This window comes from Jatropha curcas, chromosome 6, assembly GCF_041381405.1.
Source record: "Jatropha curcas cultivar XTBG-Jc1 chromosome 6, XTBG_Jcur_1.0, whole genome shotgun sequence".
NCBI classification, from domain to species: Eukaryota; Viridiplantae; Streptophyta; class Magnoliopsida; order Malpighiales; family Euphorbiaceae; genus Jatropha; species Jatropha curcas.
In genome coordinates this window covers 29,565,243-29,672,716 of record NC_143156.1, presented here as the reverse complement: position 1 = coordinate 29,672,716, position 107,474 = coordinate 29,565,243, and the positions used below count along the sequence as shown (strand labels likewise).

Here is a 107,474-nt window from a genome sequence, read left to right as displayed (position 1 = left end):
ATATTGTAATTTAGATGAATTTAATGGTTTTTCTAAAGGGACATAAAATTTTATATGTGATAAATATTTAGTATGGAGTTAGTAAATAAAAATGTAATAACAAATAAAATTGATGCATGTGAACATGTGGGTGCATTTTTAGACCAATAATCTTATATTTCTCCATAATATATTCCAAAAAGAAGCATGGAAATCATGAGCTAATTTGTTTAATTGACTAGCCTTAAATTTGTATTCATCCTAAAGTTTTTGTGTGTGGTTGTTTATACCGTTGCTTTATAGTTAAAAAAAAGGGCTATCAAGACAACCTTTGACTCAATCAAATTCTCTACTCAGTCTTCTCCTCCAATCGAATATAATTCTTTTATAACGTAAGATATTTCATCATTTAATATAACGTGAGATTTCACATAACTTGGCATATGCATCTATCAACTATTGCCACGTGTTCTTTTCGTGTTTTATTCAATTCATTCATTCATTTCATTACTAGGCATTTCTCGACATGCATTTCTAACCTGAAAAAGAAAAAAAAAATATTAACAAAAAATTAAGTCAAACACTCTTATCAATTTGGTAATATAATAGTGAAATAATATAAAGGGAAGGAGTTGAAACGACAATCTAACAAAAACAAAACACTTAATAAAAAGGATTTGAAATGTTTATTAAAATAATTATTTCATTTCTATTGAATTGTCATTTCAATTCATCTTCTTATTCCACTATAATTTTAGTTCCTTAATTATATATGTCAGGATCTATTAATTATTTTCTTTTATATCTCATTTTTTTTTTTATTCAAGATTTAAAGTTTAAATAAAATCAAGCATAAAAATAAAATATCCCTTCTATGAAATAAAATAACTATCATTCATTTTTTATTATAAACTTATATTTGTTGATATGAAAGGAAAGCTCTTCTTACATAAATTCCCCAACTCCAACGTAGATTTAAAGTTGAAAACAATAGACAGACTCAATGGCTTTAGAAATAATTTAGAAATATTACTTTTTTCTAGTTGCATGGAATTTCCAATGTCTTTTACGGTGAAGACTCAAGAATGTCCTATTATATGTGCATGGAGCAACTCATTCCAGGTATCAGGCAATCCTGGAACACACCAGTGAAGACAATCTGCAAACTCAGCTGGATTTGCCTTTTGCTTTGGACCATTTGTATTGTAAAATGAAGGATGAGCATCTTTCCTGTACTCTGATAGGGTTGTTATGTTAAGGAAATGAACTGGTATTTTCATCGATCCAATCACATTCGCAGCAATTGCGGAAATTTTCCTGTCTGTTCCCAAATCTAATGCCATGGAAGTGTTTAGAATTGGTAATGTCTCACCAGCACAATTAACACCATTTGGATTGTTCCAGTCTGAGCTCCTGTATCATTTGCACTCAGCTTGTTAATATCATCGATATCTATACATTATAGTCTGTTTGACATAAAAGTTGAAACTGCTTCTCAAAAAATGCCTAGCTATCCCGAGGGAGACTTCAGATGGAACCAGCTTTTAGATGGTTGGATTAGCCTTTCGCCTCTATAGCCGAGTCAGATAAACAATTTGCACGTTAATCGTATCGCTATAGATAGCGGTGCAAATGAGCTGAGCCGAGCTCGAACCTGTCAGGCTCGAAGCTTGGCTCGATAAAATTTAGCTTAGTTCGAAACTCAATCTGGCCTGGAAATTGTAAACTTGAACTCGGCTAGATGAAAACTCGAGCTCACAAGCTCGACTTGATGCTCGAGCTCAATTAAAAATTTTTTAAGCTCGATAAAGTTCGACGAGCTTTTAAGCTGAATATCATTATGCTCAAATTCGATTCAATCAAATTTTTTTCAAGTTGAGCTCACGAAATCAGCGCCGCTCTTTAACACTCTTAGAGCTGCGGGCTTCCACGAGAGTTTCCTCAGGCTGTCATAGTTCACCATTTGAATTTTTGGTAAAAGCAATTTGGGAGTATTGTTCGTCTTATATGCATCACCTCTAGAAGTTAATAGTCTCTAAATCTAATCGATATATTAAAAACTGTATTTTCTTTTCAATTTCATAGTTGTAAATAATGCATAGGAGACGATCTCGTACCTGGAATGGATAGGAGAAGCAGTGTTAAAGAAGATAGAGGTGCGTTTGGGATCAATATTTTCCTCCATCCATTTAGCCCAAATTCTTAAAACTCTTTCAAATATTATATGTCGTTCTATCTCAATATACCTTGTGTCCCCTTTTTCAAACGATCCTTGCCTTTTCAAGAAAGAAAAATACAAGTTTTGTTTTAACATAAGATTAGAAAATATATATAAACTTGAGGCTAAACATAATTAAAGGATAAAACTTACAATACTCTGACAGTGGGATGCTTAGTCCACCAAGCATATGAGTCGAAAATTAGATGGTCAGCTTCTCTCCAGTGATTTGCGTGCTTTGCGATTGCGTCAGGCATTATTACACCCACAGTTTTGCCATCCCTCTTATCTGGAGGGTCTACATTGGACTCAACTAGATATGGCGCCCAGTAAAATTCTATAGTAGCATTGTACTTCTGAAAATTATTCACATATGTAACAATAAATTTTCTTAGCATTTAATTACGAGAGACTAATTCCTTTCAGACTCAAGATATTGACCCCTTAACTCGATCCTGCGATCACCAGTATGATGTCTAGTTCGCTTCAAGTTATCTTGAGTGAATTGTTTTATGATAAATTATTAAATTTTCAGTGATCATATACTGAAATTGAAAAGATTTATGAAATTGAGACATGGCTAATTAATATGAATGATCAAATCTAGAAAGGAAGAGAAAGACCTTAATTTTGAAGACTTGGGGGTAGCCAGAGTAATCCACTCTTTTCTTGCTTGGTGAAATAGCAGATTGAACCAAACAAACCAAAGATTGCCACTGATTAATATGTATAGAGTCTCCAACAAACATAAGCTTCTTTCCTTTGAGTTTTTTCAGCAACCTTTTTGCCTTAAACCTTAACCCAAGATTCAAGAATATTTATGATTAAATAATTTAGATCACAAACAAAAACTTATATGACAATTTTTAAAGTACTTAACCATATTTATTTACTTACTTAGGCAAAGAACAATCTCTAGGCTGCCATCTCCAATTCAGGTACAGTGAATCAGGCCTTCCATTGTTCTGACAAGCTGACCACTGAGACAAGAACTCACCACATTCACCTTCTGTGTACAAAGGGTGTGTCTTGTTATCCAGAACCCACTTTCCTGTGAAAATATCACAGGCTTCTGGTACAATTTCCTGGTGACTAGGTTTTAACGATATAAACAGAATTGCCACCACAACTGAAATTGGAAAGAAATTGCTTTTCTGGGTTGGACCAACTTGAAGCTTCATTTGTACTGTTAAGAGAAGGATGGATCAATCCTTCGATATAGTGCACTGTTATATGGGAGACCTTTTTATCCAGAACAAGGGAAATTCTTAAAGAGACTTGTAGATTATAAAATGAAGACTTGACCACTAAGCAATCGTTCAATTACAGGAAATTTGAAGAACCAAACAAAAAAGAATCATCAAAAACTTGCATGCCTATATTGTTCTTATTTTATTTTTATTTGTTTGGTCAAAGAAAGTTGTCTGAAAGCCAGAATATTGCATTTAGTAAACTTTTTAAGAAATACGGATTCTTTGCCACTAATTTTGGGATATTATTAACATCTTCATGCTTTGAAATCAAAGTAGGGACATGCAAATCATGAACTAATCTTTCTAAAGAGCCTGAAATTAATTAGTCAATGAGCGTTAGTAAAGTTTTGGTGAGTCAGCGTGTAATTTGTATATATATATATTTTTTATTATCGAGTCATTCGATTCGATTATAAATAAAAAGAGTAGATATGAATCGGGAAAGATGTTAAAACCCATGAGGTGAAATTGTAGATGTGGATTTGTGACACTAAAAGAGTAGAGGTGAATAGGTTAAGAGGTTAGAATCCGATAGATGAAAATGTAGACGTGAATTTATTTGGGTTTGGATTAATCAACGCTAAAAGATTAATTTGGCTGTCATCAACCTATTATTACAAAATTTCAATATCATTATTCAATTATGTATAAGATAATTGTAACTCTCGTTTTGTGTCAATAAAACCACAATTGTCATTAATGATTCCCTTCCAAAAAGAAAAATGGAAAATAAAGGAAACATTAAAATCTTTAAAAATGTCCCAACTAAATTTATAAATCGATAAAGATATCATTAAAGATTTTGATTTTATTAATTAAAAAATAATAGTAGTTTAATTTTGATTGATTATAATATTTTCTATTTAAATCTAAATTGTAGTGGATAAATTAAGAAATTATATTATATAAGGTATATATTAAATATAGTAATTTAAATCTAAATTCTATTAGATAAATTAAGAAATTATATTTATACTATATTAAGTATTTATTAGATATGGTAAAAATATAATATCTTTAAGTAATTTTAAATATGGTAAGATTATTATTATGCTACGTCAAATTTTTTCTCGTTAACAATTTACTTCTTAATCTTAGGGGTATTATTTTGCTAGAGTTTTTATTATTTTTATTTTTCCATAAAATTTGTTTTTGCATTCCATTTCAATTATTATTTATAATATTTATTTGTTGTGTTTACATACATATTATAATTTTTATAGTAAAATATTAAATAAAAAGCACCTAATATATTTATTATTTTTCTCAACAACTTATTATTATTTTTATTATATTAAAAACAAAACCGATCAACCATATTTAAAAATAAATAAATAAATAAATAAATAAAACGAGTAGCTATAACCAGTACTAACGTGCAAAAACATGCAAAAAAAGGTAATATGGGATTGTTGCAGATAAGCCAAAAAGATAACAGGAATTAATAGCTAGGAGGTAACACCCGACTTTTCTATGCAAAAACACAGCAGAATTCATTTTAATATACAAGCAAAATAGACCAAAATGGTAATTAAGAATCATCACTATGAGAAAGAATTCATTTTCTCTAAGTGCAATGCGTAATTTCTAATTAGGCTAGAGTTAGCAATAGCAACATTCAAACGAAAGAAAATGTAACCACAGCATTATAAAATTCAAGAATTTAAAATGAGCAGTGGAAAAAGTACCGTTACAGTCCAAGAATTCTTTTAATCACCAGCGAGAATCAAATTCCCCTTCTGTCTGTCTAATAACGTTTCTCTCATACTACGAATTCAAATTCCTTTCGTTTTCAATTCTTGTCATGAACTTGGCTTTGTGGAATTTTCTTGATTTCTTACAAGCCAAACAAATGGAATTAATTTGAGAGACTTTATCATTTGTGCTTTGGAAGAGATTATAAGATTTCAGATGCATCGATATTAGGTGAAGAATGGTAATGATGATCCTGTGACTTTTGTCTTGTTCTTGGCTTATGGATACATCGGCATAAAACTACAAGCTTTTTTTCTAAATCTATTCTGCAAACAAAATTTCTGTTTCCAATGAAAAACTATTAGAGAATATATTAACATGTTCGTTGAATATATTAAATTCACGATGACAGTATATTGGTCGGGATGACAAACGGCTCAATCACCATAAGGATGAGAACAAAAGAGCAATCCTAGAAAGCGTAATTGCTGGAAGGGCTAGTGGGGGTAAGTGCCCTATTGTCCCATTGCCCTCATAATTGATCTGTTCTCTGCATTCTAAGATGGGTTTACATGCTTCACTGTGAAGCAAAGAAACCAACTTTATGTCCTTATAGGAGATAGGCACCATTTGAGAGAGTTCTGTGATTAATTTTGGTGCTTCCATTTACATATTGCTATCAAAAATTTGAAAGAGAAACTTATGAGTTTTGTGTGTACTTGATGTTATTCTCCTGCTCATTTTGTAATTATTCAGTTTATTATCTTTTCACAAATCACAGCAAATTTTCCTCTTCAAGATTAATCTTCTTCATTTTTACTAAATTGCATAAAGAAATATAAAGACATAAGTTCATAATAATTGAAGAATAACCTATAATTACACTATCATTTACCTAAGAAATGATCGTCAAGGTTCGAGTTTTGCTAATCTAAAAATCTCCCTTCTTAATACTCAAAGAAAAAGAAAAGTTATATATTGGATTAACTCAAGATTGTTTTATAATGTCTGCGTAAAGCAACTCATTCCAAGTATCAGGCAATCCAGGAAGACACCAATGAAGACAATCTGCATAAATTGCAGGGTTGGACTTTTGTTCAGGTGAAAGTAATTTACCACCATGAGAAGTGTAAATAGAAGTATGTGCATCTTTTCTATACTCTGATAGGGTTGTTATATTGAGGAAGTGAATTGGTATCTTCATCGATTCAATCACATTTCTAGCAATTGCAAAAACTTGTTTGTCTGTGCTCACATCCACTGGCGTTGAAATGTTTAGAATTGGCATAGTCTCCTCAAAACAATTAATTCCATCTGGGTTTTTCCAGTCTGAGCTCCTGTAGACGACATTTGCACACAAATTATTTTATATTTTAAGAAACTGTCAGATAGATACTCGAGCACTGAACTATTAGTTTAGGTAGTTAGACGATCTTATATATGTATAATTTATTTATTATTTGGTGAACTTTTAAGTGTTCTTTTAAGATTTATATCGATATTAGTGTGAGATACAAATATTGGGCATTGGTCTTGTCTTTATTTTATACATACCTGAGATGTTGAGGAAACATGCTGCTGAAAAAAACAGAGGTATGATTAGGATCAACATTTTCCTCTACCCACTTGGCCCATGTCCTCAAAACTTTCTCATACGCTATATGCCGTTGGATCTCATCATACTCTATGGCCCCTTCATCAAACGATCCTCGTCTTTTTCATAAATCATAAGAAATTAAAGAGTAAACATTATGACCAACATACCTTATAAAGGAAGAACAGAAAAGTATAGATATATAGAAACTTACAATGCTTTGATGGTCGGATATTTTAGCCACCAGGTGTAAGTGTTAAAGATTAGATAGTGCACATTTTTCCAGTTATTTCCATGTTTGGTTATTGATTCAACCTTTATTACCGAGTCTGATTTGCCATCTCTCATTGTTGGAGGGTCTGAATTGGACTCAACTAGAAATGGTGCCCAGTAATACTCTATAGTGGCATTGTAGTCCTATAAAAATCAAATATATGTAAAATCAATCCACATTGTGTATTAAAGATTTGCTTCCCTTATAAATTAAGGTTGTATTCGAAAATAACTTTTTAAGTGGTCAGTTAAAATGCTAAACGCTAGTTTTTATTGTATTCGGTAATATAAATACAAACTCTCCATTACTGAGTTATATAAATACAAATATGAAGAATAGAAGGATATAGACATACCTCAATTTTGAAGACAGTAGTATAGTTTGAATAGTCTAAGCTCTTCTTCCCTATTGGAATGGCAGATTGAACCATACAAATCAAAGACTGCCACTGATTATAATGTATAGAGTCTCCAACAAACATAAGCCTCTTTCCTTTAAGTTTCTCTAGCAACAATTTTGCCTCAAACCTTAATTAATACAAAAAACTCAACTAATTAAACCTACAATAAATCAAATACTTGAAGAATAATACATTTAGCTACTACTTACTTGGGCAAAGAACATTCTTTGGGTTGCCATCTCCAGTTCTGATATAAAGAATCTTCCCTTCCATTCTTTAAACAGGTCACCCATTCAGAAAGAAACTCACATTCATCTTCTTTATATAAGGGATGTGTCTTTTTATCCAAAACCCACTCTCCTGTAAAAATATCACAGCCTTCTAGAGGCAATACAGTTTCTTGATGATCATGGCCTTTCTTGTGGGTTTCTTGAATCACTGAGATTTCTTGGACCATTTCTTGGAGTTTAGGTGTTGAAAAATATTTGAATGCAATGAACTTAACATTTTCATTAAAGAAAGTGCATACAAGGGAAGAAATCAAGAAAATTGCCAAAACCACTAAAGTTAGAAAGGAATGGAATTTCTGGTAATTACTGCCAAAATTCTTCATGTTGAGTATGGGGAGGGAAGTATCATTCTCAGTCAGCTTCCATTGCATCATAAACCCAGATAATATATATACTTATATAGTTAATTGTAGTTAGTAAGACAATTATATAATTGATTTATAACCAAAAAGCTAAGTCAAATTGTTGTTTAATACTATAAAATTGAGTGGACCTAAAAAATTTTAGTTTTCCAATACATTATAAAATTGCAAGATGACTAGCAAAGTGAAGAATTTGGTCACTTGCTTCAACTGCTACAAAGCTTTTAACATATTGTTAGTTATACTTAATCCTAAATCAAAAGTATTCTCTTTAATTGAAATTTAGACAGTTGACATCATTTGAAATATGAGAAAAACCAGTTCTATACTAAAAAATGTCAAGCCTCAAATTCTTCTTACACCTTTTCCATTTACTTTTCTATACCTTATTGAAACTTTTATAACATGTCCAAATTGAAAAATTCAATTAGCAAACAAAATTAAAATTAAAACAAAACTTATAACTCAAGAAAAAGAAACAATCCGAGTATAGAGCAATTCATTCCATGTATCAGGTAACCCTGGAAGACACCAATGTAGACAATCAGCATATTTGGCCGGATCGGACTTTTGCTCCGGCAGGAGTAACTTCCCATCAACCGCAGTGTAAATAGAGGTATGTGCATCCTTCCGGTATTCGGATAATGAGGTTATGTTGAGAAAGTAGACAGGAATTTTCATGGATTGTGTTACATTAACTGCAATATTAAAAAGCTGATGATTGGTGCCTACTTCCAATGGCTTGGTCCTGTTTAAAATTGGAGTAGTCTCCTTTGCACATTTGATCCCATCAGGATTGTCCCAATCCAAGCTCCTAAACATTGTAATTTTACTTACATTGTCAATTCTCAAATATTGTAAAAATAAGGGTATAATGCATAAATTTGCTCTTAAAGTTTATGTGATTTGCCTTGTGGCATCATCAAATTTGCAAAGAACCTATAATGACCGTACACTTTCACATTTCAATAATAACTATATCTCTTGTCAAAATGGTACGTTTCAATAATAACTATGCCCCTTACTCAAATGAAATAATTTTGCAAGAGTTCAATCATAACCCTGCACTTTTACATTTTATTTTGAGAAGAGGCACATTTATTACTAAAATGTGAAAGTGTATTGTCATAATAAGTCCTCACGAACTTGAAAGTGCTATAAAACAAATCGAGTAAATTTCAAGGGCCAAATCTATGCATTTTGCTCCAAAAAGAAGTGAAAAATAAAAGAAAGCTTAGATTGTTGTACTTGATATGAGTAGGAGACATGCTGCTAAAGAAAACAGAAGTTTGCTTTGGATTAACATTTTCTTCTACCCATTTAGCCCAGGTCCTCAAAACTCTCTCATATGCTATTGGCAACTCAACTTCATCATACTCCATTGCTGCATCAGCCAACGGTCCTCGTCTTTTCCATATCAACTCCATTAGAAAAATAATTAATCAACCTCATGATCATGCTTAATTAATGTTTGATCTGTTAAGAAAAGTTTTAGAAAATGAGAAAAAAATGAAAAACCAAATAGTGGTGTGTACTTACAATACTTTGGTATAAATAGAGGTCATCCACCAAATGTATGAGTTAAATATAAGGTAATCCACGTCCTTCCAGTTATTTCCATGTTTTGAGATTGACTCAGCCATAATCATACGGTCTGATTTGCCATTCCTGTTTGCTAAACTGTCTGAATTTGATTCAACCAAAAATGGTGCCCAATAAAATTCTATCGTAGCATTATAATCCTGGAAAAAATTTCAAAATATACAAATCTTCAATCAACAATTTGTTGTAAGAAAAAAGATTTGTGGGCTTTAGGGAGAATTAAGGTTGTTCGGCAACAGAGATAGCTTTTAGGGTTTCGAAAAAGTCAAAACAAACATTTAATCACGCATTTGTTTTAAATCATATCCATTGTTTTTTTCCTAATTTCACTAATTTAACAACTAATGTCATTAATTTTTTATCATTCTATGATAAACAGCTGATAATAAAATAACTACAAAAGGCTAAACGTTAATAGCTAACAGCTTACGGATAATCGAACAACTAACAAATGCTAAGACATCTAAAAACTATTAAAATAATTAATATTAGTGAACAGACCCCGAAACGCACGCAGCCTCCTCTACCATTTCATTTGCAACGAATCTGATTAAAAGAGTAGAAGACAGGAAATGAAAGGGCGCACAAAATAATGTGTGGCCAATGATCAATGTGGCCCACTGATTTAAAGGTTCACCATTCATTCACTCTTTCCATGCCACTGTTTTTTGGTGCCATTATAAGATTTAGTTGGCTATGGCCTATGCATACCAGCAACTTGGCAGGGAAGCTAACATCATAAATGGCTGTATCTCAAAAGGAAAACAGCTTTGAACTCTGTTTTAGATATATTAAAAAATAAAAAAAAAAAAACTGTTCTAAAATAAGTTTTTACTATTAGATCATATCAAATCCATCTTAAAAATTTTAATTTCTTTAATCAATAATAGACTGTTAGAGAATTAGAAAAACATACCTCAATTTTGAAGACAGTGAGAGAATCTGAATAGCTGATTAAGCTCTTCTTGTGTGGAGGAATAACTGACTGAACTAAACAGATCATAGATTGCCATTGCTGATGATGTAGTGAATCTCCAACAAACATTAGCCTCTTTCCTTGAAGTTTATTTAGCAAATATTTTGCTTTGAACCTTAATTATTATATAAATTACATATTAACTATTATTATTTCCACTTATTAACACAAAATTAACTTCTTTAAAAAAAAAAAAAAAAAAAAAAAAAAAACTTACTTGGGCAGATGACAGTCTCTAGGCTGCCATCTCCAGTTCTGATACAAAGAATCCATTCTTCCATTTTTGAGGCAAGTTACTGATTCTTGTAGAAACTCACAATCTTCTTCTTTATATAATGGATGAGTCAAGTTATCAAGAACCCACTCTCCATTGAAAATATCACAGTCTTCTGGTGGCAACAAAACTTCTTCTTCTTCTTCTTCTCCTCGATTTTCTTGAAATCTTGGACTATTGCTGAAGTTGGAAATGGAAGATTCTTGTAAGGTTTCTTTAAATCTTGGAAATGGAAGGGAACTGAAGTTTAAATTTTCATTAAACAGAAAATATCCAAAGAGAAAGAGAGAAAACACTAAAAAGATTGGAAGGTAAATGCTTATTTTGCTGCCATTTCCATTATTCTTCATCGTTTCTTGATGGAAATGTTGTTTTAACTTGGTTTAGGAGCTGAACTTATGACTTATGGTGTTGGTTACTCTTATTTGAATGCTGACACCAAAAGAATATACAATTTTCTTTAGATTTATATGTATTTTATTTTTAACCTTTCTCAAGAGTGAAGCAATAGTATTGCAGATTATATATATATATATATAAGTTTTGTTAATGTACTCATATATTAACTAACGCATCAAAATCAAGATTTAGGATAGCTCTGCAGGATATAAGTCAAAGAAAGTGACTTATTTGTTATTTCAGGTGGATTAAAAAATAAAGAAATTAAAATTAATTCTTTAACCTTTGTTTAATAGAAATGTAGCGGCATGAAACGTAATCTCTCAGCAGTGGCAACTCTAAGATTTAAACTTCTGACCTTATTACTAGTAAAATTTGATTCATTTGCACGGATTATACCGTATCCTAATTAGATAATTTAACTAGTACGTGAAAAATTTTAGTAATTGGTATTAAAAAAAAATTTAAGAAATCAAGCTTCAATGGTTCTTGGTACCTAGAAAGATTAATAAATTGAAAGGGTATTTAAGAAGTAATGTAGGGTGCCGACAAGAAGCTTTCTATTTGAGGGATGGAAGTTGTTCTGTGAAATGAGCTGGTTTTGACCTTTTGCATTAAATTTCAACTAACCAAAAGCATAATTTGCGGGTAATGAATTGTGTAACTTGAAAGCAACAATTCCATGTTTCTTGATAATTCAAATTTTAACAATGATAACATTAAACGACTAATAATTGAACCCAATTATGATGACAATGATTAATACTTATATTTAATATTAAAAATCAAAAAGAAATATTTTATATCAAAATTTAATAAAAAAAAAAAGACAAATATTACTACTAAGAAGTAATATTTAAATTCAATTAGAAACTCTTATATTTAGATTTAAATTTATTAATTAAGAAATGTTAAATTACGAGTATTAACAATAAGATATATAACATGCAAAATAAGTAAACTAGTATTATTAAATAAGTGTTGCAAATAGCAAAATGAATGATAGACCAATGAGTTAATTTAGAAGAAAATAAATAAAATTTTAACCGACATTGTTAACATTTTAGCATGTGCAATACATTCAATTCAATTTTAGGAAAGATCATGTGAAATTTGCTTTTGATCTATATAAATTTGACTTAATTTCACTCCGCCGTCTTCAACTGTGGTTACTATTGGATTGTCGTCTTTCAAATTTAATTTGTAATAGTAAAATTTTTTAAATTCAATCTGTATAACAAAAAAATCTCTTCCTTTTTTTTTTTTTTTTTTTTTCGTGTTTTTGACACCACAAACTTGGAACCCGTGAAGCATCTTTTACAGCTTTTTTTTTTTTTCTCCTCTGCCACGTTCTTTTCAACTGTTCTATCCCCTCTTATGTATTTTTAATGTCATTTTCACTATCATAGCCTATCCCTTTTTTTTTTTTTTGACATTATCATAGCCTATCCGTTGCTTGGTTTCTCCATTGTAAAGATATTATACAGGAAAAAATAATAGAATAGGCACTTTTATTATATTGAAAATCGATGATTGGCACCTGTCATATATGATATTATACTAAAAAGAATAATAAAATAGAAAATCAAAAATCAATCATCAACTAACAAATACAATGTAATCATGATTGAGTTCGATTAATAAAAATAAAATTTTCAATAGATTCAAGTAGGGTTCAAATATCTAATTTATAAGCTTCGGTAATACATTTTATCTTAAAAAAAAAAAAGAAGAAATCAAAATATAATGTGTAACATTTATAGATATTTTAATTCAATTTCATGATAAATAATATGAATTTGTAGTTTAATCAGGTGTAATCATTTGTATTTTTACTGATGTAGAAAGTGAGTAGTCTTGAGCAGAAATTCTCTCAGACTACAAAAGATTTCACCAATTTATTATATATAGTCTACAATGTTATATCGTCATGGATAGATTTCCATTAAATAAGAGGAAATATAAATCATCTATGGTTGGATGACCACAAATCCTTCATTCTTAGCTAACCCAATTACCCAAATGTCTAGTGTAGGTCTTGGAAAAGACAATTTAATTCCAAAGTCATTGTTCACATGCATATTATCTTTGGCTTATTATTATTATTTTTAATTTTTAATAGAAGAGAGAAAGCTCAAATAATATAAATTTGAGAGGAGAAATGAGATAGTAAAAGTTTCTTCTCTTTTGATTCTAAACTCGAATTCTGGATATGAAATTGCTTTAAACATTTAAAATAATGTGTTTTACCTCTTTATGAGTTTGCCCGATGCAAATTCAAATTAAGCAGATCAATAAAATTTTAAATATTGAATATCCGAGGGTTGGAAAAAAAAAAAAAAAAAAGCTCAAATAACATTAAAGGAAACGAATGCTACTTAGCTTCTGATAGGTAAGCATAAGAGGGATAGAATCATTGCGAAGTACCTTAAATGCTACCTATAAAATTGGAGTTGATCAATTTATTTTTCCTTCGTTGTTCAAAGCAATTTCACATGCATTTCGAATCATAACTTAATCAAATTTATATATAACCTCGTTTATAACAATATCATATCTTGAGATCCACAAACCTATTTTTAACTTCTATTAAACACGGGCCATAATAAATTCAAAAGATTATTACTGTTTATTACAGTTGAAAAAATAATTTATTTCAAAATATTTGTCACGATTGTAGTTTCAAGAAGTAATAAATTTTTTTTTTTTCATGTTTACTTTTTGTATATGACCAATAACTATTTCTTTAATTTAAGGGTTTTCTTAGAGAATTAGTATTAAATTAAGGGTAACACAGCTAATTTACTCAATAATTTATTATAATTTGGATAAATTTAATAGTTTTTTTAAGAGACGTGAAATTTTAAATATAACAAATATTATAAACGGAAATAGTAGTTATCCTGGCCATATAAAAATTTTCAATGTACATAAAAGGATTACTTCAATCAAAAAAAAAAAAGTAACAAAAAAATCAATAGTATTGTAACGAGTGATTCGACATTCTTCTCCTTTAAGTAAAATCGAATTCTATCTTCAGATATGGAGCAAATATCTGCTTTATCCTTTAATAGGCTGAACTGATCTGAGCATAATTTAATTCTAATTGAGTGAACTAGGGTTACCTGTTTGGTTAATACCAAAAAAGTATAGAGAGAAAACAGAGGACCAAATGCAACATTTCAGGGCAAAATCCAAAATAAGATTACTCACTCATATCAAGCTAATATTGAGTTGCCTTTGTTTCTGCTAAGAAACCAGTAAATTTTCTTTTTTTCTTTGAAAAACATTTCTTTTTACCCCAAAAAAAAATTTGAAACCTATGGATTATACAGTTGCAACACTTTGTAAGAAGCAGCAAAATTCTAGAGGGGTTAAGACTGAGAAACAATATGTGTATATAGTAACTCATTCCAAGTATCAGGTAACCCAGGTAGACACCAATGTATGCAATCTGCATACATTGCTGGGTTAGCTTGCTGCTCCGGTGTAAGCAGCTGGCCTTGGCGGGTCGTGTACACCGATGTATGTGCATCTTTTCTATACTCTGATAATGCAGTAATGTTGATGAGGTAAACGGGTACTTTGATGGACTGAGTCACATTCATGGCAATAACAAATAAGCGACGATCAGTACCTACATCAAATGGTTGAGTCATGGGAATAGTCTCCTTAGCGCACTTAATCCCTTCAGGATTGTTCCAGTCCAGGCTCCTGCAATAATTTACATATGTACATTCACATACAAAACCATCACATGATCGAAATCAAGAAAAGCTTACATTTAATCTTTAAACCTTATAGCTTACTTGATATGAAGAGGGGACATACTCATGAAGTAAACAGAAGTAAGCTTAGGATCTACATTTTGCTCAATCCAATTAGCCAATGTCCTTAGAACTCTTTCATAAGCTATTGGCCTTTCAATCTCCTCATATTCTACATTACCTTCACTGAATGTTCCTTGCCTTCTTCACTTCCATTAACCCCACAAAGAAAATATATCAACTTCACAAGAATTGCTTGGCATACAATATAAAGAACTTTAGAAATTGAGTTTTTAAGTTATTTAACTTACAAGACTTTCATGTTTGGAGTATTCATCCACCAAATATATGAGTTAAAGATCAAGTAATCCACACCCTTCCATTTATCTCCATGTGTTTTAATCGATTCCGGCATGATTATACGATCTAATATGCTATGCTTCCTTGGACTATCCGAATTCGACTCCACTAAAAATGGTGCCCAATAAAACTCTATCGTAGCATTGTAGTCCTAAAACAAAATTAGCAATTAACTACTGTTGAGGATGTCATTAAACAACATAAACCTTGCACGTACAAGCTTAGCCTAGCAGTAATATCCATAGTACGCTTGAGCAGAAAAACCCAAATTAGAATCTTAGTGTTCACAAAGAATAAGAATAATTAATAAACAAGTACAATAGATTAATTACATGAAGCAGTCAAGGCCCTCCAATAAAAAAAGAAATGGACACTATCATTAAATAAAATGTGCACCTGAATTCTGAAAACAGAAGAAGAGCCTGACTCATTCAAGCTCTTCTTGCCTGGAGCAGATTGAACCAGACAAATCATAGATTCCCATTGGTTTCGATTTAAAGAATCTCCAACAAACATAAGTCTTTTATGACGAAGTTTCTCCAGCAAAATTCTTGGTTCAAACCTTTTATCAAACAAATAGCAATATATCAATTAACAGAGCAATAAAATGTAAACCCAATTCAAGAATTTAGAAAAGAAGATCGCTTACTTTGGCAAAGAACAATCTTTAGGTTGCCATCTCCAATTCTGATACAAAGAATCTTGCCTTCCATTTCTCATACAAGTAACTTGCCTAGAGAGAAAGTCACAGTTTTCTTCTTTGTATAAAGGGTGGGTCACATTATCGAAAACCCAATTTCCTGTATAAAAATTGCAGTCTTTTGGGGGTAATATAACATCTTTTTCTTGGATTGCTGGAATTCTAATTCCTGATAAGAAAAATGACTCTGTTACTGACTTCAAGTTGTCAGTGTAAATAAACCATTTAAAGAAGAAAATCAACAAAACCATAACTAGTATGGAAGAATTATGGCGGAATCTGGAGAGAAGTTTCATTGACAATGATTGCTACAGAAAATTTATGAGCAGAGGATTTTTTTAGTGGAAAGTGATGAGATAGAGTAAAGAGAGATGGACCAATAGAAAATTAATGAAAAGACCATGAGAGAGAAATTTGCATATCTTTGCTCTTCAATTTTTACAAGCAAAATAATGAGACAAATAACGCACCCAACAATAAATGTAAAATAAAACTTTTTTTTATTTAAACCCAATTCAAGAATAGAGAAAAAAAAAACAGAGTAAGATCAAAATAACTAAACTTTGATGTAATAATAAAATAAATCTTATTCCAATTAGGTGTTGGTCTAATTAGTCTTCTCACTTATATGAGGAGTGAGAGGTTTTGTATTCGAATCCTCCGACTACAGTTGTTTTTATCAATTTAGTTAATCAATGAAAAGCGTACTCACATAATGCAGCGTATTTCAGCCCTTAAAAATCTCTAATGAATTAAAAAAATAAGATAAGTCTTACCGAAATAAATTTAAATTTATCTTTTAAGGTGAAAATTGATTTTGGCTTCATCAAATTGAATTGGCCAAATCAGCGGAAGCATTTACAGAATCATATGCATAATAAATGTGTTAGTATTAAATTGAAAGACCTATTATTATGGAGTTGGAACTTGTAACAGGAAGATGTTTGGACAAGATCTGATTGATACTTAAATGAACTATTTAACATGTTCCATTGCAGAGTAGAGCATACGTGACCATAACTCAGCATTTATGGCAATGTCTGGAAAGCAAGGTGGTCCACTAAGTTGCAGGACTTGATCTTGAAGTGATGCATGTACGGAGATAATTATTTTAGAGGAATCAAATGAAATTTTTTAAGTTTTTAGAAGATTGAAATGTAACTTTCTTATATTGAAAGATTAAAATTTACTTATTCCATAGTAACAAATATTCATTTTATATTATTAAAAGAGCAAACAATGCAATTAAGGTAAAAGGAAGAGAGTAATTTATAATTTCAATTTCTTAGGTGGCAGAGCCCCTCTGAACCTCCATTTGAGCTGCGCTCCTACATGCAAAGGTAAGGTGATAATGCTTGGGGAACTGTTAAAGCTTTAATGCAATTTTTTTTTTTTTTAAGTCAATGAATCTCTCTCTCTCTCTCTCTCTTTTCCATGTTCATTTTTAATGCATTTTCTTGGATTTGGAGAGCTTGCTGTTGCTTTACCACTTGAATTCCGTTGGAAGGTTTGGCTTTTCTAAGCCTTTTTTAAGTGTCATGCACTAACATCATGATTAGGGTCCGTTAGAGATAGGGGTGTGTAAAAAAGTTGAGTCTATATTCTATATCCTTTGTTTGATTCGGTTTAAACCGAATCGACCGATTGCTCACCCCTACGTTAAACACCTTAGAAAGCCAATTCCACATATGATTCTAACCATTACTCATATATGAATAATGAATTAATGTGAACAAATTCAAAGAAAATGTGAATTTCAATCTCGGAATATTCATTATGTTAAACGGATTTTGTTGTAAATATATTTACAACAATACAGTGTTGTAAATATTCATTGGAATTCATATTTATAGTGTTTTTTTTTTTTTTTTTTTTTAAATTTCAGTCAATTTGAAGATTGGGCTAGCAATACAGCAGGGATAGCCCATTAAACCTATACAGTTGATTTGAAGAGCCAGTGAAGGCCTTGCAGAAAGTAAGAAACTAAGGGCAGAGGGTTTGAAAAGCCCATAACCTAAGCTACAATTCTAAATAAATTAAATTAAAATTAAATGCAAATGTAACAAATGGTGAATAATTTTTTTTTCTTTTATCATGTTTATCATAATTTAAAAAACATGCACACATAATTTTAAAATCTTAATCTTTCAAAAAATAGAATATATTTTTCAGGTTCTTGTGTCTTAGCATCAATTTGTTTTTATTATATTAGAATTTAAAAAAAAAAAAAGATGTTATGTCACGACCCGTTTCCGTGGGCCGGACCGGCACTAGGGCCCAGGTAAGCTTAAGGCCCCCGAGGCCCGTAGTAAGTCTGAAACACTAAAACTTTACCAGCTCAAAATAATATTAAACATTCAGCCCATATAATTATATTGTTTATCATACACGACTAATTGTATACAGTTTCTACAACTGCGGAGTCACTAACTAATAGACATACATAGATTCCTATACATCTAGATACATAGCAAAATATTTATTGGCCTAGGAAAAATTTTCTTTCTAACTCTGCGACGAAGGAACATAGCTTAGTCGAATTAAAGAGAAACTTTCTTCCTGAAAAATTAAACAAGATATGTGAGCTTTCTAAGAAGTAACTATTATTGCATAACACACACACTCACACAAATGTATAAATAAATAAATAAATAAATATATATATATATATATATATATATATATATATATATATATATATATATATATCAGTCTAGTCATCCGACTAGTATATGCTCACGCAGCCAGTCATACAAAATGGCATGTCACCAGCACTCACAAACAATATCACCTTCAAATAATCACATCACGTGGAAATTAGTCAGTGGAGTCACCGAACCCCCGATGAGCCGTCCTCCCACATGGCTCATCCTCTCACATGTGCACCAGAGAGCCGATCCCCCATACTGGCCGACCGGTCTAATCCTCACTTGACCAGCCCTCTCATTGTTTTTCTATCCTCTCTTTCCTTTTTCATACCAACAGGAGGCAACCCGGTCGTCTCCATCAAATCTAGATCATCAGGCGCTCACAACAGGAGGCCACCCTGCGGGCTGCGATCAAATCTAGATTATCAGGTGCGCCCAATAAAGAAGCCAACCTGTGGTTAACAGTAACGGTAACAGAAGGTGCACACGGGGGCGCCGATCTCCCATTTACCCGGCTAACAGAAACAGAATCAGGATCCGTATAACATAAACAGTTTCACAAACCCATGGTGACCCACTTCATCCCAATTCCACACAAACAAGGCACAACACAATTAATCAAGCATTTCAATTAGATGCAGACATATGGATCAGCTGAACATTGTAATGCAATGCACAGATAAACATCCATTCTCAAATGCAATTAATTAATTAAACAAATAATCTCAACAATAACAACAACGATAAAATAATAATAATAATAATAATAATAATAATAATAGACAATGATAATGATATGGTAGTTAAAGCACTTTATTTAATATGTATCGAATTGTAAAAATTATCTAATTAAACTTATTTGTTATGTTATCCATTAAAATCAGTCTAAAGTTCTACCGAAATTTCGGCAGCACCTCCCCTAAAAATGGGACTATCAACCTGTTTAAATATCCCAACAACACTAAGTATCATTCAATCAATACACACAGCCCATCCATCGGGCAATTAAACAAATTTATTTCCCTTCCTCCATCCAAAACATTCGCATCAATATTTAATTGTCAATGTCAAACTTTAACTTACTATATAACATTAAGTAAATGAATAAATAAGCAAATAAATGAAAAATAGTTAATTGCTTAACCTCCACAAGTTACTAGTTAAACTATCTAATATAGACCCTTAACAATCATATAAAACTATAGCTTATGTATTCAATAATCATTAACTAAATTCGGAGTTTTTCGATACCAAAATTATATATTACACATTAACTAATCAATGTCATAAATCATCTATAATCTATACATGTCTTTCTTTCTTCATACCATTGCTAGAACCAAATTTCTAATCAAACTCACATATGTATACTCTTAATAGTTCCAATCCAAAATCATCCATTGTCTAAGTCTTAATTTACAACTTCTCCTAACAATATTTATCCAAATTCCTAACTTCGCTTACATCGATGATATAACAATTGCTTCTTAACAAAATTATATTTGTTTGATTATTTACCCAAATTCAATTTAATTAACTAATATTTATTAAGTTTATAATTTATACCGAAGATAAAGAAACTGATCTTAGAACGTACCAATTGAGAATCGGGCGACGATTCCACGATCAGCGCGAAGAGAAGAGCGTTCTGTCTCTCGAGGCCTCGCCGGAGTGTCGCCGGCCGGTCACCGGACCGTTGCCGCCGAACGCCGTGCACGGTGGCCGGAAACGTCAAACCGCCCAGAAATTCACAACGATCACACTACTCGACTCAAAATCCACCAAGGATTCAATTCTACTGTTAATTTCATGGGATCGGTCCTCTAATTGGCTGGATCGGGTCCGACAGCCGCTGCACCTCCTCCGCACACAACCACTTCTCAAGCTTCGCTGAAATCGCAAAGTGATAGAGGGAAATTACTTACAGCGTCGTGGAGAGTTGATTGGTGCCTGTCTCCTCCACTGGGACCGCCAGAAACCGCGTAGATCGCCGTAGATGGAGAAGAGCGACTGTCGCGAGGAAGACAGCTCCATCCGCGCCGCTACAGGCCCGATCGACGTGAAAGGAGGCTAGAATTGTGACCACCGACGACAGACGAACCGATCGCCACTCCATTCCGATCGAGTGGTGGCCGGAAGCGTAGCGCAAGGGGAAGAGGAGCCTGCCACGCCATGGAGGAGAAAGAAGAAGGGAGGAAGGGGGGGGGGAGGGAAAGGAAAAGAAAAGAGAAAAGGAAAGAAAGTGGCTTCTAGACCATTCCGGTTCGATTTGAACCGGTTTGGTCTGATTTTTGTTTGGTTTTCGAGTTTTTTCACTCGATTTTTGGATTATTCGTGGGGTTTTCGACAATTCAAATTGATTCCGGGTCCAATTCGATTTATTTAATTATTTTAGTTGGGTCATAAAACATTTCTTCAACTTACTTTCTAATAATACAACAATAATAATAACACTAAGTTAATTCAGGATAATTAGTTTATATAGTAGCATTCCATTTTATTTCATCAAAATTTCCGGACAGTCTGTTATTGGGCTTGGGCCCAATTCAAATTCAGGCTCAAGTTAAACTTGCTCGGTCTTAACAACCCATATTATCAAAAATTCGGGTTTTTGATTTAATAAAAATTCCAAAGCTTTGAAAATAAAATTTCGGGGTATTTCATGTTAAGACTTCAAATTCTAAAATTCACATACATTCAGACAAAAGCCTATATTTCTTGCTTGTACCATAACTTATCAAAGCATCACAGAAATGCATTTGCCTATAGCACATAAATTCTTACACTCATATTTAAGGAATATGGATCCCAATTCAGAACAAATGAAAAACACAAACAAACTAAAATATACACAAGAAAAAAAAAAAAAGAATAGCCAAGATAGTTGCATTGTACATACATTTTTTTTTTTACTTTATTATTTTGGATTATACAATTGAAATTACAAGTATATCCAATTTGTCCAATTTTTTCATCTTAGGCATGTTTTTGACCCATTACCACAAAATTTCCATGCCTAATAAGCTTCCCACCTCAGTCAAGTAAAGTTGTGGATGATGGGAACCTAAAATTCAAGCTATAAAAAGCTATAAAAAGCTAAAAAGAGGAAATTTAGGGAAAAAAATTACAAGAAGAACACATTTATAAAGGAAAAAAAAAATGAAAAGACAAAAAAAAAAAAAGAAAAAGGGTGCGGTTCTTCGAAGGTCATGAGCGAGAAATGATACGCGTGTAAAGAAATTCATTCCATGTGTCAGGTAATCCAGGTAAACACCAATGAATACAGTCCGCATAGGTCGCCGGATCAGCTTGCTGCTCCGGTGTTAGCATCTTGCCTTGGCGGATAGTGTAGACTGAGGTATGTGCATCTTTTCTAAACTCTGAAAGAGTAGTGATATTGATAAAATGAACAGGCACTTTCATTGATTTTGTCACATTTGCTGCTATAACAAGTAACCTCCGGTCTGTGCCCACATTCAAATGCCTTGTCGTATTGAGAACTGGAGTTGTCTCCTTTGCACATTTTATCCCATCTGGATTATCCCAATCCAAGCTCCTATTAATTTCAAAAAAAAAAAAAAAAAAAAAAAAATCAAATTTATAAATATACAATGATTAGTGGGTAACCCACCAGATATTATATACTTAAGTATATTATAAATATGTTAAATTAGTACGTACTAATCATAAAACCAACATTAACCACCAAGAATCACCTAATATATACCTAATTGCACAAAAATTTCTTGTCTCCATTAAACAAATTTTAATTAAAAAATTAAAAAATTGCTTATTAGTTAAGTTAATAGTCCTTGGTAGGCCATCAACTTGACTGATATTAACTAAGATTAAGCACTTAATATTAAAAAAGAAAACTCATAATAAGAATTTAAGAAAAGCTAATTACTCGATATGTAGAGGAGACATGCTACTAAAGAAGACAGTGGTTCGATTAGCATCTATATTTTCATCTACCCATTTAGACCATGTATTCAAAACTCTCTGATAAGCTACTGGCCGTTGGATCTCATCATACTCAGTGGCTCCTTCATTGAACGATCCACGTCTAATTAACAAAGAAAATAATAAATGAAATCAACTCGAATCAAAAAAATAAAAAACCACTCAATTAAGCATATATATACTTACAAAACTTTCATAGTTGCAGTGTTCATCCACCAAATGTATGTGTTAAAAATCAAGTAATCCACATTTTTCCAATTAACACCGTGTTTATTGATTGATTCTGGATTGATTATACGGTTCAAAATATTGTGCATTTTCGGATCATCCGAATTTGACTCCACAAGAAATGGGGCCCAATAGAACTCTATTGTCGAGTTGTAATCCTGTAAAACAAGAATCAAATCAACTAATATCAAAAGATCAAGAATGTAATATAAATTATATATGTATGCTCTTGCTTTCTTGTTTCTTATAATCGTAAGTATGAAAGGATAAAATGTTATGCATGTGACCTAATTTTGCATGGCCAATCACAGTCTTTGTGAAGTTATATAGTAAGGAAAAGTAATTAGGGATATAACAAATCCCTAATCTAAGTATTAATTAGTCAAAAGAAAAGCTAGAAAAAGTAATAATTCCTTTCATTAATGTTATCATTAAGAGCATAAAGATAATTAAAACTAAAATTAAGATAAAAATTTAAAAGTGGGTACCTCCATAGTGAAAATAGCAAGAGAACCTTCCTTCCTCCATGTCTTCCTACCAGGAGGAATCACAGATTGAACCAAACAAATCATTGATTCCCATTGATTTCGGTTTAATGAGTCTCCAACAAACATAAGCCTTTTATTCCTTAGCCTTTTTAGCAATGCCCTTGGCTTGTACCTTTTAACACAAGCAAAAACAAAATCTGGTAAAAACCCAATTCAAGAAAATGTCCAAAAACTTTTCAAGAATCTATCAAATTAACCCTAATTTTTTCACCCAAAGCAAGAAAATACTCTAACCGCGTACATAAAAATAAAATTTTCAAGAATCTATCAAAATGATACCCTACTTTCTAATTTTCGACTTACTTTGGCAACGAACAATCTCTAGGTTGCCATTTCCATTTCTGAAACAAAGAATCTTTTCTTCCATTTCTAAGGCAAGTCACTTGTGCAGTAAGGAACTCACATTCATCTTCTTTATACAAAGGCCTTGTCTCATTATCAAAAACCCATTGCCCTGTAAAAAGATCACATTCTTCTGGTGGCAATTCAATGTCATCTTCTTCTTCATCTTCATCAATTACAGGCAACTCAAATTTCTGTTCATCGTCTTTAACTGCAGCAATAATGGAATTATTGGGATTTTTATCAGATTCTCGAGTTTCTTGATCGTGAGGTTCTTCAAGCGAAGTTCTTGAACTTAAAGAAGAAACGGTAGTTTCTTGAACTGAGTGTTCACGTTTTAATGGCTCTTCTTGAATTTCATGATTTTTTGGCCAAGAAAAAGGAAATTCTGCCATGGACTTAACGTCTTCATTATACATGAAGACTCCAAAGAGAAAAACAGAGAAAACCACAAAAAAAACAGAAAGGAAATTTTCTAGTATAAAATTGAGGTTGTTAGTTGAATATGACTAAGGGGTGCCATTTGTAATCGATTGCTCCGAGTAATAAATTATCCACAGATATCCCTTGTTGAAGCTCTTGAATATGGTTAAGTGAAGCTTCTTGCTAGTCATCATTATGTGCTTCTTAGTTTGGCAATTTTGAGTGCAATATACTGAGCTTTTTTTTTGTACATTTTACAGTTCCTACAAAACCAAGGTTTCCTAGCCAGCATCACTGCTGAAAATGAGATTCTGGTAATTTCATTCGTTGAAGATATGGTTGTTGAACACTGTTTTACTGCTAGCTATTATTTGCATTCTTGTTTCATGTCTTTAGCATCTGTATTGATTTCTCTTTGTTTTGCATTTTTTAATGAGTCTTTTTACCCACACTAACTTATATGATTGGTTTATTAACAATTTTATGACGTTGGCAGGTGTGGGATTTAGAGCAAAGGCTACTGGTTTCTACTTTGCGATGGGAGTCAAATATAACAGCATTCTCTGTTATTTGTGGTCTGAGTTACATGTATAATACCTGGAAATAATAATATTATATAGTATTCCCACTTGGGATTTGACTTTATTGACTGCAAATGCATGTGAAATTTTAGTATAACTCGATTGATAAACTTTGTCACATCATCACTTTAGGTATGTCGGAGACGAGTATGGGATGGTGTCTGTGTTAAAATATGATGCTGAAGCCGCTAAAGTTGTACTACTTCCATATTATGTTCCTACAGATTCAATAGCTGGTAATTGTTTCATTTATTTGACTTGTTTGATTAAGTTTGAATAGAGTGCCTCCCCTTCAAATTCAATGGGTGTCTTCATTTATCAGTACTTCAGCTTCATTCAAGTATCAGTTTTCAGATTAATTCCTTTTAAATTGATGATTAGTTACTGCTAAGGTTGTGATTTTCATGGTACAATGTGGCATGGTGTTAATTTTTGTCTTACTTTGTAGTCACCTCGTTGTGTACATGTGCACATGCGCTTACCTGCTTATTTCTGTATTGTTACTTGGTCTCACATTTTTGTTTAATTTCACAGAAGCATCTGGGATGTCCTCCCCTAATCATCACTCTGTTGTTGGACTTCTCCCTCAACCTGCATCTCGAGGAAATAGGCAAGACAAACTTCTTTTCAATGTTTTTCTTCCCAATATAAAAATAATATTTTCCTGGTTTTTATAAATTTGACTGATTACAATTTATCTACTAGCATTGAACATAGTAATCTTCTGAGATAATAAATATCTGCATAGAGGCATATGGGACTGTATACTGCTCTTTAAGCTAACATGTGACTCAATAAATGTGGACTGGTAATTATGCTATTGCTTTAGAAAAAGTTTTGTTGGAGCAGGTTCTATAAACAGAGATTCAGACTACACAGACATACACATATCAGAGGAATTCTGTCATTTATCCTGTGTGTGTGTGTGTGTTATGTTGCACGCATGTCCCTATATATATATATATATATATATATATATCTGGATACTTTTTCTGGGAATGCACCCATATTAATCTTCTTCTTGATGCACTTCAAAGAATTTCTATCCTTTACAGGTTGTTGATTGCATATGATGATGGATTGATTATTCTCTGGGATGTTTCTGAAGATAAAGTTATTCTAATTAAAGGCAACAAAGATCTTCAATTGAAGAGTAAAACACTGGCTGGTTTTCGCAAAGGCATGGGAAATAACCTTTCTGATGATATATCAGAATATGAAAGGGTGGAGAAAGAAATAAGCTCTCTGTGTTGGGCATCTACTGATGGCTCTGTTCTGGCTGTTGGTTATGTTGATGGAGATATAATGTTGTGGAACCTATCAGCTACTGCTTCTGCAGATGAGAAAGCTGAAAATTTATCGAAGGATGTTGTTAGGTTGCAATTATCTTCAGCCGAAAGAAGACTCCCAGTCATTATTTTGGATTGGTCTGGAAAAGGTTCAAGTGATGATTGTCGTGGTCAACTTTTTATAGATGGTGGAGATGCAATTGGGTCTGAAGAGGTTCTAACGGTGGGGATTTCCAACTCAGATTAGGTTACAATTTTTGAAAGCTAATATTTTCTAATAGAAATCATCAGGAAGTACGCCTTATATCATTATTTGTATTAACAATTCCCTTTCAAGTATTGGTTCCTCCTCCTCAAATATCGGCATTAGTGAGAGTCAATGGAGAGATAAGGGTGACTGTAATTCTTGGAGAGAAAAGGGTGGAGACTCTCAACAAAAAATCTCAGTCAAAGGACAAATATTGTGTGATAACGTAGTTCTACCGGTAACCAGTTCAAGTTCAAAATGTGTTCCGCAAGATCCTCTAAAAACTCAACCACTGCAAGATTTTTCTGGAAAATCAAACTTTGCATGATCTTTAGCAAAATTCAGAGGCAAGCTCCGGGAGATTTGGTTGGTTTCTGTTTCAAGTTTGAGATTGATTTTATCTTATCTTTAGTCTCTGTTTTCTGTATAAATAGTCTAGATACTAAGCTTAATAAAATATCAAGGTTTTGTTTTTTGTTTTTGTATCCACGTTCTCAGTACTTAATAAATCCATTTTATTTTTCAGTTTTTTCACAATTTGTGGCTACCTAAAATCCTAAGATGAATGCTAAGGAATTTAATTTCATTGGGGAAACAGTTGCGGGGTGTAATTCGAGGCCTAATAAAAAAATAGACAAATCATTGTCATTTTTGAAATTTTGATGAGAGCTTTTAGATGCAGCAACCCTCAGATGCCAAAAATCTCTTACACATTTCATCAAACAATTCATAAGCTATATATATTTTCCTTTCACTAGAATACTCATTGATCATGGATTATACAACTAGGAAGCATCCCATCAAGCTGCATCTTCTTCTACAACTCAAAGCTTTTAAGCGCTTTCTAGAGAAGGCGTTGATCTTAACTGTACAACTATATTGATTAGCAACTGAACCTGGTTGAATGGAAAACAGCTTGCTCTCTAGAGCAGGATTGAACATAAAGATCAACTGTTGTCTTGTAAAAGAGGGACTGGTTGTTGGGCTTTGATTAGGTTAGAGATGGATTATTTTAGATGGAAGAAAAGAGATTGACTTGGTGAAGAAGAGGAGATTTGATTACGTTAGTTAGAGAATGGGAGATTCAGTTTGAGGTTTAGCATCTAATGGTGATATAGAGGAGAGGAAGAAGGAGTGGGGAAGAGAGAGGGGGAGGGAAGAGGGAAAAAGATAGGAAACACCAATTTAAAGTGTTTTACTTATTAAACTTGATCTGTTGGTTAAATTGCAACTAATCTGGCTAAAATTCTTGTAATTTTAAAGGTTTGGACAAAATTGGAAAAAAATGTAAGGATTTTTATTTTTTGGTTTATTAGGCCATAATTTATGTCTGAATTTGTCTGAGGTATAAGGAAAGGAGGTCATGTACTGAATGGAAATCAGTGTAATACAGCATAAAAGCTTTTGCGTACTTTCCTAATATGCCAATGTGGTACTCTGTTTACACAATTTTCTTCTGTGCATATTTTGTTTTCTATATTTAGTTAGTGTTTTATAAATTACAATGTTGTTATAGTCTATTTCAGTACCCGTGCTAGTTTTTCACATCTTCTGTTGTGGCAAGATTTTAGATTTCTCATTAATTTAATAATTAAATCCAACAATTAGTCTCCTAGTCATTTTGTTTTTAAATTTGTTCAGCTTTTTTGATGTGCATATTCTATTAACAATACGTCTCTTACAGATAATAAGCATTGATTGGTCTTCTGGGATAGAAACCATTGAGTGCATTGGGCGCATAGATCTTACTCTTAATGGCTCTTTTGCTGATATGGTTTTATTACCAAGTGATGGTGTTAGCAAAACCAAAGGCACCTTAATATTGACAAATCCCGGACAGCTGCATTTCTATGATGGTGCTTGCTTAGCTTCCTTAATGTCCCAGCAACAGAAACAAAATTCTGTTTCTTCAGTGCAGTATCCCGTGATCATACCAATTGCTGAACCCTACATGACTGTGGGAAAGCTGGGTTTGGTAAATGGAGTTGGGAAGTTCTCACAGGCTCTTTTTAAGGTATGCCATTCTTTTCTTCATCCCTCATTGCTGCACTATCAGGCGGTAGACAATCATGCCTCAGAGGCGGGCTAGGCTTAGAAGAAAATGAAAAGTATTTTCAACTTTCGTGATGTCTTATTTTGCATTCTATGAAGTGGGAAAGAAGTAAAGTTGTTTGTTGCAAAGTGGTCATTTAATTTCTACTTTCCTTGTATTTTTCCTAAGAATCATTTTCTTGCAAAAGCTTTCCAACTATCAATTGGAGTCTTGAGTTATCTTGTTGACTGGTTAGTCTCCACTCCAAAAGTACAAGTCACAAGTTCCAATAAATCTTTGTTTTCTATTATATTGGTATATTTAGTAAAGTTGTTTCTCCCACCCTTTTGGAATTTTTCTATTAGAAATTTTCTGCTGCAAACTTCAGGTAGCGCATACACCAAGAATTATGGATTGGCCTTTGACTGGTGGTGTTCGTAGCCAGCCTCTTGATGCTGAAAATTATCAGGTTGAGAGAGTATATGTAGCAGGTTACCAGGATGGATCTGTCGGAATATGGGATGCCACACTTCCAATTTTTCCACTTGTTTATGTTTTGGGGCCTGAGGTTAGTACTTTGTTACAGGTGAAAGGTTTCAATATTGTGGACTCACTATCTTTGCTTCTTTGACAATATTGATCAAAAGCCCAAATTTTCTTTTATGGACAGGTGAAAGGTATCAATATCGATGGTGCAAGTGCATCAGTATCTACATTGGAATTATGCTCGTTCACTTTGACTTTAGCTGTTGGCAATGAACTTGGTATGGTAAGACTTGAATTTTGTATGGGTGCCTTGTTTTTTACGGTTTTCAAGATTTGATGCGTGTAGTGATTGTATGTCTATTTGAGAGTATGTAGGTTCATCTATATAAGCTCACGGGGAGTGCAAATGAGACAAGTTTGCACATTGTCAAAGAAACTGAAAAGGAAGGTATCATATATCTTTGAATTTCTTTGCATTGGATATCATGTGTCTTTATTAGTGAATTTCATTTAGAAAACATTTTTCAGAAACTTGAAACCGTTCTGACAAGTTTGGTTTTGAGAACTCATTGAGGAATTACTGACCATGAGATATTGGAGAGTTGGTGTTTAATATTCTTAGACAGATCTAATAGCTAAATAAGATTTAAGCAGCTGTCATGCCATGGCACAATGGTACCATGTCATTATGGAGCATTTATAGGACGTCTAACTAAGAGCTACTTTTCTTTTCTTCATAACTATTACCACCAGAGAAGAGTTCCTTGTACATCTTGAAAAAAAAAAAAAAGAGAGAGAAACAGAGAAAGCACTGTACCCATTTCTTAATCACTCATCCGAGCAACCATCGAAGCTTGGTTGATCAGCCATTGAACCTATAATTGCTAGTATAAGTTATAGAGACTTTGAAGTTAAATTCATTAAAATGTTTGCCAATAACATTCAAAAGACAATGTTGTTCCACACCCAATGCTCTCACATAACATATTTGGTGCTCTCTAAATTATATTTTTTTGTGAAGAAGTTTAAGAACAGTTGTGAGGTTTCTTTCTGAAGATTGGATAATTTGTGTGTGTATTTTCCTTCTTTTAATGTTTGTTTCGGATTAGCTGGTTCATCTTACAACAAACTTGAACTAAGCAGTAAGATTTCATTGGGGATTTGTTGCTGAATTTCTTCTTTCTTTTGCCAACAGTGGATGATATAACAACTAGAACTAATGTATTTTGCACTGGCGCTAGATAAGTTGCTAATTTGTTTGCCAATGACATTAAATCAAAGTTATTTTGTGGTGTCTGATGATATGTTGACCAACAATGCATGACATTTTTTCTTCTTGTCATCTTAATTACTTATTGGTAATTGTGCAGTCCACACTTTGCACCAAGGGGATGGGCCTCAATGCACAGCTGTCTTTTCCTTCCTCAATTCTCCTATATGCACCTTACTGTTTGCAAGTTTTGGAACTAGACTTGCTGTGGGATTTCAATGTGGCACGGTAGGAATCATCTGTTTTTTTTTTCCTCTCATCTCATTAGTCTTAGCTGAATTGTCACCTGATAAGCCAAGATGTTAAACAAATGAGTCTGAAGGAGATTTTTCAATTTGATATTTCAGGTGGCAATGCTTGATTTAAGTACATTGTCAGTGTTATTTCTTACTGACACTGTACCCAACTCTAGGTCACCTATTAAGTCTCTGGCTATGAAATCGTTTTCCAATACTGTCAGTGTAATAAGTAATTCAGAGGACGTTGAATCCAAAAATAAGGCAGATCATATGAAGTCAGAAGTGTTCATTGTGACAGAAAATGCACATATTGTTGTTCTAGATGACAATACTGGGAGGATAGTCTGCTCTCAATCATTACAATCTGAAAAGGAATTGACTGTAATTTCTATGCATATCATAGGTGAGTATTTTTCATCTGGGCAGAGACTAAATTTTTTTTTCTGCCTTCAAGTTTTTTGTGGATTTCTGAGAAACTTTCTATGCAGAGAGTGGCAGCGAAAAATATTCAATTAACTTGACCCAGAAAAATGGAACCCAAAGTGAACCGGATCAAAGAAATGCTAACTCCGGAAGTACTTCACTTAAACTTGACGGTGAAACCTCTGACAAAACAGCCTATTCCAGGCAGAACATTGAGAATTTTCTTCTTCTGGTTTGTTATGAGGATGCATTGCACTTATACTCTATGAAATCTCTGAAGGAGGTACTTTTGATAATACTCATTTTTATTTTCAACATTTTTGTATCTCCTATTTCCGACAAGTGAAACTTTCTCATTTTAGGGCGATAGGAATCCCATTCACAAGGTGGACCTTTTGAAACAATGTTGTTGGACTACAACCTTCAAGAAGGATGAAAAAGAGTGTGGGCTCATTCTCTTGTATCAGACCGGAGTGATTGAAATAAGGTAAAGCACTCTTCGTACCTTTGGTTAATTTGATTGTGCATAATGGCAAAACATGATTGTATCTGACCTTTAGTGGAAATCGATGTCCTTGTTAATCTCACTACTAGTAATTGATAACAAGAAATCAGTTTTGAAATGGATGCAAATTGTTTGGCAGGTCTCTGTCAGATCTTTAAGTGGTGGGAGAAAGCTCTTTAATGTCAATTCTGAGGTGGAACTTTAAGACTAACATGGATAAGACAATATGTTCAAGTGATACCGCACAAATAATGCTGGTTTGTCCTTTTCTTTTCCTTCTTTGAAATTGATTAGTTCTTTCATTTTTTTCTATAATCAGGACCAGGGAAGATCCTGATTTATGATTGCCTGAATTATCTTCATGAATTTCATAGAGCTCACGGTGCTTTCTTTCTGTGTCTTGCTTTTTTCATGAATTAAATAAATAAAATGTCATATACCAATATTTGAACTCAATAAATTTGAAAATTAGTATGCCACTACTTAAAGGACTATTCATTTGAAACTTGATGAGATATCTCAATACTCTGCACTTTCTATACTTGTGTTCTCTAATTTGTCTTGACTTTTACACTTTTGGATATTGGAAATGTTTTTCTCATCTGTTCTTAAGTGTGGAATGAAGTTTTTAGCCTCAAAATCTACATGAAAACCTGCTAATATGATATACAATATAAATATTTAGTGCTGGAGCCATGTGGACCACTTGTAGTCTCAAGGCGGTTGTATTGATTAGATTGATTCTCACCTTCATATCTTTACATGTGGTGAGGGTGGCCAGGTAAGTTTGGCTTGGGTGTAGATCTTCCCCTTTTGGATAATGAAAAAACATGAATTGGGCTTCATGTTAACTACATGGCTGCATGGAAACTTGAATATAGGAAAATTTCCGGGAGAAAATGTCTTTTTAGGTAGGTAACTGAAATTTTATTGCGAAAACCAACCCAGTTGTAGGAGTTTTCCTGTATACAAGAATCAATGAGAAAATGCTTCCCTGTTTAATAAATCTCACCAAATTAGAGAAAAAAACCTTGTGCATGAAACTTCCCACTCTCCACACTTTTTAAATAGAGCAAGGAGACAAACCAGATCACACTGGTTGGCGCAGAAGTTTCTGTTTTTAAAACCATTATCCCTATTGTTTTGTTTACAATACAATACCATCTTGGAATACCTCATAGTATTCTTCCACTAGTACATTGAGCAAAATTGTTCATAGTTATAATTGGTAAAATAAGGAAGACAGGATAATGTGGGAAACTGATCGGTATTTTCACAGTTTATGCATGCTGCCTTATAAAATTAAAATATTGGAAATTGATGAAATAGACAGGCTGGAGGGAGTAATTCATATATCATTGTTGATTATTTCCATCCTCACCTGTTTTTTCAATGGAGTTCAGCAAACCCGTATGAGTGAGTGAGTGAATGAAAACCAATTGAGTTGGATAACTACAATTCACTATGTACAAAAACACAATTGTCAGTGCCCATATAGGTTTCAGGCTCTTGGTCTAATTCTAAATATTTGTGAAACTTGAGCTTAAATGAAAATAATTGATGAAATATAAGGCTCAAAATAATTGAAACAGCTCCTGACAAATAGGATGATGAAGGTGTGCAAATTTATGAATGTTTTGCCAAACTTATTCCTGAGACTGCATGTATCTTCTCATGTATTTGTAGGGCGTTTAGATCTAAATGTGCTCCAGAGTTTCATTTCATGTTTTTACATTGGAAGTTCTAGAATTTGTTTCCACAGATTGATATAATAGATGACTGGTAATATAGATTGCCCCTAGGACTTCCTTCCCATGTTTGTCATAATGCTACAAACTCATATATCAAGATTGCAGTAGCAGAAATCCTAGGTTGAGCAACATAATTTTTGAGTTCACTTTAGTGTATCAGTATTCATTTTAACATCATCAATTTGGATATTGTAGCTTGGCGATAATAACTAACTTGATTGGCTGACATTGTTATATTGTAGGTAAATGCATGTGAATTTGCTTCTGTTTCTCTTCTGGGCACTGAAAATAGCTTCAGGTTCTCTCTCTCTCTTCTCCCCCTGCATCCACATTTGCTATGCAGTTATAAGCCTTGAACTTTAATCATGAAGATCCATTTCTTTTTTCTAAAAGAATTCTTTGCTAATATTAGGATTCCAGAGTCATTACCTTGCCTTCATGATAAAGTCCTTGCTGCTGCTGTTGATGCCACTGTCAGCTTATGTCCTACTCACAAGAAAACAGAGGTTGAAGTTTATCTTTTGGGCTCCCCGATCCTTATCTTTCTTTTCACATTGCGTCTGAATAATCCTTTAGTTTTGTGGCAACAGGGTGTTTCCTCTGGTATTTTGGGGGGTTTCATTAAGGGCCTGCAAATGGGCAAAGTGCAGCACAGTGCAGATCCTCCTGAAGTTTGTAAGGATACCTTTGCGCATTTAGAGAGCATATTTTCTTATCCTCCATTCTTAAAGCCTTCACTGGACTTCTCAGATGACCAGAAAGTTCCGGATCTAAGCATAGGTTCTTTACCTGCTTCACCCATCTTCTTTTGTTCCCATCTGTATTGTCTTTTTCGCCCCTCATTGCTGCTGTTTTGTTGCAGATGACATTGATTTTGATGAACCTCTTGTTGTCTTGCCCTCATCAGAGGCAAATAAGAAAGATACAAAATGTTTGACCAAAACCTCCTCATACTAAGGTATGTATTTTAACTTATGAATCGTGCTTAAACAATCTTCTTGTTGCTCTGCAGCTAAAGGAACAGAAAAGGAAAGATTATCTGAGGGCGCATCTTCTGATTCAGAGCCAAGACTTAGAACAGCTGAAGAAATTAAAGCTAAATATAGGAAGGAGGTAATCTATAATATGAATAATCTCACTGGATTAATTTTGCGGCTTATATTTTTCTGACATGGTTGTCAATTTTCCAAGGATACTACTGCTGCAGCTGCACAAGCGAAGGACAAGCTTGTAGAACGCCAGGAAAAGCTTCAGGTAGAGTTTCTCGTGGTGTCTTTTTTGTATAGTTTATCTCCTAAAAATATTCAAGCAGCTTATCTTTTTTTTTAACCTGTTGCTGTTGTTGTTTCTTTTATGCATTTTGTCAAACACTCGGCTTGTGAATCATTCAAAAGCAGATTTTGAAAGCTAAAATTGCACTGTATATGCATGTGAAAAGTTGCATTTACCCCCTTGGGATCATTTTAATTGTATCCTAAGGATGCAAGTTTATAGCTCTGATGAAGATTATATTTTTCATATTTTTCACAGAATTAGCTGCATTATTCTGTGAAAATACCCGAGTCTGATCATTTTTTAATCTCGTCTTATTTTTCACTTTCCCCTGACCGTCCCCTCTTCGAGAGAAACTTTTCGATGAGTTGTTATTTCGCATATTGACAAGTGGGACATGACAAAGAAAGCTACCATAATAGCTTCTTGAAGCTCCAAGGGCTAGAAAATTATTTATGTGATGCAACTAATGTCTTTATTATTTTGTTCAGGCATGCATTTTATCAAAAGATTTACTGGTAAGTCAATAAAATTACTTAAAAAAAATTAACTTTAAATAGTTTGTTTCTTTGAAGCATTTTATCAAACACTTTACTTGCAAATCCTTGTGAAGTCGATTTCGAAAGCTAAATTTTATAGGAAACTGCAACGGAAATGTCTTGACATTGTTTAAGAAGAGAAATACATTAAGTTGAAACAACCTCCTTATCAACTACAATCTGTTTCTTCATTCAATGAAATTTATATTTGTGACCTTCAATGAATAATCTCTGGAAATCTTGGCATAGAAATATAATTTGAGAGAGCTCGATCCCAATTAGCAACAATGTCAGTCATAGTTGGCATATCTCTCCCTTTGGAAGTCACACATCGAAGTGCAGTCTTGAACACCAACTTCACGGCGTCTTTGTCATCAAGCACTGGCCGGCCAACCCTACGATCTAAAACCTCATGCAAAACCTTATCCCAAGCCTCATCATTAAGTGCGACTGTACCATCAAGCTCTTGCCGGGCAACCCTAGCATCTAAAACGTTATGGAACTTAATAATATTGTTTATAAAATACACAAGTTCTCTTGACTTTCCTCGTTCAAAATCATAAAACATAGCTTCCTTTCCGGTCAGTAGTTCTAATAATACCACACCAAAGCTATAGACATCCGTGTCTGTGGTTAGTACATCTGAATCATAACCAATAAAACCATGAGATATTTGAGAGTCAGGATCCATCAATGACAATCCAAAATCAGAAACTCTTGCTTTCCAGTTTAAATCGAGCAAAATATTAGAAGATCTGAGATCTCCGTGAATTATCGGTGCTTCTGCATATTTGTGAAGATACTCGATTCCTCTAGCAATATCTAATGCAATCTTTATCCGTATTTTCCAAATATTGAACTCACTACTACTAATGTTTTCATGTAAATGGAAGGACAAACTGCTGTTATTCATATACTCATAAACTAAAAGTCTCTCGCTGCTGTCTACACAATATCCAACAAGCCCAACCAAATTCTCATGGCAAATTCTTGACAAAACCGCTAATTTAGATATAAATCCATTTTCGTCCTCTTGAAACCAGCTACTATTTCCATTCTCGTCCTCTTGAAACCAGCTACTATTTGCCCCCCCAATGTTCCCTCTTTTAATTGCAACTTCACGACCATCTAATTTGCCCCTATAAACAACACCAACGCTTCCTTCACCAATCTTGTTATTTGGTGAGAAGTCATTGGTGGCAGCTTTTAGCTCGGCCACAGTAAAGGTTGTCCCCCTATTCTGTGGGACAGACTGGGTTGAAAGTGCGGTTGACTGGGTATTCTGTGGTGGTTGGATTGACACAGTACTCAGTGGTGGTGGTGGGATTGACTCATTACTCGGTGGTTCTAGTAGGATTGACTCAGTATTCTGTGGGATGGGCTGCCTTATTTCTGGTGAGTCACTTGGCTGTCTTTGGGAAGGATTGGCTGTTGCTGAATACAATCGAACACAGGCAAAAAGAGTAGGCCACAAATTTATCCTGATAGGATCATCGACATGTCTAGACAAAAAAATAAAATATGCTATTGACGTAATAACACATTCAACTATATCACAAATGAATTCAATATCAGGTTTTCTTAGTAAACACCTCCATCTCAATTCAACTCGCCCTTGTCGACGCTTGCAAACAAGCAAAATGATTGAAATGATGAAGGTTATGTAAGAAATTACCATATTAAGCAATCCATACACAGGGTGTTCCGGGGAAGATAGCTGACCAAAAAAAACAGTTACAAGCTTGAGGATGAAGTTGACGAAGAGAAAAAGTCGCTTCAGGGTAATAGCCTGTTGGAAAATGCCAATATACATATATAGTAGTTGCTGAAAGAAACACACACGCGCGCACACAAATATATATAACTGATAAAATGTATACGTATTTAATTTACCTTCCGATTGAAATTACTGCCAAGTTCATACTCATTTTCATTTTCAACATGTATGGACACGGATTCAGGCCTGCGACTACTCGCTCTGTTTCTGATCATCTCGGAGGAGAACCACAAAACCAGAAGCAGCTCTCTTTCCTCACTCTTAGATCTAAGACTAGTATAAAAAGAAAAAACAAACCAGCAAACCTAAGTGGTTATATCTTGCAGAAGAACCACAAAACGAACCTTCCTCATATAATAAAAAAAGTAAAAAGATTAGTATAAAAACAAAAACAAAGCAGAAAAATATAAGTCATTGCATTATAACTTTTTTATAAGTGTGGAAACACAGCTTTGATTGATTTCTCCGTGTGGACCTGAACTCTAAAGAAAATGGATCGAACTCTAAGGTATAGTCAAGGTATAAGCATGCTCAACAACTCTACTAACTTTGAATTTTGTGTCTGATGTTGGACAAAAGCTCCATATTTGACTATGGAAGCTTTTCAGGATACGAAATTATTTTCTTCATTATTTATTTCAGGCATTTTTGTTGAAATTTTTGGGAAGAAAAAATAGAAATGCACAAAATGATTAATAATGTTTTGCACTTCGTTAAATTAACAAAAGAATATGTCTATTTATCGACTTATAAGTGAATCAAATAAGACCTAAAAATACTCTTAAAAATTATTAATCTTAATAATAAAAATATCAAATTTTATGTAAAAATAACAAACTTTAGTGGGTACGTTATGACTCTCTCTCTCCCCGTGTGGACCAAATGAATGGGACACGAAGAAGAGTAAAAAATAAAAGAAAATGGACCAAAATTCTACTAATTTTATTATCGACAGAATTTGGTGTATGATATTGGGCAAAAGCGCCCTATTTGACCATAGAAGAGTTGAAATCATGAATTTTCTTTACTTAATCTATTTATTGTTATACATATATACACATAAAACAAAAAAATAATAATAAAAAAATGGAAATAACCCATACAGCTAAATATGTTCACAGCTAAATAAGAATCGAAATGGGTCTTTTTCAATTGGAAATTTTGCACACCCCCACCTTCACAACCTAATCAGTGATATCAACGTAACATTTTATCTCAGTCCCATCAAATCAAAACTAAAGTTAAACAATTAAGCAACTGTAATTATAATATGTTCATCCCATTTCTGTTTGGCATCTTTGCCTTTTATGGTACATCAGTTTTCAAGGGATATGAAATTTCACATCACCTAAAAGTGGACGAAACTACAATTCTTATAAAGATCAAATCTTATATTTTGATTTCCTCCAAGATTTCCTTTTTTTTTAAAAAAAAAAAAAAAAAAAAAAAAAAAAGCAAAGTTATTCTACTATATCAATTACCAAATTAAATAAACCTAAAAAATAAATTAAAAAGGAGGTTGTGGTAGGGTTGTTATCGGATTAACGACATATTTTTCTCTCTAAAAGGATCTAAATTTTCTGAATTCTCTAATAAATAAAGTCTGGTTGGACCAATTAATGAAAAAATTTATTTAACCTTTGGGTTTTTGCCCATAAACTGCTGATTTTCAGATTCTCCTCACTAGAGATATTTATTTTATCCAACCTAATCCAGTTGGGTAAAATTCGATCAATTTATAACTATGGTGGGTACGGATATATACCATATGATTGAGCTGACCCGAACCAGCCCAATCTCTTTTTTAGATCAAGTCTCTCTCTCTCTCTCTCTCTCTCTCTCTCTCTCTATCTGGCTTCGTTTTGTTCTCAAATTATTGTCGGTGACTTTTCATTGGTGGAGGAATGCTCTTTTCATTGATTTCTCCACCTATGTACTGGTTTTCTTTGATTAAATTTTAGTTTTAAGGAATTAATTAATTTCCCAAATTATATCGTCCCTTATTTTCCTTTTTTTTTTTTTTGAAATAATTAATTAGTATGAAATATTAATTTCTACAAATTACATAACTGTTCATAGTAAAGGTGGCCACGGTTCCGGTTCTAAAAAAACTGGAATCGGAACCAAACCGAAAATTTTCGGTTCCGGTTCCGGTACGGTATTAAAACCGATGGTTCCGATCGGTTTTCCAACCGATTTTTCGGCAAATCGCATAATTTTAAATTTTAAATTTTGAAGACCAGTTTTTAAAATTTAATAAATTTGTGAAAGTTATTTGTAAAAAAAATACACCTAAAAAATTAAAAAATGCTTCAATTAAATTTATTTTTTAAAGACTTGAACTTAATTATTTTTAAAAAAAAATTCTTCAACTGAATTTAATTTTTGTTTAAAAAAGTTTGACCATAATTTAAAAAAAAAAAAGGGCTTGAACATATCTATGCTCTTCAATTTTTACAAGCAAAATAATGAGACAAATAACGCACCCAACAATAAATGTAAAATAAAACTTCTTTTGTTTAAACCCAATTCAAGAATAGAGAAAAAAAACAGAGTAAGATCAAAATAACTAAACTTTGATGTAATAATAAAATAAATTGTATTCCAATTACGTGTTGGTCTAATTAGTCTTCTCATTTATATGAGGAATAAGAGGTTTTGTGTTCGAATCCTCCGACTACAATTGTTTTTATCAATTTAGTTAGTCAATGAAAAAAAGTACTCATATAATGCAGCTTATTTCAGCCCTTAAAAATCTCTAATGAATTAAAAAAATAAAACAAGTCTTACCGAAATAAATTTAAATTTATCTTTTAAGGTGAAAATTGATTTTGGCTTCATCAAATTGAATTGGCCAAATCAGCGGAAGCATTTACAGACTCGTATGCATAATAAATGTGTTAGTATTAAATTGAAAGACCTATTATTATTGAGTTGGAACTTGTAACAGGAAGATGTTTGGACAAGATCCGATTGATACTTAAATGAACTATTTAACATGTTCCATTGCAGAGTAGAGCATACGTGACCATAACTCAGCATTTATGGCAATGTCTGGAAAGCAAGGTGGTCCACTAAGTTGCAGGACTTGATCTTGAAGTGATGCATGTACGGAGATAATTATTTTAGAGGAATCAAATGAAATTTTTTAAGTTTTTAGAAGATTGAAATGCAACTTTCTGATATTGAAAGATTAAAATTTACTTATTCCATAGTAACAAATATTCATTTTATATTATTAAAAGAGCAAATACTGCAATTAAAGTAAAAGGAAGAGAGTAATTTATAATTTCAATTTCTTAGGTGGCAGATGTTGGATTTAATTTTTTATTGTGGGCTTAATATGTAAAATTAAATATGTACAGCAGTCTAATTGTAAAGTCAATTTCAAATGTGGTCTTGATTGTGAATAATTGACTATTGAGGTATCAACTAATTATAGATATTAAGTGTAGAGACCATTATATAATTCCTATTTCGTTAAAGGACCGAAATAGGAATTGTACTAACCCTACAGGTATATAAAGGTCGTGGTCCCCAGAGGAGTTGAATACGATTCAGTTTTACGTTCCTTTCGTATTGCTTCCGCTAAATCGATTCTTCAATTCTCTGGAAGGATGCAAACCTAATTTTATACATCAAGATCGACGAACAACGATGTCAGGTACGCAACCTTTTCTTATTCAATCTATTTTGTTGAATCTAGTGGTTTGCACGATCTAGGTTATTATTGAATTATTTGAGATTAATTCATAACAAGTGGTATCAGAGCCTTGTGCATAATTGCTAGATTTTAGATTGATTTTCGTATGTTTTTATTTGTTTACCCTACTGTTTACGGATTGAGGGTTTTGTTTAATTAAAAAAAAAAAAAAAATTCAGATCGTTTTTTGGTTGGCGGCGGACCTGTTATCGTTTTTGTTTTTAGGGTTAGGGATGGCAAATTACAGTTAGGTCCCTGGAAACTTTCGGTTTAGGCCTTTAAGTTTCTGTAATTTCGGATTAGGCCCCTAAGTTTCTGTAACTTCAGATTAGGCTCCTAATTTTCTGTAACTTCAGATTAGGCCCCTAATTTCCTGTTTTCTTTCGTCTAGACCCATGGATATATATTTAATTAAATTAGATCCCCAAAATTTATTTATTCAAATTTATTTAGTCCAATTTTATAACTTAGTCTCTAATTTAGTGACTTAAAGACTAGATTATAATTTTTTTTTAGGCTAAATAATTTTAGATTATTAAATATTTAGACAATCAATTCATTTAATTGCAATTGTTTTGTTTTAATTACAATTAAATGAATTAATTTGTCGACTTGAGATTAAAATTTGGAGTGATTAAGTCCCTATTCTGTTTGATATTTATTAAAATAAATTGATTTGATCAATAAGTCACCAAAGTGACCTCTATTGCTTGAATTGATTTAGTTTAGAATATTAGACAGGTGTATTAGAATTCGTTGCGGATAGTTAATCGGCCCAAAGGAAGGTTGCTATCTGGCTGAGTTTTGAATACATGTTTGGCAATAAATATATGATAATTGTTTGATTATTTTCCATGACAATGATATATCGGCCCAAAGGAAGATTTATTATTTGTCAGGACTATGTTATCAATATTTGATTGCTGTATTGAGATACTAATTACAAGTTAATGTTTTACATCCAAAGATGAGAATATTAATGTTGTGTCTGTATCTTATTTCCATTTTTAATCTCTACTTATGTGAATTGTTTCATTTGTGGATTGTGAGCTTATACTTATCTATTTGTTTATTTTCTCTGATGTCAGCTAACATGTCATTTAATCCTGATTGTGTCCCTAAACTTGAGGGATCAAATTTTGAGTCTTGGAAATCAGATATTATGATCTTTCTGGGCTGTATGGATTTGGATCTTGCATTCAGGATGGACGAACCTGCTCCTCTTACTGATACGAGCACTGATGTTCAAAGGGTTCAGTATGAGAAGTGGGAGCGTTCTAATCGCTTAGGTCTAATGATCATGCAGAAAGGAGTCCCAGAACATGTTCGAGACTCTGTCTCAGCTGAAAAGAACAATGCTCAAAACTATCTTGCCGAGCTGGAGAGGGCTTATGTCAAGAATGACAAAGCCGAAGTGGGAACACTTTTAGGAAAATTAACCTCCATGAAGTTTGCTGGCAATGGTGGTGTTCGGGAGCATATTCTTAACATGTCTCAGATTGCAAAGAGACTGAAGGCGCTGGGTATGGCTTTACCAGATGACCTTTTAGTCCATATGGTTATGAATTCTCTTCCTTCTCAGTATGGACAAATTAGGACTTCCTATAATTGTCAGCCGAATAAATGGACTCTTAACGAGCTCATTTCTCATTGTGTTGATGAGGAGGAAAAGATGAATTCTAACAAAAGAGAGAGTGCTCATTTTGTTTCTTCAGCTGGGAAGGGTAAGAACAAGAAAAGAAAGAGGCCTTTTGCAAAGACTGTTGAAAAGGCTATTGAGAAACCTGCTGCTGCTACTGCTGTAGATCCAGTACAAAAGAAGCCTTATGTGCCAAAATGCTTCTTTTGTGGAAAGACGGATCACTTGAGAAAGGACTGTCCTAAATTTGCTATTTGGCTTGCAAAGAGGGGTAAGTACCTTGTTTTAGTCTGTTGTGAAGTTAATTTAACTTCAGCTCCTAAAAACACTTATTGGATGGATTCTGGTGCTACCGCTCATATAAGTGTTTCATTGCAGGGCTGCCTCAACTACAGAAAGCCAACTGACGGTGAAAGATACGTCTATGTAGGAAATGGCGATCCGGTTGAAGTAGAGGCAATTGGACATTTTAGATTATGTTTAAGTACTGGTTATTTTTTGGATCTTATAGATACTTTTGTTATTCCCTCTTTTAGAAGGAATTTGATTTCTGTTTCCTTTTTGGACAAATCTGGTTTTCATTGTTCTTTTGGAGACAGTGTATTCACTTTATCTATGAATTCAAAAGTTTTGGGTACTGGTTGCTTGAATGAATGTGATAATCTATATATGTTAGACATTGATACTAGTTATCATGAATCCCTGCATGTTACTACAAGAGGTACCAAAAGAAAGTTGAATATTGATAACTCAGCTGTACTTTGGCATAGACGTTTGGGTCATTTATCCAAATCGAGAATTGAGCGTCTTGTTTCTGATGGTATCTTAGATACACTTGATTACACAGGTTTGGATTCTTGTATTGAGTGTATTAAAGGAAAACAGACTAAACAAAAGAGACTAGGTGCCATTCGGTCATCCAATGTTTTAGAACTGATTCATACAGATATTTGCGGTCCATTCCATATTGCAACTAGAGATGGCCAAAGATATTTTATATCATTCATTGATGACTATTCTCGTTATGGTTACTTATATCTCATTCATGAAAAATCTGAGTCTTTGGACGTGTTTAAATCTTATAAAGCCGAAGTTGAAAATCAACTAGGAAAGAAGATTAAATCTGTTCGATCTGACCGTGGTGGTGAATATTATGGTAAATATGACGGTTCAGGCGAACAACGTCCAGGACCTTTTGCGCTTTTCCTACAGGAATGTGGAATTGTCCCTCAATATACAATGCCTGGTACTCCCAGCATGAATGGTGTATCTGAGAGACGTAATAGGACTCTTATGGATATGGTAAGGAGTATGATTAGTCATTCTACTTTACCAGAGTCTCTGTGGGGTGAAGCGTTAAAGACAGCAGCTTATCTTCTCAATAGGATTCCATCTAAAGCAGTTGCTAAAACACCTTATGAACTTTGGACTGGACGTAAGCCTAGTCTAAAGCATCTTCATGTTTGGGGATGTCCAGCTGAAGCAAGGCCTTACAAGCCGAATGAAACAAAACTGGACTCTAAAACTATCAGCAGCTACTTTGTTGGATATTCTGAGCGGTCTAGGGGTTACAAGTTTTATAATCCTACTTCCATAACTTTTTTTGAAACGAGAATTGCAACATTTTTTGAGGATGTTGATTTTGGAGGGAGAAATAAAGAAAGAAACATTGTCTTTGAAGAGGAACCAAGTAAGGATGATTCGGTTCTCATTCCTTTTGTTGTTTCTGATAGCGTACAGACTCCAGTTGCTCCTGTCACTATTCAAGATCCAATTCAAGACAATGCTATTCTTCCTCAAGAATAAATTCAACAACCTCAAGAATTAGAGTCTGTTCAAATGCCTTTGAGGAGATCTACTAGGGAGAGAAGAAGTGCTATTCCAGATGATTATATAGTGTTTCTTCAGGAACATGAGGATACTGTAGACATGATAGATGATGATCCAGTTAGTTTCTATCATGCCATGCAGAGTTCTGACTCTCATAAGTGGATTGAGGCAATGAACGAAGAGTATAAGTCTATGCAAGACAATCAAGTTTGGGATCTTGTTCAATTACCTGAAGGAAAGAAACCCATTGGTTGCAAATGGATATTTAAAACCAAAAGGGATTCTCAAGGTAATGTGGAGAGATATAAAGCACGTCTTGTAGCAAAAGGCTTTACTCAAAAGGAAGGGATTGACTATAAAGAAACCTTCTCTCCAGTTTCTTCGAAGGATTCTTTTAGGACAATCATGGCCTTAGTTGCAAATCTTGATCTTGAGCTTCATCAAATGGATGTTAAGACTGCGTTTCTCAATGGCGACATTGATGAAACAATATATATGGTGCAACCAGAAAGTTTTATAATTGGAGATCCAAAACATCTGGTATGCAAATTAAAGAAATCCATTTATGGACTCAAGCAAGCTTCTCGTCAATGGTACTTTAAATTCAACCAAGTAATTGTCTCGTTTGGCTTTGAGGCAAATACTGTTGAAAATTGTGTGTACCATAAGTTCAGTGGGAGTAGGTTTATCTTTTTGGTCTTATATGTGGATGACATACTTCTTGCTACTAATTGTAAAGTCTTGCTACATGAAACCAAAGTTTTTCTTTCAAAGCATTTTGAGATGAAAGATTTAGGTGAAGCTTCTTTTGTTTTAGGGATTCAGATACATCGAGACCGTTCTCGAGGTATTCTTGGATTATCACAAAAGAGCTATATTGATAAAGTGCTCAAGAGATTTAGTATGCAGAATTCTAGACCATTGGATACCCCTATTGCAAAAGGTGATAAATTTAGTAATCAACAATGTCCAAAGAGTGAACTTGAAATTCAGGAAATGCAAAAGGTTCCTTATGCGTCAGCTGTAGGAAGTCTTATGTATGTTCAAGTTTGTACTCGTCCAGACATTTCTTTTATAGTTGGCATGTTAGGTAGATATCTCAGCAATCCAGGAATGGATCATTGGAAAGCAGCCAAAAGAGTCATGAGATATCTTCAGAGGACTAAGGGACATATGCTCACATATAGGAGATCAGATCAGCTTGAGATCATTGGGTATACTGATTCTGATTTCGCTGGATGCCAAGATAGTAGAAAATCCACATCTGGCTACGTTTTTCTATTGGCTGGGGTGCTATTTCTTGGAAGAGTGTGAAACAAACTCTAGTAGCAACCTCCACCATGGAAGCTGAATTTGTAGCATCTTATGAGGCATCCAATCAAGCTATTTGGCTGAGAAACCTTGTCACTGGGCTGCGTGTAGTAGGTGGAATAGAAAGACCACTGAAGTTGTATTGTGACAGCAAGTCAGCCGTTTTATTCTCCAACAACAACAGGAGCTCTTCTCGATCAAAACACATTGAGATTAAGTTCTTGGCTGTGAAGGAGAGGGTACAGAGTGGACAGATATCCTTAGAGCATATTGGAACAAACTCTATGATTGCGGATCCGCTTACAAAGGCAGTGATACCGAAAGTTTTCCATGAGCACACCGCTCATATGGGTATCGTTTTGTTTGAGACTGTCTAGTTTTAGTGGGAGTTTGCTCTTTATGCATACATTATGTTTTTTGAATGCTCTATTTTATTTTGGATATGTTTTATTATGAAATTTTGTTGAGTACTCATTTTGGTTGATGGTTACACTCTGTATTACTATTATTGTTTTGCTTGATCTCACTTTTGTTGGTGACCAGTTGGAAACAGACATGATGATCACATTGCATGTAGTTTTCATGCTACACTTCTATAATGAATCTATGTCATTTAGGGATATTGGTAGTGTAGTTGATGATGAACTTAGTCATGAGATCTATGGCGAATGTTTCTTCAGCTCTTTATCAATATAACTAATGGACGAGATTGTTTTTGGATACCTTGTATGACTGCGTTTGTTGAGCTCATTTTGGTGTATGTATTTTATTTAACATATGTTCGCCCAAGTGGGAGATTGTTGGATTTAATTTTCTATTGTGGGCTTAATATGTAAAATTAAATATATACAGCAGTCTAATTGTAAAGTCAATTTCAAATGTGGTCTTGATTGTGAATAATTGACTATTGAGGTATCAACTAATTATAGATATTAAGTGTAGAGACCATTATATAATTCCTATTTCGTTAAAGGACCGAAATAGGAATTGTATTAACCCTACAGGTATATAAAGGTCGTGGTCCCCAGAGGAGTTGAATACGATTCAGTTTTACGTTCCTTTCGTATTGCTTCCGCTAAATCGATTCTTCAATTCTCTGGAAGGCTGCAAACCTAATTTTATACATCAAGATCGACGAACAACGATGTCAGGTACGCAACCTTTTCTTATTCAATCTATTTTGTTGAATCTAGTGGTTTGCACGATCTAGGTTATTATTGAATTATTTGAGATTAATTCTTAACAGCAGAGCCCCTTTGAACCTCCATTTGAGCTGCGCTCCTACATGCAAAGGTAAGGTGATAATGCTTGGGGAACTATTAAAGCTTTATTGCAATTTTTTTTTTAAGTCAATGAATCTGTCTCTCTCTCTCTCTCTCTCTTTTCCATGTTCATTTTTAATGCACTTTCTTGGATTTGGAGAGCTTGCTGTTGCTTTACCATTTGAATTCCGTTGGAAGGTTTGGCTTTTCTAAGCCTTTTTTAAGTGTCATGCACTAACATCGTGATTAGGGTCCGTTAGAGATAGGGGTGTGCAAAAAAGTTGGGTCTATATTTTATGTCCTTGGTTTGATTCGGTTTAAACCGAATCGACCGTTTGCTCACCCCTACGTTAAACACCTTAGAAAGCCAATTCCACATATGATTCTAACCATCACTCATATATGAATAATGAATTAATGTGAACAAATTCAAAGAAAATGTGAGTTTCAATCTCAGAATATTCATTATGTTAAATGGATTTTGTTGTAAATATATGCAAATATTCAAATCATTAAACCTATACAGTCAATTTGAAGATTGGGCTAGCAATACAGCAGGGATAGCCCATTAAACCTGTACAGTTGATTTGAAGAGCCAGTGAAGGCCTTGCAGAAAGTAAGAAACTAAGGGCAGAGGGTTTGAAAAGCCCATAACCTAAGCTACAATTCTAAATAAATTAAATTAAAATTAAATGCAAATGTAACAAATGGTGAATAATTTTTTTTCTTTTATCATGTTTATCATAATTTAACAAACATGCACACATAATTTTAAAATCTTAATCTTTTAAAAAAATAGAATATATTTTTCAGGTTCTTGTGTCTTAGCATCAATTTGTTTTTATTATATTAGAATTTAAAAAAAAAAAAAAAAAAGATGTTAAGACTTCAAATTCTAAAATTCACATACATTCAGACAAAAGCCTATATTTCTTGCTTGTACCATAATTTATCAAAGCATCACAGAAATGCATTTGCCTATAGCACATAAATTTCTACCATTCTGAGGAGATTGCTTTCATTTTTGAGGCAAAGAGAACCTAGAATATAAAAATATCCAAATTTAGCTTTACTAAAAGCAAAGTATAAGCTTTAGGCTTTTGATTATAATAGCAAGAAACATGTCTCCCTCTCTCTTACAAATTTCCTTAAATTCTTACACTCATATTTAAGGAATATAGATCCCAATTCAGAACAAATGAAAAAGACGAACAAACTAAAATATACACAAGAAAAAAAAAAAAAAAAAAAAGAATAGCCAAGATAGTTGCATTGTACATACATTTTTGTTTTTTTTTTTTTTTTACTTTATTAATTTGGATTATACAATTCAAATTACAAGTATATCCAATTTGTCCAATTTTTTCATCTTAGGCATGTTTTTGACCCATTACCACAAAATTTCCATGTCTAATAAGCTTCCCACCTCAGTCAAGTAAAGTTGTGGATGATGAGAACCTAAAATTCAAGCTATAAAAAGCTAAAAAGAGGAAATTTAGGGAAAAAATTACAAGAAGAACACATTTATAAAGGAAAAAAATGAAAAGACAAAAAAAAAAAAAAAAAAAAAGAGGGGTGCGGTTCTTCAAAGGTCATGAGCGAGAAATGATACGCGTGTAAAGAAATTCATTCCACGTGTCAGGTAATCCAGGTAAACACCAATGAATACAGTCCGCGTAGGTCGCCGGATCAGCTTGCTGCTCCGGTGTTAGCATCTTGCCTTGGCGGATAGTGTAGACTGAGGTATGTGCATCTTTTCTAAACTCTGAAAGAGTAGTGATATTGATAAAATGAACAGGCACTTTCATTGATTTTGTCACATTTGCTGCTATAACAAGTAACCTCCGGTCTGTGCCCACATTCAAACGGCTTGTCGTATTGAGAACTGGAGTTGTCTCCTTTGCACATTTTATCCCATCTGGATTATCCCAATCCAAGCTCCTATTAATTCAAATAAATAAATAAATAAATCAATTTTATAAATATACAATGATTAGTGGGTAACCCACCAGAGATTATATACTTACGTATATTATATATATGTTAAATCAGTACGTACTAATCATAAAACCAACATCAACCACCAAGAATCACCTAATATATACCTAATTGCACAAAAATTTCTTGTCTCCATTAAACAAATTTGAATTAAAAAATTAAAAAATTGCTTATTAGTTAAGTTAATAGTCCTTGTTGGGCCATCAATTTGACTGATATTAACTAAGATTAAGCAATTAATATTAAAAAAGAAAACTCATAATAAGAATTTAAGAAAAGATAATTACTTGATATGTAGAGGAGACATGCTACTAAAGAAGACAGTGGTTCGATTAGCATCTATATTTTCATCTACCCATTTAGACCATGTATTCAAAACTCTCTGATAAGCTACCGGCCGTTGGATCTCATCATACTCAGTGGCTCCTTCATCGAACGACCCACGTCTAATTAACAAAGAAAATAATAAATGAAATCAACTCGAATCAAAAAAATAAAAAACACCCAATTAAGCATATATATACTTACAGAACTTTCATATTTGCAGTGTTCATCCACCAAATGTATGTGTTAAAAATCAAGTAATCCACATTTTTCCAATTAACACCATGTTTATTGATTGATTCTGGATTGATTATACGGTTCAAAATACTGTGCATTTTCGGATCATCCGAATTTGACTCCACAAGAAATGGGGCCCAATAGAACTCTATTGTCGAGTTGTAATCCTGTAAAACAAGAATCAAATCAACTAATATCAAAATATCAAAAATGTAATATAAATTATATATGTATGCTCTTGCTTTCTTGTTTCTTATAATCGTAAGTATGAAAAGGATAAAATGATATGCATGTGACGTAATTTTGCATGGCCAATCACAGTCTTCGTGAAGTTATATAGTAAGGAAAAGTAATTAGGGATATAACAAATCGCTAATCTAAGTATTAATTACTCAAAAGAAAAGCTAGAAAAAGTAATGATTCCTTTCATTAATGTTATCATTAAGAGCATAAAGATAATTAACACTAAAATTAAGATAAAAAATTAAAAGTGGGTACCTCCATAGTGAAAATAGCAAGAGAACCTTCCTTCCTCCATGTCTTCCTACCAGGAGGAATCACAGATTGAACCAAACAAATCATTGATTCCCATTGATTTCGGTTTAATGAGTCTCCAACAAACATAAGCCTTTTATTCCTTAGCCTTTTTAGCAATGCCCTTGGCTTGTACCTTTTAACACAAACAAAAACAAAATCTGGTAAAAACCCATTTCAAGAAAAGGTCCAAAAACTTTTCAAGAATCTATCAAATTAACCCTAATTTTTTCACCCAAAGCAAGAAAATACTCTAACCGCGTACATAAAAAGAAAATTTTCAAGAATCTATCAAAATGATACCCTGCTTTCTAATTTTCGACTTACTTTGGCAACGAACAATCTCTAGGTTGCCATTTCCATTTCTGAAACAAAGAATCTTTTCTTCCATTTCTAAGGCAAGTCACTTGTGCAGTAAGGAACTCACATTCATCTTCTTTATACAAAGGCCTTGTCTCATTATCAAAAACCCATTGCCCTGTAAAAAGATCACATTCTTCTGGTGGCAATTCAATGTCATCTTCTTCTTCATCTTCATCAATTACAGGCAACTCAAATTTCTGTTCATCGTCTTTAACTGCAGCAATAATGGAATTATTGGGATTTTCATCAGATTCTCGAGTTTCTTGATCGTGAGGTTCTTCAAGCGAAGTTCTTGAACTTAAAGAAGAAACGGTAGTTTCTTGAACTGAATGTTCACGTTTTAATGGCTCTTCTTGAATTTCTTGATTTTTAGGCCAAGAAAATGGAAATTCTGCCATGGACTTAACGTCTTCATTATACATGAAGACTCCAAAGAGAAAAACAGAGAAAACCACAACAAAAACAGAAAGATTGTTGCTTTTCTTGTGCTTCATGGCTACCGTGACAGAGGAAAACAGAGGACCTGCTTTTCTTTTCGATAGCTGCATTAGACAAGTGGAATTGATGAGAGAAAAGAGGGGAGAGATATGGAAATATAAAAGAACAACATTGAGCAAGATAAGAAAAAGACTAATAGAGAGAGAGAGAGAGAAAAAGTTAGAAACTTACAATAGAATTAGGGTTTTTTTCTTTCTTTAATTTTGTGTTAGTTCAATATGGATTTGGTGAGAAGGGTTTTTCTTCAAGAAACTGCAGAGTTAGGCTACTGGTGGAGGGAGAGTTGTCTTTCTCAATTTTTTATTTATTTATACTTTTTGTTAACTACTTGCCTTGGAACCCTCTCTTGTTCCAACAGTTTCTTTGAAAGGGTGAGAAGAGTGATTTCAAAGTTTAAGTTGGTCTTTGTCTAAGAAAATTTTGTAACAAAAAAGGGACGTTGTGGTTGATGGTATATAGTAAATATGGTAGACCATACGTTATTTTCTCTTAGATGTCAATTAGGAATAACCATCAATCTAAGAAGTATGTACATCAAATGGTTAAGTGTCTATATCTGAGATGGGTGCATATAAGAAGTATGTACATCAATCTAATAAAACTGAATTATCAATAAAATCAAATTGAACCGCATTGATTCAATTTTTTTTTTTAGATTTTAGAATATTTTTTGGATAAATCAATTTGTATTTTTAATTTTTGCTTTAATAAAAAATGAAATAGATCAAATTGAATTAGTTGATTTTAAAGATTGTTATCCAGTTGTATAGAAAATATAAAAGATTATCAAGGTGGTCAAACCTCACCAAATCATCACTTCAAGTGTCAATGTTTAAAGTTGGTGCAAAATGAAATTAATAAAATTATTTCCTTATTTTTAAAATTATTGAACCTTCTACCTTATATATGATCAGAAGCATGTGGTACTTCTTTGTCCCCAACAACTATCAATTTAAGTCCAGTTGATGCATTATTAAGTCTCTTTTTATTAATTAATTAATGATGAAATATGGTTTTGAGGGGCCAAATAGTAAAAAACCCATATCCAAATCATTAGTAACTTTATGTTTGAGAAAAGTAAAGGCTAAGAAAACCCTTTTTATCCTCTACTAGTGACTACACAAACATGATCATACTCTTCTTGTGTACTTTGTTCTTTCTTTTCTGGTTGCTACATCACTTTTTTTACAAGTTAAGGCAACTGTAACACACTGCTACAAGGTTTCCTTCAAAAGAGTCTTTAATGGAGATATTTATTACAGTCTGTTTCTGATTCTTATAGCTACCCATTTCTCCAACTGTCACAATCAATTGCTTCTGTTATTTCTGTTGCTTTCAGGGTCTATTAGACTGAACTAAATCTTGTTCATATTGGTTCACTCTATTAAGGGTAAATCGTTTTAAACGAATATTTGCTTTATTCACGAGAATCAAACCCTCGGCCTCAAAAAATATTGTTTTCAACGAATATTTGCTTCATTGATGTAGGTTTTCTTTATTTATAAAAATAGACTTGAGTTCATTCCGTTGGTAGCATATAATTACTTTCAATTTGAAGAATATTAACATATGCATGATAAGTTTCACTGTTAGCTAGGCACAAGATAGTGAAAATATTGTGATATTCAATTTCATGTATAAAAAATTCAAAATGATTTGAATATCACATTCATTTAACACAAACCCAAACAATAAAATTAATATCTTCCGTCTGTTCACTAGTCAATCCTAAAAGCTGGACATCATCCCGAAATAAAAAAAAATATATATATATATTATGAGGGAAAAAAGAAAAAATACCAAAAGAAAAAGAAAAGGCAAAACAACTAAAAAGGAATACAAACATTAATATAGAAGTCATAAATTAAAGAACAAAAGATTAACTAAGAAAAAGAATATGGGACATAAAGATAAACTAGCTAGAAATGCGGTACTTATCAAGTGGGTCTTTGAAGAGGAGAGGCTCATGATAAACTTTCCATGCATAATCCTCAAAAGAAAATGAGCTAAACAATCTCTCTTCTTTCTTGCCATGTTCTTCATCTTCTTCTTCCCTAATTTCATTTCCATTATCGTCATGGTAGCCATTAACTGTCTCATCAGGAAGAAGAGGAGAGACAGTGCTTTCTGTAGGAAGAGTCAAAAGTAATGTCATTGATATGCATCTTGAACTGTTGCCATCTCCCATACATGCCAGTGGTCTTCCTCTTACTTTCTTCAAATTTCCATTGCTCCACACCTATATATGATTTTGTTAATTAATGAAGGAAATCAAATATTTTTAAAAATTAAAATAAATCATTTTTAACTAATTAACTTTGATTCATTAATACAGGAATCATCTGTATACAACCTTATATAGCGAGTTCGAATCTCCATCAGAAACCAAATAGTAAGCATTCTGTTTTCTTCTAGTTGACGAAAGCTTTGAATTATTTATGCATCCTCGTTAAAAACAGAGGCCTTGTGTCTCATAAGGACAGCTGGGCCTATACATAAATATCTACCGCCTAAATTTTTTGAAGCGCAAAAAACATTGCATTCATCATTTGGCTCAAATTTTCAAAACTTACTTATTAGGTTACAAAAAAGCTGGAGCCCAAAAGTTCGAGCCAGATGCCATTCTTGTGGAATCCCTTAGCTATGCCGGGTCCACTTTGACCCATGTCTGAAAGAGCTCTGTGGGTAATACTAATAATGATTTTATTATTACCTTATCCTCTTAAAGAAGAAATAAAAAACATTAACAAAATGTCTATTTGTATACGTAAAATCTTTTTTTAATATAAAAATAATCGTGTTTGCGTTTCTATATGTGTAATCTCTTCATAAATTTTAAATTTAATCTCGTAAAAATAAAACGGTTTGGTTCAAACCTATTTTACTATTTGAATCATTTCGTTAATCAAAAGGATTATTATTGAAAAAAAGTTGTAAAATAATTCATTTTTATAAAATTTAAAATTAAAATTCATATTAGCTCAAATTTCTATATATACTCTTACTAATTAATATTTAACAAGAAAAAGCAATTAAAAGATTTTCCATATATACTCCTACTAATTAATAATTAACAAGAAAAATAAATTAAAAGTTAAAAACTAAAAACTCACCTGAGCAATATCGCCTACAGTAACCATAACCGAGTCCACTTGAGGTAAAACAGCAACCCAACCCGAATCCGCAAGCAATGAAAATTTCTGGATCCGGATTTGATATTGTAACCCGACTATATATGGATAAAAACCACCCGATATTGCAGGTTTATCCTCAGCATATGAGCCCTCGTGCACCACCATCAAAGAACAAATCTGGGTCGGATCTTCCTTTAACGGGTTCTCAAACCCTGCCGCACGAGAAAGCATTTCAATTATTTCCAACCCAACTTTCTCTAGAGACCGAGTTAACTCACGCAAAGAAGATAAACTCAACTCCGCTGACTCGGTTGAAAACTCTGCGTCCAGCCAAAACGACTCGCCGTTTCCATCTTCATCGTCTTCAAAACCTAGAGGCCAGTTTTTAGGGAAATACGATCCCTTTTGATCTCTCGTAAGCTTGAAAAGAGAGAGCGATTCTGATTCGGATGAGTTAACGAGTTGAGAAGTAATATTGTGATCAGTCAGTTGAAAGAAACCATCTTGAGAAGAGGCAGAGAGAAGAAGGTCAATAGAGTTTGGGTCGGAGAGGGAGATAAGAGAAGGAGAAGTAGGAGGAGCGGAGCGGCGAGTAGGAAGGGAAAGCTTAGGAGGGAGGCGGTGGAGGAGACGGGAGAGGGCGTCTGCGGCGGCGGAGGAGGATAGTTGGTTGCCGTTTGGTTGCGATGACGGCGTTGGTGGTGGAGCTGAGGTGGCGCTGTACATGTTTGGCAGATGCTGCTGTCGCTTCTCAGCTGAAGAAGCCATTAATAAATAATGGAGAGCAATGTGGACAGTTGATTACAGTGGTGCGTGCATAAATATACAGAGCCCGCGCATGTAACACGTGTGTGTTAAAATTTTAGATATCACACGTGTGTGTCAATTTTAGATATGATTTTTTTTTTTCAGGAAAGATTTCATATATGATTAATTAAGGTTGTATTGTTAAATATTTCTAATTGGAAAAAATTCAAATTATATAAGTTTAATTGGAAATGGAGTTTGATTATTAAGAAATAGTAAAATATAATTGAGTGTAACAAAAAAATTCAAACAAAATCGAAAATTGGATATCTAAAAATATATCTATGGTGAAAATTGAATACGAACAAATAACAAAATTATACTTATATATAAAAAAAGGTATATAAATATTTTTAAAAATATAAAAAAATTTTGGTATAAAAAAGAGGCGAAACTCAAAAGAAGTAACTATAAACACAGTTTTTTATTTTATTTTAGAGCTTATTCGATAAAGTTAATTAATTGCTTTAATAATTATTACTTATTATAATTATATTTGTCGGTATTTAATTAGATTTTCATCTGACATTAAAGATGATAATATTTAATAATCTACTTTCAAACTCTAAATACTATTACACTAATAAATCGTTCCATTAATAATCGATCCATTCAGTTTTTTAGCTGCCAGATGGCCGAGTTTAATAACATCGTTAATTAGAACAGGAGGAAAAAAAATACCACTTCACATAAATTAAAAAGACTGTTACATTATTCATATTTATATATATATATTTTTAATTTTTGGTGTTCTTTATTTTTCTAAAATAACATCATTGATTAAGAGTAATCACACAATGGAACTGGCAAAACATTAATGTGAGTTAAATTACATTTAAAAATATGGTAATTTGATAAAAATAGAATATGTAAAAGATGAGATACATGAATTACAATTAAAATTGAAATTGGAGATTAAGAGATAATAGATAAATATGGAAAGAATAAAATTATTTCCCCTTTAATAAATATCTTATTTTTGTTAAATTGTTATACCAACTCAAATTGACCTGTTATCACTATTTAATCATATAATTATTTTATTAAATTAATTATACCTAATTGATTTATTCCTCGAGTCATTTTTATACCTAAAAAAAAATCTATCTTATACGTGTCATAAAGTAATAACGACACGTTGTATGTTGCAATTCAATTTGCAACTATAAAATATGGAATCACTTTATTGGTATTCTAATACTATAATTTTTTATTGCACGCCCAACCTGTTTAAGGCTGTGTGTAAGAGTTGAAAATAAAATTCAAAAGCATTAAGGCACAGTAAAATAAAAACAATATTTTTTTTTAGTCATCCGTATTTAATATTCACTGATTTAATCAATCTGGATTCACATCAGACAAGTTAATAAAGAATAAACACCAATTCGGATTCATGTGAAGCAAGTCTATAAAGGGTGCAAATATTCAAATTCATTGGTTTAATTCATCTAGATTGACGTTGAGTAATTCTATAAAATACATAAAACATTATCTTCCGAGTGTTTAAGAGTCATTTATGTCTAAGATTTCTAGTTAAAGAGAAAGACATCTCTTTCATTTCATCTCACCATTCGAAATCATAAAAATATTAATTATTTTAAAAAAAATTATTGTACTTATAATATATAAGTCTACATTAGTATATTTTGATATGTGAGTCCATATAAAGGGTTCAACATCTCACGTCATTGCGGGATACTATCATCAATGCTAATACCTAAAATAAGTAAATAAATAAATTAATTGTAAATGTGTTGATGCAAATTTTCGGCTTGATTAACGCTTTGTAGTTTGAAAATTACTATCATATATATTGAAAATGGTTGCTTTATTCCCATTTTTTCTTATTTTCTTTTAAATTTTTAAATATGTTAAAAGTTAAAATTAAAAATGTAATATCATATATTATTTTTTATCAAAAATAAAGCAAAATTGATAAAAAATAAGCATTTATTCTATCATATTTGAATAATCACAATCTTATCTATATTTTTTATTAGACACACAAAATGACAATGACAAATATAATTAAGTTTTCTTTATTGTTTTTTTTTTATTTATAGGCCAAGCCATGAAAATGAAACAGCACCTATACGAAACACATGGGAGCTGCCAAATTAGATTGGCAAGGATTGACGATTATAATTAATTAAATTAGGTTTAGGATATTCAAATTTTCATTACTTTAATAATTGCATAATAAAATCATGTGAATTCTCATAATAAAAAATAATACACGCAATACTAACTTTTCAAATTAGCTCCGATGGATGGTCTACAGTCTCTATACACCTGTGAAGTTTCTATTTTTTTTTGCTTTTAGAATTTATAGAATTTTTATTTATTTTTTTATATTTTGATTGGATTACTTAAAATATTTTTTTTAAGTTTAAGAATTACTATTTATTTATAAGACTTGTGAATTTAAAAATCTAACGAAACAGTATATACATTTACCAGTAAGCTATGCCTTGATGTGAAAATATTTAGCCATATTAATTATATATAAATTAACATTAATGGAAAATTTATTGTACTACACTACTATCTTTTAATTAGTTATTATATTTATTATTTCGAGATATTTATCTAAGTTTAAATTTAGTATTTAATTTTATAATTTATATCCAATGTTTATCTACCTGTATATATTTAGTATCTTTCTCTCTATATATAATATCTTTCTATGTCTATATTTATATCTAAATCTATTATTTTTTTTGAATGTTAGTTGCATATTGTATACTCCTTGTACTTGCTTACGATATATTTTTTTCATATATATATATATATATATATATATATTGTTTATATTAATTATTAGGTCAATAATTAAAAAGAAATTTCAACTTTAATACTTTTTACAATTTTTGCCAATTTTTTAATTTTAGAAATTGACAGTTTTAGGGTGTATTTTATTTTCATAATAATTGTAGCCTGTGTATAACTATTGTCTAAATCAACTAACATGACTATTAAAATTAATAATGTTAACCCTTATATGATGATCAACACCGAGGATTGTTGCTCAGTTGATAAAATTAAAAAAAAATTAACCAATATTGAAAAAAATATCAAAGTTGAGAAATTCTTTATTATTTAACCAATTATATTTATTTATTGTTGCTCAATCCTTTTAAGAATGGATGTAAACAAATCGAACTGAATTGGATTTGTTAAATTCAAGTTCAACTCAATAACAATATACTTAGACCTCAAAAATTAAGTTAAAGTTCCTGTCTTTTAAATTTGTAATTATACAAAAAAATATATTTATAGCATTAAATTTTTATCATTGAGTAGGCTTTTGAAGTAATTCGACGACTTCATTCAAAAGTTCAAGCTAGATTTATTTATTAAATGAACTTAAAAATTTTAAAATTTGAACTTAACATGTCAATTCAAATGAAATTTTCTCAAATTAACTAGCAAATTGATTCATTTACAACTCTAAGTACGAGTAGATAGAATTTTAGTGATATTTCTTTCCTCCACTCGCATTGCATATCATCTATATCTACATAATTTTTACTCTTTCATTTCCAGGCTTGTCCCTTGGGTCCAATTCTATGGGCTTTTTTTATTAATTTGGCCCAAATATGCCTGGGCCTGGCGGTTCATTAACTTTGCAATAGGCTAAAACCACCACCTATATAACCCATTGTTTCGGGCATATCATATATATGAAAGAAATACGGTCGTTTATGACTCATGACTCATGAGAATCCACTAGTTCTGTCGTTTATGTCGTACGGCCATTTCAGAAATGCTATACGAACAAAACGACATCTTCGGCAAAATGAAATGGGCCCCACACACACTCTTTTATTAACAACTAACAAACGACCAGTCATCAGCTTCGCATCAAAAAACCAAAACAAAAGCAAATGAAAATCTGGTGATCATCATCTTCAATTTCATGAAATAAATGCAATTCCAAGCGAGAAACAGAAAGGAACACTTACTCCTCGTTTCACCATGCTCGCTAAGTTATTTCACAAAAACACCGACGATCAGCCACCGTCATCGGCAGCGGCTGCTCAGGTGACAATCGTTAATTTCTGATATAATTAAGTGGGGGAAGAAAATGAGACATTTTAATGAATTTATCAGAAATTAATTCTTCAATTTTGTTTGTGTTTATTGATGAAGATTTTGAGACCTGAAGATATAAATCCACGTATTGATGTTCACTATGGGATTCCTGCCACTGCTTCTATTATAGCTTTTGATCCTGTTCAAAGCCTTTTGGCTGTTGGAACTCTGTAAGTCTGTTTATTTTAATTTTCTTATTTAGTTAGTTAGGAAAACCAACTTCAACTTTTTAAGCTGAGTTCTTCTTTTTTTCCTTTTTTATGGTTTAATTTTCCTCCCTACTTGCTGCAGAGATGGTAGGATAAAAGTGATTGGTGGTGATAACATTGAAGGGCTTCTTGTGTATCGTAAGCAAATACCTTTTAAGAACTTGGAGGTGTGTGAGCACAAAACCAATTACCTGTTTGATGGATTCTTGTTTCTATTTTTGGCAATTTTCTTGTATGTTTTGCTTTGCAATTTTAGTTATTTCCTCTGAAATCACAAGCAGAATCCTCCTTTAAGAGGAGTTTCTAGTATAAAATTTTGAGGTTGTTAGTTGAATATGACTAAGGGGTGCCATTTGTAATTGATTGCTCCGAGTAATAAATTATCCACAAATATCCCTTGTTGAAGCTCTTGAATATGGTTAAGTGAAGCTTCTTGCTAGTTATGATTATGTGCTTCTTAGTTTGGCAATTTTGAGTACAATATACTGAGCTTTTTTTTGTACATTTTACAGTTCCTACAAAACCAAGGTTTCCTAGCCAGCATCACTGCTGAAAATGAGATTCTGGTAATTTATTCGTTGAAGCTATGGTTGTTGAACACTGTTTTACTGCTAGCTATTATTTGCATTCTTGTTTCATGTCTTTAGCATCTGTATTGATTTCTCTTTGTTTTGCATTTTTTAATGAGTATTTTTACCCTCACTGACTTATATGATTGGTTTATTAACAATTTTTTGACATTGGCAGGTGTGGGATTTAGAGCAAAGGCTACTGGTTTCTACTTTGCGATGGGAGTCAAATATAACAGCATTCTCTGTTATTTGTGGCCTGAGTTACATGTATAATACCTGGAAATAATAATATTATATAGTATTCCCACTTGGGATTTGACTTTATTGACTGCAAATGCATGTGAAATTTTAGTATAACTCGATTGATAAACTTTGTCACATCATCACTTTAGGTATGTCGGAGACGAGTATGGGATGGTGTCTGTGTTAAAATATGATGCTGAAGCCGCAAAAGTTGTACTACTTCCATATTATGTTCCTGCAGATTCAATAGCTGGTAATTATTTCATTTATTTGACTTGTTTGATTAAGTTTGAATAGAGTGCCTCCCCTTCAAATTCAATGGGTGTCTTCATTTATCAGTACTTCAACTTCATTCAAGTATCAGTTTTCAGATTAATTCCTTTTAAATTGATGATTAGTTACTGGTAAGGTTGTGATTTTCATGGTACAATGTGGCATGGTGTTAATTTTTGTCTTACTTTGTAGTCACCTCATTGTGTACATGTGCACATGTGCTTACCTGCTTATTTCTGTATTGTTACTTGGTCTCACATTTTTGTTTAATTTCACAGAAGCATCTGGGATGTCCTCCCCTAATCATCACTCTGTTGTTGGACTTCTCCCTCAACCTGCATCTCGAGGAAATAGGCAAGACAAACTTCTTTTCAATGTTTTTCTTCCCAATATACAAATAATATTTTCCTGGTTTTTATAAATTTGACTGATTACAATTTATCTACTAGCATTGAACATAGTAATCTTCTGAGATAATAAATATCTGCATCTAGAGGCATATGGGACTGGATACTGCTCTTTAAGCTAACATGTGACTCAATAAATGTGGACTGGTAATTATGCTATTGCTTTAGAAAAAGTTTTGTTGAAGCAGGTTCTATAAACAGAGATTCAGACTACACAGACATACACATATCAGAAGAATTTCTGTCATTTATCTTGTGTGTGTGTGTGTGTGTGTGTGTGTGTGTGTTATGTTGCACGCATGTCCCTATATATATATATATATATCCATATCTGGATACTTTTTCTGGGAATGCACCCATATTAATCTTCTTCTTGATGCACTTCAAAGAATTTCTATCCTTTACAGGTTGTTGATTGCATATGATGATGGATTGATTATTCTCTGGGATGTTTCTGAAGATAAAGTTATTCTAGTTAAAGGCAATAAAGATCTTCAATTGAAGAGTAAAACACTGGCTGGTTTTCACAAAGGCATGGGAAATAACCTTTCTGATGATATATCAGAATATGAAAGGGTGGAGAAAGAAATAAGCTCTCTGTGTTGGGCATCTACTGATGGCTCAGTTCTGGCTGTTGGTTATGTTGATGGAGATATAATGTTGTGGAACCTATCAGCTACTGCTTCTGCAGATGAGAAAGCTGAAAATTTATCAAAGGATGTTGTTAAGTTGCAATTATCTTCAGCCGACAGAAGACTCCCAGTTATTATTTTGCATTGGTCTGGAAAAGGTTCAAGTGATGATTGTCGTGGTCAACTTTTTATATATGGTGGAGATGCAATTGGGTCTGAAGAGGTTCTAACGGTGGGGATTTCCAACTCAGATTAGGTTACAATTTTTGAAAGCTAATATGTTCTAATAGAAATCATCAGGAAGTGTGCCTTATATCAGTTATTTGTGGCTACCTAAAATCCTAAGATGAATGCTAAGGAATTTAATTTCATTGGGGAAACAGTTGCGGAGTGTAATTTGAGGCCTAATAAAAAAAATACAAATCATTGTCATTTTTCAAATTTTGATGAGAGATTTTAGATGCAGCAACCCTCAGATGCCAAAAATCTCTTACACATTTCATCAAACAATTCATAAGCTTTATATATTTTCCTTTCACTAGAATACTCATTGATCATGGATTATACAACTAGGAAGCATCCCATCAAGCTGCATCTTCTTCTACAACTCAAAGCATTTAAGCGCTTTCTAGAGAAGGCATTGATCTTAACTGTACAACTATATTGATTAGAAACTGAACCTGGTTGAATGGAAAAGAGCTTGCTCTCTAGAGCAGGATTGAACATAAAGATCAACTATTGTCTTGTAAAGGAGGGACTGATTGTTGGGCTTTGATTAGGTTAGAGATGGATTATTTTAGATGGAAGAAAAGAGATTGACTTGGTGAAGAAGAGGAGATTTGATTACATTAGTTAGAGAATGGGAGATTCAGTTTGAGGTTTAGCATCTAATGGTGATATAGAAGAGAGGAAGCAGGAGTGGGGAAGAGAGAGGGGGAGGGAAGAGGGAAAAAGATAGGAAACAACAATTTAAAGTGTTTTACTTAATAAACTTGATCTGTTGGTTAAATTGCAACTAATCTGGCTAAAATTCTTGTAATTTTAAAGGTTTGGACAAAATTGGAAAAAAATATAAGGATTTTTATTTTTTGGTTTATTAGGCCATAATTTATATCTGAATTTGTCTGAGGTATAAGGAAAGGAAGTCATTTAACCTGAATGGAAATCAGTGTAATACAGCATAAAAGCTTTTGCGTACTTTCCTAATATGCCAATGTGGTATTCTGTTTACACAATTTTCTTCTGTGCATATTTTGTTTTCTATATTTAGTTAGTGTTTTATAAATTTCAATGTTGTTATAGTCGATTTCAGTACCCGTGCTAGTTTTTCGCATCTGTTGTGGCAAGATTTTAGATTTCTCATTAATTTAATAATTAAATCCAACAATTAGTCTCCTAGTCATTTTGTTTTTAAATTTGTTCAGCTTTTTTGATGTGCATATTCTATTAACAATACGTCTTTTACAGATAATAAGCATTGATTGGTCTTCTGGGATAGAAACCATTGAGTGCATTGGGCGCATAGATCTTACTCTTAATGGTTCTTTTGCTGATATGGTTTTATTACCAAGTGATGGTGTTAGCAAAACCAAAGGCACCTTAATATTGACAAATCCCGGACAGCTGCATTTCTATGATGGTGCTTGCTTAGCTTCCTTAATGTCCCAGCAACAGAAACAAAATTCTGTTTCTTCAGTGCAGTATCCCATGGTCGTACCAATTGCTGAACCATACATGACTGTGGGAAAGCTGGGTTTGGTAAATGGAGTTGGGCAGTTCTCAAAGGCTCTTTTTAAGGTATGCCATTCTTTTCTTCATTCCTCATTGCTGCACTATCAGGCAGTAGACAATCATGCCTCAGAGGCGGGCTAGGCTTAGAAGAAAATGAAAAGTATTTTCAACTTTCGTGATGTCTTATTTTGCATTCTATGAAGTGGGAAAGAAGTAAAGTTGTTTTTTGCAAAGTGGTCATTTAATTTCTACTTTCCTTGTATTTTTCCTAAGAATCATTTTCTTGCAAAAGCTTCCCAACTATCAATTGGAGTCTTGAGTTATCTTGTTGACTGGTTAGTTTCCACTCCAAAAGTACAAGTCACAAGTTCCAATAAATCTTTGTTTTCTATTATATTGGTATATTTAGTAAAGTTGTTTCTCCCACCCTTTTGGAATTTTTCTATTAGAAATTTTCTGCTGCAAACTTCAGGTAGCACATACACCAAGAATTATGGATTGGCCTTTGACTGGTGGTGTTCGTAGCCAGCCTCTTGATGCTGAAAATTATCAGGTTGAGAGAGTATATGTAGCAGGTTACCAGGATGGATCTGTCAGAATATGGGATGCCACACTTCCAATTTTTTCACTTGTTTATGTTTTGGGGCCTGAGGTTAGTACTTTGTTACAGGTGAAAGGTTTCAATATTGTGGACTCACCATCTTTGCTTCTTTGACAATATTGATCAAAAGCCCAAATTTTCTTTTATGGACAGGTGAAAGGTATCAATATCGATGGTGCAAGTGCATCAGTATCTACATTGGAATTATGCTCGTTCACTTTGACTTTAGCTGTTGGCAATGAACTTGGTATGGTAAGACTTGAATTTTGCATGTGTGCCTTGTTTTTTACGGTTTTCAAGATTTGATGCTTGTAGTGATTGTATGTCTATTTGAGAGTATGTAGGTTCATCTATATAAGCTGACGGGGAGTGCAAATGAGACAAGTTTGCACATTGTCAAAGAAACTGAAAAGGAAGGTATCATATATCTTTGAATTTCTTTGCATTGGATATCATGTGTCTTTATTAGTGAATTTCATTTAGAAAACATTTTTAAGAAACTTGAAACCGTTCTGACAAGTTTGGTTTTGAGAACTGATTGAGGAATTACTGACCATGAGATATTGGAGAGTTGGTGTTTTAATATTCTTAGACAGATCTAATAGCTAAATAAGATTTAAGTAGCTGTCATGTCATGGCACAATGGTACCATGCCACTATGGAGCATTTATAGGATGTCTAACTAAGAGCTACTTTTCTTTTCTTCATAACTATTTCCACCAGAGAAGAGTTCGTTGTATATCTTGAAAAAAAAAAAAAAAAAGAGAGAGAAACAGAGAAAGCACTGTACCCATTTCTTAATCACTCATCCGAGCAACCATTGAAGGTTGGTTGATCAGCCATTGAACCTATAATTGCCAGTATAAGTTATAGAGACTTTGAAGTTAAATTCATTAAAATGTTTGCCAATAACATTCAAAAGACAATGTTGTTCCACACCCAATGCTCTCACATAATATATTTGGTGCTCTCTAAAATATATTTTTTTGTGAAGAAGTTTAAGAACAGTTGTGAGGTTTCTTTCTGAAGATTGGATAATTTGTGTGTTTATTTTCCTTCTTTTAATGTTTGTTTCGGATTAGCTGGTTCATCTTACAACAAACTTGAACTAAGCAGTAAGATTTCATTGGGGATTTGTTGCTGAATTGAGCATGAATTTGAGGAATTTCTTCTTTCCTTTGCCAACAGTTGATGATATAACAACTAGAACTAATGTATTTTGCACTGGCGCTAGATAAGTTGCTAATTTGTTTGCCAATGACATTAAATCAAAGTTATTTTGTGGTGTCTGATGATATGTCGACCAACAATGCATGACATTTTTTCTTCTTCTCATCTTAATTACTTATTGGTAATTGTGCAGTCCACACTTTGCACCAAGGGGATGGGCCTCAATGCACAGCTGTCTTTTCCTTCCTCAATTCTCCTATATGCACCTTACTGTTTGCAAGTTTTGGAACTAGACTTGCTGTGGGATTTCAATGTGGCACGGTGGGAATCATCTGTTTTTTTTTTTCCTCTCATCTCATTAGTCTTAGCTGAATTGTCACCTGATAAGCCAAGATGTTAAACAAATGAGTCTGAAGGAGATTTTTCAATTTGATATTTCAGGTGGCAATGCTTGATTTAAGTACATTGTCAGTGTTATTTCTTACTGACACTGTACCCAACTCTAGGTCACCTATTAAGTCTCTGGCTATGAAATCGTTTTCCAATACTGTCAGTGTAATAAGTAATTCAGAGGACGTTGAATCCAAAAGTAAGGCAGATCATATGAAGTCAGAAGTGTTCATTATGACCGAAAATGCACATATTGTTGTTCTAGATGACAATACTGGCAGGATAGTCTGCTCTCAATCATTACAATCTGAAAAGGAATTGACTGTAATTTCTATGCATATCATAGGTGAGTATTTTTCATCTGGGCAGAGACTAAATTTTTTTTTCTGCCTTAAAGTTTTTTGTGGATTTCTGAGAAACTGTCTATGCAGAGAGTGGCAGCCAAAAATATTCAATTAACTTGACCCAGAAAAATGGAACCCAAAGTGAACCGGATCAAAGAAATGCTAACTCCGGAAGTACTTCACTTAAACTTGACGGTGAAACCTCTGCCAAAACAGCCTATTCCAGGCAGAACATAGAGAATTTTCTTCTTCTGGTTTGTTATGAGGATGCATTGCACTTATACTCTATGAAATCTCTGAAGGAGGTACTTTTGATAATACCCATTTTCATTTTCAACATTTTTGTATCTCCTATTTCCGACAAGTGAAACTTTCTCATTTTAGGGTGATAGGAATCCCATTCACAAGGTGGACCTTTTGAAACAATGTTGTTGGACTACAACCTTCAAGAAGGATGAAAAAGAGTGTGGGCTCATTCTCTTGTATCAGACTGGAGTGATTGAAATAAGGTAAAGCACTCTTTGTACCTTTGCTTAATTTGATTGTGCAAAATGGCAAAACGTGATTGTATCTGACCTTTAGTGGAAATCGATGTCCTTGTTAATCTCACTACTAGTAATTGATAACAAGAAATCAGTTTTGAAATGGATGCAAATTGTTTGGCAGGTCTCTGTCAGATCTTGAAGTGGTGGGAGAAAGCTCTTTAATGTCAATTCTGAGGTGGAACTTTAAGACTAACATGGATAAGACAATATGTTCAAGTGATACCGCACAAATAATGCTGGTTTGTCCTTTTCTTTTCCTTCTTTGAAACTGATTAGTTCTTTCATTGTTTTCTATAATCAGGACCAGGGAAGATCCTGATTTATGATTGCCTGAATTATCTTCATGAATTTCATAGAGCTCACAGTGCTTTCTTTCTGTGTCTTGCTTTTTTCATGAATTAAATAAATAAAATGTCATATACCAATATTTGAACTCAATAAATTTGAAAATTAGTATGCCACTACTTGAAGGACTATTCATTTGAAACTTGATGAGATATCTCAATACTCTGCACTTTCTATACTTGTGTTCTCTAATTTGTCTTGACTTTTACACTTTTGGATATTGGAAATGTTTTTCTCTCATCTGCTCTTAAGAGTGGAATGAAGTTTTTAGCCTCAAAATCTACATGAAAACCTGCTAATATGATATACCTTATAAATATTTGGTGCTGGAGCCATGTGGACCACTTGTAGTCTCAAAGCGGTTGTATTGATTAGATTGATTCTCACCTTCATATCTTTACATGTGGTGAGGGTGGCCAGGTAAGTTTGGCTTGGGTGTAGATCTTCCCCTTTTGGATAATGAAAAAACATGAATTGGGCTTCATGTTAACTAGATGGCTGCATGGAAACTTGAATATAGGAAAATTTCCGGGAGAAAATGTCTTTTTAGGTAGGTAACTGAAATTTTATTGCGAAAACCAACCCAGTTGTAGGAGTTTTCCTGTATACAAGAATCAATGAGAAAATGCTTCCCCGTTTAATAAATCTCACCAAATTAGAGAAAAAACCTTGTGGATGAAACTTCCCACTCTCCACACTTTTTAAATAGAGCAAGGAGACAAACCAGATCACACTGGTTGGCGCAGAAGTTTCTGTTTTTAAAACCATTATCCCTATTGTTTCGTTTACAATACAATACCATCTTGGAATACCTCATAGTATTCTTCCACTAGTACATTGAGCAAAATTGTTCGTAGTTATAATTGGTAAAATAAGGAAGACAGGATAATGTGGGAAACTGATCGGTATTTTCACAGTTTATGCATGCTGCCTTATAAAATTAAAATATTGGAACTTGATGAAATAGACAGGCTGGAGGGAGTAATTCATATATCATTGTTGATTATTTCCATCCTCACCTGTTTTTTCAATGGAGTTCAGCAAACCTGTATGAGTGAGTGAGTGAGTGAATGAAAGCCAATTGAGTTGGATAACTACAATCCACTATGTACAAAAACACAATTGTCAGTGCCCATATAGGTTTCAGGCTCTTGGTCTAATTCTAAATATTTGTGAAAATTGAGCTTAAATGAAAATAATTGATGAAATATAAGGCTCAAAATAATTGAAACAGCTCCTGACAAATAGGATGATGAAGGTGTGCAAATTTATGAATGTTTTGCCAAACTTATTCCTGAGACTGCATGTATCTTCTCATGTATTTGTAGGGTGTTTAGATCTAAATGTGCTCCAGAGTTTCATTTCATATTTTTACATTGGAAGTTCTAGAATTTGTTTCCACAGATTGATATAATAGATGACTGGTAATATAGATTGCCCCTAGGACTTCCTTCCCATGTTTGTCATAATGCTACAAACTCATGTATCAAGATTGCAGTAGCAGAAATCCTAGGTTGAGCAACATAATTTTTGAGTTCACTTTAGTGTATCAGTATTCATTTTAACATCATCAATTTGGATATTGTAGCTTGGCGATAATAACTAACTTGATTGGCTGACATTGTTATATTGTAGGTAAATGCATGTGAATTTGCTTCTGTTTCTCTTCTGGGCACTGAAACTAGCTTCAGGTTCTCTCTCTCTCTTCTCCCCCTGCATCCACATTTGCTATGCAGTTATAAGCCTTGAACTTTAATCATGAAGATCCATTTCTTTTTTCTAAAAGAATTCTTTGCTAATATTAGGATTCCAGAGTCATTACCTTGCCTTCATGATAAAGTCCTTGCTGCTGCTGTTGATGCCACTGTCAGCTTATGTCCTACTCACAAGAAAACAGAGGTTGAAGTTTATCTTTTGGGCTTCCCAATCCTTATCTTTCTTTTCACATTGCGTCTGAATAATCCTTTAGTTTTGTGGCAACAGGGTGTTTCCTCTGGTATTTTGGGGGGTTTCATTAAGGGCCTGCAAATGGGCAACGTGCAGCACAGTGCAGATCCTCCTGAAGTTTGTAAGGATACCTTTGCGCATTTAGAGAGCATATTTTCCTATCCCCCATTCTTAAAGCCTTCAATGGACTTCTCAGATGACCAGAAAGTTTCGGATCTAAGCATAGGTTCTTTACCTGCTTCACCCATCTTCTTTTGTTCCCATCTGTATTGTCTTTTTCGCCCCTCATTGCTGCTGTTTTGTTGCAGATGACATTGATTTTGATGAGCCTCTTGTTGTCTTGCCCTCATCAGAGGCAAATAAGAAAGATACAAAATGTTTGACCTAAACCTCCTCATACTAAGGTATGTATTTTAACTTATGAATTGTGCTTAAGCAATCTTCTTGTTGCTCTGCAGCTAAAGGAACAGAAAAGGAAAGATTATTTGAGGGTGCATCTTCTGATTCAGAGCCAAGACTTAGAACAGCTGAAGAAATTAAAGCTAAATATAGGAAGGAGGTAATCTATAATATGAATAATCTCACTGGATTAATTTTGCGGCTTATATTTTTCTGACATGGTTGTCAATTTTCCCAGGATACTGCTGCTGCAGCTGCACAAGCGAAGGACAAGCTTGTAGAACGCCAGGAAAAGCTTCAGGTAGAGTTTCTCGTGGTGTCTTTTTTGTATATTTTGCTGGATGAAATGTTTCATGTAGGAACGTATTTCACCTTTACAACTATGTTTTTTTGAAACAATAGTCTTAATAGGAAGTTCAAGACTTGAACAACCAATGATTATGCTCCATATTCCTTGATTAGCTATATGCATTCATCCTTTTGGATCAATCCCAGTATGATCTCAGCCCCCATACCTAATTAAGGGATATCCTCGATTGATTAGAGTCAGTCCAGCATTTGAGACCATCTAAAAGGTGGCTGTAACCTTAAACTAATCAAATAATAGTCTCCTATGTGAAACTACTTGATTTGGAAATTAACTAAACATCTGTTACTTGTCCATTATTAATTTGTTGATAGAACCATAACTGAAGGTCAGTGAATAGATATACTATGTAGAATGCTAGACTTCAAATGCATGTTTATTTACTTATACAATAATAATTTGCTTGAGTTCTTGAAGATCAGAGAGCATAAGTGCTGATGATACTGCTAAGATTAGTTGAGCACTTCCATGTTTAAGTTTTAGTTTCTTCAATCGGTAACTTACGAGACTCCCACATAAAAATGGCTGTAACATATTAATCTAAGGTACATGCGGTGCTATAACCTATTTAGAACAAGAACATAGTTCCAAACATGCCCGTGGCCACCATCTTGATTAACATTCTTTTTTGTTTGTAAATGCTTGAATAATCTATTTAATTTTTATATATTCTATTTTATTATTAACCCAGAGGCTCAGCCAGCGAACCGAAGAGCTGCAAAGCGGGGCTGAAAACTTTGCATCAATGGCACAAGAACTTGCAAAACAAATGGAGAAACGTAAATGGTGGAACATATAATGGTGCTTTGGTACCTAATCAGTAATCATCCTCACTTTCCCAGAAACAGGTACTCATTGAAAAGTCTTCTATGGTCATATATCCTCAAGGATCTATAAGGCCTTTGGAGAGTAATATACCCAAAGATTATAATAATGTTTTCTTTATGGGTATTTTATTATATTTATATACCATTTATGGATATCATGACTGGTCAAAGTAACTAATGATCAATAATTCAATGCATGTAAATTGATCTTTCTCGTTTTTTCATTTGGATGGGGAGACCAACACAGTTTGCTTGTAACAAAAATTGTATTCTTTACCTAAATTGATTAATAAAATTATTTTCTCCCCCACATTTTTCATGCGTGGAAAGATATGATGGATACTGTATGATTGCGTGCGATATGCCGTCCAAAAGCTAGATATGATCTTATTAAGTGGTGTTTGTACAATTTTACTGTTAATGCCACTTTATGTGTTGATCAAAATAGTTTTTATTTATTTATTTATTTTTTTTATTTTAAATCTCCTAGTGGTCGGTACCCACATTCATGAACCTCTGTGATGTGGCCTGTGTTTCTTTTTATTATTATTATTATTATTAATTTTCCTCCTTAATTTTATAAAGTGTACTCTGTTAAAAATAAATTCTCACAAAAATTTGCCATACTTTTTTTTTTTTATTTTTTTTTTTATGAAAGGACAAAAATTTGCCGTACTTATGTTTAAGGTAAACACGTCCTTTATTAAATTTTTTGGTTAACTTGAGTTGGACTCATTTAATATACGTCTTAAATTTGTTTAATATATTAAAATACTTTGAATTTTATAAGCTTTTGTAATTTCGCTTTGTTTTAATCTTTCTATCAATTTTACTTCAATTTCGGACTTTTATATCATTACTCATTGATATATAATAAATAGTCAGTTGCTTATATGAAGAATTAAATTATGAGTACCTGCAATGAGTACAAACAACAAATAATACATGTTAAAAAAAAAATATATATATATATATATATATATATATATATATATATATATATATATATATATATAGACATGAGAATGTAGAATAATTTGATGGATAAAAGTATCCTTAATGATTTATTATATATCTTAATAATAATGGATAAATATTTAAAATAATAAATATATATCAAGTCTAATTAGTCTTCTTACTAATGTGTTGAGTGAAAAGTCTCGAGATTGACTATTCTCAACCACATGATTTTTTACTAATTTGATGAGTTATAGGGTGGATTTTTTCTTGTTGTGTAACCCGTAACCGATCATTAGTTTCCTAATGAATAAAAAAATAAATATATCCTAAAAATTTTATAAAAAAAAGGAGAAATATTGTAATTTAGTTATGAATATTTTGGACTCAATTAGGAATGCTTAAACTCAATTTAACTCTTATTCAAAGAAATACTTAATTAAACTCAATTATGAGTTCTAATATTAGAAGAAGGATAAATATTTAATTTAACTCAATTAGAAAGTAATATTTTCACAAAATAAATGAAAAAAGATAAATAATTTTAATTTAATTAGAAATATTTGAATTGAAAATTTTAATTTATATATATATATATATATATGGGAATGAGTAGGGGAAACATTGAGATCGCAAAAAATAGCCCTACTAAAATTATAGATTGATAAAATATCTTTTAATTTTATTGTTGAAAAATAAAAATCTAATTTCCTGATTATATTAGTTTCTTATTTAAATCTAAATTATATCGACTAAGAAATAAAATAAAACTATTAAAATAAAATAAAAAAATATTTAATAGTAATTAACTCAATACATTCCCTCTTTCAGCGTTTTATACTAATTAAAATTTTAAATTAATGTCCTATTATGAAAGTTTTAGCATATCTTAATTAAGGATTGTAATCCTATTATAGAAGTTATTAAATTTTTAAATATCCTATTGTAGAAGACTTACCATATCTTAATTAAGGATTATAATCCTATTATAGAAGTTAAAGTTTTAAATGTCCTATTGTGGAAGCTTGACCATACCTTAATTAGGAATCACAATCCTATTATAGAAGTTAAAATTTTAAATTTGTCCTATTATAGAAGTTTTATCATATTGGAAATTATAATCTTATTATAGAAATTTTGTCATATTATAAATTACAATCCTATTGTAGAAATTTTATCATATTAAGAATTATAATCCTATTATAGAAGTTTTGTCATATTTTAAATTACAATCCTACCATAGAAATTTTATCATATTTAGAATTACTAATATAGAAGTTTTGTCATATCTTAATTAGAAATTATATATTTAGAAAATATTTTTATCTAACTACCAATTAATTTTATAATTTTCTTTATATTTTATTAATTATTGTATTAAATTACTTTTTTTTATTGAGGATTAAAATGACAATGATCATCATTCTTGATAAATATAGTAATCACCTTTTAAAGAAAAGCCAAGAAACTACCTTACGAAGAAAATCTAACTAATTATAGCTAATTGTTTCCTATTATTATTTATTACATTGTCTTAATTTTTCATTATTTATCTTAATTCGATTTAATATTAACTTTCATTTCATATTTATTTTAAAATATGTTTGATTTAATAATTGACTTGTCTAGACCGAATCCATAACTCTATTTATAAATTAAATCGATAAAAAATATAAATTTTTATTGAAAAAATAGTGATTTAAATGATGATATTATAATTATAAAATTATTTTTTCCGCTAAGGTTATAGATAAAAATAATACATTATTCTTTATGTTTGTAAGTATCTCCATTATATATATATATATATATATATATATATATATATGTGTGTGTGTGTTTTACAATTTTGACACAATTAAATTTAACAATTTGACCCTATTAAGGTTGATTATTTGACTCCTTAAATTATTTTTATTTCTTTTTCACATTATCTCTCTTAAAAAAAACTTTTAAAAAATTAGGTAAATTAAGGAGGGTGTTATCCTATTATTTATTTGAAATATTATTTTTACCTGTTGGATCTCTTAATAAATAAAAAAAATAAAAAAAAAAGGAAAAAAGAGAAAGGAAACTGTGATTGGAGAAAGATACATTTTACTAATAAAAGATGACACTTTTTATTTCAAGTAAAAAAAGAAAGAAGTCTAATAATTACATCAATAATTACTTTTCATTTTATATTTTTAGAATACAGCTTTGGTAGAATTGATAATGAAGCCACTATTATAATATTTTTGAAGTTATATACAATTTTTTAAATGATATTGACGAGCGGCGAAGGGAGGAGAACTAGGGAAGCCCGGCCCCCAAACTCTAGAATTTTTTTAATTTTGTTTTATAATTCAATTAAAAAAATTTTTTTCTTAATTTTGATCCCCTAATTTTTGAAAATTTTATTTTGATTTCTCCAAAATTTAAATTCTAGCTCCGTCCCTGATATTAATTCCACGGACGTTGATATCTAGTTTCACTACTTAGTGGCTATAGTTCTATTATTATTCTTTTGCTTCGGATCATAAAAGGTAAAAATTTTTTTCTCTCTTAAAAGTGTAATTTTAAAAAAAATTGAAAGTAAGAAAAATTAAGGGTTTACATGAAATTTAGAGTTCACAAAATGAATGGCTTGATTAGCAATTATCACTCTTTGTGAATTGCGAAACAATGATCTTGAAGACCATACTCTATTACATTATTTATTTAATTAGGAATACGAATATTAAAAAAGGTGAAATATTTAACTCAATCAATAATATGTAAACTCAAATAGAAATATTTACATTAAAAAAGGTAAATAATATAACTCAAAAAAAAAAAAAAACTTTCAGAAGCTGAGTTGACATTCTCTTAGCTTAGCATTCATTTTATTCTTTTTTACAAAATTTTTAATTTTTTAATAATTTTTAAGCATTTATATGTATAAAATCTAAAACTTAATTGAATTAAAAAATTTTTTTTCTTCTTTTGTTTCACAAAGTTGTTATGATTCCAAATTGAATTCATATTTTTTTGAGGGGAAAATTCAAATATTTTTTAATTTTAAATATTCTTAAATAAGTTAACATATTTCTAAGTTTTTTAAGAAGAATATTAGGATATATTTATCCTTTATTGAAGATACCAATACATAAACATGAAGTTGAAAAAGAAAAATAATTAGAACTTCCTTCATTTTCAAAAGTAACAACTAAAATGAAATAAAAAAAAAAAAAAGTTAAGAAAACAGGGAGCAAAGACAGTATGATTTATTTAATTATAATAAGATAACATAAATTATTTAATAATTAATATAAGAACACATTAAAAAATTAAATAAAAATAATAAATTAACCACATTAATTATTTTTTCCATAATTATAGAAATATTTTTATTTATGAGATGAAGGGAGTAGGTCTTATATTTATAATCCTATTACATAAAAGTTAGCCCAGCAGTAATGTAGGAGCTATGATCATTTGCACTGCAACAGAGTAATCCAAGATCTATTGAAGAAAGGTATAGTATTATTTGTTAGGATACCGGCAATAAAAATACGAGAATAATTAAGCAGCGGAAAAATTAAAATTTGGGACACACAGAAATTTACGTGGTTCACCCTTAACTGTTTAGGGCTACGTCCACGGGACCAACTCCGAATATTTTTCTTCCACTATTGAAAATAGTAGGCTTACAAAGAGAGTAATACAAAATAGTGGCACTCACAAGTGTTTCCCAAAAACACCTTAATAATCTTCACTATTTTCTAAACCCTTAGTTTTAAGAACCCTTTTAAAACTAAAACTCTCTATTGATCTCTCACTCGTTTTTGTTGGTGTGTTTTGAAGCGTTGCGCCATCTCCTATTTGTAGGAGAAGTGGACGCGTTAATCACGCGTCCACCGAAACTGTAACGCGTCCACCGAAAATAAATTTTCCTCTTCCTTTTTATTTTTCAAACCGTGTGGGTCCCACTTGAGTGGGCACACCACCACCAACAAATCTCCCCCTGCACACTCAAGTGGGGACGTTAGCCATATTCTCCATCATCCCTGCAGCTAATCGGCAAAATTCAAATTTATCTTTTGGAAGAATCTTTGTTAACATATCTGACCCATTTTCATCTGTATGGATCTTCTCAAGTTGTAACTGCTTCATCTCCAGTACATCCCTGATCCAATGATATCTAACATCAATGTGCTTTGATCTTGAATGAAAGGAGGAATTCTTCCCAAGATGAATCGCACTCTGGCTATCGCAGAATATCAAATATCGTTCTTGATGAATTCCGAGTTCATTCAAGAACTTCTTCATCCACAGCAACTCCTTGCAAGCTTCTGTTAATGCTATGAATTCTGCCTCAGTTGTTGATAGAGCAACACATTTCTGTAATCTGGACTGCCATGACACGGCTCCCCCTGCAAATGTGATTAGATATCCTGATGTAGACTTTCTCGAGTCAACATCCCCAACCATATCTGCATCGGTATAATCGACTAATACTGGCTTCTCATCTCCAAAGCATAAACATACTTTGGTCGTACCTCGAAGATATCTGAAAATCCATTTCACTGCAGCCCAATGTTCCTTTCCCGGGTTTGAAAGAAACCGACTCACTACTCCGACTGAATGAGCAATATCTGGCCGTGTACAAACCATGGCATACATTAAGCTTACAACTGCTGAAGCATATGGGATCTTTTCCATCTCTTCCTTCTCTCCATCAGTAGAAGGGCACTGTTTTGAGCTTAATTTAAAGTGATTAGCAAGAGGACAACTAACCACTTTAGCATTCTCCATTTTGAACCTTTGAAGTACCTTCTCAATGTACTTCTCCTGTGACAACCATAATTTCTTAGTTCTTCTATTTCTTGTAATCTTCATGCCGAGAATCTGCTTTGCTGGTCCTAAGTCTTTCATAGCAAAGGACTTACTTAGCTGTTTCTTCAAGCTATTAATTCTGACAGAATTCTGACCAACAATCAACATATCATCTACATAGAGCAAGAGAATAATGTAGTCATCATCAGACAATTTCTTTACAAAGACACAGTGATCTGAAGTAGTCTTTTTGTAACCTTGCTCCCCCATAACAGACTCAAACTTCTTGTACCACTGTCTTGGTGCCTGCTTTAAGCCGTACAGGCTCTTCTTCAGTTTACAAACATAATCTTCTTTCCCCTTTTTTATGAAACCCTCTGGCTGCTCCATGTATATTTCTTCTTCCAAATCTCCATGTAGGAAGGCAGTCTTTACATCCATTTGCTCGATTTCCAGATCAAAACTGGCGGCCATTCCGAACACTGTCCGAATGGATGTCATTTTCACAACTGGTGAAAAGATATCATCAAAATCAATACCCTTTCTTTGATTGAATCCTTTCACAACCAGTCTAGCTTTGAATCGTGGTTGGGAGCTGTGTTCTTCCTGCTTGATTCTGAACACCCACTTGTTCTTCAAAGCTTTCTTGCCTTTGGGTAACTTCACCAGCTCAAATGTTTTATTCTCATGCAGGGATTTCATTTCATCTTGCATGACTTCAATCCAGTTCCTTTTGTGTTCACTTTCCATTGCTTCTTCAAAACATTCAGGTTCTCCCCCGTCAGTCATCAATACATATTCATTTACTGAATATCTAGTAGATGGTTGTCTGACTCTACTAGACCTTCTTAATATTTGAGAACCTTCTGGTGCTGGTGGCTGAACACCATCAAAATCGTCTTCTGGTTCATTTTGATGAGGAACTTCTGGATTTTCTAACTCTGACTCTTGTTCCTGTGGAACATTTTCTTCATCTCCAACTTGTCTTTATTCTGTTGTTGGAGGAACTATCTGCACATCTGCTGCATCATCTTCAGATCTATCGACAGCTTGCTTCTGAGTCTTTTCAATATCTTCAATAGTCTGATTTTCAACAAATACAGCATCTCTACTTCTTATCATCTTTTTCTGGATTGGATCCAAAAATCTATAGCCAAATTGATCTTGACCATAGCCAATGAATACACATTGTCGAGTCTTGACATCAAGCTTAGACCTCGCATCCTTAGGAATATGCACAAATGCTTTGCAACCAAACACCCGCAAGTGATCATAGGAAACATCCTTTCCTGACCATACTCGTTCTGGAGTATCATACTGAAGAGGAACACAAGGTGAACGATTTATAAGATGAACTGCTGTAAGAAGAGCTTCACCCCAAAATCTTTTAGACAACTTTGCATGCGAGAGTAAACATTTGACTCTCTCCATCAAAGTTCTGTTCATCCTCTCAGCCAAACCATTCAATTGCGGCGTCTTGGGAGGTGTTGTTTGATGTCGAATACCATGCTCTTTGCAGAAAGCATCAAATGGCCCAGTGTATTCTCCACCATTATCTGTTCTGATGCACTTCAGCTTCTTGCCTGTCTGTCTCTCAACCAAGTTTAGAAATTGTTTAAAAACATCTAAAACTTGATCTTTAGACTTCAAAGTGTACACCCAGGTCTTCCTAGAATGGTCATCGATAAATGTTACGAAGTATCGATTTCCACCATATGACATCGTCAATGGTCCACATAGATCTGAATGTACCAGATCTAACACATTCTTCATTCTGGAAGGCTGAGAAATCTTGAAGGCTACTCTATTCTGCTTTCCTGCCATACAATCAGAACATTTCTCTAAATGGACTTTATCCAATCCAGATAGCATGTTGTTTTTGACCAGAGTTGTCATTCCTTTCTCACTCATGTGGCCTAACCGTTTATGCCACAATTCAACTGTACTGTCATCCTCTGTTACATTAAAAGCATCTCGGGAGAGCTTCGCATGCATCACGTACAGCTTTGGATCTTTCTTTCCATTTGTTATCACCATGGAACCTTTTGTGAGCTTCCACTGCCCATTTCTGAAGGTGCTACAGAAATTTTCATCATCAAGTCTGCCAACCGAGATTAAATTAGAATGCATGTCTGGTACATGCACGACATCTTTTAAAATTAATCTCGAACCATTTTCTGTCTCCAGGCAGATGTCTCCCTTACCGACGACTTTCAACAGTTTGCCGTCTGCTATCTTGACCACACCCAGATTTTCTGGTGTGTAAGATGAAAAATTTTCTTTCCGAGATGTTGCATGAAGTGTAGCCCCACTATCAATTACCCAACTGGTCTCTTGGATTGCAAGATTGATAGTGTCTTCAATGAACAGTTGGAACTCAACAATGACATTGGCTTCATCATCACTGCTTTCTTCTTTCTTTGCTTTGCCTTTGATCTTCTCCTGATCACTTTTGAACTTCCGGCAATACCTTTTAATGTGCCCCTTCTTCCCACAATGATGGCACACAATATTGGCAAATTTGTTTGATCTACCTCTGCTCTTATCTCTTGTATTTGAACTTCTAGATTGACTCCTCCCTCTGGGATGGTTATTTCTTTTAGCATCTGCTAAAAAAATGTCTGACTGAGATGAAGAAGGATTCTGTGCTTTACGTCTCATTTCTTCATTCAGAACAGCATTTTTAACAAATTCCCAGCTAACTCCACTATGTGGTGTAGAGTTTGTAATTGATATCTTCAAAGTCTCCCAAGACTCTGGTAAGGAGGCAAGCACCATAAGACCGAGGATTTTATCATCAAATTTTATACCCATATTTGACAGCTGGTGAATATTCGCCTGCATTTCACTCAAGTGATCTGCTACAGAAGTACCTTCTTGATATTTGAAATTCATCAGCTTTGTCAAATAAAACAATTGGTTGTTGCTGGATTTTGAGGCATACAGCTGTTCAAGCTTGTCCCATAATGTTCTGGCGTGAGTCTCGTTACAGATGTGGTTGTACACATTATCATCGACAAATTGTCGAATATAGCCACAAACTTGCTCGTGCTCGAAAGCCCACTCTTCATCAGTCTTGTCTTCCGATTTGCTTGAACCAAACACGGGCAGGTGCATTTTGGTTACCATTAGGAGACCTCTCATTTTATTTCTCCATATGTGGTAATTTGCGCCATTTAGACTAATCATTTTGCTCGTCCTAGCCTCCATAATTTTTGAATGAATAGTATCCGTATATTTGAACAGTAACAGTATAAGAGAATAGTAACTGTATCCGTAAATAGTACTATACGTAAATAGTACTGTACATAAATAGTAACCGTACATGTGAAGAGTACTATGCGTGAATAGTGCTGGGCTTACTTGAAACGGACTCAGCAACAGTAACGCCAATAGTACTGTTCACAATCAACTTTGAGTTACTGTTTTATTATTCACCACTAGGTTGATTCTACAACGTCTTTCTGAATGGACTGCACCAACGGACTCGTCGTAATTTTTTCGCCTTCATGGTATATTTATTTTCAAAATATATCCATGGATCCGGTACCGCTATCTGACCGGCTGAACCAGGCTCTGATAACACTTGTTAGGATACCGGCAATAAAAATACGAGAATAATTAAGCAGCGGAAAAATTAAAATTTGGGACACATAGAAATTTACGTGGTTCACCCTTAACTGTTTAGGGCTACGTCCACGGGACCAACTCCGAATATTTTTCTTTCACTATTGAAAATAGTAGGCTTACCAAGAGCGTAATACAAAATAGTGGCACGCACAAGTGTTTCCCAAAAACACCTTAATAATCTTCACTATTTTCTAAACCCTTAGTTTTAAAAACCCTCTTAAAACTAAAACTCTCTATTGATCTCTCACTCGTTTTTGTTGGTGTGTTTTGAAGCGTTAGTGTACGCGTTAATCACGCGTCCACCGAAAATAAATTTTCCTCTTCCTTTTTATTTTTCAAATCGTGTGGGTCCCACTTGAGTGGCACACCACCACCAACATTATTAATCTTGGCATTAAAACCTTGAATTTGAAATACTATAACGAAGACTAAGTGGTCGGAGAAGGAACTACCTTTTAGACCAGAAAATAGCAATGGTGTGTGAATCATACGACATAAAAACCCAGGCAACGAAATGGAAAAGTTAATTGACCTTTTATAGAAGTGAACATGACCAAATGTTCCAAATTTAGCCACATCATTTTCTTTTCCAATTTCCACACGTTTTGGAGGTCAAATAGTTAAAAAATTTGCATTTCTTTCACGCCCCACAGTTCCACAAACGAAAAGCCATCACAAGCTAAAAATTAGGCATATATAGACATGAAACGCCTCAATCCACCTTCATCTCACACGCACATGTATATACGTTTCTATGCACACGAATCACAGAGATAGAGAAGACAATAAGCACAAATTGAGAGATTCTAATAGGTAGAAGTGGAGGAGGAAAGCACTTGATTTCTTTTCTCTTCTTCTGCTTCTCCAATTTGGTTGCTTTCTTGCTTTCTTGATTCTTGACTCTTGATCCGTTCATTTCTCTTTCTGGGTTTTCAATGGCTACTAGCTGGGTTTTGTCTGAATGTGGCCTAAGACCTCTTCCTAGAATATACTTACAAACCAGAGCTGGCGTTACAACAAAAAGTTGCAATCTTTTCAAGCTTAAACAATTGCCAGTCTCAGAAAGTTACAATCTTGATCCTTCTTTCAATATTTCAAGTTGCTCTAAACAAAGAAATTGGGCATTAAATGTTGCTGCTCCAGTTAATAATTTCAGAACTGTGAGTGCCCAAGAGGATGATAAAGAAAGAGAGGGTGTTAATGAAGAGGTGAAGGGTGAAGAAGAATTCTTTGACCCTGGTTCTCCACCACCTTTTAAGCTAGCTGACATAAGAGCAGCCATACCCAAACATTGTTGGGTTAAAGATCCATGGAGATCTATGAGTTATGTTGTGAGAGATGTGGCTGTGGTTTTTGGATTGGCTGCTATTGCTGCTTTTTTTAACAATTGGGTTGTTTGGCCTCTTTATTGGTTTTCTCAAGGGACCATGTTCTGGGCTCTCTTTGTTCTTGGCCATGATTGGTAAATTTTTTATATTGTTAGTTTCATTATTGCATTTTCATGCTTATTTGTTTTCTTATGTGAATTGTGTTCGACTGTTTGGTTCTAATTCTGCAGTGGACATGGGAGCTTCTCAAGTAATCCAAAGTTAAATAGTGTGGTGGGTCATCTCCTTCATTCTTCAATCCTTGTTCCTTACCATGGATGGTTGGTCCCTGCGAAATCCTATGTTTTCTTGTTTTGATGTCAATTTTTTATTTAACATTCAATCTGATAGCATTGCAATTTCACTGATTATGTCAGGAGAATCAGCCACAGAACTCATCATCAAAATCATGGCCATGTTGAAAATGATGAATCATGGCATCCAGTGAGTCTCTGTCTCAATCAATCTTTTTGGTCTCTTCTCTAACTTAGAAGTCATGTTTTATTTTTTTTTGTTCCAGTTGTCTGAGAAAATCTTCAAAAGTTTAGACAACCTCACTAAGATGTTAAGGTTCACTTTGCCATTCCCATTGCTTGCTTACCCTTTCTATCTGGTAAGCCTGTTTCATCTTAATTAATACTATCTACTTATGACCTTAATAATATGTGTTCTGAGAGTGTAGTAATGATGTTCATTCCAACTACCTTGCAGTGGGGCAGAAGCCCTGGAAAAAAAGGATCTCATTTTCATCCAGACAGTGATTTGTTTGTCCCAAATGAGAGAAAAGATATTATTACCTCAACTGCTTGTTGGAGTGCAATGGCTGCATTGCTTGTGGGCTTAAATTTTATACTGGGTCCTATTCAAATGCTTAAACTCTATGGCATCCCTTACTGGGTAGGTCTATTTAGTTCTAGTTCTGCAATTACTTTACCTATCAAGATTACTACAGAAGAAAAAACTTTCTACAAGTAATTTATTCTTTAGTGCTTTATGTTTACAATAATGAAACTTGCATTTATGTTCAGATCTTTGTTATGTGGTTGGACCTTGTGACCTACTTGCATCACCATGGTCATGAGGATAAGCTTCCCTGGTATCGCGGAAAGGTATGAACATTAGAGCCTATATATTGAGGCTAAAAGCATTCTTGACTTCACATTTTCCATTAATATTTACTGGTTGTATTCTTGATATAAACAACAGGAATGGAGTTATCTGAGAGGAGGGCTTACAACCGTTGATCGCGATTATGGATGGATCAACAACATCCACCATGATATTGGTACTCATGTGATTCATCATCTCTTCCCTCAAATTCCACACTATCACTTAATTGAAGCAGTGAGTTTAATTTTTTCCCCGACTATTACCAATATGTTGGTTTTGCATTTCAGTCTCTTCTGCTTCTAACAACTCTGCATTTAACAGACTGAAGCAGCTAAACCTGTGATAGGGAAATACTACCGGGAGCCAAGAACATCTGGACCTCTTCCCTTTCACTTACTAGGAAGTCTAGTGAGAAGCATGAAAGAAGATCACTATGTGAGTGATACTGGAGATATTGTATACTATCAAAAAGATCCTAATCCATGGGGTGGTAAGAAAACAGAATAAAAAGCTGCAAAATTTTTTATCTGCAACGAGCCAAGATACTGTCACTAGTGATTTTAATTTCTGACAACTATATGGGACAACCTTTCTGTTGATAAGAGGAATTGCAGATGGATAATATCAGCCAATTTAGTTGTAATATAGACAACATCGATCCACTACAGGACATCAATGGTTGTGATAGAAAATCTAGAATGTTTGGATTGGATTTGAGAGGGAAAAAAAAAAAAGATATAATGAAATATATATATTTATTCTTTTTCTTTTCTTTGTTATTTTCCTTCCTCATGTTTAGATGGGGAGGAAAATGCTTGTACTTTACATTGCTTGGAAAGCTAAAAATATGAAATAAAAAATATAAATTATTCTAGATTTACAATTTTAGTTACATGATTAATTACTTAAACATATCAACTCGAGATGGAAAATTTCAATAAATAAATAAAATTATAAAATATTAATTTGTTCCCATAACAATAATTAATACATTACTTACTTTTATTTTAAGAATGATTAATTTTTTATCTATAAATAAAAGATTAGTATTCAATTCTTAAAATCTGAATAGCCTATTTATATATTTCAAAGTAAATAGGTGCTGCTTATGTACATTTGTGGGTTCGGAAGGATTTTAGAGCAGTCTCTCTCTCTCTCTCTCTCTCAAATTATATGCAATTATGCATTATAAAGTCAAGAACGAAATGCATGACTCAGAAAGAACCATGAACGTGTCAGCAAAGTTCATTTTTATCAATCAAAACTAGAGTGATGAAAAAGAAAATTGCAAATCGTATTAATCACATTTGAACAAAACATTTTGAGGTGCTCAGGAACTTTTAAGTGAATGAATAAAACAACCACAAATTATACTTTTTGAGTACAGAGGTCCTTGTACTTCCAAGAGCACAGAACTTACCCTTAAATAAATGAAAGTAAATTGAAATTGCATACACAATTATAATGTAATATCTTCTGTCAATTTGATGAGCCAGATTGCAGTCTGCGCAATTGTGGATTGATTACCTTAAAGCACAATCAATAGCGTACAGAACGAACAGCATACATCAAGGAAGATATTTGCGATTGATCTTTCTTGATGCCATCTGAGTCGCAAATGCCACTGCTGACATCAACCCCATGAGGTTTAAGAATAGACAGAGCTTCACAAACATTTTCAGAGTGGATTCCTCCTGCCAAGAGCCATCCATGCTTGCTTCTAATTGGTGGTAATTTAAACTGTGCCCAGTTAAACCCTTTGCCACTAAGAAAAATTTAAGATCAAAATTTCCAACCCCGAAAAGTTAATGCAAAATTGAAATGACAAGTAGGGATACTAAGATGCAACTCCAGCGTTCATCTGACTAGTAATTTTCACCCAAGGATTAATTTCCATTAGCAATGTAAATGGACAATAAAGCTTGATGCAAGGAAGATGGTATTCTCTTACCTACCACCTGTTGCACTATCAACAAGAACCCAATCAACCATTGAGCAATCCTCATCTGAAATTTGATTTATAAGGTTTCCATCCGCATTTGCATGAAGAACATATATTACCTGTTTTTCTTTAACTAAATCTGGAAAAGCTGCCCGTGAACCAGTTCCATGAAGCTGCATTATACAGGGTCTTAAAAAGACTAAAACGGTAAAATGCATGTTATAGAAACCTAAATCAAAAAATTACAAATACATGCCTGCACAAACTCAAGATCACATGCATCTGCGGCTCGCAATATTGTGTCCGTGTCATCATCCACAAACACACCAACAGGCTTTGCTCCATATGACCTTGCAACTTTTGAAATTTCCTTTGCTACTGAAAGTGAAATGGAACGTTTTGAATTGGGCCAAATAATCATCCCAATAAAATTAGCTCCAGCTTCTGCTGCAATTGCAGCATCTCTAGCTGTTGCAATCCCACACATCTTAACCAAAGGCCAATTCTTTTCATGCTCCTCATGAGCAAAGGTGACTTTCTCTGATGGGGAAAATTTGCATGCAGTTCGTTTCTTTGAATGCCCAAGTCTTGCCAAATATATTTTCCCCATCTTACGACCTGCCAAGTCGCAACATTCATGATGCTTGAAGCATAGTTCTTGTGTTCATTACAGAATTACGTACATTAAAGAGTTACCCACATCGCATACTGAATGCATTATGGAATCAATATGATTGAGAGGTTAAATATTATTGACTCAGCAATTGCACATTTGAGATGAATAGTTATTGTGAAACAACAAAGAGGTAAATCATACCAGAAACATGCCCTGTTTGCAAGTTGACAAATTTGGGTTGCAAGTGATTCCCAGTAGCCAAGCCTTTCACGAAAAAAAAAAAAAAAAAGAACACAGAAAACCAAAGCTCAAAAATTTACATTCACAAAAAATGCGATAACAAAATAAACCAACAAAAGAATGAAAACCAAACTTCCAGCTAACCTTAACAATAAAAACAAATTGGTAGAGTCAAAAATTTTCATTCAATGCCCTCGTTCGTAACTCTTCAAAGGTATTTGATATAAAAAGATTGGTTTTTTTTCCAACTCTCCATTTCCATGATGAACTAAGCGAAAATGCATGAAGCAATAAGGTTGATAATAGAACCGAATGCAAAATGAAGATTTGAGATTCATATATACATATATGCCTTCCTAAATACAGCAAAAGGTCAAGAATTGAGTGAGTTTATTCTCTAAGAGGGAATTGATCGAACAGTTGATGTTCATAACAGCGAAAGTGAAAAATAGAAAAATAAACAGATACCTGAGAGCATAATTTGGCAATGAATTGTGTTTGATTTGAAGGAATGCTGAATTCTTCTCCAACTACAAAGAATAGAGCTTCAATCAGGAAAAAAAATGAAGTAAACCAACAATGGTGTCCAAGAATTCTATCCTGGAAGTTGTAGCCGCCAAAAAACCCAAACAATGCTTTTGCTCTGACAGTACTGAGTGTGGGCCTGACCTTATTGCCCAAATGTAATTGTTGAAGATGCAATGGGCTGACTTGATTCTACGATCTAGGCGCAAAACCCGTACCCCTTGACAGTACACATTACTCTAAGGATGGAAGCGGAGCTAGATAGATAGGACTGCTATTTTCATGTACCCGAGCCCAATGAGGAGCTCTTTTTTTTTTTTCAATGAATTTCAGACGGTTACGTATTTATAAAATTAATATGTACCGTATAGGTTTCTGTGTTGCCATTTGTTACCTACCACGTTAAGAGTGCGTTCGCTGATAATTTTTCAAATAAATGATTAAAACACTAAAATTGTATTCGACAACAATTTTTAAATAATTCGTTAAAATATTAAATAATATTTTTTACAACAGTTTTTTTAAATAATTTATCAAAATGGTAAACGTTATTTTTTACAGTGTTCGATAATATAAGCATATAATAAATTTAAAATATTTTGATAAATTTAGTAGTACCAAAATTGATAATTTAAGATATAATAGATTTTTTTAAAAGTTGAAGGCTCATGTCATAAAATTAAATTAATAAAATATAGAAATGAATTTATGTATTTGGTTGTAATTTATATCTATATATATCAATATATCTAAATCTATATCTATATATAGAGATACATATATTTCCATATATATACATAGACTTGTAGATGTGTATATATATATATATACAAACACAGATATAGGAGGTCTATTTCTTAATTAATAATTTTCTCAATTGTATTTTTCCATTTACATATCATTTTCCTTAATTGCATTCTTTATTTCCTTATAAATTTGTAAAATCATTAAAAGATACTTACTTCCTAATATATTTATTTCCATGCATAGAATTATTTATTTCTTTACTACTCCCTCGATTCCTAAATACTTGTTACATTTGGAATTTTACGTTCTTTAAAAAAACTATTAAATTTATCTAAATTATAATAAATTATTAAACAAATTGACTATATTACTCTTAATTTAATATATCCAAACATCAAATTTTTTAAAAATTGAAGCAATTTGATAAATATTTTGTAATATGATACTTTTTCAAATGTGACAAGTATTTAAAAATGGAGGAATTATCATTTTAATATTTATTTAATCAAACATCAATAATCTCTCTCTCATTTACATATCTACCAAACATCAATCAACTCGTTTTCATGCATATAAATTAAAAATTAATCGGTATCAATCGACTATTTCACCCATACATTCCGTACATGAATTAGTGTCTTGCAATTCATCAAGCTGGAATTCTTTTCGCCAATCAATCATCAATCTCGAGTAACCCTTATTATATTTTCGATATGAATGTCGAAAATCTGCCATGTGTAACTACTAGCATTACCAAACAAGCTATGAACGCAAGAAAAGAAAATATTCGTGTAGCTGATATCTCTTCTGAATTAAGTGAGAGTGATCTTTTAGAGCTTTCACTTATTTATGGCATTCCACCAAATTACCGCTTGATACTTCCCACAAGCGACGTGCGCATAATTGATCATCTGAATGCCGATCAAATAATGGTATATGAGGAGGACTTACGAGTTGGTGTTCGGTTCCCTCTTAGTAAAGAAATCTTTGATTTCCTTAATACTTATGAAGTTACATTAAGCCAAATTGAACCAAATAGTTTATGTATGTTGATTGGTTTATCAATACTTGCCGCAAGAAATGGATGTGAGCTCACTATGGGGGTAGTTAATGAAATGTATGATCTCAAATTTCGAGAGATAGAAGATCACTATTATCTCTCTGCTAAGGATGGCTTCGATATCTTTAGCGAGGAAGGAAAAATTACTTCTATGAAAGGAAATTGGAAGAAAAAATTTTTCATTTTACAACATCCTACTTGCTTTGGCATTCCAACCACTTGGTCTTTTAAGCCTCTTTTTCCGAAACCTCAAGGAGAGCTTACACTCGAAGAAAGAAAATGTGTCGTTTTTCTTCGACAAAGAGGGTGCAAGGCTATCAATTTGAGCAAACTCTTAGCTCAAAAATGTCTCACCTACTTGGATAGCAGGCCTTTATTACCTCGCAAGCCACCATTTGGTAATTTTATTTTTGTCTTGATTCTTTTCAATAACTATTCTATGATGCCTAACTCCTATTTTTTTTTGTAGATATGGCTTCAAAAGGAAAACTCAATTTGAACAAGTTAGCCGAACAAATGAAGAAAAACAAAGAGAAGGAATTGGAGACTAGTGGCAGAAAATTGAGTCACCAAGCGAGTAAAGCTCGAGAGCAAGCAAATATTATTTATTCTGGTAATCCACCCTTGTCTCAAGGAAATGCAGGAGTTGTTCCTCGGGTTCCTGCCCTAGTAACAAATATTAGTAGAGATATCAAGTATTCACAAAAGAGAACTCGGGTTGAGGGTTCAGTATCGGCGCACAACTCAATTGATGAGTTAGAGATTTGTCCTGACATCCGAAAGTACATTCTAAAGCAATATGCTGAGAATGCAACAACACAAAAGGTTGTTCCCGAGAGCCAAGAGCTAGCCCGATTATGTCTTCTACCAACAGACAAAGCTTTCTTCGATAGGATGGACATAGAAAGCATTCATCAAAATGTGGACAAATCCTTATTTATGGTTAGTACATTTAATTTACCTATTATGTTGAAGTGTGGATAATCCCACATCTAATAAATACAAACTAAGTAAATGGCATATAATGAGAAGGGTGAACTAACCAAAATGGCTTAAATGTAAGCTTAACTCATTATAAGTTCAATATTAAATTTATAATTGAATTTGATTAAGGAAAATCATAGCAAATATCACTTTTTAAAACTTATTTTTACAGAATATCATTTTGACTTTAAGATTTAAATTATTAGCCTTTGTGATATACTTTTACAATTGTGCGCTTTTTTATTGGTAGGGCATAATTTATTAATATTTTAATATTTTAATACGTCAGTGTTTCCTTTTATATTAATTTCTTATTTCAGTGTTTTAATAATGTCAGTGTTTCCTTTTATATTAATTTTCTATTTTTACCATTGTTTCCCTTTCTTTATTTAATAATATTTTTCTGCTGCCATTTTTCAACCCTCATTATTTTCTAATGGTTCTTTCTCCTTTTGTTGAGGTATATCATTTTCTTATTGTTCTTTCTCCTTTTGTTATCGTTCTTCTCATTATTGGTGTTGTTCTATGGTTTCGTTTCTTATTTATACGGTATGTTGATTTCTGTTTTTGATCTGTTGTTTATTGTTGAGAGTATCTCTATTAATTTTTTTTATAATCAGTGAATGTTATAGAGATAAGATAGGACTCTCGATTCTGTTTGGATTGATACAATACAGTATATATGTATACATTGTATTTACTTGGTTTGATATACCGTATTTACTTGGTTTGATCCAATGTGTTAATTGATATGCATATATCTATTCTGTATTTAATTGATTTTACAGTATTTACTGATACAGTGTGTGTATATGTGTATATACTATATTAACACATACTGTAAAATCGATTAAATACATTATATATATATACCAATTAATACATTGGATCTAACCAAGTAAGTACGGTATATACACACACACACATTGTGTAAGCCATGTATATCGTATTTGCTGTTGATGTTGTCTCAGTCGCCAGTCCTCAGTAGCGTTACCGGTCATCATTATCATGGTTAATTATATAAGTTGTATAGGGATTTGCTCTTACAGATTTCGTGTTCCATTATGTTTCCGTTTTATTGTTTTTCTTTTTTTTTAGTATTTCCTTTTTTTTTTCAGGTGTTCCCTTTTTTCTAGTGTTTCCTATTTTTCAGTGTTTCCTTTTTTTTCAGTGTTTCCAACATTTTCTTTTTTTTTTTTTTTTTTTTTAGTGTTTCCTATTTCTCTTGCAAGGTCAATTTTGATATTATTCATTTTTTTTTTACAGAAATTGTTATTATCTTAATAAGTATTCTTTTACGCCGTTTAGTTAAAAGTGAAACTTTAAACCAGACATTTGCTTAAAAGCCCATTTGATTAATTTGCTCCTATGCCCAAATTCTTAACATATTCATATAAAATAGAATTTTCTGTAATTTTGCTTATTTATTTATTTATTTTGTAGCTTTTGAATGCTAATCATGCTTATAATCGCCATATACACCGGTTGAAGGGTTTATTGACTGAGGAAGAAATAAAGAAAAATGAATTGCACCATAAATTAGAGTTAGCTCATGCCACCATGGTCGAACAAACTACTAGGTCCAAGAAAAATTTTGAGGAGTTGAACTACCAATTTCAAGCACTGAAGCTCCAATATCAGGCTAACATCAAGCGTCTTCAATTGCAAGAATCTCTTATCTACACTTTTAAGTCTGAGATAACTCAGTTGAAAAATGATTTGCGTCATGCTCGAGAACAAGAAGCTGTGGCGAGTAATGGCCTTACTGATGCGATGATAGCTTACCAACACAAAATAGTGTCTGAGTTGAATTTGCGCCATCCAGGCCGAGATTGGAATTTCATCTATGAAATTTTTCCAGAAAATGAGCATGAAGTTACTGAAAGTCGTCGACCAAGAGGGTGATCATTATGAAGACCTTGCAGGCTTGGACTATCAGAACCAAGACTAAGCTTTATATTTTTTGCCCTTTGCGTAGTCCATTTCCTGTTGCCTTATTATTTATGTATGAACTAAATAACTCCCCTCATTGTCTAGTTTCAAAATAATTTTATATTTCTTCGGAAATATGTATGTTTCAGACATCTTATCAAAATCTCAAATTATGTTCTACCTGTTGCTTGGTAATTTGATGTGATAAATATATTTGTTGTGATGAATTTTATATTTTGATACAGTTCAGAGTTTTGCTAAATGGCGTCAGTTGTGTCCGACACAATTTGTTTACATTTAAAATTACAATTACATCCTTGGCATTGCCATCGGCAACACCAAAACTGCTAAAAAGTTTTTCAAGAGCATTGTAGTTCATTTAATCCATTTAAACTGTACTTGTGTCTGATACAAGTTGTAAAAAAAAAATGTTTTATGGTGAATTATATAGCTTTAGATATTTCTTCAATTGTTATAATTAAGTTATATAAATTCATTATATTGAAAGAAATTCAAACAAGGAATCTCTTTATATAAATTATAAGTTTGTACTAGCCAATAAAACTTTAAAGATAGCACAAAGTTATTCATATGTAATTTTAAATCAATCAATCAATTAGATTCATTTTGAAAACATATTCACCATAAATTTTAATTTTAATTTAGTAATATATATCTCAAATTTGAACCCAAATGGGAATTAAATTAATAAAAAAAAAAGGACAATTAGTCAAATTATAATATGACATAATCGGACCAACTCTTCTAGAGGGAAACGAGAAATTGTCAACAAAAACAATATATATATATATATATATATATATATATATATATATAACAAATGACTTAATCCAAAGGATGTCTCTTGCAGGAATTAAAAAAACAAATGGAATACCATTCAACACCCAATATTTAAAAGAAAGCTTTATCTCAAAAGTTATTATAATAAATAAGTAAAATTTATTCTTTTTTTATTGTCTAATATTTTAATTTTAGAAGTAAGATTATATAAGATGAGGATCTGCTGGATATCCATATTTTTTTTTAGTGTTTTATTTTTACATATAATGGATTATCATCCTTTGAAGCTTTGATCATGTTCGAAGTTCCTTCAGAACCCCGATAGCTTCTGCCAGCCTTGGAGAAAAATCAGCATAAACTTTTTATTATAAAACAAAAGGTTGATGATGAGTAGGTGGTTAAATCAGCATAAATACATTACATCTCCCACTTTCGCTCGAGCTTCGAAACGAAAACAGGTTAAAATTTCCATGCTGAAAAGTGATGGTAGACGGTAATCTTATTGGAGATGTTACAAGGATACGAGGAAAAGTTATCTTTTCTATTTAACAATCCACTCATCTTGAAAACGACTCAGTCGGATGTGAGTCCAGCAATTAGAAAAGCACAACACGTTTCACATTGTATCGACAATCTAAAAAAATTTAAAGAGATATTGGGTCAAATTGTTAAATTTTTCTAAAGTGGCATGAATTTTAAAGATGAAGTTATATTATTTATACAATTCTTATGAGTTATCGAGCAGACGAGACAAACATGTCCTATCGGTAAAATAAAAATTGCATACTACTATGCAAAAGATCCTATATGAACTGTCCATTAAATATAGAAAAAATATAGGGTATGAAATATGTTTAATTACAGGATTTTTTAGATCAAAGGGATAATGATTTTAGATTTTTGCATTCCGAAGCTCCGATACAAAGTGTCTCGTACCCGGTATTGTTGCCTTAGACGGGTTAATAGATCAAATGTTGCAGTCTCAAATTGAGTGAAAACTTTATTAAAAAAAATAATAAAAAGAAATATTTCAATTCAAAAACGTGTGCCTTTGGTGGTAAAAAGAAAAAGAAATATAGACATCAAATCACTAATATCTTATATAATTCAATGATAAAATAGGATTAAAGGTCAATTATCATCCACAAAATTATAAATATATAATTGATAAATCATCATGCTAGACAAAAGAAATTCTATAGAAAAAGTATTATGGAGGTTGTGGTGGTGGCCACAATAATAAATGTTATATTTCAATGAAGGATAGAAGAAATTTCTCATATAGGACACCCAAATTAATATTTGGTTGACGATAAGACTCGTGGGCGGCTAAAGGGGCTCTTGGCACTTAGGAGGACAACTCATTGCTCGATAAGAATTTCCAATTGCTGAAAGACCAAGAAAGACAATGGTGAATATGTAGGACCCATTCACCATTTTCTTTAATAATTTCATCAACAGATAAGAGTAGGACCCACCCTTCAACCTTCATGCCTCATATCCATTATGCAATTTATTATTATTATTATTATTATTGCTTTTGTCAATTATTCATTTTATGGGTTTAATTTTTTAATACAGAACTGGACAGTCCTCCCTTTTGAATAACATTCACCAGATTGATGATTACTTTTGTGGTTGAGAAGACTCGAACTTGAGATCTCTTACTCTGTACATCTTTTATAAGAGGTAGAAAGACCAATCAAATCATACCTGATTGGCTTTTAATTTAATATAAAGGAACATTACTATTTTATGTTTGTGTAATATTTACATTAATTATTTTATCTTCGTATTTTGAAAAATAAATTAATTTATCTCTAAATTTTGTTTCCATCACATTGTTGAATCATTCAATCTATTTTTTCCTTTTCTCTCGTTAATGCAAGAATAAATTAGATAATTTTTTTAACATTATAGTGATAAAATAGTAATTTTTCTTTGTAAAATTAAGATAGAAGATCATAAAATTAAGTTTGATGAGAGTAGATTAAACAATTATGACATATCATACACTCTTATCTAAAGAGGAAAAAAAAAAGTAAAAAAAAATTCTAATCCTACACACTGATATTTAAAAGAATAATATTAGATTAAAGACTCTTGACATAAATAAAATAATATAATTGTTAAAAACTTGAAGGTATTAATTAATTGATGTTAATTTAATTAAAACACCTGAAGATCAAGCAAAGATTATGAGATTATGTGATTTCATATTTTTAAAATAAATTCTTATAGTCAATTCATCTGCTCGTGAGAAATATATTCCAAGAATTACTCAATAAGATCAAAAGAATATACAATCAGTGAGCAAAAGAATCAAGAACCATCAATAGTGCAATATAAAGTTGCTCAAAAGGAAATGATATCATATTCCACAAGACTAAAAATGGAGAAAGAAAGCATCATAATCCCACAAGAATTTTTCAAAACAAACAGCACTTTATTATAAAGATAGTAATGAGCTGAAACAGAAGCCTCTTGAGGATCCATTCTCCCACTGACTTTAAAAGGTTTTTATCAGAAAAGATAATATAGTCTCTCCATATTGCACTGAATCTTAAAATTATAAGAAATACAAAGTACAATCTCCTCAGTTAAGGAGAAAAAGAAATAAGAATATAAATAATTAAAAAATTTTGATCTTTCTTGTTGCTCCTAAACTTTTATCCTAAGACTTCACTTGATCTATGATGATATGAGCAGTAACTTTTCCTGCTCAAAGTGTTCGTTCTTGCTTCTTCCGCTATTCAAGTTTAACTGTTCTAAACATAAATACAATGATCAAATACTAATAAGAAATCGAAGAGTATTGAATTTGTCAGCATAAGTTTGGAGCCGCATAGATGTTGCTTATGCCACCATCTGCTCCTGCTCTATATACATCTGCTCCATCCATGGTGGAAGTGATTCACGAACTCCTTTACTGAGATTATACTGCTTGTCAGCACCAAACAATGAACTTCCAACAGGAGGAACATCTTTAACCAAGGAATTAACCCAAGAGACATCAGGCTCATCAACATTAGATAGTGTCACGTCTGCTATTGTTGAGGGAGTGCTGTTGCTGCGAAACCCGAATGAAGCGGACTTCTTGAGCTTGTTCAGCTCATCTCCTTGAACTCCCCAGTCCAGTTTTCCATCAGGAGAGCTCCAATTAGAAAAATTAGAGGACATCATTGATGCAGAATTTGCAGCTGCTGTGATGCCAAGTCGGTTAGTTGCAGCTCCACGGTCAATGAAACTATGGCTTCGCTGAGCAAATGCAGAGGACCTTGAATTCATCATAGCTGCAGCCACAGCAGCTGATGAATCAAACCCATACGAGGCAGGCTTCCTCACTGGGGAGGATGAGAGATTAGATGGGTAGCTTGAACGAAGTTGGTTCATATTTTGACGAATCTGAAGTCCAGTAGGGGACTGTAACTGAGTTGGAGTAGAAGGTTTTAATGACATTCCCTGCAGTGGAGACAGCAAAGAAGGATCAAGAGATCCAAAAACATCATCAAGGTTTTTAGGTTTCAAATCTCCAATTCTGTTGAAGTCCTTGCTCCAACAAGATGGAGAGGACAGACTTGATATCTCATCCATCAATTGTTGTTGCTGCAGTTGGTTGGCGTGATTTTCTAGCCCAAGCAATTCCATCTCCAGATCCAAATCTCTAGCACATAAAGCAGTCTTGAGTCTACTTCCTGGGAGCTGCAAAGCTGGAGGGGCGAGGTTGACTTTGTTCTGCCACAGGCCTCCACTCTTGGGAGACGAAGAGGTAGCTGCTGCCAAGGGAGACATAGGTGGTGTAGACACAGCAGGCAATGTCAAAGATGATGATCCAAGAGCCAGTGGACTCAAAGTAGCCATGTCCATTGAACTAACTGACATAGACTTAGGTGAAGGCATTGCTGAACCCGTAGAAGCATACACGGGACGCAATTCCTCAGGCTTGTGAGCAAAGAAACAAACTTTCCTTGCGCAACCTATCTCATCCTTGCAAAGCCGGGTTCGATATTGGGCAGGATGTAGCCATGACTCAAAAACACCATGTGCATATTCACAGGCATCACCCTTCTGGCATGTTCCCTTGCGAAACTCAGGGCAAGGGACACAAGTGTATGGGTACTTCTTTGGATCTCTCCTCCTAGCATTCTCCCCCGGATGGACAAATGGGCACTCTGTCCAATCATGGGAGTATGCCCTTGAGCAAGGCTTAACTTTAAAGCAATACATTCTAAATTCATCTGTACCATATATCCCATTGTTTATATCTGGCAGCGACACATCAATAGGATATTCTTTCTTCTCACTTCCTTCTTTTGATGGCTGAGACATCATAATCAACTTTTCCTCTTCATCTTCGCTCAAGCTTTCGCCTTTGAGCAACATCTCTACCAACTTCCTTCTTGAATTGCTGGGAGACTTTAACGAAGGGGTAAAGAGATCAGCAGGCTTGTTTCCACTTGCATCGACACGATTAGCATCAGCAGATGCGTCAAGCAAGAGCTTGACAATTTCAACCAAAGAATTAGCAGCACCAGCAACAGCACAGTGGAGGGCAGTAACTTTATCCAAGCCAGAAGCCCTATTAACATCAACTTTGTTAGTTTCAGTTATATACTTTAGAACATTAGTGCTTCCGAACATGGCTGCAATCATAAGGGGTGTTCTCTGTTCGAAACCCATCTTTTTGGATCCAATTCTTCTACCATACCAATAGCTTGTCTCATCAACATCTAAACCCTTATCTTCAATCTCACTTTGGAAGCCAACAAGGTCATCAGAGGCAGCTAATTCAAGCAAAACTGAACATTTGGAAGAGATACCATCTTTCTGGTTGCAAGACTCGTCTTCCATGATGGGATTTGAAGGGAAGAGTTTACTCTTGGAACCACTGCACATACCCTATTTCTGGACAATCACAACAAACAGATATTAATTCACCATTCTATTTACAGAAGAAAATCTAATTGCTTAAAAAGTAAAACAAAAAGCCCATATGAATCAATCATACAATTATTATTATTATTATTATTATTATTTGTATAAGAAATAATAACTATTAGTCCCAAAAAATTCATTAATTGTACAAGAAATAAATCTAGTCAAAACTCCCCACACCAAAAATAGCTATCCCTATATATATATATATATATATATATATATATATATATATGATTCAGATAGGAATATAGGATAAATCAAAGAAGTCAAATTAACATAAACCCTTCCATATGCATCTACTCAACTTTTCTTTCCCAAATTTTCGTACCAGAAACAGGAAGAACCAACAAATTAACACAACAAAGCAAAAGCAAACATTATTTATAAATCCAATAGCCAAATAATACTTGTTCTTCTAATATCACTAAAATTTCCAGCAAAAACCCAAAACAAGGAAGTTTTAAGCAAAATTAGGTCAAATTAAGCTAAACCCAGAAACAAAATACTCAAACTTCAACAAAAATCAAACAAACCCAAATAGAAAACACCAAAAAATTCATGAATACCGCTCAGGACAAACAAACCATAATCCAAAATAAGCAAAGACAGCATCTTTTTCCATGTTTATAGTAAGAAACATACCTATGAGCTGTACTTGTGTGAGAAGAAAAGACAGAACCGATTAATGAAATAGAAGTTCGTAGTTTTGTAAGGAGAAATAACTCAAAATATGAAGGTGTGAGCTGAAGATAAAAAAAGACCAATTGTGGGCTCTTTATATATCTTGAAAAGCTTTCTTCAAGAGGAAGGAGGGAGGAAAGTAAGACTTTTCTTCCCCTCTGTTTCTTGCTTACTCTCTCTTCCTCTTTTATGTTTTGGTCAAAGTCAAAACTTCAAAGCTTGGGCCACTTCTCTATCAGGGTTATGCATGTCCTTCAGCTTCTGTGATAAAATGAAACTCAAATGAAAGTGAAATGAAATGGAAATGTAAATTGATAAGGAGTTCAATTTTGGAGTTTCAGGAAGTCGGCCCCAGCTTCGTCAGCTAATATCTAACCGTCTCAACGGGTTGTCCGTCACGTGTGCCTCTATTGCTTACCTTTTAACTCACGCGCGCGCAACTGAACATTCAAAGCTGGTATTTTTTTATCATTTTATATTTACTGTAAATTAAAAATAATTTTTTTAGGGAAGAAATTAAAAATAATACTCCTCCGCCTGTCTAACAAGACACTAATATAATTTTTGCACAAATTAAGAAAATAAATTTTATACTAATATAGAAATACAAAGGATTTTGAAAGGAAATATAAAATGTTATGGATAATAATACATTTATTAATAAAGATAAAATAGTGGTGTATGTGAAACGAACCGAAATTATATTTTCAAAAACTTTTCCAATTAAATTTAATGTACCGACAGCCTGAAAATCAATATTAATATTTTAGTGCGAATACTGTGAGAAACCAAACCGAAAACCGAATGAGAAAGTCGAAAACCATTGAAAACCAAAGATTTGGGCCGAATCGGACCGAATCGAACCGGTTCGACCCAAACCATCTAGAAAGCTCTTCTCCTCTCTATATTCAACGCTCACCCCTCACCTCTCACACACTTCCAGTCAGTCACCGGTGACCCACAGCCTCCCCAGCCACCACCCTCCTCCCTCTCTTCTCTTTTCTTTTTCTTCTTCTTCTTCTTTCTTTTCTTTCTTTCTTTCCTTTTCCTTCCTTCTTCCCTGCGTCTGTCTTCGTGTGACTAGCGAGAGACAGCAGGTTCGCTGCGCGCCACCCAGCCTCGCCGCCACTCCACGCCGGCAGTCGCATCACCTCCGTCGCCTCGCTGCTCCTCCGCGCGCCACTGCCAGCAGCTCCACTCGCTGCCAGATTGTGCAGCGCCAGCTCCTTCTGCCCTCGATCGTGCAGCGCCTCACCCAGCTCCTCACGCCATTGCCACTGCCACTACTGCCGCTGCTCCAGGGCACCTCCGGCCATCAGCCTCCACCTGCTCTTCACTCCGGCACGTGTAGCCTCCATCTCCGGACAAGTAATTCCAGCATCCATTTTTTTTTTAGATCGCCCGGGTCCATCTAGTGCTCCTCCAGGACAGAATCAAGGCTAGAGCTTCGCTCTCCATCACAGTGAGTAATAATAAATAATGCATATCAACATTGCATTTGCATAGTAATTATTTACTAAATATATATATTATGTCACTATTACTACATAATTATATTTGTGATTGTACATTTGGATGTATTGGTGCATTACTTGAAAGCATTGTTTGATTACTTGTGTTGTGCTATACGTTGCCTTGTTTGTGTGGAATTGGGATGAAGTGGACCACTAGGGGTTTGTGAGGACGGTCTGTGATATGGATCCGGTTATGATATGATACTTGACCGTCGGCCGGGAAAATGGGAGATCGGCGCCCCCTTGTGCACCTGATGATTTAGATTATATGGAAATTCACAGGATGGCTTCTTGTTGATGCGCACCTGACAATCTAGGTTTGATTGTAGTTCGCAGGGTGGCCTCCTGTTGAGCACTTGACGATCTAGATTGGATGGAGACCACCGAGTTGCCTCCTGTTGATATGGAAAAGGAAAGAGAGAATGGAAAAACAATGAGAGGACTGGTCAGTGAGGTTTAGACCAGTTGGCCGTATGGGGGATCGGCTCCCTGGTGCACATGTACGAGAGGGCGAGCCATGTGTGAGGACGGCTCGTTGGGGTTTCAGGTGGTGCCACTGACTAATTTCCACTTACTTGATTACTTGAAGGTGACATTACTTGTGGGTGCTAGTGTTGTGCCATATGAATGACTGCAGCATGCTCATTTTAGAATATTAGGATGCATTTTGCGTGAATGTGTGTGGTGTGTATTATTTATTATTATTCACTGAGTTGCAAAACTCACCCCCCCTTCTCTCCAAACCTCTCAGGTAGTAGGAAGTCGCTGATCCAACTGAAGCTCTGTCATTTTCCTCGCGGAGCTACAAAAGTAAACTTATAACTTTTGTTATTATAATTTGAGATTTGTATTATTAATTACATACACTACTTTAGTTTCAATTATTGTTGAACTCCGCAGTTGTAGGGTCGTGTATTTTCAGTTGGGCCTGCCGTATGTGTTACCTTATATGTATGGTTTGTTATGTTATTAGGTGCAGGTGGACCAGTATGCCATATTATGAATGTGATTGATTATGATTAGGCCCAAACTAAACTTGTTTGAGAAAATTAAAATTGGACCGCATTATGTAAAAATTATATCCTATCTTGCATGGGCTACTGTTCCTATTGAATGATGTGCTATGCTTGAGTTGAGTGGTTTAGGCTTACTACGGGCCTCGGGGGCCTTAAGCTTACCTAGGCCCTAGTGCCGGTCCGGCCCACGGAAATGGATCGTGACAAAGGTGGTATCAGAGCATAAGTTTAGGAGTCTAGAGATAACTGCGGAGTTATTTCCGTCACGTCTTGATATAGTTTTCTCTTGCCTCTTAAGTTTCAGCGTGATCACCGTATGAGTCCTATTTTCAGTTAGGTTATAATGTAATTGATATGAATAGGATAGGAATGGTTATATTCTAATAAATTCTACCTTGTACTTTGAATTTCAGCATGGTGAAGAACAGGGGTAGAGCACTCGACAACGTGGGGCAAGATGCTCCTGATGATAACCCGGAGCGAGATGTTCCTGATGAAGTCTCTTCTGGGCATTCCGCTATTCCTAGACGACGAAGACGACGAAAGAATAAATCTGCTAGGAATGTAAATAATCAGAATGAAGGTGCCCAAGAAGGTGGGAATGAGGAAAATATGGAGGGAACTCCCATTGAAATGAACACATTGTTGACCGGGCTACAACAGGCTATAACAGCAGCAATGAATAATGTGTTAATGCAGCAACAACAATTCTTCCAAGCTCAGCAACAGCAACAGATGCATCCATCTATGCCCGATCCAGCAGCACAACCAGTTCAACTGGCTCCACCTCCTACTGTTCCGAGGGCTGCTACTGATAACCTGTATGACAGATTCATTCGTTATAAACCGCCTAAGTTCACAGGCACTGAAGATGCTCATTCCTTTTTGGCTAGAATAAGGGAGTTTTGTGCTGAGCTAGGCTGTGATGATGAAAGGACCATTGTGTTTGCCGGCCGTAGAATGGAGGGAATAGCAGAAGCGTGGTTTCGAGATTATATTCAGCCTTCTGTCACTAGGATGTCCTGGGAACAATTTACTACACTCTTTATGAACTATTTTGTGCCGGAAGGAACCAGAAGAGCCAAAATGAGAGAATTCGAATCCTTAGTTCAAGGGGATATGTCGGTGGATGAGTACGCCACCAAGTTCGTTGAATTGAGTAGATATGCTCCGGGGTCCATACCTGATGAAGGCACTAAAGTATACAGATTCATTAGCGGTCTAAATGCAATATATGCCACTTTATTTCAGCAAAGGGAGCAAGACTTTAGTGCCATTGTTGACTCAGCCCGGCAGATGGAAAATAAATACATTTCTGATGGGTTTATTTCAGGCAGAAGAGGTAACAGAACAGCAGCTCAGTCAGGGAATCCGATTGTGCCAGGTATGAGCGGGTCTTTTCTTATGGGTACACAATCTTCGAGCTCTCTCTTCCAAGGCAAGGGTAGTATCAGTAGAAGGAAGGACAAGAAGAAATTTTGGCCGAGAAGGAGTAGTTATCCAAGTGGTTCTAGTAGTGGACATAGTTCAGGCAGCAGCAGACCTAGTATACCTGCTTGTCATAGGTGTGGCAAGGCTCATAGAGGAATGTGTAATTTTGATGCTATTGTCTGTTTCAGATGCCATCAGACGGGACATTATGCTAGAGATTGCCCACTTCAGTCACGTACAGTGCCACCCCAGTCTTCCATGGGTAGTGTGTCTAGACCTCCTTTCTCTACACCGTCGGTATCTGGTACTAGATTTATTGGCCAGCAGGGCCGTGGTTCTGTTGGTAGGGGCAGAGGCCAGAGTTCAGGACAGAGTTTGCATGCTTCTGGAGCACAACCCCGACTCTTCCACTTGACACAGGGAGATGCTCAGGCATCTAATGCCGTGGTGGCAGGTACTTTTACTATTTGTTCTTTGGAAGCACGAGTACTATTTGACCCTGGTGCCACCCATTCATTTGCATCTCCTAGGTTTGCTGTGAAAATAGACAGAATGCTCAATCAGTTAGACATTCCCTTGCTGATATCGACGCCTTTAAGTGAACCTATTTATACTGATTCAGTTATTTTAAACTGTCCTATTGTTCTTGAAGGCGTAGACTTACCCGCAGATTTAATTATCTTAGATGTGATAGATTTTGATGTAATCTTGGGGATGGATTGGTTAGCAAAGTATGATGCAGAGGTTCATTGTAAAAGGAAAGAAATTGTTTTCAATCTACCTGATGGCAAGAAACTTGTTTATAGGGTAGATAAGAATATAGCTCCTTATAATCTAATTTCTGCAATCAGCGCTAGAAAACTGTTGAGGAAAGGCTGTCAAGGGTACTTAGCGTTGGTAAAGGATACCGCAACAGAAATTCGTAAAGTTGAAAGTATGCCGATCGTGAATGAGTTTATCGACGTGTTTCCAGAAGAATTACCCGGTCTTCCTCCAGATAGGGGAATTGAATTCTGTATTGATTTGATTCCTGGCACAGAACCTATTTCCATGCCGCCGTATCGTATGGCACCAGCGGAATTGAAAGAGTTGAAAGAACAGTTGCAGGAACTGTTGGATAAGGGCTTCATCAGACCGAGCACTTCACCTTGGGGTGCTCCAGTCCTATTTGTGAAGAAAAAGGATGGTTCGCTTCGCCTATGCATTGATTATAGGCAATTGAATAAGGTGACTGTGAAGAACAAATACCCGCTTCCTAGAATTGATGACCTGTTCGATCAATTGCAAGGGGCTACATGTTTCTCAAAGATTGATCTTAGATCTGGTTACCATCAGCTAAAGATCAGGGAACAAGACATTCCTAAAACGGCTTTTAGAACCAGATATGGTCATTATGAATTCCTTGTCATGTCCTTCGGACTCACAAATGCCCCAGCAGCTTTCATGGATTTGATGAACCGTGTGTTCAAGCCATACTTGGACCGGTTTGTGATTGTGTTCATAGATGACATTCTAGTTTATTCTAGAACTGAAGCAGATCATGTTCATCATCTGAGAATTGTGCTACAAACTTTGAGGGAGCATCAGTTATATGCCAAGTTTTCTAAATGTGAATTCTGGCTGGAGAGTGTAAATTTCTTGGGTCATGTGGTATCTAAGGATGGAATCAGGGTTGATCCCAAGAAGATTGAGGCAATCATCGATTGGCCGAGACCGACTACTGTCACTGAAATTCGCAGCTTTCTGGGTTTAGCTGGCTATTATCGCCGTTTTGTGCAAGACTTTTCTCGAATAGCAGCACCATTAACCAGATTGACCCAGAAGAATGCTAAGTTTGTATGGTCCGATTCTTGTGAAGCAAGTTTCCAGAAGTTGAAAGAGTGCTTAACCACAGCTCCGGTATTAGCCTTGCCATCAGGTGATGAAGGATACGTGGTGTTTTGTGATGCATCCAGAGTGGGGTTGGGATGTGTTTTAATGCAGCATGGTCGAGTCATTGCGTATGCTTCCAGACAGTTGAAGAAACATGAACAGAATTATCCCACTCACGATTTGGAAATGGCAGCTATCATTTTCGCACTAAAAATATGGAGGCATTACTTGTACGGTGTGACTTGTGAAATCTTCACCGATCATAAGAGTTTGAAGTACATTTTCGATCAGAGGGATCTGAATTTGAGACAGCGACGCTGGATGGAATTTCTTAAAGATTATGATTGTACTATTCAGTATCACGCGGGGAAGGCTAATGTAGTAGCAGATGCTTTAAGTCGGAAATCCTTGGGAAGCTTAGCTCATATTTCGGTTGAAAGAAGGCCGTTAATTCGGGAATTGGATGGCATGCTTGATGAAGGCCTTAACTTGGAAATTCCTACTTCAAACTGTCTATTGGCTCATTTCAGAATGAGACCGATGCTGTTTGACAGAATTAAAGCTGCACAGGACCGGGATCCACAAGTACAAAGAATTATGCAAGAGGTAGTCACTGGTGGTTCAGGAGACTTTGTAATCGACAATGATGGTGTACTCAGGAAGGGTACTCGTGTTTGCGTACCCGATGTCGATAATCTTAGGAAGGAGATCTTAGATGAAGCCCACTATGCTGCTTATAATGTGCATCCGGGTACTACAAAAATGTATCGGGATTTGAAGGAGAATTATTGGTGGACTGGAATGAAGAAAGATGTAGCAGAATTCGTATCCAAATGTCTCGCATGTCAGCAGGTAAAAGCAGAGCATCAAAGACCTTCTGGATTAATGCAACAATTACCGATACCAGAATGGAAATGGGAAAGGATCACTATGGACTTTGTGGTTGGACTACCGAAAACGCCAGGAGGCTATGATTCAATTTGGGTAATAGTGGATCGACTTACCAAGACAGCTCATTTCTTACCAGTGAGATCCTCTTATAATGCTGACAGGTTGGCAAGGTTGTACGTTAAAGAGATAGTGCGCCTTCATGGGGTTCCGGTATCTATCATCTCGGATAGGGGGACGCAGTTCACCTCGAGATTTTGGCAGTCGTTGCAGAAAGCTTTGGGAACCCGGCTTGACTTTAGTACAGCTTTCCATCCGCAGACTGATGGGCAATCTGAGAGGACTATTCAAACACTGGAAGATATGCTTCGGATGTGCGTATTAGACTTTGGAGGATTTTGGGACACGCACTTACCATTAATCGAGTTTGCCTATAATAACAGTTACCAAGCAAGTATCGGCATGGCGCCTTATGAAGCTCTGTATGGCAGAAAATGCAGGTCTCCTATCTGTTGGGGGGAAATAGGAGATAGACAACTGGTAGGGCCTGAGTTGATTCAAATCACATCTGAAAAGGTTCCTATCATTCGGGACAGGATTAAGACAGCATTTGATCGACAGAAGAGCTACGCTGACCCTAAGCACAGAGAGGTGACATTTCAAGTGGGAGATTTGGTCTTTCTGAAGGTATCTCCTATGAAAGGTGTTCTCCGCTTCGGTAAGAAAGGAAAACTAGCTCCGAGATATATTGGACCGTATCCTGTAGTTGCAAGGATTGGAGAAGTGGCTTATCAGTTGGACATGCCTAACGAATTTTCTCATGTACACCCAGTATTTCATGTGTCCATGCTACGGAAGTACGTTCCTGATCCATCTCATGTGTTAGAGCCGCAGGAGATTCAGGTGGGTGAAGATTTGACGTATGAAGAAGTACCGATTAGTATTCTCGATTTTCAGATTCGTAAACTTCGGTCTAAGGAGATTCCTATGGTTAAAGTTTTATGGAGAAATCACTCGATGGAGGAATGCACATGGGAAGTGGCAGCTGAAATGCAAAGAAATTATCCCCATCTTTTTCCTTCCATGTAAAATGTTTTGTACTTCTAGTGATCGACTGTAAATGGTTTCTCTTTTGTTGAGTACGATACTTCTTTATGCTTCATATATACTATGATCTTATCTTGCTTATTTCAAAATTCGAGGACGAATTTTTTTGTAAGGGGGGAAGACTGAAACGAACCGAAATTATATTTTCAAAAACTTTTCCAATTAAATTTAATGTACCGACAGCCTGAAAATCAATATTAATATTTTAGTGCGAATACTGTGAGAAACCAAACCGAAAACCGAATGAGAAAGTCGAAAACCATTGAAAACCAAAGATTTGGGCCGAATCGGACCGAATCGAACCGGTTCGACCCAAACCATCTAGAAAGCTCTTCTCCTCTCTATATTCAACGCTCACCCCTCACCTCTCACACACTTCCAGTCAGTCACCGGTGACCCACAGCCTCCCCAGCCACCACCCTCCTCCCTCTCTTCTCTTTTCTTTTTCTTCTTCTTCTTCTTTCTTTTCTTTCTTTCTTTCCTTTTCCTTCCTTCTTCCCTGCGTCTGTCTTCGTGTGACTAGCGAGAGACAGCAGGTTCGCTGCGCGCCACCCAGCCTCGCCGCCACTCCACGCCGGCAGTCGCATCACCTCCGTCGCCTCGCTGCTCCTCCGCGCGCCACTGCCAGCAGCTCCACTCGCTGCCAGATTGTGCAGCGCCAGCTCCTTCTGCCCTCGATCGTGCAGCGCCTCACCCAGCTCCTCACGCCATTGCCACTGCCACTACTGCCGCTGCTCCAGGGCACCTCCGGCCATCAGCCTCCACCTGCTCTTCACTCCGGCACGTGTAGCCTCCATCTCCGGACAAGTAATTCCAGCATCCATTTTTTTTTTAGATCGCCCGGGTCCATCTAGTGCTCCTCCAGGACAGAATCAAGGCTAGAGCTTCGCTCTCCATCACAGTGAGTAATAATAAATAATGCATATCAACATTGCATTTGCATAGTAATTATTTACTAAATATATATATTATGTCACTATTACTACATAATTATATTTGTGATTGTACATTTGGATGTATTGGTGCATTACTTGAAAGCATTGTTTGATTACTTGTGTTGTGCTATACGTTGCCTTGTTTGTGTGGAATTGGGATGAAGTGGACCACTAGGGGTTTGTGAGGACGGTCTGTGATATGGATCCGGTTATGATATGATACTTGACCGTCGGCCGGGAAAATGGGAGATCGGCGCCCCCTTGTGCACCTGATGATTTAGATTATATGGAAATTCACAGGATGGCTTCTTGTTGATGCGCACCTGACAATCTAGGTTTGATTGTAGTTCGCAGGGTGGCCTCCTGTTGAGCACTTGACGATCTAGATTGGATGGAGACCACCGAGTTGCCTCCTGTTGATATGGAAAAGGAAAGAGAGAATGGAAAAACAATGAGAGGACTGGTCAGTGAGGTTTAGACCAGTTGGCCGTATGGGGGATCGGCTCCCTGGTGCACATGTACGAGAGGGCGAGCCATGTGTGAGGACGGCTCGTTGGGGTTTCAGGTGGTGCCACTGACTAATTTCCACTTACTTGATTACTTGAAGGTGACATTACTTGTGGGTGCTAGTGTTGTGCCATATGAATGACTGCAGCATGCTCATTTTAGAATATTAGGATGCATTTTGCGTGAATGTGTGTGGTGTGTATTATTTATTATTATTCACTGAGTTGCAAAACTCACCCCCCCTTCTCTCCAAACCTCTCAGGTAGTAGGAAGTCGCTGATCCAACTGAAGCTCTGTCATTTTCCTCGCGGAGCTACAAAAGTAAACTTATAACTTTTGTTATTATAATTTGAGATTTGTATTATTAATTACATACACTACTTTAGTTTCAATTATTGTTGAACTCCGCAGTTGTAGGGTCGTGTATTTTCAGTTGGGCCTGCCGTATGTGTTACCTTATATGTATGGTTTGTTATGTTATTAGGTGCAGGTGGACCAGTATGCCATATTATGAATGTGATTGATTATGATTAGGCCCAAACTAAACTTGTTTGAGAAAATTAAAATTGGACCGCATTATGTAAAAATTATATCCTATCTTGCATGGGCTACTGTTCCTATTGAATGATGTGCTATGCTTGAGTTGAGTGGTTTAGGCTTACTACGGGCCTCGGGGGCCTTAAGCTTACCTAGGCCCTAGTGCCGGTCCGGCCCACGGAAATGGGTCGTGACAGTATGTCATCTCTATAGAATTATAATTTGAATACAAATAAAAAAAAAAATCTATTTTTTATATAAAAATAATATTATTTTTTCTTTCTTTTAGTAACGAAGAGAAACTCTTATGCAAAAAACACTATAACTAGGATCCCACACATGTAAAAAAAATAGTACTTATAACTTAAAAAATATATTCAAACGTCATAATTAAATTCAAATTTAATTTATTACTCTTATTGAATATGTAATAATTTTTTTAAGTCACACTTCGAGCAGCTCACAAGCATCTCAATTACATACTTGTGTATATACATATGTGAAACATAATATATAATTTTTACGAATTAATAATATTTTAAACTAAATTTAAAAAAAATGCAGTTAATATTATTCAGAATATAATATTATGATACCATAATAATGTGATTACTAAAAAAAAAAAAAGAAAAGGAAAAGAAAAGACACATAGTGGAAGAGGTAGAGTGAATGCGACTGGGAAAGGAGATAAGAATGAAAAGAAAAGGACTAAAAGGTGACCGGGTGGAAGAAAGATTCCAAGGGCGTCTAGTCCACGCTGAACGCGTTTCTCTTCCACTTAGGTGGGTGACAGGATATGCCTGACTCACTCTTCCACTATTATTATTATTTTTTTTATTTTTTATATATAAAATTCATGTCATTTCCTCTCTCTCTCTCCTTTCCTTTCCTTTTATTACATACTTTATTTATTTAATTTTCCTTGTTTTATAGTAGTAAATTATAATACCGTAAAACCCAAAAATGTTGTCACTTCTGTTTGTCCAAAAATAATGTAACATAACCTATTTCAAATAATTAACAGTAATAATGCATTACCACAAGTGGATTCAAGTTTGATTTGGTGGTTAAAGTCTAGGAGTTGGAACTTATATTCTATGGATCCAATCCAACCTTTTGTGTTTACCATGACTATATTACTTATATTAAAATATTAGTTATGGTGTTACGTGGCATAACATTATTACCTGTGCTTAGAGCTTGAGTGAGTGAACTATGAAACATTATTTTCTTTTTATTTTTATTTTGATCATTCAGTGTCCGAAACTCACTGGCCCGATTAATCCGGATTTACGCTTCTTTCCCCGGTGTTTAAAGGGACTCGATATCCAGTGGTCAAACTTAAGACCTCTAGTTGAGGAAGAAAGAGATTCTTGTTATCTCATATTATCTCTTGAGAGTGAAACATTATTTTTTTTACCTTTGATGAAACATTAATAAAACAGTTGACAAATATTAAAATAACTAACAATTGCTTAAATAACTAATTTTACCTATAGATTATATAAAAACTTTTAAGGGTCTAATTTTTTCACAAGACAGTTTTGTTCATTAACCGGTAATTGTTGGATATTTTGATTAATGAAAATTAGTTTTAAGTATGTTAAGAGGAGCGGGGTTGAAGGGAATGGGAAAGTAGGATACAAGACACTGTTCCAATGAGGTACAGCTCTAGAGTTAGTACATAGAGCTGGCAAATAACGACTTTTTTTTAAAAAAAAAAAAATTCCTCCTTTAGTCTTCCATTTAGACATCAAATAATAATAAATAAAATTTAATTATAATTTTTATATTTATAAAATAGTAATTAAAAATAAAATAATTTTGTTTGATCCAATAACTAATGGTCATTTATGATAAATAACAATTGATAAGACTTGTATTTCTTGAACAACAG

At 33.8% G+C, this 107,474-nt stretch overlaps 15 protein-coding genes across 18 annotated transcripts; 5 read left to right on the top strand and 10 right to left on the bottom strand.

Annotated features, from left to right (window-relative positions):
* Positions 1–849: 849 nt before the first annotated feature.
* On the bottom strand, positions 850–3,577 carry LOC105646002 (protein trichome birefringence-like 30). The gene is made up of 5 exons (XM_012231769.4): positions 3,095–3,577; positions 2,821–2,992; positions 2,351–2,553; positions 2,097–2,255; positions 850–1,392 (listed from the first exon to the last, which is right to left on the bottom strand). Exons 1-5 carry the CDS (start codon positions 3,376–3,378, stop codon positions 1,059–1,061), a joined length of 1,152 nt encoding a protein of 383 aa, XP_012087159.1. The 5' UTR covers positions 3,379–3,577; the 3' UTR covers positions 850–1,058.
* Positions 3,578–6,089: 2,512 nt separating this feature from the next.
* On the bottom strand, positions 6,090–8,268 carry LOC105648792 (protein trichome birefringence-like 30). The gene is made up of 5 exons (XM_012235302.4): positions 7,623–8,268; positions 7,369–7,540; positions 6,954–7,156; positions 6,700–6,858; positions 6,090–6,482 (listed from the first exon to the last, which is right to left on the bottom strand). Exons 1-5 carry the CDS (start codon positions 8,075–8,077, stop codon positions 6,134–6,136), a joined length of 1,338 nt encoding a protein of 445 aa, XP_012090692.2. The 5' UTR covers positions 8,078–8,268; the 3' UTR covers positions 6,090–6,133.
* Positions 8,269–8,371: 103 nt separating this feature from the next.
* LOC105646009 (protein trichome birefringence-like 28) lies at positions 8,372–11,417 on the bottom strand. The gene is made up of 5 exons (XM_012231781.4): positions 10,861–11,417; positions 10,584–10,758; positions 9,605–9,807; positions 9,314–9,472; positions 8,372–8,879 (listed from the first exon to the last, which is right to left on the bottom strand). Exons 1-5 carry the CDS (start codon positions 11,265–11,267, stop codon positions 8,531–8,533), a joined length of 1,293 nt encoding a protein of 430 aa, XP_012087171.1. The 5' UTR covers positions 11,268–11,417; the 3' UTR covers positions 8,372–8,530.
* A 3,079-nt stretch (positions 11,418–14,496) lies between these two features.
* LOC105646018 (protein trichome birefringence-like 28) lies at positions 14,497–16,563 on the bottom strand. The gene is made up of 5 exons (XM_012231792.4): positions 16,093–16,563; positions 15,840–16,005; positions 15,395–15,594; positions 15,126–15,287; positions 14,497–15,030 (listed from the first exon to the last, which is right to left on the bottom strand). Exons 1-5 carry the CDS (start codon positions 16,437–16,439, stop codon positions 14,691–14,693), a joined length of 1,215 nt encoding a protein of 404 aa, XP_012087182.1. The 5' UTR covers positions 16,440–16,563; the 3' UTR covers positions 14,497–14,690.
* A 5,435-nt stretch (positions 16,564–21,998) lies between these two features.
* On the bottom strand, positions 21,999–23,897 carry LOC105648801 (xylan O-acetyltransferase 1). The gene is made up of 5 exons (XM_089723280.1): positions 23,834–23,897; positions 23,471–23,667; positions 22,941–23,140; positions 22,699–22,857; positions 21,999–22,347 (listed from the first exon to the last, which is right to left on the bottom strand). Exons 1-5 carry the CDS (start codon positions 23,895–23,897, stop codon positions 21,999–22,001), a joined length of 969 nt encoding a protein of 322 aa, XP_089579406.1.
* Positions 23,898–24,019: 122 nt separating this feature from the next.
* Positions 24,020–34,823, top strand: LOC105648813 (uncharacterized). The gene is given in 22 exon segments (XM_089723279.1): positions 24,020–24,053; positions 24,144–24,181; positions 24,556–24,609; positions 24,792–24,883; positions 25,009–25,112; positions 25,411–25,486; positions 25,932–26,388; positions 28,097–28,426; positions 28,833–29,012; positions 29,115–29,213; positions 29,306–29,378; positions 30,301–30,428; positions 30,548–30,842; positions 30,928–31,145; positions 31,225–31,349; positions 31,507–31,624; positions 33,361–33,416; positions 33,531–33,624; positions 33,709–33,898; positions 33,981–34,049; positions 34,131–34,231; positions 34,310–34,823. Coding segments are annotated over 22 exon segments (3,069 nt in total). The 3' UTR covers positions 34,448–34,823.
* A 184-nt stretch (positions 34,824–35,007) lies between these two features.
* On the bottom strand, positions 35,008–37,247 carry LOC105646050 (putative serine/threonine-protein kinase-like protein CCR3). Its single transcript, XM_012231822.4, has 2 exons — positions 36,823–37,247; positions 35,008–36,718 (listed from the first exon to the last, which is right to left on the bottom strand). The coding sequence occupies exons 1-2, from the start codon at positions 36,919–36,921 to the stop codon at positions 35,147–35,149; spliced, it is 1,671 nt and encodes a 556-aa protein (XP_012087212.3). The 5' UTR covers positions 36,922–37,247; the 3' UTR covers positions 35,008–35,146.
* Positions 37,248–47,715: 10,468 nt separating this feature from the next.
* On the bottom strand, positions 47,716–50,706 carry ESK1 (trichome birefringence-like protein (DUF828)). 2 transcript variants are annotated; one of them, XM_089723019.1, is made up of 6 exons: positions 50,577–50,706; positions 49,872–50,449; positions 49,509–49,680; positions 48,978–49,177; positions 48,737–48,895; positions 47,716–48,392 (listed from the first exon to the last, which is right to left on the bottom strand). In XM_089723019.1, the coding sequence occupies exons 2-6, from the start codon at positions 50,399–50,401 to the stop codon at positions 48,044–48,046; spliced, it is 1,410 nt and encodes a 469-aa protein (XP_089579145.1). In that variant the 5' UTR covers positions 50,402–50,449; positions 50,577–50,706; the 3' UTR covers positions 47,716–48,043. The 2 variants fall into 2 exon arrangements, with proteins under 2 accessions (XP_089579145.1, XP_089579144.1); XM_089723018.1 differs by lacking the exon at positions 50,577–50,706 and having other exon boundaries at positions 49,872–50,484.
* A 1,452-nt stretch (positions 50,707–52,158) lies between these two features.
* Positions 52,159–54,331, bottom strand: LOC105646079 (2-oxoglutarate (2OG) and Fe(II)-dependent oxygenase superfamily protein). The gene is made up of 2 exons (XM_012231847.4): positions 53,519–54,331; positions 52,159–52,644 (listed from the first exon to the last, which is right to left on the bottom strand). The coding sequence occupies exons 1-2, from the start codon at positions 54,305–54,307 to the stop codon at positions 52,321–52,323; spliced, it is 1,113 nt and encodes a 370-aa protein (XP_012087237.1). The 5' UTR covers positions 54,308–54,331; the 3' UTR covers positions 52,159–52,320.
* Positions 54,332–58,190: 3,859 nt separating this feature from the next.
* LOC105646089 (transducin family protein / WD-40 repeat family protein) lies at positions 58,191–69,755 on the top strand. Its single transcript, XM_089722821.1, is given in 23 exon segments — positions 58,191–58,611; positions 58,733–58,817; positions 59,163–59,216; positions 59,398–59,489; positions 59,615–59,718; positions 60,017–60,092; positions 60,553–61,009; positions 62,245–62,574; positions 62,981–63,160; positions 63,263–63,361; positions 63,454–63,526; positions 64,473–64,600; positions 64,721–65,015; positions 65,101–65,318; positions 65,398–65,522; positions 65,680–65,797; positions 67,539–67,594; positions 67,709–67,802; positions 67,887–68,076; positions 68,159–68,227; positions 68,309–68,409; positions 68,488–68,550; positions 69,308–69,755. Coding segments are annotated over 23 exon segments (3,402 nt in total). The 5' UTR covers positions 58,191–58,324; the 3' UTR covers positions 69,416–69,755.
* Positions 69,756–79,762: 10,007 nt separating this feature from the next.
* Positions 79,763–81,811, top strand: FAD (omega-3 fatty acid desaturase, chloroplastic). The gene is given in 8 exon segments (NM_001305999.1): positions 79,763–80,289; positions 80,386–80,475; positions 80,572–80,638; positions 80,715–80,807; positions 80,906–81,091; positions 81,223–81,303; positions 81,401–81,538; positions 81,626–81,811. Coding segments are annotated over 8 exon segments (1,368 nt in total).
* Positions 81,812–82,577: 766 nt separating this feature from the next.
* LOC105646098 (N-(5'-phosphoribosyl)anthranilate isomerase 1, chloroplastic) lies at positions 82,578–84,946 on the bottom strand. Of its 3 annotated transcripts, none has more exons than XM_012231871.4 (6): positions 84,772–84,946; positions 84,571–84,632; positions 84,064–84,126; positions 83,503–83,864; positions 83,256–83,419; positions 82,578–83,069 (listed from the first exon to the last, which is right to left on the bottom strand). In XM_012231871.4, exons 2-6 carry the CDS (start codon positions 84,578–84,580, stop codon positions 82,844–82,846), a joined length of 825 nt encoding a protein of 274 aa, XP_012087261.1. In that variant the 5' UTR covers positions 84,581–84,632; positions 84,772–84,946; the 3' UTR covers positions 82,578–82,843. The 3 variants fall into 3 exon arrangements, with proteins under 3 accessions (XP_012087261.1, XP_089578376.1, XP_012087255.1); XM_089722250.1 differs by lacking the exon at positions 84,772–84,946 and adding an exon at positions 84,247–84,370 and having other exon boundaries at positions 84,571–84,765; XM_012231865.4 differs by lacking the exon at positions 84,772–84,946 and having other exon boundaries at positions 84,571–84,765.
* Positions 84,947–85,991: 1,045 nt separating this feature from the next.
* On the top strand, positions 85,992–89,550 carry LOC105646111 (hypothetical protein). Its single transcript, XM_012231885.3, has 3 exons — positions 85,992–86,832; positions 86,904–87,376; positions 88,862–89,550. Exons 1-3 carry the CDS (start codon positions 86,088–86,090, stop codon positions 89,321–89,323), a joined length of 1,680 nt encoding a protein of 559 aa, XP_012087275.1. The 5' UTR covers positions 85,992–86,087; the 3' UTR covers positions 89,324–89,550.
* A 3,026-nt stretch (positions 89,551–92,576) lies between these two features.
* CZF1 (zinc finger (CCCH-type) family protein) lies at positions 92,577–95,912 on the bottom strand. The gene is made up of 2 exons (XM_012231904.4): positions 95,732–95,912; positions 92,577–95,056 (listed from the first exon to the last, which is right to left on the bottom strand). The coding sequence occupies exon 2, from the start codon at positions 95,045–95,047 to the stop codon at positions 93,008–93,010; it is 2,040 nt and encodes a 679-aa protein (XP_012087294.1). The 5' UTR covers positions 95,048–95,056; positions 95,732–95,912; the 3' UTR covers positions 92,577–93,007.
* Positions 95,913–97,160: 1,248 nt separating this feature from the next.
* LOC149495916 (uncharacterized) lies at positions 97,161–105,627 on the top strand. Its single transcript, XM_089722521.1, has 5 exons — positions 97,161–97,232; positions 98,036–98,094; positions 98,714–100,185; positions 104,434–104,499; positions 105,303–105,627. The coding sequence occupies exons 3-4, from the start codon at positions 98,715–98,717 to the stop codon at positions 104,478–104,480; spliced, it is 1,518 nt and encodes a 505-aa protein (XP_089578647.1). The 5' UTR covers positions 97,161–97,232; positions 98,036–98,094; position 98,714; the 3' UTR covers positions 104,481–104,499; positions 105,303–105,627.
* The last annotated feature ends 1,847 nt before the right edge of the window (positions 105,628–107,474 follow it).

Excerpts from the sequence above, each read along its gene's own strand:
- LOC105646002 (XM_012231769.4), bottom strand. The coding sequence starts at position 3,378 with ATGAAGCTTCAAGTTGGTCCAACCCAGAAAAGCAATTTCTTTCCAATT. Across the intron at positions 2,993-3,094 it reads AGAGATTGTTCTTTGCCTAA|GTTTAAGGCAAAAAGGTTGC; the intron begins GTAAGTAAATAA and ends TCTTGGGTTAAG. Across the intron at positions 1,393-2,096 it reads GCTTCTCCTATCCATTCCAG|GAGCTCAGACTGGAACAATC; the intron begins GTACGAGATCGT and ends CAAATGATACAG.
- LOC105648792 (XM_012235302.4), bottom strand. The coding sequence starts at position 8,077 with ATGATGCAATGGAAGCTGACTGAGAATGATACTTCCCTCCCCATACTC. Across the intron at positions 7,541-7,622 it reads AAAGAATGTTCTTTGCCCAA|GTTTGAGGCAAAATTGTTGC; the intron begins GTAAGTAGTAGC and ends GTATTAATTAAG. Across the intron at positions 6,859-6,953 it reads TATCCGACCATCAAAGCATT|ACGAGGATCGTTTGATGAAG; the intron begins GTAAGTTTCTAT and ends TTTATGAAAAAG.
- LOC105646009 (XM_012231781.4), bottom strand. The coding sequence starts at position 11,267 with ATGAAGAATAATGGAAATGGCAGCAAAATAAGCATTTACCTTCCAATC. Across the intron at positions 9,473-9,604 it reads TCTATTTATACCAAAGTATT|ACGAGGACCGTTGGCTGATG; the intron begins GTAAGTACACAC and ends GATATGGAAAAG. Across the intron at positions 8,880-9,313 it reads ATGTCTCCTACTCATATCAA|GAGCTTGGATTGGGACAATC; the intron begins GTACAACAATCT and ends TACAATGTTTAG.
- LOC105646018 (XM_012231792.4), bottom strand. The coding sequence starts at position 16,439 with ATGAAACTTCTCTCCAGATTCCGCCATAATTCTTCCATACTAGTTATG. Across the intron at positions 15,288-15,394 it reads ACTCCAAACATGAAAGTCTT|AAGGCAAGGAACATTCAGTG; the intron begins GTAAGTTAAATA and ends ATGGAAGTGAAG. Across the intron at positions 15,031-15,125 it reads ATGTCCCCTCTTCATATCAA|GAGCCTGGACTGGAACAATC; the intron begins GTAAGCTATAAG and ends AAATTATTGCAG.
- LOC105648801 (XM_089723280.1), bottom strand. The coding sequence starts at position 23,897 with ATGGAAGAAAAGATTCTTTGTTTCAGAAATGGAAATGGCAACCTAGAG. Across the intron at positions 22,858-22,940 it reads ACTGCAACTATGAAAGTTTT|ACGTGGATCGTTCAATGAAG; the intron begins GTAAGTATATAT and ends TTTGTTAATTAG. Across the intron at positions 22,348-22,698 it reads ATGTCTCCTCTACATATCGA|GAGCTTGGATTGGGATAATC; the intron begins GTAATTAGCTTT and ends TGAAATTAATAG.
- LOC105646050 (XM_012231822.4), bottom strand. The coding sequence starts at position 36,921 with ATGATCAGAAACAGAGCGAGTAGTCGCAGGCCTGAATCCGTGTCCATA. Across the intron at positions 36,719-36,822 it reads GCAGTAATTTCAATCGGAAG|GCTATTACCCTGAAGCGACT; the intron begins GTAAATTAAATA and ends ATTTTCCAACAG.
- ESK1 (XM_089723018.1), bottom strand. The coding sequence starts at position 50,455 with ATGCAGCTATCGAAAAGAAAAGCAGGTCCTCTGTTTTCCTCTGTCACG. Across the intron at positions 49,681-49,871 it reads AGAGATTGTTCGTTGCCAAA|GTACAAGCCAAGGGCATTGC; the intron begins GTAAGTCGAAAA and ends TTGTGTTAAAAG. Across the intron at positions 48,896-48,977 it reads ACTGCAAATATGAAAGTTCT|ACGTGGGTCGTTCGATGAAG; the intron begins GTAAGTATATAT and ends TTTGTTAATTAG.
- LOC105646079 (XM_012231847.4), bottom strand. The coding sequence starts at position 54,307 with ATGGCTTCTTCAGCTGAGAAGCGACAGCAGCATCTGCCAAACATGTAC. Across the intron at positions 52,645-53,518 it reads CTGTAGGCGATATTGCTCAG|GTGTGGAGCAATGGAAATTT; the intron begins GTGAGTTTTTAG and ends AATCATATATAG.
- LOC105646098 (XM_012231871.4), bottom strand. Across the intron at positions 83,865-84,063 it reads GCAAACAGGGCATGTTTCTG|GTCGTAAGATGGGGAAAATA; the intron begins GTATGATTTACC and ends GCGACTTGGCAG. Across the intron at positions 83,070-83,255 it reads GATAGTGCAACAGGTGGTAG|TGGCAAAGGGTTTAACTGGG; the intron begins GTAAGAGAATAC and ends AATTTTTCTTAG.
- LOC105646111 (XM_012231885.3), top strand. The coding sequence starts at position 86,088 with ATGAATGTCGAAAATCTGCCATGTGTAACTACTAGCATTACCAAACAA. Across the intron at positions 86,833-86,903 it reads ACCTCGCAAGCCACCATTTG|ATATGGCTTCAAAAGGAAAA; the intron begins GTAATTTTATTT and ends TTTTTTTTGTAG. Across the intron at positions 87,377-88,861 it reads TGGACAAATCCTTATTTATG|CTTTTGAATGCTAATCATGC; the intron begins GTTAGTACATTT and ends TTTATTTTGTAG.
- CZF1 (XM_012231904.4), bottom strand. The coding sequence starts at position 95,047 with ATGTGCAGTGGTTCCAAGAGTAAACTCTTCCCTTCAAATCCCATCATG.
- LOC149495916 (XM_089722521.1), top strand. The coding sequence starts at position 98,715 with ATGGTGAAGAACAGGGGTAGAGCACTCGACAACGTGGGGCAAGATGCT. Across the intron at positions 100,186-104,433 it reads ATCTAATGCCGTGGTGGCAG|ATCGCCCGGGTCCATCTAGT; the intron begins GTACTTTTACTA and ends TTTTTTTTTTAG.